The sequence below is a fragment of the Ursus arctos genome, unplaced genomic scaffold (assembly GCF_023065955.2).
Source record: "Ursus arctos isolate Adak ecotype North America unplaced genomic scaffold, UrsArc2.0 scaffold_12, whole genome shotgun sequence".
Taxonomy (NCBI): Eukaryota; Metazoa; Chordata; class Mammalia; order Carnivora; family Ursidae; genus Ursus; species Ursus arctos.
The window spans coordinates 10,412,368-10,556,546 of record NW_026622786.1 but is presented as its reverse complement, the minus strand read 5'-3'; the positions used below and the strand labels follow the sequence as shown (position 1 = coordinate 10,556,546).

The 144,179-nt window shown below is 42.9% G+C and overlaps 1 protein-coding gene across 1 annotated transcript; it reads left to right on the top strand.

Annotated features, from left to right (window-relative positions):
* The first annotated feature begins 40,778 nt into the window (after positions 1-40,778).
* SLC22A15 (solute carrier family 22 member 15) lies at positions 40,779-116,631 on the top strand. Its single transcript, XM_048220555.2, has 12 exons — positions 40,779-40,902; positions 54,925-55,137; positions 77,145-77,277; positions 77,905-78,069; positions 81,731-81,860; positions 86,561-86,776; positions 93,087-93,227; positions 95,664-95,749; positions 107,880-108,000; positions 109,486-109,558; positions 112,587-112,775; positions 113,083-116,631. Exons 1-12 carry the CDS (start codon positions 40,816-40,818, stop codon positions 113,167-113,169), a joined length of 1,641 nt encoding a protein of 546 aa, XP_048076512.2. The 5' UTR covers positions 40,779-40,815; the 3' UTR covers positions 113,170-116,631.
* The last annotated feature ends 27,548 nt before the right edge of the window (positions 116,632-144,179 follow it).

The following is a 144,179-nucleotide window of genomic DNA, read 5'->3' as shown; positions in this document are numbered from 1 at the left end:
CAACAGACATACGCACCCTGTCATTCCATTTATATGAAGTTCAAGGACACGGAGTAGGTACCGATTAGGAAGGGGCATGAAGGAGTGGTCTGGGGAGCTGCAAATGCTTAATACATTGATCCTTGGTAGTGGTTATACAGTTGTACACACATGTAAAATTCAACTAGCTATACACCTAAGATTTATGCATTTCATGTATATATGTTACATTTCCACTAAAAAGTTTTATGAAAACATACCCTTTGATTTAGCAATTATGTTTTCATCCTAAAGGAAAAATCAGAGGAATATAAAAAAAGGTTTACATGGAAGAACGATCACCACAGCATTTTTTATAGTAGTGAAAACCTCGAAATCAGTTAATAAGGAAGTAGTTATATAAATTATGGTACCTTCAAACAGTAGAATGCTGTGTGGTCATTAAATAAGATGAAATAGAAGAGTTAAAAATATGGAAAGATGTTCATAATATATTGTTGGGAAAGGGCAGGTTAACCAAATGGTATTTAAGATTTAATACTATATTTGGTTAAAATACGTGATATATATATGCCTATAGAGAGAGAGAGACATAGATATTCCTGTGGAAATGTATGTACCCATAGAAAATGCCGTGTAGTATGTAGTACAAACCACACGCTTATCTCTAATGGGATTTTCCTTCTCTTGCTTTAAACCAGTTTCTACGTTGAACATGTCTTATGTTTTGTAATCTGCAAAAAGTTTAAAATTTAGAAAGGGAAAGAAAAAAGCAAGAGCAAGCAAGCTGTTAACCTCTCTCTAGACGGGTGAACTGGCGCACACATTCCGCCTTCTAGGTGCGCCGGTAATGACGGTGCGTTAACCTCTCCAAACCCAGTTCCTCCCTGTAAAATGTGGGCAATAACATCACCTGTCTTGTAGCATTGTAATCTGATCGCATTAAATAACCTGTATAACATAATGTCTCTGCGGTGCCTAGCACAGTGTGTGATGGCCACAACGTCAGAAACGCGTTATCGCTACTAGCCATTGCGTTACTCCGGGCCGTTGCCCAAGACGCCCCAGTTACCGGCACTGGCTTCGCTCTTCTGTTTACCTTGGGTATCTGCTGACCTGGTCATCGCTTGCTCCTGTAAAGGGTAAGCAGAACACTGCTGGCGACGGGGCGGCAGGTCCCGTCGCGTGGGGCCATCTGGCAGGCCCCAGGGAGACCCTGTCTGATGGAGCGTGCATTCTGACAGCCCGGCCTCAGCGTTCTTGGGCCGGTTCATCAGATCCCATCCGATAGCAGAGCCTAGAGCAGGGACCCCAGCGTGTGAGGGCCCCTCAGTGAGGCATGGGGCCCCAGCGTTCTGAGCCGACAGACGGAGCAGAAAGTTAGGAAAGCGCTCATTGCATTCTGTAGGGGTTTTCTCCCTCGCCCCGCCCCCTGCTCCCCTTCCCACCCCCACCCCCCCATCACTAGGGACGTGGATTGCACCATCAGGTTTAATTTCATTTTTTTCATCGTGTGTCCTCTTTCGCTTACTCCTGCTTTCCTTGTTTTCTGTTTCTACTTTTTTTCTAAAACATTCATTTCCCGGAGCTGCTCCTGGGCTTTCTTCTCCCCCACACCAATCCGCCCCCACTTCGTCTCCTTTCTCCCCTCCTTCCTTCCCTTTCTCTCTCTTCCTTTGCTTCTCTCTTGAGACAGGTCTAGTGGCCTGGTTGCCATCTGCTGCCTTTTTTTTATGAGGTTGAGATCAGATGGCATCTAATCGATCGTCATGGTCTCCATGGTTACCAGGGTGACAGAGCACTTGGGAGAGACACATTCTCCAGCCTGGGGCTGTCAGACCATTCCTGTGAGGGGGAAAGAAAATAAAACCTCTTCCATCATATTCACACATTTACATCTTTCTCAAAGGCACCAAAACACAGACCCTGAGTATGTTTTACATAGCTACCTAGTGGCTGAAGGCCAGGGAATGCAGAGCGACTTTTTTCTCTTAAAAAAAAAAAACCAAAAAATACATACAAGCAAGGACTTCACTTCTGGTAAAGATCTTTTTTTTTTTTTTTTTTTTTTTGAGCCCCAGAGTACCCCCTTACCTCCATACACACAGAGCATTACCTTTTTTTCTTTCCCCTTTTAATGTTTGGACATTAACTTCGTAATTCTAATGAGTTGTTATTCTCACAATAAATCACGGGGTAGTTCTGCAACTAACCATTGACACCTATTTGCTTTAGAGAAAAGGAACAGCAGCTACTCCTAGAACCAACCCACACGTACTTGAACCTTTGATTAGGATCAGTGGGAACGTTCTTTGGCCAAGCACCATTTATAGTACAGGAAGCCATTTTTCCCAGGAAGACCACTCACAGACGGTGAAATGTAAACACAAATAACCCTTCCTAATGCGAGAAGGTTCTGGGGCATGGCTGTGGTCGGGTCATGGCTGTGGTCGGTAACGCTTTACTGCTCGAGGGCGGCCGAGCCGGCAGAGATTGACCCAGGCCTTACGAGAATAGAATATGGTGTCGACAGCCCAGGTCTGGTTGATAAAGACAGGAGACCCGCCTTGGTCATCAGGATATATATAACTAATGGAACAAGTGCTAGATTTTTGGAGAAACTCTGAGAAAAGGAAACAAGCAATCTGCGTATCATTAAGTAATGGTAAAACTGCAAATAGAATCCTTCGATTTATTCACACACCTTGAATGTCAGGCATGGATGACGGGGCTACAGGCTGTTTTACTTCCTCTCCTGGTAGTATTTGATGGTTCATAATGATTCTTAGAAATTCTTTTCTTTTTGGTCTTTGTCAGAAAAAAAAAAAACCCAAAAACCAAACTTAAAATTATGGCACAGGGAGAGGGCCTCTAATTCTTTTTCGTTGAAGGAAACGTGTCACCCCAAAGATGGGCAGGGCCTCCTTTCTGCTTTCTTTGTCTCTGACATCCCCTCAGACCCCCTCCACCTCCATCTGTACAGTATCTTAGTAAGATTCAGATATATTCATCCGCAGTGCCTTTGGCTGTTAAGCAAATATCACACTGATATTTGAAATAGAAATGATGCCATCAATTGGAGGAGAGACTTTAATATAAAGGGAAAATAATTTCTCATGAACATGAACCCTCTTACTCACTTTGCACCTTTACACCTTTGCTAATGCCTGTCTCTCCCTCCCTCCCGCAGCTCTTCCCACCCTCCCCTCTTTGCTGGCGGTCTCCCTAGCAGGGCCACGGGGAATTGCTTTGACTACAAGTCCCACCTCCTCAGAACCCCCCTCGCCATCACACAGAGGCCTGAACTTCTAATGTTCTTATGATCTACACCCATTCGGAACTTAGCTCTGCTACCTGCACCCTTGCTGATATATTTGTTATGTGTATCTCTTGCCTCTCATTTCAGTGTAAGGTCCAGAAGGGGAGACACTGTGCCCCTTGCTTCTGGGCTATCCTCTGACTTTCTACCTAGCCAGCCCTCACCAAGTGTGTGAGAGAGGTGGTAGCAGCCTGTGGTGCCTACAGGAGCACGCTTTCCTTTTTAAGGAGTTGGTTCTTAGCATGCCTTGACCCGCAGTGGTGTTACTTTGTGTCAGCCAGGAAGGTTTGTCTACCCCCTTGTCTCGTCTCGTCTCCCCTACTCTTGTGTGCAAGCTTGCTTTGCAGAGAAGGTGGGCTCCACCTTGGAATGAAATGAGTCATTTGTTCCCATCAGGACAACTGCCACAGCATGGTGTCAACTCAGTCTTGCCTTTGGTAAATTGAGTTTGTCAGTGCTCAGCCACACAGCTGAGTGAAGTGTTGTGTGATGCGGGCTGTCTCCTGGGAGAGAGAAACTGGCATAAACCACATCCTAATGGGATCCAGAAACAAAGAAGCGTGAATGAAGTGTTAATTGCATTCATAAAGACATTAACAAAGGAATTAAAATGGCAGAAGCTTCCGTCCCCCACTCAAGATTCACAGAAAAACATGTTATCCAAAGAATGTTTAAACAATAATCATCAAAGTTTATTGCTTGCCCACTGCAGAGATAACTCTCAATAAATATTAACTTCTCAAAGGACAAACATTTTTTGTTCATTATCTCGAGGATATTAACTAGCAGACAGTTTATTCTATCCCACCTCCAGTTCTTTTCCTGCTCCTTGCTGCCTTTGTATGATTTAAGTTTCCAGAGCATCAAGAGGCATTTTCAATGCTGCTTCATTAACCATAAGGATGTCTGTTAACAGTTTGAGCCTAATCAATCCTACAGTTCTTATTAGAGAAAATGCTCATTATCCGGAAGTGTTTTTGCTTTTTGAAGTAAAATTACAGGACTGGGGGGTTTATTTTACAGTCCTTCTTAAATATTCCCGAGATAATCTGCAGTGTGGGCAATCTGGGGCTCCCTCCCCCTGCCCTTTGGGCAGGGCCCTCAGCTGCAGACAGCAGGGCTAAGCTGGCAAAAGGTCAGAAGGCTGCATTTGACTGAAGATGGGTCACCGTGATGAATATCGCGCCTGCCTAATGAAGTCAAGGCCACGGATTTGGGGCGTTTATGCTTCTTCTCATTTCACTCAATTTCACCTTCACAGACCACACCACTAATCCCAGCCAATCATTTTACATCTATGTGCAACCGGTGACAGAGGGACAAGATAAAAGTCAATGAATCTTATCTGGAAAACAGTGACAGGAAATCTCTGTCTCTACGGAATGGGAACTACAAAGTGCCTCATGTAATTCACACAGCAACTCCATGAGGTACACGGAGCAGACACTTCTACCATCGTTCTGCAGATAAGAAAACGAAAACTCTAATTCAGTCAAATCCCAGGATTAGGATTCGGGTATTTTTTAATCATCCGACTGCTCTCACTCTACAGCAGGAGTCACACTCTCTCGGGATGTCGTTTGATTCTCACATGAATCCTATGAAGTAAGGCAGGCTGTATAAACAAGTGGGTTGGTTTGCCAGGAGCCAAATTCATGCAACGAGAGGAACAGGTGCTCTCAAGCTCATGCCCAAAATTTGGCGGATGCCTCCGGTGACCTAAAAAACTACATTTTTCAGTCTAGTCTAAACCATATTCATGGATAGCGGCAGATTTAAAAGTGACAATATGACAGTGTGTTGTGTGTGGAGGTCTGACCAACATGGGTCAGTCAGGGGAAGGGGGCTCAGGAGTGCTGACTTCCTGTCTTCAGAATCAGACCCGTGGACTCACTAGTGGCTTCTGCTTTTGCTGCAGATATTGGGGGCACTTCCTCCCACACATGAGCTGTGTGTTAAATATCAGGATATCATAAAACCTAAAATAAAAGTGTTTGGATTCAATGCTGCTTTTGTATTAGTTGGGCTTAGTGTCCTGTCTATCACCATATACTCAAGAGCTGGTTGTCTTTATTTCTTCTCATTAGAACACATCATCAACAGGACATGACATCATAATTTTCAAGTAATGACAGATTTAGCTCTAGTATGGACATGTCACCAACTTGTTCAAGAGTCCGATCCAAAAAGCCCTTAGAGTTAATATTCTAGAGGTTATTAATATTACTTGTATCTACTATATTTCTATTTTCATAATTTTTTGTCCTGGTTAGAGGACCCTAATGTTGCTTCTAAGATGGGAGACTAGTAAATTGCAATCTTATTTGTCTATGGCTAGGAGTGGGAGGCAAAGATGCATGATGGGGGAAAAAAAGCGAGTAGTCAGTCAGTTACATATTCAATCTAGACAGCCAAGGAAGGCTGAAGCTTTACTTTTTTGTTTTTTTAATAGCGAAAGGCTGAACATTTTTCCTCTGAATTCCCTTGATCAGAATGCATAACTTTCAACTGCCTATGAATGCTGACCAAGGACATGAAGTCTGATGCTACAATTATCTACTGATATCCCAAACACCTAGGTAATCATGAGGTTAAAAAATCTAGTCTTCTAAATTGTTTTCTTTTTTATCTTGATATTTGGGTATTGTGGAGACACAGCCTGAGATGCCACCTGAATACTGCGGACAAAAAATCTTTCAGACACTTATTCATTCTGTTTATGTAAAAAATAAGAGAATTAGTTCGTGTTCCTAAGTCAAAACTGTGTCATTATCATAGGGTGAACATTTATTCACTTTTATTCATGGAAATCCAAGTGGATGAAGTCATTTTATAAGGGTCGTACTGGCCATTATGGTCGCTACTAGCCATAGGTGGCTATTTGAATTAAAATTAATTAAAAATAAATAAAATTAAGAATTCAGTTCCACATTCGAAGTGCCCCATAGCCACAAGTGGTTAGTGGCTATTGTATCAGAGGCAGAGATTTATAGACCATTTTTGTCACTGGAGAAAGTTCTATTGAGCAGAGCTGTTCTAGAGCGAAAGATCAGAATTCACACAGCCCACAGAGATACATCCTATATCCAATCATATAGTTATCTGTAAAACAATAAAGTTTCAGGGACAGTGACTTGTGGGACCAGGCTGCTGGAGCCGGGGCATCGGGGAGGGGGTGGCCTACAGCCTTCTTTCTGTGTGTAAACTGGCTTTGTGGGTCATGGGAGAGGATGAGCCAAATCTCTGGAGAAAGGGCAGGTGCGGATGAGCCATTTCCATTTTCCACTCCTGCACTCCCAGCACCTCGAGTCCAGACCTGCCGCCAAGTCACACTTGCACAGAAGCCCAAACCAAAGCGCGTTTTGGATTAATTTTCTGGCGGTTATTTCCTTGCAAAAATCTATCTTGTGCCTTTGATTAAGGACTTTCTTTCTTTTTGCCATGAATTTCAATGAATCTGAACCTAGCAGTGTTTTCCATCAGCCATGACATTTAGCATGGGCACTGACCAAAAGAAATAAGGCTTCGGACAAGCCAGAATTATAACAGAGACTGAACCATACAATCCAGAGCTCCTGGACTCATCTTTAGGTGAGTGCCATTCACTGGCTCATCATCATGTCTAGTCAGGGGTAAACATATCCATAGACTGAAGAAGGGTCTCTTCCTAAGATGGAGAAAGTGGAAACCATCTCTAGTGTTCACTGCATTAGCCACTGTAAACTTCAAAGTACTAAATCACCAAGGGTATCCTTGTCCTCCATGTGTCTCACTATCTCTGCTATACCTACTCAGAGATCAAGTCATGGTGTTTCTGTAAGATTGCTCAGTCATTTGCAGCGAACAATGATAAATACATTGTTATTTTATTGCATAATTCATCTGATTCGGGCTTATTAGGAACATGTTTTATTTTCTTAGTAGACTGTAAGCCCCTTAAGGCTGCTGATCATACATATTTGCATTCCACAATAACGGTGGGAGGTGCTCAACACCTTGGTTCAACCCGATCAATAAGTAACAGTTGAACAAATTAATGAATAAAAGATTACCGGTAGCAAATGTGTCCAGCCTGTGTTAGTATAACCTTCAGCTGACAGCTATAGAAAAGGAGGCAGGAGCGCCTAGGTGGCTCAGTCAGTTAAGCGTCTGACTCTTGATATCAGCTCAAGGTCATGAGTTCAAGCCCCACGTTGGGCTCCATGCAGGGTATGGAGCCTACTTGAAAGGGGGGGGGCAGGAAGCAGAGATGCAAAATTTGAGAAGAAACACAGATTGTGTGTTAATTGAAAGTGTATCACTTCAAAGCTTCCTTTGAATCTCCATAGGGATGCAGTGGGACAGGAAACATCTTTCTAAGGGCAACTGTGTATTTTAGTCCTGCATTTGGTCTATCGTCTCCTTTACAGAATTTCTTTTCTGACATTCTGCCTGAAAGAAGGGAACTTAAAAGTATCCTATTAACTTGTATTGGATTGTTTTGTATTAATGGCCGAATGGCACAATAATGGAGCTAGCGGACACTGAAAACCATCGACACAGCTGAGCCCAAACCCATGCACTTCCAGACAAATTGAAGGAAAATGAATCCTAAAACGGAAGTGACCACAGGAGCACCTTGTAATCCACCCCCATATTTCAAATCATTTCTGAAAATCAAGATCCAACCCAAGAAAAGAGATTTCCAAGAAAAGAGAACCAGAGTAGTTTGTGTAAGGCCATAAAGGGGAGTTTTAAAAAACATTTCCAAGAGAACCAGAGTAGTTTGTGTAAGGCCATAAAGGGGAGTTTTAAAAAAATGTGTGTTCAAACCCCTTTAGGATTTTAACAATGCGGGTCACTAACAATTTCGCGATGTAGCTTTTTAGGTCATGCATCTTTAAATCACCACGACTCCTATTTGTCTCTTGTTCCAACTGTTTTCTGGTGTCTCTCTTGCCGAAATGGTTTCAATTAGAGCCTGGAAAGGCTTGATATCGAACTCTTGCACAGTGCTTGCCAACATGGGAATTGGTTTTAAACATTGCTGTTTTTCATCCAAAAAAAAAATCCCCCCTTCCTGCTTTTGAGTTAGAAGAGATTATTCTCAGACAGGCGTTTAGCTGATTTTTAATGTCAAAGAAACTTAATTTGCAAACTCGTTAGAAACTCTTTAGTAAAAGCTGCCTAGTAAAACAGATGATTAATATTGGTAAGCTCTTCATTTGCATATTAATTAGTCTCCATACTCAACTAATTAAAACTGCACTGCCTGTTGGAGGACTTTTCTCTAGACTGGTGGTCTTGTTTCGATGTACAAGCATGCCTTTTAACTAAAATAAGGGTACTAATTATGTCTGTCCTTTTCTAATGTACTCATTTCCCCCCTGTGACACTTACAACTCCTTGAGAGGTTATAGAACCTTCCGAAGCAGCCATTTCATTGGCCCGAAGATCACTTTTGTACCAGAATTTGTGTGTTCCTTCAGGCTTTGATGGGAAGAAAACAGTTGGATTATCCATGACTGGTAATAATTGAAGATAAGTAAGAAAGGCACCAAATTGTGTCTCAATATTTGTTTTCTTAAATCCTGCTCTATAAAGATAACTTTCCAGTGTAACATTTTTTTGGCATTTAATCTTTATTAAATAATTTATTCTACTTTTTAAATTTTTAATAAAGAATTATTGGGCCGGGGCGCCTGGGTGGCCCAGTGGGTTAAGTGTGTGACTTTGACTCAGGTCATGATCTCAGGGTCCTGGGATCAAGCCCGCATTGGTTGGGCTCCCAGTTCAGAGGGGAGTTTGCTTGTCCCTCTCCTTCTGCCCCTCCCCCCACTTGTGCTCTCTGTCTCTCTCTCTCAAATAAATAATAAATAAATAATCTAAAAAAAAAAAAAAGAAAGAAAGACTTATTGGGCCAGAAAGTAGGCTGATCTGTTTTAGAAAATTATGCCTGCAGAAAACTCAGTTATTGAAACTACAAGACTCTAGTTCTTATTGGTGAGACTATACTTCCATTGTAGGCAACACAAAACCAACTAAACAATCAAAATACTTATGTAAGTTTGGGGACACCTGGGTGGCTCAGTCGTTAAGCAGCGGCTACCTTTGGCTCAGGGCGTGATCCCGGAGTCCTGGGATTGAGCCCCGCATCAGGCTCCTCCGCTGGGAGCCTGCATTATCCTCTCTCACTCCCCCTGCTTGTGTTCCCTCTCTCGCTGGCTGTCTTTCTCTCTGTCAAATAAATAAACAAAATCTTTAAAAAAAAAACAAACTTATGTAAGTAAACAACCTTTGAGTAGAGTGCCCTCAAATGAGAGTCAGGAGAAATTATATTAGTCCCAATAATCAAGTGACATTAGTCAAATAGCTGAACTTCTCTCTCATCTACAACAACCAAAAAATAAATATGCACTGAATGTCTACATCAGGCATTTTCCTATAATGCTCTGTCCCCAAACTGAGTTATGTATACTGCTAGGATCTTCCAGAGCACCCAGAGTTTACCCTTCAGATAACCCATATCTCGTAGTGCTGTAATCATATCTTCATTTTTTCATACCCCTTACTGGAAGCTTCTCTATGGCAAGGACTTTGTCGTGCTCATTTGCATCTCCCAGTGCTTATCACAGAGTCTGTGCTACATAGCATGTGCTAATTAAATCATTGCTGAATGAATGAGTAAACAAATAGGACATAGATACAATGATAAATAAGTTACGTTTTAATATCTATTACTACATAATAAACAGCCCCAAGGCTGAGATAATTTATTAATAATTTAACAACAATTATTAATAAATTAATAATTTAATAATAATTAAAGATAATAACAATAATTTATTATTTCTTATGACTGTGTGAGTCGACTGGACAGTTCTTCTGCTCTTCTATGTGGGCCCATTCGTGGTGCTGCATTCAGTTGGGGGTCTGTAAGGGTTGGACTCAGTTGGGCGGGGAGAGCGTCTGGAATTCTCTCTCGCCCTCACGTTGGTTCCTTGGACTTCCTAACATGGTGGTAGCAGTGTTCCCATGCACAAATCCTTACTGAGCTTGCATCAAGTGTGCTGACATCTCAGCATCAGAAAATCATGCAACCAAGCGTGTGTTTGGGAGGGGATTGCACAAGGGCCTGAATATTTGGGAGGCCCTGAATGTAATAATCACAACATGTCTCTACCTTAGGGGAGCTCCTAATCAAGGGAAATGAGTGAGTATATAATTTACCCAATGTGGTAAATGATGTACTAGAGATACCAACATACGCTAAGGACATAAGCACAGACAGCATTAGAGCCAGAAGATAATTTGAATCTCTTCCTTTTTATGAACTGGTATGAACCTTCCTTGGGTAAGCTCTTTAACCTCTCAAAATATTGGCCCACTTGACATCTGTTGCAACCTCCTTCCAATATGGCTTCCCGATTTGCAAAGCCTTAGAAAAATAAAAACTATATTCATTAGACTCCTTGCAGCTAAAGATCTTGATGTGACATGGCTGCAACCAATCAGACGTACAGCACGCAAGCCAACTTTGGGAATTGTGGGCAAACAGGCTTTAAAGGGCATCAGCTGTCACTGCTGTGATCTAGCAGCTACGGCACAGCCCTGGGGCCAACAGTCCTTGTTGGAGTCATGTCCCAGACGCCCGGCTTTGATGGAAGGCTCTTAGAGTCTGCTGTAGCAGGGCAGCTTCCGGACTCCTTGTGCAGTCGAGGGAACAGTTCCCATGACAGGTTAGTTCGATGGCGGTGTTTGGGGAGCCATTATTCCTCAAGGTCTTGTCTGAAGCTTGCTCACTGAGGCCTTCCAGTATTTTGTAGGTACCAGAGTCTCTTTCTGTTTAAAATAACCAGAGTAGTTTCTGTTTTCTGCACTGAATCCTGATGGGTATATCTTCTTCCAAGATTATTATGGAGTTCAAGTGAGATTTTTTTATATAAAAGTGACTGGCACTTAGTGAGTACTTAGTAAATACTAATTTTCCTTCTCTTATGATTTGTATATAAAAAAGGACAGATGAAACATCCAGATGCTTGAAAGATTTTGATAACTCTTTCTTTCTCTCTCTCTTAGTTTTCAGTTGATGGGTCAATGCAATCTTTAATCAAAAGCATGGAGTAGGGGCAACTGGGTGGCTCAGTTGGTTGGGCGTCTGACTCTTGATTTCGGCTCATGTCGTGATCTCGGGGTCATGGGATGGAGCCCCGTGCATCAGGGCTCTACCCTCAGCACAGAGTCTTCTTGAGAGTTTCTCTCCTTCTCCCACTCCCCCACCCCCCGACTTGCACCCCTCTCCCTCTCTCTCAAATGAATAAAATCTCCCCCCCCCCAAAAAAACCCACATAGAATCATGCCAGTACACAAATATAGAAATAGAGATGCAAACTACATCCTTCTCTTACACATTCTTCTAACCAGGTCTGATTGTGTATTAAAATTAAGGACCTGATCTTAACCTTGGGCAAATCATTTTATCTCCCTGGGCCTCAGTTTCCTCACTTAAAAAAATGAAAGATTTGGACTATATAATTTCTAATGGTTCTTCAATATTGTATGTTCTTTATATCATTAAGTGATCAACTCCCAGTTCTGAACTATACCTAGGGAGCCCCAGTCTGTCTCGGGACACGAGATTTCTCTGGAGGTTTGGAATTGTGTGAGAAGAGTTGATATGTCTTTATATACTTATTATGTCTCAAATTGGTTAGGACAGCCACTCCATTACCAATAATAATAAGTTTCTTCACCAAATGGATCATGGATCTGACCTTCCTTAACACAATGCCTCCCTCCCTTCCACTTTTAAGGAAGCACTATCATCATTATCATCAATGATAACATTTACTGAACAATTACTATTCATCAGCCACTTTATATTTTCTTATACACATGAGTTTTTGCTCATGTAACATCCACAGTGCTGTATGTACTTTTTTGATATCACAAAACTGAGGCTAACAGCAGTTAAGCAAGTTGCCTGGAGTTGCAGAACTAGTAAATGGCAGAGCTAGATCTTGACCAGGTTTATTTGAACTGAAATGTTTTTTTCTTAACCACTGCATTAGATGGCCTCTCAGTAATAATAATAATAATAATAATAATAATAATAATAGCAGTAGTAGTAGTTTTGGAAATAGTGTTATTTTAGCTCAACTTTATTTACTATATCCCAAACACTCTACTCTTTTATTCATGTTCTGAATTAATTCTTGTAATTTTTCAACCAAAATTTTTTATAACCTAAATAATTTAAACCCCCATTTTAGAGATGAAGAATGGAGGCTTATTAGTTTCAATTGTCTTGACTAACGTTGTTCAACTTGTCCTTGCTGTAGCTTGGCTGAGAGCTTAAGGAGTGTGGAACTAGAGTGTTCTTCCATGTCATGTCTTATTGCCTCCTGTTTCCTCTAGCAATGGTACTGAGGAAAAATACCTCAACTCTACCTTAATTTATGGAAAAGAAAATTATCTACATACTTAAAAGCCATATAAGTAACAAGTACATGTGATGCTCTCCACAACTGATTCTGCCCGAAAGTGCGCCATGACGTCATGATGTCATGACACTGTGACCGGGAAGCACCAACAGGGAGACTTGTGAGCACAGATGGAGGGAACGAATCAGTGATCTCTGTACGTGAGAAGAGCTGTGGTCTGGATACATTCTCCTTTTTCTTACATTGGTGTGGAAGAACCGTAACAACCCTGTTCGTTGTTCTCGCAGAGCTGGAGTTTCCCACCCTGTTTCTATCAGGGTGGTGGTGACTATGGGACACCATTTTATTTTTGTTTTAAACGTAATTTCTAATGTTATATAGATTGTGTGTTTAAACTTTATGTTTTTTGGGAAAAGAGTATGGTCGTTTTAAAATCTGAATCACTGTTATAAGTGCCTATTAGATTTAATAAGGAGAAAAATTGTAAATCCAAGTAATTAATTATTAAACACCTAACAGCCAAATATAGTACCCGTGGGCAGACAGGCCCTCTCCTTTGAGGAGGTAAAGACTAATTGCAAAAACAGAGTTGCTGAGAAGTCACACTGGGAAGCATGGGGTGCCCATAGCAGTTGTCGCTTTCTGTGTGTTGAGCCACATTTGAAGAAAGGTGGAGATCTAAGAAAAAATATTTAAAACCCCTTGGGGAATTTATTCAATAACTACACATGAAAAAGAATAGGTGATAATGAGAGCCAATGAAAAAGGCAGTAAAAAGATGTCTACTCTGGGTTACAAAGAGCTCTGTGAATCCCGAGGCTTTCAATCCCTGAACGGCTGAAGGTCTGGCACTTAGTAGGTGCTCAAAAATCAAATTAAAATAACCAGCTATCAATGAATGGATGGATGACTTTTTTCTCCCAAGTTTGAGAGAAAAGGAACGATGTTTGTATTCTTAAACACATTGAAAGTGGTGCCCGCTTTGTTTATGTCCTCCCTGCCCCCCCCCACTCGTATGTTGAAGCCCTAACCCCTACTGTGATGGTATTTGAAGTTGTGGCCTTTGGGAGGTCATCAGGGTTAGAAGTCATGAGCATAGGGCCCTGGTCTAATGGGAATAGTGCCCTTGTAAGAAGAGACACCGGAGCACTTGGGCTCTCTCCCCATAGGACAGACACAGTCAGAAGTGGGTCATCTGCAAGCCAGGACCAGCCTTCTCACCAGGAGCCAGAAAGGCTACCACCTTGATTTTGGACTTCTCGGCCTCCAGAACTGTTAGAAAATGTTGTTTAAACATTCAGTCTTTGGTATTTTGTTAAGGCGGCCTTAACACCCAAGTCCTTATATATCTTTAACTCTTGCTCTACTTGGGAACACATATAATTATACCATACATAGACATGCATATATACACACATATAATATATATACACTATATATTGTATACGATGTTTTTTTTGTTGTTGTATTAATGTTTCATTTTTTAATAAGTAGTTAACTTTGAATGTAAAATAACTTCCTAATTGAATGAAAATCCCACTATTTTCTGACTTGGAGGTTCCACATCTGAGAAGTTGGTATTTAAACCACGGGGCCCAGCATGTAGGCAGCATATCAAGTAAGAAATTCAGATTTCTGTAGTATGGGTGAGGCACAAATCCACACGCGGCAGCTCACTTTCTCTTGTTTTCTCTCTTTCTTTTCTCTTTGTATTGGGCCTTTGGGATACATAATAGATAGAAAAAAACAAAAAACACAGACCAGGTGGTCCCTAGATGGGGTGTGCTGGATGCACTTTGGGGTTGCCATAACAAGAGCTTTCAGAGGAGGTGCAAAGCCCTTGGGGCCTGCTTCCTGAGGTCAAGTTTCTGGAACTAGAGAGCAGCAGGAGATAAATTCCGCCCCCCCCCCCCCCCCCCCCGTCCTCCTCACAGTGAATACAAACCACTTCTGAACCTCGCATAGACAGAGTACTAACAAACCCCCAGTTAGGACTCCCTTCACCTGTGCGAGCAGCCCCTTCCTTGGGTATACATAGCCAAGAGCTGATAGTTTTTTCCAAAATTTGTGTTAGGTGAGTATCTACCTGGGAGCATGGAAAAGAAAAGAGTAGCAGATTCTGGAGATTAGGGTCAGATCTAACCTGTAATTCTTATTAACTGTGATCCATAATACATTGTTTGGTCCTTCTGAGACCTTCTCCTTCTCTGTAAAATGGGGCAAATACTTTCGTCTCTACCCACTTCAGTGGGTTGAGCTCAGAAACAAGTGAGGTACGTTTGGGTGTATGAAATCCTTTTGTGAAATCTAATATCCTACATCAGTGGGTGGCAACCTCTGGCCCACAGGCCAAATCCCTCCCACTGTATGTTTTTGTATGACTCGCAAACTAAGAGTGTTTTTTTTTTACATTTTTAAATGGCTGAGAAAGAGAATAATATTTTATGATGTGCAAATTATATATGACTCAAAGTTCAGTGTCCATGCAAATAAGCGTAAATGCATATTATCTATGGTTACTTTAATACTATAATGTCAAAGAGGAGTATGGCCCACAAAGCCCAAAATATTTACTCTCTGGCCCTTTACAGGAACAGTTTGCCAACCCCTGCTGTATACAATTCAAGGGTTTATTCTCTTTTTATGAAATGGATGCACCTTTATTTACAAGGTTTTCCCAAGCAACCTGGCCTGCCTGTCTTTGAAAAATGAGAGCTGATCCTCTCCTAGCCATAAAGTTGGGCATGTCCAGCAGCTCCAAATCATCAGGAGAAGTAGTGTCATGTATACGGCAGGCTAAAAGACCCTAAAGATACCATAGTCACAGGAGCAGAACCTTCTCCATGGCAGGTCTTTTTCAATCCACTCCTATGGTCTTGGATAAGGGGGGAGGGGGAAAGTCTTGTTGAAAGATGGCTCTGCATGATACGATGACATCAGTGGAAGTAGATGGCAAAGCATGACAGCCCTACTTGGGGTGGTCCTGAAAGACAATCAGGAAAGAAAATCACTCCAGAAGGCAGAACTTCAAGAGGGACACTGGTGCATTTTTCTTAGAATGAGATGTGGCCTGAGGTCAGGATCTATTCTGTTTCATAAACAGTAGCCAGTGATATGGTTGGATGGTCAGGGACTAAGAAAGCACAAGATTGGAGGATTGATTGCAAGAAGGTTTGGAGGAGTGGATGGCAGATCCCTGAGAATGGTCCAGAAATGTGAGGCTATCAGTGTCCCATGTAAATGTTTACCCAAATGTGTCTTTCAAAGAGGAAAATTTTAATCAGGTGGTCAAAGTTACTTGCTCTGCGAGTTAGTCACCCTCCTCCCCAAGGTACTCTAGGGCTTATTCAACAGGATCCTGAACAACCATCATTGGCTATGATTCCCAGGCTTAACATCATGAACTGCCCTTCTCTCCTGCTGTTGGCTTTTGCATTTCTGAGTGGCCAACTGGCTCTCAGCATTCACCAACATGGAGTCCTAATATGGTACCATATCCTCAGGAGCCCCACTGACACATCCCTGTTCCCCCACAGTAACATTGGACTCCAGACTTCAAGTGGGGAGTCGGAAATCTGTCATCTCCAGAATAGATCTATGCTCTGAGTTCAGAATTATTTTTCTTGTCCACCATGATTCTGCCCCTTGTTAGATAAAAAGATGCCTGACATACTTCCATGGCATCCCACAGAGCATTGGTTCTAACCAAAGAATTTGCTGATCTCTGAAAGATGTAAAGCAATGAGACTCACAGGATCTATTTCCCATTACCCAAAGCAGCTGGCCTTATAGAATAGTAATGACAACTAACATTTACAGATCTTCCTTGACTTACAATAGGGTTATGTCCCAATAAACCCATCCTGAGTCAAAAATATTGTAAGTCAAAGTTCATTTAATTCACCTAACCTTCAGAACATCACAGCTTAGCCTAGGCTACCCTAGGCATGCTCAGAACACTTACATTAGTCTACACTTGGCAAAATCAGCTAACACACAGCCTATTTTATAGTGAAGTGTTGCGTATCTCATGTAATTTATTGACTACTCTACTGAAAATGAGAAACAGAAGTGCTGTGTGGGACAGAATGGTTGTCAGTGTATCAGTTGTTCACCCCCATGATGACGTGGATGACTGGGAGCTTGCCCAGTGTCATGAGCGGATCATAGTGCATGTGTCCCTAGCCCAGGAAAAGAGCAAAATTAAAATTTCAAAGTATGGTTTCTACTGAATGCTTACCGCTTTTGCACCATTGTAAAGTCGAAAAATGGTTAAGTTGAACCATCATAAATCAGGGACCATCTGTATATTCCGGGCACTGTTCTTAGAACCTCACATGTGCCAACTCATTTAACCCTTATGACAGCCCTCCAAAGTAATTACATCATTACACCAATTTCTAAGAATGGTTAATAAATTGCTTCTGGTCACCTGGTTAGTAAGGAGGGGGGGATTGAGATTTGAATCCAGACACGTAACTACAGAGCCTGTGCTCGTAACCACTACTATATACAGCTTACAACAGAGGAGTGGAACAGTACGTCAAAGGCTCGGTTATGGAACCTCACTGGAAGCTAAACCAGGTGAGGTTACAGTGTGGCCTCGTAAGACAAAGTTTATTCTCTAAACCAGCGGCCAATATATGGCGCCATTTCAGCCATGGCGAGGATAAACCTATCTGGGAATCAGGAAGGTGGAAGCAGGAGTTATGTCTCACTACCACTTGTGAAATTCCGCTTATGTTCCCCCATAACTCAGGGCCCCCGATGTAGAGAACTGAGAATCCAAGGAAGGAACAGTCCTAGGGAAGAAAACAACAGTCCCACTGAATTCGAAGCTGAGACTGTCACCTGGCCATTTTAAGCTCCTCATGCCAATGGTGAATAGGCAAAAAAGGGAGCTCTGCTGTAGGTCAGGGTGCTTGAGCCCAGCTATTTAAGGGGACTATATTAGGGTTCATTTGGCTCTGAGTAGCAACGACAGCAATGAACTTAACAGTGATCTAAATCATAACAACCTTAATCACGGGAAGGCTGGTGGGAGGCATCCAAGGGTGAATTCAGCCTCTCAAGAATGTCATCCGAGAACCAGGCTCTCTCCAGCCTGCCGCTCCTCCATCCTCAGCTGCTTGGCAACGTCTCCCTGCGTGGCGCCAAGATGGCTGCCACCCAGCCTGGAGAGAGGAAGTGTGGGAAGCAAAGCTCCAGACACCAGTAGGCAGAATACAGGGGATTTTTAGGACAGTGAAAATACTCTGTACAATTCTGTAATGGTGGATACACATCATTATACATTTGTCCAAATCTGTAGAATGTGCAATCCCAACAGTGAGCCCTAGGGCAAACTAGGGACTCCAGGGGATAATGGTGTGTCACTGTAGGTCACCAAATGCAACAAATGCATCACTCTGCTGGGGGGTGTTGGTTAGGGGGGAGGCTGTGCAGGTGTGCAGGTACGGGGTTGATGGGGAACCTTTGTAGCTTCCTCTCAATTTTTCTGTAAACCTGAAACTACTCTAAAAATAAATAAATAAATAAATAAATAAATAAAGTCTTAAAAAAAAAAAGGCACCCCAAACCAAGGGATAGCAGAGAATATATTTTGCACCTGGCCCTCACAGTTTCCAGGCCAGCAGTACTTGTGGCAGCATCAAGGTCCAGTGCTGGTGGGGTGCTGGCCCAGGCACCCCCATTCAGCTTTGCAGGCAGTTCCATGGGCTGTGGCTCTCCCTTCCCGCCTCCATTTGTCCCCGGTCATTTTCTGACCCTGCTTCTCCAGCTTTCCCCGTGAGTCAGTGAGCTACCAGCACCTCTTCGATGTACCTTTTTTCTGCTTCTACCTCCAAGAACTGATTTCTGTTGTTTGTAGCTCAGAAGCCTCACTGATAACGTGGCTGTTTAATCAGTCGATTGAAAATGAAAAGAGGTTTTCTCCTTTTGTTGTCATTCTTTTTGGTGTTCTCAAGGGTTTTAAAAGATGGCTGGAGAATAAATATACTTCACTGAAGTGTAGACCATGTAGACTTTACCAAGTCTATTATCATGGCCCCTCCACGGTCAAATGCAAGCCAAAAAGTTCTCCTTGGGAAAGGGCTATAGCTGCTGACAAATACCATTTACTGAGTACTGAATATGAGCCAGGTACTACAAGAAGTACTTTAGTACATGAAAGTACTTTACTTGTTGGGTGGCTCAGTCGGTTAAGCATGTGCCTTCAGCTCAGGTCAGGATCCCAGGGTCCTTGGACTGAGCCCCACGTCGGGCTCCCTGCTCAGAGGGGAGTCTGCTTCTCTGCCCCTCCCCTGGCTCGTGTGCATTTTTTCTCTCTCTCTCTTACTCACTCTCTTTCTCTCTCAAACAAATAAATAAGATCTTTAAAAAAAAAAAAGTACTTTACTTGTAAAAAAGTACTTTTAAAGAAAAATACTCCTAATAGCCCCATGAAGAAGGTGGTACTGTGCTATCTATGCTTGCAGATAAGAAAGCCAGTTTGGAGACTGGTCACACTTGGTACACATGGCACATGACTGGGGCCTGCCTGACCGAAAATACCCCAGGCCCTCTCCAGTGTACCAGACCATTATTTTCATCTCTTTATGCTATCAGAGGGTAAAACAACAGATTTTCCCCTACCAATCTTCATAAGACGCTCAGCCATAACGAAGTTAGTACCAAAAGCATCTATCTTGGAGTCCATCCAAAGGGTTTTGTTCTGGAAGGACCGTAAAGACACTGATCACTGTTTAATGCAGAGGGGGGGTCAGCGACGTGGACACTGAGGTTACTGTGAAAGTGTGGCTGCAGGCAGTGTGCTCATTTTAACTCACTTCACCTGCCTTGTCCTGCCCTGGTTCATGGGGCATGTCCACCCACATGCCCTGTAAGAGAAACTTCCCAGCCCCATCTGTCCTGGCAGCCCAGGCAGATGCATTTAATACTAATCAGGCTGCTGATGGGCGATGGACAACTGGCCCAAAGGTCACCAATTTCGAGACAGACTAGCCTGTGGCTTATGCAGCCTGTCTTGAAAAGATGGGCCTCTCAGAGAGCTCTCCTAGGAATTAGGAATTGGGAAACGGGAAGAGTGAGTGAGTTAGCAGTGGAGCTGAAGTGAAGGGTGCTTGATGCCAAACAGATGAGAAAAATCACACCAAAGCTGATGTTACGAGGAGGTAGAGTCTATGCTCTGGGAAATAGAGGGCAGGGAAGCTGATTGGCAGAGAGAAAATGACCGAGCAGATAGGCCGAGGGACACACAGAAGCTCTGAGAGAGGACAAGGAAGGAGAGAGAGGGAGGAAAGCAGAGATGCCAAAAGAGAGACCTGACCCCAGGCTTCTGGGATTTTCTGCATTTCTCAGGAAACTTCGGTGGAGATCTGTTGCTCACAATCACATGATCCTGTTTGAAACTCTCATTCTATCTCCTTTTAAAAAGGAAGCTTGCAAATGAATTTGTCTTTCCTCATTTTGGTTTTACCCCATTCTTCCTCCTGTGACCTGACTAATGGTTCCAAAGGCCAGAACCCTGAGAGATACGAAACGGAAGCAAGCCGTGGGGATCCTCGACAGACCTCAGAAGCAGGCTCTGAGGGGAAGGACCTGATTATGTGGTGCTGAGACCGGCGCTTTGATAACCCTTCTGCTCCCCTTGGGGGATAAAGGCAGAACTGAGAGCATTTTTCATTCTATCTATTCTAAGAGCAGAAGCGAAATGGAATTCTTTCTTTCTCTGTCCATTTTAGGACTGTGAACTCAACACATAGGTCCATTTCCTTAAAAAAGGTATCCTTTTTCCGACTCAACAGCCTGCTGTACTGAGACTAACGTGGTCCAGACAGGCACACCGGATCACACCTCCGCGATGCCAGGCAGGCGGTGGGTGAGGAGAGGCGCAGTGGGCGTTTGCTCTCTTTGTTTCCTGAAGACCAACATGTTTGTCCTTCTCATGAATTTGCTTCACACTGGAGGTGTCGGCTAACGAAGACTGGGGCCTCTCTCACTCTCTGAGCCCACGATACTGATCCCCTGGAACAGCTCGGGAGTTGACGGACACACGGAAGATAGTTCCATCTCAGGCCGTGTGGCTTTCAAAGCTTCTTCAACCAGTCCGCAGAGCCGGGTCTCCTGGCTCCTCCCTGTTTCTATCCCCTCTTCTATGCTGTTGTCTTACTTTGCCCGCCATAGCACAGAACATGAGTTAGCAAGGAAGGAAACTGGTACAGCGCTTAAGCCCCTGGACTCTGGACACAGGCTTCTTACGTTAAAAACTTGCCTGTGCCACTGACAAATAGATCTCTCTGAACCTCAGTCTCTTCATCTGCAAGATGTGCATGATATTATTAGTTTCCACGGTAAGAGAGAGTTCATACTTGTAAAGGGTCTGGAGAGGGCCTAGCACATAGTGCACCATAGAAGCGCTTGCTAAATCAATCAACAAACCAGCTCCAAGGAAAGGAGACGCCTCCCCAACAGAGTAGCCAGGCTGGTAGAAACAGAGCGTGGCTTCAGAAGAACTGAATGGTGTTTCCTATTATCGAGTGATTGTTTTTTCCTTGCAGGAAATTTCCATTTGCTAATTAATCTTCACTAAGGCAGTGAATATTCTAAAGTAAGAGAGAGTTTCAAATTTTAGGTAACTTGTTTTTAGAAGAAAGGAAATTAAATACAGAAACGCATCATTTAGGTCGAGGTTAATTAATTGGCAATTTAGAGCATGGAAATCAGCGACGGTGCAAAAGCATGGAGGACTTGAGGGAGTTGTGCCAGAAGACCTGGGCTGAATCCCAGCTCTGCAACCTTTCAGAGGACCTTTGGCAAGACCCTTTCCCTCCGCGAGCTTCAGTGTCTGCAAAATGGGGACACTTTGACCCAACTCACAGGGTGGTCCCGAGGATGAAGTAAGAAATGCAGCACAGGGCAGGCCACGAGGTCTCGTGCTTACTGACTCCACTGTGTTGGGGATTAAATTTGAAAGTAGTTTCCGCCGAGCCCAGACACACAGCCCTTCGGTGCTTGGCTCAGGACACAAGCCCTTCGGTGCTTGGCTCAGGACCGTGACTTCTTTAGGCACTCTGCTAGCAAGCTGGGCCATCTCATTCCCCAGCCACCACCGACTCACAAGGTGGGCAGCTCAAGGAGACCGCTGGGGAAGAAACATGCTGACAAGTGATAAAGGAGACAAGGCTCGAGGATACAGTCAATACACAAAGAAGGAGAAGATGGAATGTTTTATAAAAATAAAAACAATTCCAAAGTGGAGTAGTCTGGCGTTTTTAGTGTAGGCAAAAATAGCTTTCCAGACCGAAGTCACCTCTGAGGGACTCACTGCCACACAGCCCGCTGGGATGACTGACAGTCAATTGTCTCAAGCCTTTCGGTGTACACAAAGATACATAAAGGGTATCGCTGGAAGATCCCATGAGGGCTGAATGTGCCTGTAGCCCAGGGCAGAGGGACCTGGAGGAGGCAGTCGCCATATTGTCTCAGGTTATTTGAAAATGAACCTCGAGAAGACTAGGAAAGAGGCTGCTTGAGGTCCCAGCACCTCACCACAGGACCTTAAAATTTTGAAAGGCCTAGGAGAATACGCTTTCCCTAATTAGGTAGGAGAAGATCACTCAGAGCCTAGTTAAGGTGTGCTCCTATCTGCTAAACAGGAAACTGTTTCCCCTTGAAGAGGATAAGTCCCATAACAGAAAGGACAAACTGGGAAGGGGGGAATGGTCAGACCACAGGGCAGGGCTCTGGGAGAGACACACAGTCCAAAAGGCAGGCAGCCCCTTATCACAAGTGGTTCAGTGCTCAGCTGCTGGAGCCAGATGCCTAGGTTGAAACCCAGCCCTGACTCTTACTGTTTGCATGACCTCTGGCTTGATCCAATTCAACCTCTTCTGTGTAAAACAAACACTTTATAGCATTGTTGTGAAGATAATTGTGTTAATACACACGAGGCACTTAAAAGACTGCCTGGGACACTGCCACCATTTGGCCAGTGTTAGCTGTTGTCAAACACATCCCTCCCATACCGTTTACTTTCTTGCGCTTCTAGATACAGATTATTGGGTTGCCTCGACTCCACTTACCAAAAACTGAAAGTGATGAACACTTTCAGACTTTCACTCAATATGCATTTATTGCTGAACAATATTTCATCTTGGTCGTGGGCAAGAGTTTTCCAGAGGCATATACCCAGGAATGGGTTGCTTACCTGAATGTTGACCCCCTGCCTACATGAAGGCTTTTGTTTCCTCACCCTTTTGTCAACACTTAGTGTCAGCAGACCTTGAATTTTTGCCAGTATGATAGGTGAAAAGTCATATCTTTATTTTCATCTCTGTGTAAAGTGAGATTGAGCGAGTCTCCATATACTTCATATACTTTGGGTTTCCTGTCTTTGTTGTTGTTGTTGTTGATTCAAAGTTGTTTCTGGCCTATTTTAGATATGGTGGACATTGGAAATATCTTCTCCCAAATTATCACCTTTTAATTACCTTTGCTTAGATTTTCTTTATTGAACAGAAGTGCTGTGGTATACTGAAGGTGCCAAACTCAGCTCAGCTCCTGGTTATATTGACTTAACCCTCCATCTCTAGGGCCAGTCAGAAAAAAGCAGCATACCTATTTCTAGACATAACTGCTGTTCATCTCAGTCCTTGACTGTGTGTTTACATACAATGACCAGCATTCAACCAAAAATTTTAAGACATACAACTATCAAAGGGTAATAACATTATCAAGACAAAGCAATCAAAGATCCTGACTCAGAGATGACCCAGATGGTCCTAAAGAACTATAATTAATACATTTAAGGATCTAGTGGGAAAGGACAAGGAGCAGGAGGGAATTTCAGCAGAGATGGAAAATATAATAGTCAAAAGTCACACACATTCTGTCTTTATTCTTCTGGTTATTTTCTTAAATTATTAAGACTTTTTCTTATGTTTATTTTTTTCTCCTCTCTCAATATTTTTGTTTTGTTTCTCTCTTAATTGTTTGGATAGTGTGGTCAGTTTGTCAACCTTTCTTTCACTTCTTTGGCATCCCTGGGGCTGAGACTGAGAGATGAAACAATGTTTACCCTCTTGTCAGGAATCAGAAAACTCCTCCCATGCCTCAGCTATGATCTTCAAGCTTGAAGAAAAGTGGTTTCAGTGAAAATATCAAGAAATTGCCCCAGAGCTTAAATGGAGGATCTATATGATTTTATGAAAAGGGTTAATTTGTTTTTTATTCCAGTAGAATATCTCATTCTCTGATTGGCCACAAAATGGAATATTGCCTACATTTAGAATAATACTACTAATAGGCAGTCAGATTAGAAAAACAAAATAATAGCAGCTCATCAGCCAATGCTTATTTGTCCTATAATTAGGTCCATTTTTTTTTCTCTCAGTGATATCAAAGTCAGACACTATTTATTACGTCCACAGCCACGTACCCTGAAATACTCAGATTCAGGTCAGATATTTTAATATTACCGAGCTGTGGTTCTACTGCAATTTTTACATAGCTCATATTTCTCTTCGTTCATTTGCTGATGGTTTTGATATCCAGGATTTACTCTTTTTATATTCTAACTGCAAGGTAGGGATTTTTTGAGGCTAAAGAAATATTGCCAGAGGAAATGGAGGGTTGGGCACATTGGCCAGTTCTGCTCCATCTTGTTTCATCACCGGAAATCAAGAAAATTGGACCCTTGGAGACAGGACACTGAGACACCTGCCTCCAGGCTCTTTATCCATTAGGTACTAAAGGCACAGTGCCACCAGCCTCTGAGTTTTTAAGGACTTTCAGAAATGTTTGAGATCTGAAAAAATTGTCTCTCTAATACCAAGAGAAACTTGTATGTTTGATACGCTATAGGATGGGGTAATGGGACTCCAAAGGAAAAGTGCTTAGACCCTTTGCAAGTCCTAAGGCAGCCTTGAACCTTCATAAGTATGATCTCCCACCTACATTGTTGTTTGTCTGCTTGGTTCTTTTTCTTGTTGGTTGAGAGCGTTGGCTGATAGAGTACAATGGAGAATAACAGAGAATTCAAATGTTTAATGCTGAAAGCTATAGTGGACACCATCTAGCCAGAGTTTCAAACTGTGCCTCAGATGCAAAGGGATGGTTGAGGCAGGGGGCTCTGGTCCATCCTGCTCCTGTTTGTACCCTCTTCTTCTTCCACTCCCTCTTCTTCCTGCCATCAGAGTAGCTCCCCTTGGATATATTTAATGTATTGAGATTCTCCGTAAAGTTTTGTTTGGAAACAGAGTTCAGGGGTGCATGGTGGCTCAGTTGGTTAAGCGTCCCACTATTGATTTTAGCTCAGGTCTTGATTTCGGGGTTATGAGTTCAAGCCCCACATTGAGGCCCACCCACGGTATGGAGCCTACTTAAAACAAAAAAAAAAAAAGATAGACTTCCGGAAACAGAGTTCACTGCCTAGTGTGAAAAAACCACTGACCTATCTGACTTCATCATTTTATTGATGAGTGCTCTGAGGCTCAGAGAATTTAAGTAAGTTATCCAAGGTCTCCCAACCAGCTATAAAAGTCAGGTTTCCTGAATCCCAGTTCAGGACTATTTCTTTAAGCAGAGCACGTTTGTTCCAGAATCTGACCTGTTTTGAGAAGTTGTGACTGCTGCCTTGGTAGGCATGTGGCTTTTGCTAGAGCTCTCGTAAGGTGGTTCTATCACCCTCCCAGCATCCACGTGCTGTCTTTTGGGCCTAGATCACATTCTGGACTTTTTATCTCTTTTTTAGTACATGGGTTATTCTCCATCTTCTATCTCTTAGGGGAAAATTCCCATTTCCCCATTGAAGAAAATAAAAACCAAGACTTACACCTAACAAGAAATCCAATAAGCAAAAATACAACAAAACTGGAAAATGTAAAAAAGAGTAAAGGAGTGCATCTATAATGGTGAAGTGCCACTATTGACCAAGTAAAATTTTATTAGTCACCCCAAAAGGCCAACACCATAGGTGCTAGGCACATGGGGCTTACCAAGCCCTCGAAATGTGACTGGACCAAACTGAGATGCACTGGAGGTGTAAAGTACACACCAGAATCATGATTTACTATGAAAACATTTAAAAAGAATGTACAAATCCCTCAATAATTATTTTATGGATTCATGTTGAAATAATGTTTTGGATATATTCGATTAAACTATCATTAAATTTAATTTCACTTGTTCTTTTTGCCCTTTTTTAAAAAAACATTTTATTTCTTTATTAGAGAGAGAGCATGAGCACAAGCAAGGGGAGCGGCAGAGGGAGAGGGAGAAGCAGGCTCCCCACTGAGCAGAGACTGATGCGGGACTCGATCCTACGACCCTGAGATCATGACCCGAGTCGAAGGCAGATGCTTAACCGACTGAGCCACCCAGGTATCCCTCTTCTTGTTTTTTTTAATGTGGTTACAGGAAAAATTTAAATTCTGTTTTTAAATATACTGCTTACATCATATTCCTATCACGGCACAGCACTGAACGTCCTGAACACCTGTCCATTGCAACCGAGCTGAGAAGGCTGGGGTTCTTTCTAGAAGCAACTTCCTCTCTACCGTCCTGAGACTAGGGTCTCCTTCAAAGAGCAGCTCCAGGCTTCACGACTTAGGCTGTCTTGAATTATGTGCCCTCAGGGAGTGATCATTAAAGTTAAGAATAATTTGACTTTCACCTGGGGATATGTAGTTTAGCAGGTTTCCAGGGGTTGGAGATAATGGCCTCTAGGGCCAACTCATTTCAGTTGATTTTCAAGCACCAGTTCCATCAAGTCAATGCAGAAAAGCACAAGACCCCCAGCAGTGAATTTCTCCCACACCTAGGAGGAGTGGAGTGGTCTGGGTCCGCTAAGATCAGAAACATGAGAAATTGTCTCTCAGCACCTTGCCGAGCAGAAATCTCCAGGTGTTTTATTTTCTGACATCTCTGAAACAGATCTTTAATCAGATAAATATTTAGTTTAGTTTCACTAGAGGCGCCTTTCCAAAGAGATGCCTGACGTAAAACAAGACTGTTATGTTGTTGGCTTACGATACATTTGCTCTTCCTTATAAAAATAAAGTTTTGGTCAATGAGAAATGAGAGGCACTACTATTTAGAACCAAAGTTTGATTAGCATTGAAAATCGCTGGAGCTCTGAAGAATAAAACAAGTATAAAGAACATGTTGAGTTCTAAAAATAAACCCCACGCCAAGCAAATAGAGCACCTGCTTTTTTAAAGAGGCAGTAGGCTAGAAATTCACATTTGAGATGGACCCGCGCTAGGCTGAGGGATAGCCCTCAAATATACATATCCACACCCTAATCCCTGGAACCTGCGAATGCTTCCTTACATCAAAAACAGGGACTTTGCAGATGTGATTAAATTAAGGATCCTGAGCGAGAAAGATCATTTGTGGTATAGGACAAGGATCCCGGGTTATCTGGCAGGCCCTAAATGTAACTATACGTGTCCTTGCGAGAGGGAGGGCAAGGGAGACTTGACCACAGAAGAGAAGGCAATGGGAACAGGAAGTGGAGATTGGAGTGATGTCAAGTCAAATATAGTGGCAGCCACTGGGAGCCGGAAGAGGCAGGGACAGATTCTGTCCTGGAACCTCCAGAAGGAGGCTGCTGACACTTTGAGTTTAGCCCCATAAGACTCTTTCAGACTTTTGGCCTCTACGACCGTAAGAGAGTAAATTGCTGTTGTTTTCAGCCATGACATTGGTGGCAATTTGTTATACCAGCGATAGGAAGCTCAAATAGGACTCCAGTGACTTCACAAAATTAACCCAGAGGCTGAATAATTTCCCCCTTCAATCACATTAGTTTTTGTAGGCCTCAAGCATGGAAACTAGAAATCTCTAAGGGAAAGGTCTTGGGAGAACACAAATCAAAGGCTAAATGCTCCAAATGGCATTTGCTCCCCTAGCTTTCCTCTCAACCCCATTCTCCAGCCCCCTGGGTTCTCCAGCCCTTGCGCACCCCCACCCAATACCCCCCACTCCTAGTGCCAGAGAACCATCTGGAAGCAACCTCCAGGTTACTTTTATGTCTGACTTGCCAAACCCCCACAGTTTAACAAAAACATCCCAATTTTTCTTAGGAAGCTGTGTGTGGTATGGTGGTTAATAACTATGTGTCGGCTCATGGTTTATTATACATAGCCGTTCTTTCAGTCAGCAAATGCTTACTGAGTGCCCACTGCGCCCGAGGCGCTGTGCTGGATCCTGGCAGAACACAGGAGCAAGGCCCACGTGCTCGCTGCCTTCCCTCGCAGCTTAGTAAAGAACAGTGTTGAAGCAAGTAAATACACAAATGTGTAAAATTACCACCTGTGGTCAAATGCCGTGGCAGAGACAGAGAGGACGGGGACTAGCAGAGCTGGCCTCTCTTAGGAAGCCTCACTAGTGTTGTCAAGGAGCGAGGTGGGGGTGAAGGGAGCATCCCACAGAGAGCACTCAAGGACCCCGGTGAGGGGAGAGCTTAGAGTGTTTCTGGAACAGAAACGAAACCCCTCTGGTCAGAGCCCCATGGGAAGGGGGACCCGGTTAGGGAAGCAGGTGGACGATGACCTTGGGATTCAGGGGTAATGGCAGAGTCCCTGTTGCCTTTTCTCCTAGTGAACAGCAGACTGGAAGCGTCAGGAGCGAGAAGTGTCTACCTAAGAAATATGCCAAGAGTCGAAGCTTTTCCAAGAGAGACAGGCTCCTTTACATTTATCAGAATATCCTCTAGACTAGCCCTTGAACACGTTATCAGTTAATGCTTTGGTGCGAATGAACTTTCTGGACTCCTTTCCTTCACCCAGCATTTCTTGCAATCCCCCTTGTGCCAGACCGCCCCATTTGGGGCGCAGTGTGTGTCCTGGATACTGAGGATAGGAGACCCTGGCCCTGCCCTCTTGGAGCACAGTGGCAGTCAAGCATGATGAGGTAAAGTGGCAGGGAGCAAAGCCGAGGGACTCGAGGAGCTCCCAGACTGATCGGGGCGAAGGAAGAAGGCTTCCGGGAGGAGTGGCCCCAGAGCCAAGAACTGAAGGATGAGGGGTATGTGTGCAGGGGACCCAGAAGGCACATTCCAGGCAGAGGGAGGCCTGTGGAATTATCAGCCCAGAGGAGCTGGGAGAAGTCCAGTGCATGAAAATGAAGGAGGGGCCCCCTAGGGGGCCGCTGGCAAGACAGCGCAGGGCCTCAGAGGCGCTGGTAAATGGGGTCAATGGATCCGGACTCCACTCTAAGGACAAAGAGAAGCTGTTCTGGTTCTAAGCAGAGGAGTTGCAGGATCAGGCTTGCATACCAAAAAGAGCACTCCAGTTTTGGTGTGGAAAATGAGATTGGAGGAAAGCAGGAATTTAGGTGAGAGAATATTAGGGAGGTGATTACTGGTGTTGAGGCAAGAGATGACAGTGGCTTGGCTGAGGGTGGCGGCAGTGAGGACGGCCTGGCTGCAGGGCCTCCTTCACCTTTGCGTTTACACTTACTCACAAGTTAGAGTAAACAGCAAGTCTTTCTCAGCGATGTTGTTCATATACTGGGTCTGATTTTTATCTCTTTGCAAAGAAGGACAATATTATTTGGTATAGATGTGAAGTTAATTTCAGTTTCAAGCTCTCATTCTTCTGAAAGTTGTAAGTCTGATTTCAGTCCGTTTGTGGGTCTTTCCACCTCCTCGGTATTGATCTGAATTTGGGGAGGAAGGTATGCTGAGATGGTGTACAAGGCGGGCGTAGGGAGTAGGGTGAACAATCTGGTCTCCCTGATCATGTCTTACCGTGGAGCTGCTGGTCCCATCCGACCTGCGGTCAGAGGTTCACCCGGCCTTCTGCTGCACCCTCTCTGTCCCATCTTGAAACCTCCTTGGGTCCCCTCTTGTCTATACCATGTCTAATCTGTTCTCCCCAGGTGTAGAAAATGTTTCACTTCTTCCAAAACAATCTGGTTTGGGGTGCCCGGGTGGCTCAGTTGGTTAAGCGACTGCCTTCGGCTCAGGTCATAATCCTGGAGTCCCCGAAGAAATCCCACATTGGGCTCCCTGCTCAGCGGGGAGTCTGCTTCTCCCTCTGACCCTCCCCCCTCTCGTGTTCTCTCTCTCATTCTCTCTCTCTCAAATAAATAGATTCTTTTTTTTTTTTTAATCTGGCTGTGGACAACACTCTGAGACTGTTTCAACCCTGTCATATTCACACTGTCTGTGTCTCCCTTCTGTTCAAGAACCACACTTGGCGTGCAGGACCAGCAGATTCCTGTTGGGTCTTGGAGACAGATTCAACAGATATCTAGAAGGAAAAAAATGATTGTATTTGATATTCACATACACAAGGGTGAGGCTGCAGGAATGACTCAGATTTTTTTTTTTGCATGAGAAGCTGGGTAGTGACTTTTCATGAGAGAGAATGTTGGAAGAGAAGCACGTGTAGGGCAGTGGGCTGGAGTCATGGGGTCACTTTTGTACATGATGTGTTTGAAATGTTCAGGAAGAGATTCTGAAGATGGGGTTGGTAATGCGGAGTCTGAAGGGTGGAAAAAGTCCAGGATGAGAGCACGCACCTACACAGACACAGACTTCACACACACATACACACACACACTGAGTTTTTTTCCTTGTAAGCTAGATGGGAGTGGAGGCCGTGGCACAGCGTGAGATCCCCCAGAGAAAGAGAGAGTGTGGAGTGAAATGGGAAGGGGGCTTCAGGGAAACACTGAGGAATATTGAAAGATAAGATAGAAGGGGCACCAGCGAAATTGCCAAGGAGATAAGAGCAGAACAAGAATGGCATGAAACCAAAGTCTCAAGAAAAGTGTTTCAAGAAGGTGGGAGTGGTTACAGCGTTCACTGCCACTACCAAGAGTTCAATTAAGACGAAAAGTGAAATTCCCCTTTGGATGTCAGAGTTGTTGGTGTTCCCATAAAGAGCAATTCCAGGGTATAGAAAAGGCAAAAGCCAAATTGGTGTGAAGTGACTACAATGAACACCTGGGGTAGGTCTAGACACTTCAGAGGAGTCATGCTTTTGTTGGAAGACTAAATTAGCCCCGCGGTAAAGCCTACTCCAAACCCACTCCAACAAAGCTTAAGAAAAAGCTTCAAAAGGTCAAGCTGATGCACAAATAGATTAACTGCTTGCTAGAATAAAATCTAATACGCTTTAACTAAGACAAACTCCAGGGCTCAATGACCAAAATTCACAATTTCCAGCATTCAATAGAAAAAAAAATTATGTACGAGAAGCAGGAAATTGGGACCTATAATCTGGAGCAAAATCAGTCAATACAAACACACCCATTAAGGAAGAGATCACAGAATTGGCAGACTAGCAGACGAGGACTTCAAAAGTTAGTATAAATATGCCCTTGTAGTTAAAGGAAAACATACATATAATGAGAAGTGGAAGCTATAAAAAATGAAAATATGAGCAATCATATCAAGATTTGTTTTTCAGTAAACCTCGGCCTCCTGCACGACCCTCCCCCCCAAAGCTATAACCAGCCGGGCAGCTTCTTCCCAGGAAAGGTATTGTTTCATTTAAGTGTCTCCTTTTGTTTCCCTGTATGGAAGAATTTTTAAGTGATCTTGGACATATCACATATAATCCCGAAGGAATAAAGTGACGTTGCAGGTGCTGGGGAAGCTGGGAAGTGGGTATGACTGCCGATGAGTTCCAGTGCATTCCTGCCCAGAACGGACGTTGTTTGCAGCAAACACAGCACTTCCAGGTGTCCGAGCACAGAGCAGCCGGCTAGGGCGGAATGGACCACTATGTTGCTCGAGTCTCAGGTGCACTTCCCTTGTGGCCCATCTGAACCTGAGGTCTAACAGTCCTGAGCCTTTTACAGCAGAGCTCTCTCTCTTTTTAAAAAGATTTATTTCTTTATTTGAGAGAGAGAGAGAGAGAGAGAGGGAAGGGGCTGAGGAAGAGAGAGAGGAAGAGAAGCAGATTCCGCCGAGCATGGAGCCCCACACAGGTCTCGATCTCAGGACCCTGAGATCTTGACCTGAGCAGAAATCAAGGGTCAGTCTCTTAACCAACTGAGCCACCAAGGTGTCTCCAGAGCTCTGTTTAATTGCTGGCTATATTACCTCCTAAAGAAATATTAATGAAAGAGAAAGCATTAACATTTAAGAGCTCATTTGAAGTATTTGTGAGTCTTTAGCATGGTTATGCTGATTCTAGGTCAAATCAGGCAATTTAGGGAAAAAGGAGAAGGGCTGAATCTTCTCGCTTAGCTCTGCATCCCCATCAAGGTGGTGTAGGTCTCCCAGAAAGATATTCATCCCATAAATGGGATGCCCTCAAAGCTGAATTTTCAAATGTGAAATCTCTCATATCATCGAACTTCCCAAGTTTGTTCCTAGGGTGGAGAATGGATGGGGCTCCCATGACTTCGGTTCATAGATCACCCAGTTCCTAAAACACGACTACCAAGTGTCAACTTGAAAATTCTGTTTCGATGTATTTTTATTGAGAATCTTTAACTGAGAGCTCATTTATTTCTGCACTGCCCCATGCCAGTAAGGGAATTAGAGATCATTTTTTAAGCTATTCTCCGGATGAAGAAAAATAGAAACGTGGGTCTCAGTTGAGTGCACCAAGCTGTCATACTTATATTTGGTGCCAGCTGGTCACCTGTTGGCAGGGCCAGAAGAGAGCCCCAGGACGAAATCCATTCCTACATTCTGCATCCAGCTTCCAAGAGAATATCTCCATCAGAATGCTCACTACTCCCCGTGCAAGCCACTCCACTGAAGAGGAAACCTCTCTGCTTAAGTGATGTTTAGTTATCAGCTTGTATTTTAATATCCCACAAATTAAAAACTAAATGAAGTCTGAGGAAATATCTTTAAAAAATATCTTTAAAAACTAAATGAAGTCTGAGGAAATATCTTTGTTGTACGTCATTCGAAGAGACACGCATCTCCTTGCAACTAAGCACTTTTTTCTCTCACAGACACACAGCTGGAAAAAAGGAGAGATAAAAATAAAGACGTAAACTCCAAAGGACTCAGGGATCTTTATTCAAATATCTCTATTATCATTTGTGTTGGCTTATTTCATGCCATCGCCATTGTGCTCCTAAAATCCCGCCTTCTTTCACCTATCTTAGTTCTTCCTCGGACCCTCCACACACAGGCGTGGGAGGAAGATGGAGAGGAAAGGAAAGCTGGTCACCGTGATACTGTCATGACAATGACACAGCATTAGGAATACAGCCATTTAACAGACCAGGCTGAGAATACATCATCGACAACCGGGACGGAAGACCATCATCTCCCGTCATCATCTGAGATTAAAAGGCACCTTCAAAAGGGCCGGTTGCTGCTTTGTCTGCAAAAGGTGCTCCAAACAGTCAACCTAAGAGACAAAATAGCCTTCAGTGGATTGGTAGAGGACTTAAGGAGGTGCGAATTGTAATTAGCCATACCTAGACATTCACAGCCCAACAGGAAATATGCCTGGTGGTGCAGGATCTCTGTGGCCCAGTTTTATCAGGTCAAAAGCAGAATGGCTGTTGAGTGAGGAATAATCCACAAAGGAAAGCTACAACACGATTCCATTCTTCGGCTTCAAACACAACAGATGAGAACTCGTTCTGCGTGTGTGATTGCGCTCACGTTGCTGAGTTATCACACACGCCCACCTAGAGTCTCTGGCTTGGGAGACAGGCACGGAAGGCCCTATTCAGCCCCAACCTTAACATCATTGTGGATCCGGGGGCACAGTTACTCTGCCTACAAAGGAATCAGTGCGCGAATGTGTTACAAAGATAATACTGTTCTATATTCATATTTCCAGGTGAGAAAAATTTCTCAGAAATGGGGCCTATAACTTGAGAGTGGTCCCTGGTAGTTTTAAAAAACAGAAAGGCACAAACTTTTGAGAACTTGGGTTTTCATGTACTTCTCTACCAACAGTGTGACTTTCTCAATGGTTCCAAAGCATTCTAAACGTATTATCTAAACTCCGACAGCCTTTAATTCATCATTTCTACCCTGGCGGGGTTGGAATCGGTGATTTTTAAAAAATAGTACTCAAAATACGTGTATGAGTGTGCCCTCTCCTGCACCCTCCTTTTCCTGAGAAAAACCATTCGCTTGCATTTAGATTTGCAAAAGGCCACGTGACTTAAAAAAAGGTGATGGAAGCATCTCAGCCCTGGTAGGAGTGGAAAATGAAACTGAGGATATTCAAAGTCTTGTGCTAGACTAGATCATTGACAGGAGGCTCTGACTGGTTCTGTTTGGCTGTGAATAAGACACTCTTCTCATGCAAATGAAGACTGATGAAGAGGAGTTTATACTGTTTAAAACGCATTATGATCTTTTGGCTCAAATAGCTGTATGCCAGTAAACGAGGAATTCCTTTGGTTCTGAAGATCATGTAAATTCTTTTTGTGGATTTGTGCACTATTGTAACTTTCGACTAAGTGACTTTCATTACCAGGAGATAATGACCTTTGACTACTTTCTTCTTAAGGCAGATAAACACAGGGACAAGAGCCTTTAGACTGAAGAAGACTGACTGGATTGCAAAGCCCCCCTTTATGATTTACTTGGTCCGCATTGTTACATTTGAATTTGGGGTTGATTTCATGATCAGCTAATAGAGGAAGCTTGCAATTTACATAGTCACCAACTCCTCTTCCTCCTCCTCCACCCGGGGCCTTCCAGAATTGCAGCCAAGAAGGAAGTCTTCACTGGAAAGCATGTGCTCAGACAGAGGGAGAGGGAGAGGCTCTGCTGGTATAATGCCATACTCTTCACACCCAGGACATCCCCCAGGACAGATGAGTTGCTCAGCAACTGTTTGTCGAATGAATCTAATACTTGCATTTTCGGAATGGTTTAGGATTGGGACCTCTCCTTTCTGAGATTGAGTAGATTGCACTTGATTCTCTGAAATCTACTTTGGCTGCCTATTTTCTGAATGCAATGTCAATTGCTGGTTTTAACTGGAAGACCCAGTTGTGGTTAAAACTCTAGATATGCAGGTTATCATCAGCTTTGAGCAACACTCAACAGCTAAGGAGGTGGAGGCAGTTCCAACAGCACCCAGATTTTAATTCAGGGGCAACTTGGAAGCCCTTGTCCTTGTATAGGGTAAATGTTCACCCATCCTACTGCGTTGCAGTCCCAGCTTATTGACCCCCTCAGTAAAGCAAATTCATCATTTCAGGCTGTATTCCCTTGTTGGGTAACTCCCTGTAAGAAATAGTAGCAGCAACCACAGGAACAACAACACGGACATTTTCATTAAAGTTGAGCACTCAGGAATGAATTTGTTGAATTAAATGAAAGTCCTATTATCTAAGCTCAGTGCCTCTTGGGACAGCATGTAAAATTGGACTCTTAGCAAGCAAAACACTCTATTATCTAAATTCAAGCACAATTAATGGCTGATATCCCTCATATTTCATATACTTCTACTATAACCTCCTGAATTTTAGACCTGACCCTACTCATCCTCTTCTGTTTGTTTTTTAACTTAAATTGAATTAGCCAACATATAGTACATCATTAGTTTCAGATGTGGAGTTCAATAATTCATCAGTTGCATAGAACACCCAGTGCCGATGACATCACATGACCTTTTTAAGGCCCATGCTCTTTTCCTTTATTGCTAAGGTTAAGACATGGGAATGGCCAATTTCTCCCCATTAATTTAGATTTATTTTATATGAATGACAGTTGTTGGTTTGGGAGGCTGGTTGATGGAGACACGTTCATCTCCCTGCCAATTCCATCTGCTTTTTGCTTCTCCTGCCTCGGTCTTCTTGCTCCTTCCTTCTAGGAGGGAGGCTTCCTTGTGATCTGGTTATTCCCAAATTTGCTTTCTTTATATCAACTTAATGTTGACAGAGGTATTTGTACTTCGGTTATCTTAATTAAGGTATGTTGCTGTGAAGTACTAATAATGGAGGGTTATTACAGCGTGAAGGTTTATGCAGAAGGAAAAATGTTCTTCAGATTTTTAAAGAAGACAGTAATTCTCGGCACATTTAGTGGGTCTACGACACTGATTTCCAAGGACTTGAACAACACTTGACATGCATGAAGTCTTGTTATCTTGCACACCAAATTTCAGTAGCCTTCTGGGACATGAATTACCAATAGAGCAGAAGACATGATACAGTGGTTAGGTGTGCAGCTTTTAGAATGATAATTTAGAAAGATTATAATGATTGAGTCTATGTGCCTCAAAGCTTTATATGATTTACCAAAGTTTACCATTTTTCTTCTCAGATCCCCAAAAGTATGTATTTGACAGACACCTTATTCTAAACATTATTTTAATTTTTTATTATTTAAAAAAAAAAACCCTGCAATGCTCATTACTCCTGAGTGATAAAGAAAAGATTCAGGTAATATAAAATTACGGTAGAAAAGGGCTTAAGAAAAAGAAAAATGAGAAAATAATAGTCAGATGGGAAAATACGTTCTCAAAATGGAACTCTTTGCTAAGAGCCACAGATGCAATACCTTGAGCGTCAGGAGAGCTTTAATTAGTCCAGCTCTTTCTTCAGCGCATGCTCAGAAGCTCTGGTGCTGCCTGTAAATTAGGGCAAGCAAATCCAGCAGGGGCCTGGGTGGGTTAAGGGGGAAGGGCAGGATCTTAAAGGGACAATGACCATTTAAAAGAGCAATGCCGGTCTGCGCCACCATTCCTGTCCTAGGCCCTGCAACCCACCACCACCAACCTACTCCACCCTCTGCGTTCCCTACCTCAATTAATAGCATCTCCATTTTCCCAGTCATCAAGGTCAGAAACATAGGAGTCATTCCTGATGTGTCTCTCTTTTGCCTGTGCAAAATGCAGTCACTATCAATTTTTGAAGTTTTACTTTAAATTTGACTTCACTTCTCCATCTATATTATTACTGTTCTGGTTTAAGCCCTCAGGTCCTCATTGATTCTTGCCTGGTCCATTACAGCATTGTTTCAACTGGTGTTGCATGCTTTTAACACTGCTGTCAAGTCATCTTTTATCTTTTAAAAATCCTACCACTCTAGCTTAAAACACTTCAGTGGTTCCCTGTCACCTGCAGGAGAAAGTTTAAGCTCCTTAGCACTGCACACCTGGCCTCTATTAACCCATCAGATCTCATTTCTGACAATCTACAGGTTGCACTTCCTGTCCTCACACTAGCCAACTGCTTTTAGCATATATGTCCATATACGTCTAATGTAAGATGAATTAATAGATAAACTTTTAAGAAGATGAAAGAACCCAATTTCTACTTAACAATTTATTAAGTTAGCTATATATCATATGACTATTAATATATAATTTTTTCATTCCCCATACATCATGACATCAAAGAAAAATTTTCAAGTTAAAACTATGACTCTCTTACCAATAGAGAATGAACTCATGTCAAAGATTTTATTTTAACTGATGAAAGAACCAGTACTCTGGAAAAGCTGGTGCTAAGAACAGTTGAGGAACTGGTAATTTCTAGAAAAAAAAAATCATGTTAAAATAGGATCTGTAGATTTGTACAAAACAAGTGAATGTTTTATAGGGTAATGAAATAATAGGTTATCTTTTCTATTGAACATAATCGTTTATATCTCTACCAAACAAAAATCTACAAATTTACATGGAATTGCACAGTATCTGGAATCTAATTTGTAGTAAATACAAAGTTAAACACAGGTAAATTCTCTTAGAGAATTAAATAATCCTAGGGTGGGCCTGTTAAACGATGCTTCATTACTACGTTGAAAGGACATACAGTCCTCTTCTTGCTTTCTTATTATTTACAAGTGCAGGCTAATCTTTCTTAACAATAGAAGTTTTTTAATAAAACGCTTCACAAAAATCTTCTCCACCAACGTTTTAGCACCACAACAGTAACTTCTTGAGTGACCTAATGAAGTTTTCTGGAATATAACATCTTTATGCCCTCCTATGTTTTCTCAGATAAAGCATTCTTAGAATTGTTGGGGAGAAAACATTTTTCTTTAACCATTCTAGGTTCTTTGGCTGGTCTAATAATAACGTAAGATAGATTAACAGGAGAAAAACATTTAATTTCATCCATACAGGGAATATGAATATGAGATCCAAGGAAAAGCTGGGCACTTGAGGCTTATATGCTATCCTGAACTAAGGAATGGGATAGGGGCCTGGCGCTGCAAAGGGGTAAAGGGTGATTCATAGGACAATAAGAAGAGCAGATGTTTGGTAAGTAGATGTTTGTGCTGCTATACAGATAAGTCTTTCAGATAAAAAAACTTATCTCTTAGTAATCGTTCTCTTTCTGGGATAGACCTCCTATCTAGATTCTTTTTTTTTTTTTTTTAAGATTTTATTTATTTATTTGACAGAGAGAGAGCCAGCGAGAGAGGGAACACAAGCAGGGGGAGTGGGAGAGGAAGAAGCAGGCTCTTAGTGGAGGAGCCTGATGTGGGGCTCGAACCCAGAGCACTGGGATCACGCCCGGAGCTAAAGGCAGATGCTTAATCACCGCACTACCCAGGCGCCCCTATCTAGATTCTTTTAGGTAGTTTAAAGGAGAGGAAAATTTTTCTTGAGTCTGCTGTGCCTTTATTGCCTTCCGCTAAAAATAGTTAACATGCTAAAGTGGCACATTTTGGGGAGACTTGTTCTGCATCCCTTCAGAATCTTGTGTAGGTTCCTATGAGTTTGAAAAGAGAATAGATGTATTAAACAACTATGAACGTTGTAGAAGAATATATGGTTACATAGATGTTAAAAATATAGGCATAACTACCAAAATAATAATAATAATATTAATTATAATAATGCAATATTAATTATAATAATGCAATCTGTCCCCAAAATAGCAAAAAGAGAGAAGGGCAGGATGAAAATGGCTTTCGGACTCCAACAGATGGACAAGAAGGGGGAAAAAAAGATGATGGCAAACAGAAAACAGAAAATGAAATAGTAGAAATAATTTCAAATATATCACTCACAATAAATATAAATGGATTTAATTCACATGTTAAAAGACAAAGACTATCAAATTGGATGGACAAAAAGACCTTCCTTCCATAAACATGCCTAGAACATAATGAACACAAAAGGATGAAAATAAAGATTACAAGGAAAATAATACAAAAAGAAAACCCGATGCAGCAATATTAACATTAGACAAAATAAAAATCAAGACAAAAAGCATTAGAAGAGAGCTATTTTATCATGATATAAAAGGAATGATTCAATTGGTACTTTTATGAACTTACAGAAATAAAAAGAACTTGATAAAAATTCAAAAATGATAAACATTTTGGAAGATTTTGACACATTTATTGATATATCCAGTGGTAATACACATTACTTGAATACAATTAACAGGTTTGATCTAATATATAGAGAACCTTACACCCAAACAAATGGAGAATATTTTCAATACACTCAGTCCATTTTTCTAAAATGACCACATACTTGGTCACAAGAAACCTCAAACAATTTCCAAGATTTAATATCATCTCTGTTCAAAAAGCATTTAAATATTTAAATTAGTAATCAATAATAAAAGGATGGCTAAAAAATAGCAGTAACATTTACTTGGAAACTAAAAAAAAAAAAAAAGAAAGAAAAGAAAGAAAGAAAAAGCCTTAACAAATAGTTCATTGGTTTAATGAGGACATTAGGACGTCATGGAATGGAATATTCCAAACCAAAGGCAACAAAAACCACATGACAAAACTTGTAGGACAGAGCAAAGAGAAATGCATAGCCCGAAATGTAATTATTCTTAAAAAAGTAAAATTAAAAACAAATAAGCTAAACTTTAAGTCCTGTAGTTAATAAAAGAATTACCCATTAACAAAAGTAAGTAGGGAGGAAAAGAATTCACATAATCCATAAAATAGAAAACAAAGAAATACAGGAAAACCACAAAATAAAAATTGAGTCTTTAAAAAAGAAAAAGAAACCTCTAGCATGACTGATAAGGTTGAAAAATAATCAATTAACGATATTAACAATGAAAAATAGGGCATAGAGCCAGAGCATGATTTTATAAAATCCTAAGAGAACAAGATGAACAAGTTTATTACAAAACCAAAAAAATCGATAAAATAGAAACATTTTTAGAAAAAAAAGTAATTTAAAAACAGCACTAAAAATATATGTAATTTATCTATCTATCTATCTATCTATCTATCTATCTATCTCTGTAATAAGGGGGTCGCCCTGCAAAACAAGCCAATCCAGATTTAAAGGAGACTTTTATCAAACATTTCAAACTCCTTTTAGGAAGCTGCTGTGAGCTTACTGCCAAATGCAGACAGGGACAGTAGGAAGAAAAGAAAACTACAGGCCCATCTCACTCTCTTAGACGTGAAAGCCTAAATAAAATATTAGTTGGTCACCTCTTGCGTCCACATTGTATTGGGGGTCGTGGCCGGGACAAGAGAATACTAGGCAGCTGTTAACACCAGGCTCAGGAGGTGCGGCAATGAGGGAACTTAAGGCAGGTGACCCCTCACTCGGCCCTGCCTCGTCTTCCTCCACCTTTCCCGCCTGGCAAATGCTGCCGACCCTTCAAACACCTTGGCATCCATTACGTCCTGTCCCATACCTTTACCTTTGCTCTTTTGCATTTCCTTTATACCTCCTATTTCTGTTTGCAAATGAATTTCGCGGCTTTGCAAGAATTTGTTTACCTGTGACCCCTACAAAGCTAGTACAGAGTAGGACTGCAAAGAAAGGCCGAGCAGCACTCTTCTCCGTAGGCTCTAGAACGCCCCCATTCCCGATTTGTGCAAAGGGACAAACAACGCTGAGCCGCCACCAGGTCGCCCGCTTATTGCGCCCCCCGCCCCAAGCAGGGCCCGGAGGCCGACTGGCTCCTGTTTCCGTGTTTCTCCATCGGCGAGGATGCCTCAGCCCGAGCCCACTTCCTCTTCCCTGGCCCTGTGAGCGGCACGCCCTGCAAGCTGTCTCCGACCCAGGTCCCCACCGGGAAGACCCGCGGCCGGGGCGGCTGGTGCCGCGCCCCGCGCCCCGCCCGCGCAGACGCGCAGCCCGGCCCGCCCGCTCCGGCTCCGCTCCCGCCCCCGCCCTTCCCCAGCCCCGGCCCCCGCTCCAGCTCCCGCTCCGCACCGCCGGGCCAAGCCGGGGCCGCCGGGCCAGGCCAGCCATGGAGGTGGAAGAGGCGTTCCAGGCGGTGGGGGAGATGGGCATCTACCAGATGTACTTGTGCTTCCTGCTGGCCGTGCTGCTGCAGGTGAGTCCCCCGCCGCCTCCTCCCGCGCCCCGCTTCCCGGCCTCCCGCGGACCATTCCCCCCGCCCCCCCGCCGCGAAGCCTGGCCAGCCGCCGCCGCGTCTCCCCAAACCCCGAGGCGCCGCGAGCCCCCAGCCCCGCAGGGCCGGCCTGGGCCGCGGCACGCCAAGGTCGCCCGCGGGCCTGGCCTGCGGTGCCCACCCCAGCCTTAGAGCCACCCCCGTGGGCGGTTCCGCCAGGCCCACCCTCCCCGCCACCTCGAGTGGGAGAAGCAGTGCGAGAAAGAGGGTGGGGATGTACTTCCGCCCTTGAGCTGGTGAATAAATGATGCCCAGTCCCGCGGTGCCCTGGGATACGCCGTGAATGCGCGAGGGAATTGTTTCTCACCTGTGGCTACGTCACCTTGGAATCTGGAGCACAGAGAGAGCCCTGGTCGCCGGCCCACGGAGGTCCGATCTAGAGCGGCCTCCTTCAGTTCTGGGTGTCCCCTTACCACCTTTTCCTGGATTCGAGGGGCCTCCTGTGTCAGATGCTTTCCGTGCAAGGCTTTCTCTCCCGTTTAAGTTCTGCTGGGTCATTCTGCTCAGAAGCCAGACTTGGGCGGAGACTTTCATAAGTTGAAAAATGCCGTCTACAACGTGTGGTTATAAAATGGAATCGTTTCTTCATTGTGCAGAATTCTCAGACTGCTTGCCCACCCAGCCTAAAAATGTGGGTTTGGTATGCTCGAGGTCACTATCGATACACTTTGCCAGGCAAGAGTTACTCCTCCTTTGCCAGCCTAAATGGCCCATTTAACATCAGTTACTGCTCCCAATATTCTAAAGTTGGTTCATTCACAAACTCTTTGTTAGTATCTACTGTGTGAGTCATTGCACTATTTCTTCAGTCCACACATATTTAATGAGTGCCTACTGTGTGCTCGGCAGGGGCTACAATGGCGGCCGAATCAAAGCCCCTTTCTGGTGAAGCTTGCCTTCTAGTGGGGATTGGGCTGAGGCAGGCAGACAGTTAAATTAAGTACAATGACCCTGTGATGATAATTATCCTAAGGAAAGTACAGGGCAGTCCTGAGTCTAATCACCACCAGTTGCTTAAACCTGGCATAAGGCAAGCGCTCAGCAGGCAGACAGGGGTGTGGAGGGCGGTACCCGTTGTCTTATTGATTCTGTTTTCCATTACAATGTTTGCAAGTTCAGTTGAGTTTCTCCCCAGCCAGAAGAGCTGTTCAGATGATGGACAGATAGATGATATCAGTCCTTCTAGCAAAGCAAGTTCTCAGTTCACAAACATGCAGTATTCTGAAGTCCCTTTAAATTCATTCCTTCAGCTTTAAATGTAATGTTTCTGTGGGGGGAAAGTATTTCCTAAAACAAAAGAGTATTTAACACAGAGAAAATAAAATTGTATCCATGATGCCTGATATTCATTTATAATACTTTTTCTTTGAGAAAATTCTTTTTCTTTCCTCTTCTAACGAAGAATTCCAGGCACGTGACTCCTTTTTCTGAGCAATGCCACCCCGCCCCCCATCCCTATACTCCACCTGCTGTTGTTATCTTCTTACAGGCCTGGCCAGGTGTCCACCTACGGAGAATAAGTTTATCTTGAGGGTGTGCAGCACTGAAAAGGCCACTGAGCTGGCTTCAGGACCTGTTGTTTCCCTCACTTTTCTTTATGGTTGACCCAGTTGGTTAGAATTTAGTACCAAAGAGCCCTAAGCGTGGGACCGTGACTGTTCACTGATGCCTGCCTGACATGTGGTCAGGATTTGCCATCAGAGAACTGGGTCTTAAGAGTGTTGGGAATCAGTGACTTCATCTTTAGGTGTGGGCTGGGAGGTGCCCTGTCGCTGTGTCTGTCCCAACAGAGTCGGTGCGTCAGTCCAAGTAGAAGTGAATCCTTCACCACGGTACCTGTTTCTGAGGACTTAACCACCCCGTTGAGATACATGATCCTCGTGGTCCTGGGGTCTCCCAACACTATCCTGGAAATGAGAGTGTGTCACCAAAGACCTCTCTACCAAGTCTCTTGTTGGAGATGGTTTCGGCTAGGGCTGGCCTGTGGGGTGGGAGTCCTGGGAGCCCCGTTACGCAGTTGTAACATGATGCTTTCATCATCTTGTGGAGGTTGCTTCTTCTAACAGAGGAAAAAGCAAGAAGCCCATTTCAGAGTAGGCTTAGGTGGGAGATCGATATTTGCTTTAAAACCCAAAGCCCTGGAGTGCCTGACTGGCTCCTTTGGTGGGACGTTGATCTTGGCGTTGTGAGTTTGAGCCCCATGTTGGGTGTCGACATGACTTTAAAAAAAAAATAAAGTCTTGGAAAAACATAAAAAATAAAAACCAAAGCCCCGGTCTCCCGTTGCCCAAGGAGCGTAGAGACCACCTGCGCAGCAGCCCTGCAGGGAGAGGGGGCCCTGCCAGACAGCGTTGCACATTGTGCATGGGACTGCCAGGGAGAGGGGCAGCCAGACAGCGGGCTGTGCTGCAGCACGAGCCTTTTCTGCATCTACGGGCTGGTAATGACCATCCCCAGCTGAGAAACACAAAACTAGAGGGACAGAGAGAGCAACTTTATATCCTTTTGCATTTTCTTCCTTCTGGGGCCATTAGTATTATTTTTAATGGTTTTAACTCCCTTTCCTTCGAACACATCCAAGTTCAAACTAAAAGGCCAAAACCATGTTACAAAGCCAACTCTAAAGGTCTTTAGGTTAACTGTTTTCTTGGATTATTGATACCATCACGTAGCTCATCAAAAGTTACCTCAATATGCGGTTTCCTTTAGGAGACTTCTCTTGACACTCTTTGCGGACACAGTCTTCGGAATCTCTGTAGCAGTCAACTTTCAGATACAAAAAGAACAGATGCAGATGTTGTAGATTTCTCTTCCTACGATAAGATGTAAATGCCCCTCATAATAGTGCTATGTAGTTTGAAAGTACATAAGCCAGAAGCTAAAGGAAAAGATGATTGCCTTATGTCAAAATAGTTGTCTTATGAACAAGCAGTAATATTTCGTTTTGCAGTTAGAAAAATTCTTACTCTCCAGATATATGTGCCCTCCCTTGGGTAAGAGCTATTTGTAGTATGTAAATATGATTAATTCTGTGTACTTTATTTCTGTTTCTATTTCCTGATAGTGATTCAGACTTCATGCCATCATCATTATTTGGTGTTCGCATATGTATATGTTTGTTTGTCAGGCTGTCTGGAGGAGAAGTGTTGGAATACAATTCTTTGTTTTTGGATCCCTTTAGACACAAAGTGAAAATGGATCCTACTTCTTTGTTCTAAGCCACAGACTCCGGCTCCTTCATTTTCTTAGGGATCACAAAGCACAGATTGTAGTATGATTTGCACAGGATTTAAAACACCTATTAGCCAACATGTAACCTGTAACAAGCATTAGTTTCACCAGCAAAATTGTGATGACATTGAGGACCCGAGCTTGAGGTATAGTCCTCTGGTGTTCCGGAATGCATTATTTTAACGTAAACTCTTAATAACCCCAACCTTATTTACCAGATCCTAGAGCTACCAGTGCATTCAAATCATTCACACAATAAATGTCTTTTCATGGTGACTTAGAAAGTGGGATGGTTGACCTGGGAGTGTTGCAGAACAGGAAAGTGCATGTGTCAACACATGAAAAGATGTTTACCTTCAGTGGTCATCTGGGACAGGCATATTAAAATGACTATGAAATATCATTTCACACTTATTAGATTAGCACACATTAAATAGTCTAACAGTACAGGTGGGATGAAAATGAGAAGTGGGAACTACTGGTTTAGAGAACTATTTGGCACTGGCTAGTACAATTAAAACCCAGCATTGGACTCCTAGGTGTGTGTCCTCCCAATATCTCTTGAACTTGTGCGTAAGGAGTTATATCTAGGATGCTTATTGCAGCACTGTTTGTAATAACAAAAATGAGTAGCCACCTAAATGACTCTCAAAAAGGTTCCAGGTCATTAAAATGCGGTATAAATTTGATAGAATATAACAGATGAAGTGAATGAACCAGATCTATAAACAGCTACAGGAATGAATTTCTAAAACACAATGTTAAATGAAAAAAAATAGCCAGCCTGGTGTATACAGTGTGACACATAACTTCGTAAAAATTTGTAAACACGTAGGAAACAATACCATATTTGGTTTATGAATGTATATGGACAGTGTAGGAGTATAAGCATATGGAGTAGAAGGCTCCATGCCCAGTTCAGGAGATTGGTTACCTCCAGGGGATGAAGGGACAGGTCGGAGTGGGAGGGCTGCAAAAGAGCTTTGCTCTGTATTCGTAATACTGTATTTTAAAAATCTGAAGCAAATATATTAAAATGAAACTAGTTCATTGTGATGGCGGGTTCATGAATTTTATTTTGTTTTGCTTCTCTGTGTTAAATGTTGAAAAAATACAAATGGGATATAGAAAAGATGTGCGTACTTAGAAGAAAATGCTACCGTTCACTCTATGAGACTAACCGTCCACTCTCCTATTGCTGTTTCTTTAACCAGTTAACGCTGTGAGTTGTGGTCTGTGAATTGAACGTTGAGGAGCATGTGGTAGAGGGAGTTTTGTTCAGGGTACTTTATTAAACTCTATAGAACACTGTCACGACGAATGTCTCCCGCCTGCTTGCATTTGCCTCCATGTCTTAATCTCCCCAGGAGATTCGTGGAAGGACTTCTCTGGGTGAGGTTTCTCTGAGGTGGTTCCAACCTCTCAACCATAAGCAAGTAATGAAGTGCCTACCGTACATATCAGTCAAGAGCTCACTGGGTTAGTCATTAAGACCAGCCCTTGTGCCTCGGGGTTTCTCACCACCACCGGGGGTTCAGCCATGATGGGAACACAGGGCCTTAGTAAGAGCTTCTGTCATGACTCCAGAACACGGGAGCATCTACCAGGGTTCTCTGCTAGTCTGAGCAGGTGTTTATGCTGCCCTTACCCTCAGATTTAGTTCTGTCTGCCTTCAGACAGTGGCCCTGAGTTAGGGTGATAATCCGGGGAACCTTTACTGGTGTTCTCCCATCACTTTAGGTGAGCGGGGCACCATAGTTCAGAGAGACCAGAGCTCCGCTTGTCCCCCAGTCTGTCCTCAGGAAAGCTGCTGTCTATAGACAGACACTGCCCCCTGGCGTAAAGCAGATGAAGTTGCAACTTGATCCGACCAGATTTCCATCCAGGGCGCTTATGGACATCCAGGGAGCCCCGGGGAGGTTTAGGGAGCTCCTCTGAGCCTCGGGCATCTCAAAATTGGGATGTGCCTTGGAAAGCAACCAGCTCAACACCTCTACAGCACCCAGGTCCCCAGCAGCATGCCTGGCAGGGCCACCCACAGCACAGCCACTTAGCATGTGCCCTGACAGAGAAGGTATTCGCTTAATGAGACAATACACACACACACACACACACACACACACACACACACACACACACACACAGTGTGTGAAGACAGACAGTGTGTGACAGAAAGAACGCTAGACTTGAATGCTGTGACCCTCTGCCGTGAGATGGCTGAGTGAGTTTCTGGAGGTGACCCCTCGGTCGTTACTGTGCTCTGGGAAATGGCTGGATCATGAAGGTTTAATTAATATGTTTTGCAAGTTCAGAATTTCTTAAAGTTGCCCAATGCCCGGTCGTTGGTTGGCATTGTGTCAGTGTCCCCGTGAGGTTTGCAGAATAGGAGCTTGGTTCATTACCACGGTCAGAGGCTGCCTTAGGAGGGAGCGCCAGCAAATCCCAAGACACACACAGCTCAGGCTTTCTCCACAGTGTCCAAGCGGAAGACATCTCTCCCCCACTTCCAGAAATACCCTCTCACTGTTGTTCTTGATTCTATATTACTCCATCAGTCATTTCTATTCTTTTCTTTTTAACATATTTTGTTAGTGAACATACAGAGCAGTATTGGTTCCTGGAGTAGAATTCAGTGATTCATCACTTACACACAACACCTGCTTATCACAAATGCTCTCTCGTTATTTCTAATCTTCTATCTTTCTGCATTCTCTGATGTCCCAAAGAATGGCTTGCATGGTAGAGTTAGGTGGCATATGGAAATAGTATTAAATAGCATTAGCTTATAAAGTGAGAGGGTCAGTCCCTCTTCCGTTCTTCCTTAATCTGTCTTTTGTCTAAGAAGAAAATCTCCTGCGATGCTAGCACTTCTCAAAACATTTGCAAATATTTCTGTTGTCACAAAGGGAATGAACTAGAAGTAAGAACCAAAGAAGGCTCAGACTTCGGCAGAAAACATTGCCTCGTTGGAATGTAATGACATTTTTCTGTTTTTATTGTATTTATTATTCATTTTCTTTTAAAGCTTCTTTTTAAATTATGAAACATTTCCAATGAAATACAGGAAATAATGTCACAAACACACGTGTACCTACTTCCAGATTTGGTAAGTGCTGATATTGTGCCATATTTGTTCAAGGTGGTGTCAGTCACAGTTCAACCGGAGAGGCAGGAAGCAGAACTCCTGGGACGGGGACCCACATGTGTGTGTATGTGTGTGTGGAGCATATATATTTATATGTATATGATTATACCTGTAGTCAGTGAATAATTTATTACAGAGATTTGACCATATGCAATTGTGGGAGCTGGCTGTAAGGCTGCTGTCTTCATGTCTGCTGTTGGAGCTTGAAGTCTGCAGGGAAGGCAGTCTGGAAGAAAAACTATGATCTGGAAGCCATGAGAAATGACCGGGATCTGTGTCGTTCTCTGCCTCGAGCCTTGATGAAGCAACTGCTTTTCATCATGGAACGAAACGCACACCTGGCCCAGGAGTCAGAGATGCTGAGGGAGGGTCCAGGGGAACGTGGCTCAGTTACAGGCCCAACTGCCCTGCTGCACCAACAAAGTGAGCCAGCAAAGAAGCGGCCATATATGTGAGGCACGGGAGCACCTGCCCCAGCCTTCTGAGCACAAAAAACAAGATGGCTACTCCTTTGCTTTCGTCCTTCCGCCCTACCCCCCAAATCTTGCTTGAAAATCTCTCTTGTGGCCCACCTTAAAAAAAAACATACTAGCCAATACTTGGCATTATGATATGGTGTTTATTTTCATAGCTCAATCTGGCTGGTCATATCTCTATTGATATAAAATTGTATTCCTCAGCAAATTTACTTAAGTTAAAAAATTTGGATCAATTTTGCAAATGACATATCTGATAAAGGGCTAGTATCCAAAATATATAAAGAACTTATAAAACTCAACACCCCAAAAATGAATAATCCAATTTAAAAATGGGCAGAAGACATAAATAGACATTTTTCCAAAGAAGACAGACAGATGGTCAACAGACACATGAAAAGATGCTCATCCTCATTCATTATCAGGTGAATACAAATCAGAACCACAACGAGATACCACCTCACACCTGTCAGAATGGCTAGGATCAAAAAGACAAGAAACAACAGGTGTTGGCAAGGATATGGTGAAAGGGGAACCCTCTTGCACTGTTCATGGGAATGCAAACTGGTGCAGCCACTCTGGAAACAGTATGGAGCTTCCTCAAACAGTTAAAAATAGAACTAACCTATGATCTGGCAATCGCACTAGTAGGTATTTACCTGATTTATCCCTAATTCAAAGGGATACATGCACCTCAATGTTGATAGCACCATTATCTACAATAGCCAAACTGTGGAAACAGTCCAAGTGTCCATCAGTTGATGAATGGATAAAGAAGATGTGGTATATATATACAATGGAATATTACTCAGCCATAAAAAGAATGAAATCTTGCCATTTGCAATGACATGTATGGAGCTAGCGAGTATTAAGCAAAATAAATCAGTCAGAGAAAGACAAATACCATATAATTTCACTCATGTGAAATTAAACAAAACCAATGAGTAAAGGGAAAAAATGAGGCAAACCAAGAAACAGACTCCTAACTATAGAAAACACACTGACGGTTACCAGAGGAGTTGGGGGGGGGGGGTGGTGGGTGAAATAGGTGATGGGGACTAAGGAGGGCACTTGTTATGATGAACACCAGGTGATGTATGGAAGTGTTGAATCACTACATTGTACACCGGAAACTAATATTACAGCATAAATTAACTAACTGGAATTTAAATAAAAACTCAAAAAATTTGAAACGATTTAAAAGACTATTAAGTAAATAATAGAAAACAGAAAATGAGCACATAAAACTCTTGCAGGGGGTATCCAGATGACCAAAGTTTGGGAAAAGCTGAGCTAGCCCTGTAATACTTCTTCAGAGAACGCTAAAAATGTGTTCTTTGCTTTCCCGACTCTGATTGGCCTATTATTATTAATTTTTTTTTGGCCTAAAAATCCCTTCCCCTGATTTTGGTTCTGATTAACCTACTACCTCGCTCAGGTGTCACATTTGCAACCTTTTCCTTATTCTCCCCGTTGGAATTCCCATCCACTTTGTGTTCTCATTAACCTCATTTCTACCATGGCAAACACCGCATTTGTCAAAATCGGCCTTGTGTTATAGCTTTGTGTGTATTTGTTGTCCTCACTTGAATGTATTTGCCTGAAAGGAAGTACTTGTTTCTTATCCATCCTTGTTATCGCCTGATAACAGGCATGTTGCAAAGGGCTGGTACTCGCTCAAATTTTTTAAGAATGAAGTGGAAGTAACAGAAGGAAGTGGTCAGGTGGTGGTATTCCCATTTTATTTGGGAGAAAGATTGAGAGGGGGGGGAAACAGATGCAGGTTAAATCACTGTTTACCCAAATGCTTAATTTGTCCAAAGTCTTAATTAGTGCTTGGAACCAGGATTAGGTCCCGGAATTACTGGGTTGTCATCCATCATCATCTTTTTTTTCCCCCTGCACCATTCTGCAAGGAATTAGTTAACAAAATGTATCATAGGCTGTTCTGTATACAGCGATGTGTCGGGTTTACTTGGAAGGATATAGAAATGTCAATTAGGGTTTCTTTCCTTCAGGAGAGAATCATTAACAGCTTAGCATTTCACTATATCTGCCCTGTTAAATAATACAAAATAACATTTCCCCAGTAATAGTGTAGCCACCGAATGGAAGCTTTGGAAACTAAGAAGGGCGCCATCAGTGTGGTCTGGAGTGGTTTGTGGAAGACTTTGGAAAGGCTGAGCTTGAGCTGAACTTTGGAGCTTGGGTTTAAAGAGAAGTGGAAAGTCATTTCAGATGGAAAACCATACAATTGGAAAAAAATATGTAAAACAGAGAACAGATTGTGCCCTTGCTGCCCAAAGTGTGACCCAGCCCAGCAGTCTTGAGCTCATGAGAGCTTGCTCTCGAGATGTGGAACCAGCTCTCCCCCAGGCCTGTGGGATCAGACCCTGCCCAGTAACGTTTGGGAAGCCCTGTTAGATCCCATTTGTGTGGGGCTGTACAGTTTGCGGTTGGCTAAAGCAGCATCCCGTTTGAACCTCAGAATAGGTTGATTAGATATGAATGAATTAGATGAAGAGGTGGACTACTAGTTTTCAATCTCACTGAAAGAAAACATGAAGTTTGGAGAGGCTTTGACTCGCTGAAAGTTTGCTAGAGCTGAGGGTCTAACTCAGGTATGCAGAGTCCGTATGCTTTTCACACCACATGATGAGAAGTCACATTTGGGGATCTAAGTGGGCTCGTACAGAAAGCTTGAACGTGGCTTAGGTAGCAGTTGGGCCATGCAGTGGAGACCTGGACTGCTAGGACATTTATCGCTAGGGTATTTATGCTGGGACATAGCCATTAATATGTTTGGGCCAGAAGAACTTCATGAGGAGGGCCTCAGGGAGACCTAGCCGGTGGCACCACGTGGATGAATTAGAGTTGGGAAGAAACAGGACTCGAGACTCCAGTTACGTAGGACATAAAGACTACATATTTTAAATAAATATAAGTGGTATCAGTCAGTCACCCAACAAATATTTATTGAATACCCAGTTTGTGCTGGGCACGGGCGTTTGGCTCTGTCGTCCATGATATGCTTGCTCATGTCATGCTACTGGTTGAGTCAATGACCTAACTGAGTCCTAAGTGCAGAAAAGATTAACAGTAATGACAACAATAGAGTCATCTTTGATTTTTCTAGGTTTTTTGTTTTTGTTTTTTTTTGTTTTTCTTCTGAGAGAAGCTCTGGCCTCAAAGTTAAGCGACTTCCATTCTCATCCTGGTTTTGCTATTAGTGTCATACGTGACCTTGAACGATTCACTTAATTGCTCTGTTGCCCATTTTTCCTGCTTAAAACATCAACGTCATACTTACCATGACTTCACAGCACAAGATGTTGTGATGAGATCATTTATGGGGGACATTTTTGGTTTCTAGACTATCATAAAAGCTTATAATGCTGTCGATATAAAATCATTTTTAAAACCTTCACTTTTTGCAACTTCAAAAATTTCAGTCCCCTGGTGCACGTTAGTCACTTTTCTAATTATAATGACATTGAAAGGGGAGAAGAAGTGCAGCCATCTGTGGTACTTGTTCTTCCCTGGAGGTAGCATTGGAGAAGATAATGGTCTATTTGCCACATTGTGGGCCCCACTCCGAAGGCGCGTGGATGGTGGTTTCTGATTGTGGCTTTAAGGCCCATCTGCTGATGGGTGCGATCATTAGACAGGAATATGTGGGCGAATGTGTGCGCGGTAGTTGCAGAATGGTAGAGACACGATCGAGAGAATATTTGGACTCTGGGGGAGAGAAGCATGTGGCATCATAGAGTTCCGAACTGCCTGTGTCTGACCCCTCTGGTGACATAAAGCCATGGCCCCGGGCGTGCAGTTGAGGTCCCTGGGTGGACATGTGTGCGCGCAGGGGTGGGGTGGGCACTGGAAACATTGTAAGGGTGGGAGGAGGGCGGAGAAGATGAGAAGGTGGAAGTGCTTTTTGAGTCTCCAGGTTGCTAGGGATAATGCTGATGAACTAGGTTTCACCGCTCTCTTCTGTGAATTAGGGTATATATCAGCATCCCCTCTTTGTATCTGAACTGCTTTTTTTAATTTTTAAATTTAAAATTTTAATTCTACTATAGTGAGCATATGATGTAATATTAGTTTTGAGTGTACAATATAGTGACTCGGCACTTCCATACAACACCCAGTGCTCATCACAAGCGCCCTTCGTCATTCCCATCACCTGTTTCACCCATCCCCCCACCCACCTCCCCTCTGGTAACCATCAGTGTGTTCTCTGTAGTTAAGAGTCCGTTTCTTGGTTTGTCTCCTTCTCTTTTTTTTTCTTTACTCATTTGTTTTCTTTCTTAAATTCCACATATGAGCGACATATGTATTTGTCTTTCTCTGACTTATTTCACTTAGCATTACACTCTAGCTCCATCCATGTTATTGCAAATGGCCAGATTTCATTCGTTTTTATGGCCGAGTAATATTCCAGTGTGTGTGTGTGTGTATACCACATCTTCTTTATCCATTCATCTGTCAGTGGACACGTGGGCTGCTTCCAGAGTTTGGCCAATGTAGGTAATGCTGCTATAAACATTGGGTGTGTGTAGTTTCTGAACTACTTTATACACATCGTAGCTATTGCTGAGAATGGTGGTTTCCATGAGAAAACACACTTCAGATTAGAGGTCCCTTTGAGCATTGCCTCTCTCACCTAGAATGTGGCTTATCTTAGTACAATCCAGATAAAAATATGATGTGTGAACATATTTCCGGCAAGCACTTAGAGCAGTTCCTGGCGCATAATTAGCATTAGAGAAGTGTTGTTATTAGCATTCCATCCTGGTCATTTATTCATTCATTCATTCACTTGAGTGTGTGCTATCCCGTATCAAGGTCCTGAGGTGTTCGCTTTGGATGCCCAGGGCTGGATCATACAAAGAGCCTATCCTCAGGGACGGATTTTTTCGGTAGGAAAAAGAAGATGAGCAAACACATAAATATATAATGGAGTGAAGAAAGGGATATGTCTCTAACAAAGGTCTAGGCTGGAACTTTTGGGGGGTAGGCAGAAGCAGGAGAGGGCTTCTGGAGGGTTGGGGAGGAAGGCGAGGTGGGAGGAGGTGGTACCCGAGTTGCCTCTGGGAAGATGGGAAAGGTTCAAAGACTGCTGAACCCGGTGAAGTGCTTTCCAGGTGAAGCGAATGGTAGGAACAAAAGCAGAAAATAGCATATTTAGAGAGAAAATATAACTAGTTTGCTTCGCCCGATTGAAGGCTGTGTTTTGAACATGTGTTTTGCCTCATCTCCAGAGTTCCCTTGCCCCCTATTTTCATTTCTTTACCCATCAATTAAGTCCAGCAGATTGTAATAAGGAGGGACAGTTACTAAAACGATGCAAGCAGCTTTGTAATTACAGTGGCTGCTAAATGTGTAATCTATTTGTTCCTGTAATTATTAAGGTTTCTATTTTTATAAACTGCCTCTTGTTCTAAAACTTCCTTAATAGTATGCAAATTAGGGGCCAGGAAGCAGTAGAAATCCAGAAACATGATTTCCTTTGCCTTCTACAATAGATCAGCCACGCAGACTGACGCGTGGTGGCGTGGTACCTCTCGAGAGGCCCACCGTCACTCCCCTCAAAATAAATTGGGGCTGCCTTCCATCCTCGCAGCCTTTCCCAGAGTGCAAAAATCACATCTTGGGTTTTACATTAGCTTTCTGCTATGACACACACAGTGTCATGACTTCTTTTCTCTTTCCTTGACAGTAATTCCATCATCTGCTTGTGATAAATCACTCTGCCTTTGACGGTTTAGCTTATGCACTTAGCAGCTGAATATGCCCCTACAGGGGGGTGCGGAAGCAGCCCGGGGTTCCCTGATGGATGGAGCTGAAGCGGTCGGCAAGTCTCCACCCCTTCGTGCCTCAGTCAATGCATCCATCCACTGGGGGTGTTGCTATATGCTGTGGAGAAGTCACAGCCTTGTATTTTGTAAACACTTGTTCTGCTTAAAGGTATTTTAAGATACCAGGTTCTAAGTTAATAGGGGTAATTTCTTAAAATAAGATTGTCTCACTAAGGGAGATAGTTCTCACTGGAACAGATGAATTCTGTGTTTTCCTAATGCATTTGAAGCTTGAAATAATCATCCAACAACGAGAACTAATATAAATGGAAATTCATAGCATAAAAAGGCTACATAGGGCTCAACAGCTTATAAACCTGATTGTGAATAGCTATAAGGCCCAGAACAATCAGAGACAAATGGCATATGTGCTCAATAAATATTTCTTGAATTTTTTTCCCCTTGGGAGAACAACTATGTTTAGATTAAACAATGATTAAGTAGGGCTAATGTTATAAAGTGAGTATCTATTACTAGGATTTTGAATTTCTTTACATCTTATAATTGTGTACTATGTTTTAAAATAGTACCTACTCAAGTACTTATTATGATTACCTGCTTTATTAAATACTTAATAAAGTACTTTGGTTAGTGCTCACTCTTTCTCTATGTTATCTATCTATCTATCTATCTATATATATATATATATATATATACTCTCTATATTTTTTCTCTCCATATATACACATCGTACATACTCTATGTGATTATGTATATACTCTGTATATTCTTTTACTGTGTATATAAAAATATCCTGTCTCTATATATGCTATTTTCTGAGACATTTGACTATGCCACAAAAGGTTTAGTTTAGATTGTGAATCCAGGGCCAAGATACTCTGGGGCCCTGGTGCCTGATTATCTGAACGGAGGGTGTAGCGTTGAGGGGAAATAGCTGGAATGTCAGTCTTCCACATCAGAGCCAGTAATATCCCGCCCCCCCATCCTCCGCCATGGTTGAACCATCCATGTGCAATTTCCTGAGCATCAGCGTATCTCAAATGTAGGAGATCCCCCTGGAAAAAGCCCTAGGGTGCTTTTCAAGGGGGATTGCTGATGACTCTGTCGGTGGTAGATGGGCAAGCTTCTTTTTCACATTTCTCTCCTTTGCTTTGATGCGTCTGGTTTTCGGTAGCTCAGAGAAACACAAAAAGCAGGAAACTGATCTTGTGAGGCTTGTACCCTTGCTGATTGTGACTCCAACGCGGATGGGTTTGTGTGTTTGCTCCCTCAGCTGTACGTGGCCACGGAGGCCATCCTCATTGCCCTGGTGGGGGCCACGCCCTCGTACCACTGGGACCTGGCGGAGCTCCTGCCCAATCAGAGCCACGGCAACCGGTCAGCGGGGGACGAGCGCGCCCTTGGGGACTGGCTGCTGACCGCCAACGGCAGCGAGGTCCGGAAGCACGTGCACTTCAGCGGCAGCTTCACCTCCATCGCCTCTGAGGTAAGGTGACGAGTGGCCGCCGGGGAAACGAAGGCAGGCTGTCCTGACCACGAGATGAACGTTTCTCCTGGTCCCCATGGAACCGCATGCCTGTCTTGTAGATTTCAATGTCCGCCCCGTCTTCAAGTAGCTGTCTAGTAAATTTGGGAGTTACAGGAGACTATCCCGTGAAGACACATTCTTTTTCCTTCTTGTACAAACAGGAAAAGTGTGAACCTTCCCAAACTGGTCAGTTGAAGTAAGATATAAACTCCAGAAGAGCCACATTTCAGTTAGAGCGTCCCTTGAAAAAGTGAAATAAAACTTTTATTTTTTTCTTACCTACCCCCAAATTAACAAAGTCAAGAGAGAGAAATGTGATGACCGTCTGCAACACCCACAGTTCATGTTTTGGTCCAGTCCTATGTGTAGACCCCATGGGGCCCCTTGACTGTACAACACAGGATACAGATGGTACCGCCTCGTGGGGGCAGGAAGCCTTACTCTGAAGGGGGATTTGTGGTCACCATGGTTCTGGTAAGGACAGCGCCTTCTGAGCCAGCCTGAGGGAAATAAGCTGAGGATGGGCAGTCCGGTGAAGAGAAACCCTGGGCTCAGAGGGGCTCATGTGCAGGTGGCCGGCAAGTGTATTGGTTGTTAAAAAGTTGGAATACTCAGTCCTTTGCGTGCTCCCCACAAGCTCTCCGTTTGCCCACTGCCACCCTGGCCCAGCCCTTGGCCCCACTGATCCAGTGGGCTTAATGCCTGGTGTGCAGAGGGCCTCCAGGACACTTTCCAGCTCTCAGTGCTGACCACCATGCTGGTTAGCTCCGCCCGCATCCATTTGGCTGCTCCCCTGCAGGGCTCCCAGAGTGCTTGCCAGACACTCTGCCTGCATCCCACGTCCACCCTCCTCTCTGCATGTTTGCACATATGTCTTGTGTGTGTGTACATGGGTGTGCATGTGTGTGTGTGTGTGTGTGTGTGTGTCTGGGCATATGTGTGTCTTTTGTGTATTTGTGTCTGCAGTATTTGCCTGGCCTTTCTGCAAGAGTTTCCATTTGAAGGAATAATTACTGAATTAATTTTTCGAGCTACTGCCTAGGTGGTATTTGTCCAGGACAACAATCCAGGCATGTCATCCCTTACTCAGGACCTCCAGTGATTCTCCCACTGCACGCAGGAAGCAGTGAAACCCATTCCATTGCAGGTGGTACATTCAAGGCCCTTTTCCCTCCACAGTCTGGTCCAGCCCCGTCTGCACTCCCTCTGCCTCCCATTTCCCACGCAGGCCCTGAGCGCTCGGCCTACCTGTCACCTCAGTAGGTAACTAACCTTGGAATGCCCTCACTCACCCTTGCGTCCACGGGGTGAAATCCTTACCTACCCTCTACCGCTCACCTTGACCATCACCTCCCCTGTGAAGTCCTTCCCAACCCACCCCCCGGAAGAAGTAAATATGCTTGTTTCCGCTCCAGTAACATTTTGTTCGCACTTACGTTACACACTGTACTTTGTGGTTCAACTCTAAGGTCCCTTGAAGTCAGAAACCACGATTTGGTCATCTTTGTAGTTCTGCGGCCTAGAGCAACAACCACCATCACTGCGAGTGCTAACCAGGCACCACCACCACTAACCTATTGAAGCAGCGAGTAGCAGTGTGGACGGTGACCACCTGCCAGGCGTCCAGATATCTTACAGCCCTGAACTCGTTTAGCGTTCAAGATAATTTTATGAGAACATTATTTCCCCCATTTTACAGATGAAGAAATTGAGACTTCTTGAGGTCAGGTCAGCTTATAGGGGCTCTTTGCCCCAGATTTGTCTGAATTCAGAGGCCTATGCTCTTAATTATTGTGCTTTTCAGGAACCCATCCAATCCAAATGGGTATGCACATCTCTCAGTTCCTTTCGATAGGTAACAGTAGCCAAAGAACTTAATTTTTTTTTAATTTGGAAATAATTTCCAACTCACAGAAATTTCAACACTCATATAGAGAATACCCTTATATCCCATAATTTCATCTATCATTACCATCCCAATTTTTTCTAAGCCTTTTGAAAGTTCTATATAAGTACTGTTGTTCTTTTATGCCCAAATACTTCAGTGTGTATTTCCTAAAAATAAGGGCATTTTCTTATGTAACCATAGTACAATTATCAACTTCAAGACATTTAACATTGATTCTATAGTTACATAGACCACCCATACCCAGTTTTGTCACTTGACCCAGTATGGTCCTTGATAGCAGTGGTTCCCCCATTTTATACTCAATTCCATTTTAAGGTCACAGGTTACATTTAGTTGTCATGATTCTTAGGGTCTTTTCACCTTCAGACTTTTCCTCTTATGAAATTGATATCTTTGAAGAAGACCTACCCCTTCTCTTTTTAAAAATAAGAGTGTTTTTTATCTCAGGCCTGATGATTTCTCATTAAGGTTGTGTATCCGGAGTCGGCATAGTAGTAAGTAATGTCGTGTCCTTCTGGGTCACATCTGGGCATGCACTATCCATCTGCCCCTTTTCAGTGATAATTCTGATCATCACCTCCAGGGATTGCTTGATTTCTCCCCTGTACAGTTAATATTCTTTTCATTTCAAGGAATAAGTGATCTGTGGAGAATCATTTTAAGATTATGCAAATTTACTATTCCGTATCAGAACCTCCCACCCCAAATTTAGCATTTCTGGATGATTCTTTTGTAAGCCAAGCTAGGCTATGGTGGTTTCTTCACTCTAGCACTTCCTCCATATTTACCAGTTGGCATTCTGCCTTTTTGCTTTTTGAGGTGCAATTGACAGATAACATTGTATCACTATCAGGTATACAACATGCTCCATATTTGTATCCACTGTGAAATGATCACCACTGTAGGTCTGGTTAACAGCCAGCACCGTACATAGTTACAACATTTTTTCTTGCGATGAGAACTTTTAGAATGTACTCTCTTAGCCTCTTAGCATCCTTCAAATCTGCAATCACAGTACTAGTAACTGTAGTCACCATGCTGCACATTACATCCCTGGGACTTATTTATTTTATAACCAAAAGTTTGTACCTTTTGACCTCCTTGACCTATTTTAGCCACCCCCCCGCCAGCCCCACTTCTGGCAACCACTAATCTGTTCTCTGTATCTATAAGCTTTTTTTTTTTTTTTTAAGATTTCCATGGCATTTTCCTTTCAGCTGTAAGCAAAAGCCCTTTCTTCTTCTTCCTTGTCTGTCTGTATGCCTGCCTGTCTATCTATATCTATCTACTTATCTACCTACTTACCTACCTATGTATCTATTATTATGTACTCATGGATTCCTATTCTTTTCAATTATTTATAATTGTTTACAGTCTTTAATTATTTTGGTGCTCAAATTATCCCCAGGTTACCAGTGGGAACTTCTTCAAGCTGGCTTTTGTGTCCTTTTATTTTAAATAAAAGTTTTTACTTTGAGATAATTGTAGATTTACATGCAGTTGCAGGAAATGATACAGAGAAATTTTGTGAATCTTTATCCAGTTTCTCCCAATGGCATCTTGCAAAAGCATAGTATCATATCACAGCCAGAATAATGACATTGATATGGCTAAGACACAGAACATTTCCATCACCACAGGGGTCCCTCGTGTGTGTGTGTGTGTGTGTGTGTGTGTGTGTGTGTGTGTGTGTAGCCACAACCACTTCCCTTCCCAACCCATCCCAAATCCCTGGTGACCACTAATCTGTTCTCCTTTACTTGTGTCATTTCAAGAATGTTATAAAAATGGAATCATATTGTAGGTAGCCTTTTGGGATTGACTTTTCTCACTCAGCATGATTCTGTGCAGTCTCATCTAGGTTTAGTTGTATTACTTTAGTTATATAATAAGTTCTGGAACTGGGGCGCCTGGGTGGCTCAGTCGTTAAGTGTCTGCCTTCGGCTCAGGGTGTGATCCCAGGGTCCTGGATCGAGTCCCACATCGGGCTCCCTGCTCTGCTGGGAGCCTGCTTCTTCCTCTCCCACTGCCCTTGCTTGTGTTCCCTCTCTCACTGGCTGTCTCTCTCTCTGTCAAATAAATAAATAAAATCTTTGAAAAAAAAAAAAAGAAAACTCAAGAGAAGCAAGTCTGTTGTATTTACCCCAACTTTTTCTTATAGTGTTCTTTTTTCCTTCCTGATGTTCCAAGGTCCCTTTTTTATGTTTTCTCTCTTTTTTAGAGAGCTTCCATTAGCCACTGTTTTAGGGTAGTTTTGATGGTGACACGTTCTCTTAATTTTCCTTCATCTGAGAATATCTTGATTTCTCCTTCATCTCTTGTTTTCCCTCATAATAAAATTCTTGGCTGACAGTTCATTTCCTTCAGCATTTAAAAACTCCTGTGCCACTTTCTTCTGGCCTCCATGGTTTCTGATGAGAAATATGCTGTAATTTGGATTGTCTTTTTCCTATAAGGAAGGTCTCATTTCCCTCTTGCTACTTTCAAGATTTTTTAGTGTTTTAGTTGCCAGTGTTTGGAAGTTAGACTGTGATGTTTCTTGGTGTGGATTTCTTCAAGTTTAGCCTCTTTGAGATTTACTGAGCTTCTTGAATCTGTAGGTTTATGGCTCTTGACAAATTGAGAAATTGTCAGCTATTATTTATTCAAGTACTCTTTTTTTTAGCCTATCCCCTTTTCTCTTTTCCTTGCAGAACTCCAATGACAGAAATATTAGTTCTTTTGTTATAGCCCCATAGATCTCTGAAGCTTTGTTTATTTTCCTCTGTCTGGTTTATCTTTGTATTCATATTGGATATTTTCTGTTGTTTTTTCCCCCAAGTTTATTGATTCTTTCATCTGTCCCTTTGATTCTGCTGTTGAACCTACTCGTCATATATTTTTTTAGTTCTGAACTTTTTATTTTGTTCTTTTTAAATACATTCTCTTTATTTGGTGAGACTTTCCGTATTTTCACTGAGTCTATTTTGTCATCTGTTTCGAGCATGTTCATAGGTGCTCGTTGAAGCACTGCTGTGATGGCAGCTTTAACATCTTTCTCAGATAGTTCTAACATCTCTGTCATCTCGGCAGTCTTTTATTCATTCAACTTGAAATTTTCCTCGTTGTTGGCATCACAAATTATTTTTGTTTGAAACCTGAAGTTACAGGGATTATGTTTAGAGGTTCTGGGTCTTAGTTAAATCTTCTGTTTTAGCTGACTTTCTTGGACCCAGCTCTGACACAAGAAGAGGGGAGAGGTGCTCATTACTACCTCGTGGTGGTGGAAATCCAGTCTCCCTATGTGCTCGCGCTGACACCAGTGGCAGTGGCGGTGATGGTATGGAGGGTTCCTCCCTGCAGACGACAGTAATGAGAGTGCTGGCTCCCTGCTTGTCTTTTTCTGACACATCCAAATGGAGTGAAGTGGGGTGACTTGTTACTGTCTAGCCAGGGGTGGGAGTGGGGGGTGGATATTTAGGTTCCCCACTTAGCCTTTGTTCCTGTGGATGGAGTTGGAGACATCGCTTTTGTTTTTGTCTTTTTGTTTTGTGGTGGTGCATGGCTGGAGTAAAGCAGTTCTTGTCTAAAAATGTTCTGTCCTGGGGCACCTGGGTGGCTCAGTTGTTAAGCATCTGCCTTCGGCTCAGGGAGTGATCCCAGGGTCCTGGGATCGAGCCCTGCATCGGGCTCCCTGCTCCTCTGGGAGCCTGCTTCTTCCTCTCCCACTCCCCCTGCTTGTGTTCCCTCTCTCGCTGGCTGTCTCTCTCTCTCTCTGCCAAATAAATAAATAAAATCTTTAAAAATTAATTAATTAATTAATTAATTAATTAATTAAAAATAAATAAATAAATAAAAATGTTCTGTCCTGCTGGGCTGCCCCTTGCCTGGGCCATTGGCTGGAGATAGCAGGCTTGGTTGGGGTTTCTTTTGTCATTCCTCTTGGCATTTCTGAGTTGCTGCCGTCTCCAGCACCCAATCTCGGGTATGTGAGGCAAAGAGAAACCCAGGGACTCACCGCCGGGTCATTCCTTGGGTCCCAGGGTCGTAGCTGGTCTTCTCTCCATCTTTAAGGGTTGTCTTATGTTTGTTTCATATGTGATGCCCAGGGTTTTTAGTAGTATGTAGTGGGAGAAACAGGGAAAAATACACTTATTCCATTTTCCTGGAGCTGAAAGTCCTTTTGATGTGCCCATCACTTTGGGGTTTTTTTGAGCACTTAAAAATTTTTTGGCATAACAAGATATTCCAGATTCATCTTTCACCTCCCCCTACTCCAACTGTGGAATTAGCCATTTCTCCAAAAGGCACTTGTTCTGTTTATTACCCCCATAGGATTTTGCAATGGGTGAGAGCCATAAGTCTGCACTCCAACAAATCCATTACCACATTACAATGAAAGTGGATCTCAGACCAAATTCTGCCAACATGTAGAAACATTTATTAACTCAGTTCTTATTATCAGAGAAGCACACAATAAAATATCTTGCAGGCTTGAGAAGTCCTAGCTCTGTGGTTTTGTTGGTGTTCTAAATACTGTTTACACAGCAGGTCACTACAGAAAAACTCCCAATTTTCCATAGGAAGGCTACTGATGCTTCCCCTCCCCACCAGCATCAAGCAGGCAGAATCTTCCAGAGTTCATATTGTCTCAGGACCAAGGAGGGATTTTAGCCTAGGGCATCACTCCTGTATAAAGAATACAGAGCACCCTGGATTATCTCACAAATTCACGGAAGGGCAGTGAATGACTCTAAAATATATTGATCTAATTCATGTACCTTGGGTGTCTTTGATTGCACCAGAGATAGCCCATTTTTTATAGTCATCATTGCTAGTCATCAGGCCACTATTTCAATCAGATAGAAGCAAAAGCAGGCATGACTAATAGAGACCATGATGACTGAAGTCCTTGTAGGAGCTCCCTCTGCAGAATGGGCTTTCTGAAGAGAAGGCCAGCTGACCGGCTCTGGACGGTGGGGCCTCGACTAGAATGCTCGTATACCAGCGCGAGAGCTAAGTAATATTTATGCAGAACATCCCACAGTATGCGCTTCATACTGTAAGGTAAATCAGATCCCACAGCAACACTCTGCTTCAGCACAGCAGACCCCAATGCATTTCAATGGACTCGAATTAAATTAATACTAATGAAACCTATAATTGGGAGCCCTTTTACATATCACTAGAGGGACACCATTATTAGCAAATATTCTTTGAGCAACTACTGCTCGCCTGATGCTAGAGAAAACCTTCATGCCAGCCAAGGAGGGGGAGCGCCGTCAGACCCTACCCTCCAGGACAGTGGGAAGGGGCACCCTGGTCACCAGTGCACCTTCTGTGCTGGCACCCAGGGGCTCACCCTTCACAGAGCTCTACTGGAGGCTGCATATGGAGACAAGGGAGCCTGGAGAGCTACTGCTCCCCAGATAAAGAGTTGGTAGATGTAGGAGAAATGGGGTGGCACAGCTTCCCCGGCAAGGGCTGACGATGTTTAAAGCAGCTCTGAGAAAAAAAAGGACGATGGGCTAAGATGGCCTCACCTCACCCAGCTGTTGTATCCCCCTGACCACGGCTGGGGCGCATCTGTGAGTCACTGTCCCTCTTGCCATCTGCCTTTGTCATCCCACCGGGACTGTGTGTGTCTCCCTTCCTCCTGTCCTCTCCCTTGCTCTCTCTTTCCCCTCTCTCTCCTGGTCCCTGTCATTTTGTCTCTCAGCACCTATGTCTCTCTCTCCGCACCTCTCTCCATCTGAGTCTCTCTGCCTTTCTCTTCTGCCTCCCATTTCTTTCTCTCTGCCGTTCTCTGTGTCTCCGTCTCACTGGCTGTCTCTGTCTTGCCTTTCTCTCCCTCTCTTTCTCCCACATTTCTGCCTCATTCTCTGCGTGTGTCTCCCTGGTTTCCTCTTTGTCTCTCACTCTTTCTTCCCCACCCCCTCGCCCTCCTCCTGTTACTCACCTGTCCTTTCTCGTACCTGGGATGCACGTGGACTTGGATGTATATGCTATCCATCTGGGTCATACGTCTACCATTATAGATTTAGAGATGCCTGCTACGTTCCTCCCGTGGTGGAGAGGCACACGTCAGGTTCCCATCCCATCAGGAGGTCGGGTAGTTACCTACCGCGGGGGTGGATCTCCAGGCACAGATATTCTCTGTGCAGACAAAGATCCTCAGTCTCCAGCAGGTGTTCCAAGATGGGTCCAGAATGGCAGGTGGGGGCAGGGTCATGCAGCCGCACAGTTGCGGATATCAACACACCACTGCTCTGTGGGATCTCCAGGGGATTTGGAGCATCCTAGATGCTAAACTGGCTGCTTCCGGCCTGAGTGGGTTCATGGGGCTTTACAAGGGTGGCCGTGGCCTGGCTACTCTGTGGACGGAGGAGTACAGACAGAAGTTCCATACCAAGAGCCTGTGGCCACAGAGGAGTTTCCTAAGGTTTGGTGGGTAGAGGACAGTGAGGAAGCAGATAACTGTGACTATCTTTTCATTGGCTCTTGTATGAGAGGCTGTCTCCCAGACACCTTCCCCACGTGCCGCTTAGTTAGTCCTGCCAATAGCCCTGCACTGTAGATTAAGCAACTGGCATGTAGAGAATTTAAAGAATTTGCCCTAAATCACATATTTAATAAGTCGCTGGTCTGGGTTCAGTGAGCTCATACTCTTTCCACTACCCCAGTGATTTTCAAACTTTTTTTTTTTCATAACAGAAGTCTTTAGGTTTAATAGTATCTCAGTGGGCATTTCATATTTAAAAGAGGTAAGTGCTTTGCTGCTGTCAGTGAAGGGGCGTGGGGTCCAGGGCTCCAGAGCCTCCCCAGCCACTGGCAGCCGGCCTCGGCAGCCCGGAGGCACCTCTGCGCAGAACAGGGGGAGGAGCTTGGCTCGGCCTGGGAAGAGTGAATGCAAGTATAGGTCGGTGGATTGGTGGCAGCGAAGGTTGGCCAAGTGACCGTAGGACAATGGCACATGAGCAAAATAAATACCTACCCCGGCCTGCCCATCCCATGCTTGGATTTGCCTCTGACAGAGTGAATTCTAAGGAGGAAGGGTAGTCATGGTGTTTGTATTTTGGCTTGCAAATGAAAAATACCAGAATGTGTGGGCTCAGAGTAGCTGGCGACTTACTCAGTGTCACACAGTAAATGGAGGAGCCTGGCCACAGGTTCCTGTGACCTTTCCATGGTGGCATGTGACCAGAGCAGAAGGAAAGAGGGCATCTGTCAATCTGATCACACAACTCTCCAGATATTCGTGTCCATCTCCTGAGGATCCTGGCTAGCGGTTCCTCCCACCCCTCCAAAAAATACAAAACCAAAAAGCACACAAGTAATACGAAAGTAGAAACGATCCACTTAAGCTTTAGTAATTGTCAAGCCCAGAGAAACTCAGCAGTTTACTGATATAACCAAAAATAGCCCAGGAGAGTTAGGTGCAAGGAGCAGCAGCCCGCGAGCCCCACGGAGGTTCGCCTGCATCGGGCTCAGCAGCCGGCTGCCCGCGTGGTGATGGCGCCGCGCAAGTCTCTCCTCCGCATGTATTCAGCCAGACCCTAGAGGATGCTCGTCTGCTTTACATTTTTAGTGCAGATCTCATCTTTTCCCTGCAGTCCTTTCATTTTATTTCAAGATACAAGTAAAGCGTCTGGCTTGTATCCGGATGCCCGCCCCGCAGGGTGTGCGAGTCCCGTGTGAATTCCCGAGCTCTCCTTCCACCTTGGACATCGGAGCCCCGTGTGGATGGTGTTCCAAGTCCTGGAGAGGTTCGAAGCAGGTGGCGTGGGTGGCTTCCAAGTTTCCTGCGGCCGCTACCAAAATGACAGGAGTCAGCAGAGAAGCAGCGGCAGAGCGAAGAATAAAGAGGATCAAGGAGCCGCCGGGGCCAGCAGTGCCGGGCAGGAGGGGAACCACAGCAGCTTCTTGGCCAGCGCCTGTTTAAGGGCTGCTCGTCTCTGCACCCCCAGTTGAGCTCATCTTTGTTTTGGTGCATGCCGTCCCCATGAGGCCCCCTTCATGAATTTCTCAGCATTAATTCAATTTTAATTACCTCTGTAGTTTCTCAGTTGCTCCTCCAAATCTCCAAAGTGGTGGCATTAAAACTGGCCCCTGAACTTGTCAGGTAACTTATCCAGTCGTTGGTAAATATCCTTAATATACAGATCAGTGGTATATAGATACGGTATGGTTTTTATTGAAATGATTTGGTATAAAGTGAGGGTTAAAAAAAAAGTGTAAAGCCCGTTGACCTCTCACATAAAACTCCTGAAAATAAATATCAAGATAGAGCCGATTAGAACCCTATAGTTGAAGGAGATTGTGTTAAAAATGCATATTTTAAAATTCTCTCCTCCTCAAGCCCCCCTCCCTCACCCCCTGCACCTTATTACATTCAGGTCGGGCTTGCAGAATTTATTTATGGAGGGTTTGGGGAGGGGTGAATAAAAGGTTATATAGATGTGATTAACTTGGTATTAATGCAAAAAAGAACCCCTCTAATCTAGAAGTCTTGACTATTTTAAAATGAGCTAATAGCCATTGGGGTGAATTTATGTAGCAAATTGCTGTCTGCTGTATTCAAATTATTCCCCGAGCTCTAACTCATTCAGAAAGTACCAAATATCATGGAGGCACACAATTATCATGCTTAATTAATGTTTGCAACCAAAAAGAGTAAGGTTGGAATCTTTAATATCATCGTCGATATTGAAGAACTGAAATTGACTGATTATTATCTTGAGATTAATATATTTTCCCCAAGCCGTACCCTGGGGTCAAAAGACCGAGTATTAAAACTATTTGAAAAATTCACTGCAATAATTGCTTTAGGGGCTAATTTTTTTTTAATGTCTTGCTTCCTTATGCCTGTACTACTGATTGTTATAGCCTGCACACTTCACCCATTAAGTGGTAATTCAGAGTGACAACTACACTGAAATGAAGCAAGTTAGTTAATCACCATGAAACCATCTCTGAAATACCCTGTCCAAGTACTCCCGAGTCACTGGAGGCCTCTGATTACCTGATTTTCTCCTGAAGTGAGATTTTCCTGTACGAAACGGTAAATATGTTTATAGGGCTATAGGACAGTGGGGGGCTGCAGTTTGGTTGGGCTTGTTGTCAGAGCACCTGCTGCTCGCATGGCGCAGGCGTATGGGGGACGCCATTGCTTGCTTGTTCCAGCCCTGCAGCCCCGAAACACCGACACGCTGAGGGCCTGGGTCGGGCTCTGGCCCTTGTCATATGACTTGGTTTTCACCAAAGTGGGGCTGGGGGGTGACAGAGAGCTCTAGCAGTAAGCATGTGCACAGTGTTGTCTGCCCATTTTGGCAGGTCTGCTGGGGGAAGCTTCCTTTGTCTTCCTTTTTCTTTATGATCAGGTAGGCTGTGCCCTGGGGTCTCTTCCCCCCGCCCCCAACTCGGGAAGTCCGAGTTGGGACTAGCGGTGTACCCCAGGCTGGTGAACAAGTTCTCCTTTAGAAGAGACACAGCAGCCGTGCGAGGGGCTTGGGTACCCCTCAGAGACCTGCCGTGGCCCCCGCCTGGCTTGCGGGCTCCCTGAGGCTCTGTGGGCAGTGCTCTTCCTCCTCCCTGCTTCTCTCAGCGGGGCTCTCTGTGGGCTTTGGAATATGTTCCGTGGCACAGATTCTGCCTTTCTAGTTAGAAAACTGCATGGTTTTGTGGGGGCTCTTTTTCTCCATCGTTTTCCGTCTCATTAACGGAGAGGCTAACTACATGTCATATAGAAGAAGCAGACCCCTGTGATTCCAGGTCTCCCTCATTCTTCCTGTCACGAGAACACCCCTAGTGGCTCCTGGGTGACGAGGAAGGCCGTTCCTGCCCTGACTGTCCATAAGCTCGCAACTTGATCGTGGAGCTCGTGACCTGGAGATATTGCATGTGAAGGTGCCTAGAAACCATAGCACTCGCTCTTGTTGCATAGAGAATTCAGCAAATATTTCACTAGTGCCGGCCCCGTCACGTAAGCACTTGACACCAGTACGCCCGTAAGAAGCTCACAGCATTGTACGTGAGACACAAGTCAACGCATCGTTCACCGAACATCGCGTTTGATGCAAAAAGAGGGAGAGAGCTGGCAGAATGGAGAACGTGGTCAGCTCCAGCGGATCAGGCAGGGCCATGGAGGGTGAACAGGAGCTCACCCGGGACAAGGTGGGGCTGGCGTGAGTGTGGGAGGATGGGGCACAGCCTAAGCCCAGGACAGACAGTTCCTAGAGGTGCCAGGCTTCACGTGAGAGTGGGGTGATGGACGTTTGTTTTCCCGTGGGGAACCATGCCCTCCCCGGGGCTCTGCATGCCAGTGGCCCCCCATTATTCACTTGTGAGTGGGGCATCACATTCCCCCGCTGTGGGCCCAAACAAGGAGGACAGGCGTATACAGCCTCCTCGGGGAAGGGAAAGGACCCACTGCTTGCATAGCTTAGGGTGCAGTTTTTATTTACCATGTACAGTCTCTTCCATTAGAAAGCTTTGCGGCTACAGCATGTTTCTCAACTCTTACTCCATGAAATGTCACCATGCATTGGCAGGGGTGGGAGGGTGGGGACAAGAACGGATGGTTCAGGGCCCAGGAAAAAACTGACGCAGAGACAGACAAATTTGTGACATGGACAGAGCTGGTGAGCAGTGGCTCAGGGCAGAGCTGGATATGTGTCTGAATTCTCAGAGTTCATTTAAGAAGGGTTCCTCTTGCTTTTTCACCTTATTCACGACCAATTTGGGAAGCATCTTATCATCTGTGTTCTGGTGCCGTAGGGAAGGGATGGCATCATGCTGTTCAGCAGAGAGAAACAAAGCAAACAAGCTGGGGGTGCGTTTTTGTGTCATGTGGGTACATGAGGATGTCAAGTAGTACATAAGTGTTCAATTCTAAAAATATAGAAATTTTAGGGGTGCCTGGGTGGCTCAGTTGGTTGAACGTCAGACTCTTGGTTTCAGCTCAGGTCATGATCTCATGGGTCATGGGATGGAGCCTAGCATCTGGCTCTATGTTCAGTGAGGAGTCTTGAAATTCTCTCCCTCTGCCCCTCCCCACAACTCGTGCATGCGCACGTGCTCTCTCTGTCCCCCTCTCTTTAAAATAAATAAATAAATCTTTAAAAAATACAGAAATTTTAGGTATTTGTATTTAAAACCTATATTGTAGAATGTGATAAATCCCCCCTCCCCCCAAAGAAAACCCTTGGGAAGTTGATGTTTAAGTACATTATTCTGTTCTCCGCACTCCCAGCCTTCTCATCTTCCCAAGCACACGGCCCACGTGACCTCAACTTCCTATCTGACATAGGACGTTCCTTTTCTCCCTTTGCCTCCTCCTTTCCAGGAGCCCCTGGTTCTGTTACCCTAAGCCACAAAGACCTACCTGGTTCTCGTGTTTCTTCTAATATTCAGTGGACTTTTTTCATAGCTTCCTGGATGGAACTCTTGCTAAGGATTAAGAAATAGACTATGGTAATTTCTATACTTTGGTTTAACACACTTAAATATAGTGTTCTGTCACTGGTTAGCTCCAGAATCCTCAGATTTAACTAATTCAAGCCTACAGTACTCAAAGAAGGCAGTTTTGAGACCAATGTTAGCATCCGGTACAGGCTCCCTGGTTTACTCTAGGGTGATCGCGTCTGAGCTACAGGTGGGGGTAGCTATCAATGGGAATCTATCAAATGGGAATAATAATAATCATACCTGTTATAAAAGGTGGTTGTTGGGATTAGGGGAGAATATTATGGGAAAGTTGGTTGGTTTTTAATTACCTGGTTGTACGGTGCTGAGACTTCCCGTTTGATAGATCTTTAATACACAGGTTTCAGCACTTGGATGTATGTTTTGTCTTTAGGGTCGTATAAGCACACAGTCTACTTTAAAGCAATAATTAATTGTTTTAGATCATCCTATTTCTGCCATGTCAGAAAAGTGACTGCTTTGACTTGTGGCATTTCCACAAAGGTGAAGGTTTAATGATTTCAAGGGAGATGCTCAAAACACATTTTGTTACTTTCTTTAAAACTTATCTTCAAGCTTCACTCAATCTGCGATTGATCTATTTGGCATCAAATAATAGCTATTCATGGATGGCTCAACCCAATCTGTTTCCAGCTTGAATCAGTTCTCTTCTCTGAAGCCCACACCTCAACCAGGCTGGCTTGGATCACCGCGATGACCTTTGATGGGTCTATTCCACTCTCTGCGTTGCAGCTCGAGCGCCTTTTCTTGACATCCACAATACTTTACCCCTTTATGGGAGGTGTTGTCTTATTCTTAGCCCTCTGAGCAGTGAGAATCCAAATATTAAAAAACCTCCTGGATGCTCCACTCCTACCCAGTCAATAGTCAACACTCTTTACTTTTGCTTGCATGACTTTTTTTCATCCTTAAGGGCTGGATGGCTCTGCATGGTACCTGGCTCCATACTCAACACCAGCATTCACCATATTTATGTTCCTTTCATCTTTTATTTTTGAGGCACCTGCTGCTGGTGCCTGATTTTCCCTCAGGTCTACCTTCTTTTGATGAGTGAATGATTAGTGCTAGCCTCCTCAAATCCTTTTTGAAAATACAGTGTAATGCATGCCTGGCTTATGAACTCAATGATTGTGATAATCATATCAAAAATATAGATGTTGGTTACAAGGCAAAAATAGATTTAGCTAGGTCATCCTGAAAGACTGAAAATATTTTGTCTTTATATTCTTCCTCTTCTGTTAATGTATGGGGAAAAAAAGATTTCCAGCTTTTTCAATTTGTGAGTGATTTTTCAATTTGAAATGAATTAGTATAAAAAGAACATTCTAGCTCTAGAATTTGGCTTGTCATTTAAAAAGTAATAGGAGAGTCATCCCTTTAATAATCTCTAGCCAATTAAGGGTTTGAGTGACTTATAAATATATGAATTTTACAATTTAAAGCCTCATAAAAAGCACATTTTTCGAGAATGTAACAGTCAGCACATTCAGTTTTATTATAGTTTAGTTTCCAATGTCCTGGTGATATCCTGGCTTGGATTTTACCTTGGTACTAAGTATTGAACTAAGGGACGAGAAAATGTGCTAGCAACTGAGTCTAGTCTGGCAGGTGACCTCTTTACAAAATTTTATTACAAAATTTTAAAAATAAGTTACACCAGTACATCTTCTCAAATACTACAGTGACCACTGTCCTAATGTATCTTGTCTGAGCCTTGACAAAATAAAACTCTTTAGATCACATAATAGCTATGTGATAAATATATAAAGTATATTTGAAAAGTTTTAAAAGTTGGAAACAAAATATCTAAACCAAAATCTCACATGTTGGGGGATGGTGCATGTAGAAAGCTGGTTGTAAACATACTGTCCTAAGTCCTTGAATTGACATTTCTGAATCCACCACGTTCAGTTTGCCTAGACTTGTCAGGGAGTTCTGCATGTCAGCTTTGCATGCTTTAATTTGCTTTTTAAAACTTGACAGTTCCTTTAGATTTTTCTACCTATTCCTGAATGTATTCCAGGTGAAATAAGGAAGTGCATTACCTCAATCAGCATTGACATGAAGAAGAATTACTAGAAATTCCTTTGACACATGAAACTGTCAGCCTGAGAATCAGAATATGGAATTTGCCAGTCGAACATCCTGTGGGCTTCTTCTTGACAGCTTTCCAGTTGTTAGAAGGATGATTATTATGGCCTTTTTGGTGGATTTGAGAAGTTCTGCAAGTATGGTCAACAGAACAGTTGATTATTGACAAGACACCTTAGCCGCTTTTTATTAATTAAGCACAAAATGGGCTAGTATGAGCTTAAACATCTTGGCCATATAAACAAACTGGCAAAAATTGAGGTGCAGGATAATCAAAGCTAAAGGTGCTGGCTACATTTTAAAGGCATGAAAACACCAAAGCAAACACTAACACCATACAAAGCATAAAAAGAAGTTGTTTGAGCTTCAAGGTATTAAAAATGAGTACAATGAGGCTTTGTTTATTGGCCATTGTAAGAGAAGGAATATCCCTGTGACAAATACAGTCCTCCATTTTCTAGGCCAACCAGATAGCTAAGATTTTATTTATTTTTCAACCTGAAAAATGTCACCATAGACATTTCTCATGAATTGAAAATTCTACCACAGAACTTACTATAATCCAAAATAATTTTTCATAAAATAGAATTTCTCCTTCAAATTCCAGACCTCTTCTAATCTCTTTTATGTGAAATTTTACAATATATTTTACCCTTTTCTTTACAGATCCTTAAATCTTCTTACCATGATTTAATCTTTTTTGCTGACTTAGGCCATACTTACTGTAGAGTATAGTGACCAGGAGTCTTGAAGAGGTTCAAGAATGTTTGGAGTAGGGTACTGGGGGAAGTGAGTTGGAAGAGTAGGGGGTGGGAGGACAGCGAGTAGGATATTCAAAATCAAGATTTTAGAGATGATACAGCTTTTGAGGATGACCAGGTCTAGGACAGGAGTTCTTAACCTGATTACCTATGAGAATCATCTGGAGAACTTAAAACAATATGCCAATGCCCGAGTCCTACTCCATTGTTCTCAGGGACCCAGGCTCCTTCAGCTTTGAACTTCATCATCCCTAATATGTGGCCCTCTTCATCATGGCCCCAGATAAAGCTCCAGCTTTCATAAGGACATTCTAAGCAGTAGGATAGAAAGGAAGAAGGGATAAAGGGTAAATCAGCTGTTTCTTAAGACAAAGTCCTGGCAGCTGCCACATGGTGCTTGTATTATTGTGCAGAACTTGATAATGTGTCATACCTACTTGTGAGGGAGATTGGGACATTAGTCTTCAATCTGGGTAGCCATATGCCCCGCAAACATACTATTACTATGGAAGAGAGGAAAATTGGTTATTTCAAAACAAGCTAGCATCTCTGTCAGCTCTAGAAGGGTAGTAGATTACACCATCTGGTAATGTGATCTTCAGACTATTTGACGATTTTGAAGTTTGGTTATCTTCTCCCATCTCTCATCATCTTAGACGAGCTCTCAGGTCCATGGTTGTAAAAGGAAAAGCAGCTTCCAGTTGAGAGGGTTCCAGTTCACTGAATGATTTCTGCAGGGGATCACCATGTTTCAGTTAGGGCAGGAATGGAAAGTACAGGAAAGTTAATGATGTAGGGGATTTTTCTGATGATGACGTTATTTCTCTACCCACTACCCCCCTCTGGCTACCTTTTCTCCTTATAGCATATATTCCATTATTATAATAATCACTCCTTTGCAAATCCCCACAATGCCCTGGTGCCTCTCTCTCTCTCTGAAGTACTTCTGGGAAGTCCCCGACTCTGTGTAAGCTTAACCCAACATCCTCCTCACAAAATTAGTAACCACAAAGCTTAAATGTCTATTCACTGTGGCCTGGCAATCCTGCAGCATTTCCCTTGAATGGGTCATGTCCCACTCCTGAGAGGAGTCTGTCTGTCACATTCCTCCTGAAACCTGAAATGCCCCCCCCCCACTTCTGCTCTCTTTCAGCTAGGGACCTCACTTTATACTTCAATGAAAAAGAAGTGAAGCAATCGGGTGGGAGTTTCTTCATTGCCTGCTTCTGAGCCCACCTTCTGCCTTCCTCTCTTGCTTGCTTTACTTTGCAGTGACATCTCCTACCTTCTGTGAAAGGCTAAACTCTCTACATTGTACCCTCAAGCCTATCCCTTCTTGCTTTTCCAGATATTTTTCTCCTGCAAGGATATCTTCTCTACCAGCTTGTTCTCATCAACATGCACACGTGTTTTAAAAAAACAAGCCAATAATCTTTGACCCACATACCTGTCCCCACACTGTCCCATTTCTTGGCTTCTCTTCACAGCAAAACATTTGGAAACCATTTTGTACCCAACTGCTGCCAGCGACTCCCCAACTCCTCCAATTCCTCACCCGTCTCCAATCTGGTTTCCATTCACACTTCACTGAAATTGCTATTTTTAAGTGTCCATTTGTTTCTAAATATAACTGCTCGTCTCTGTCCTTATCTTACCTGACCTCTGAAGCAGTATTTCATGTGTGTGATCTCCCCTTCCTCCCTGAATCAAATTTCTTCTCACAGCATTATTGACCCCACACCCCTCCCCATTTTCTTGCTATCTTTCTGAGTCCTACTTACGAGTTTTCTATAATGGGTCTTTTGTACTCAGCCTCTGAACGTGGCAGTGTCCCAGGCCCCAGTCTTGAAATTCTTCCCTCTCCATAGGTTCATAAACCCTCATCACCTCTCCCTGGAGCTCAAGACTCAAGTCCGCATATCTGCTTGGCATCACCACTTGGGCGTTTTATAGGCTTCCTAATGTCTGCAAGTCCAACGAAGCTCTTTGTTTCCCACCACATACGTGGTCCCTGCTTGCCACCTTCTTCATCTCAATAAAGGTCATCCACCGACTGGCCAAAGTTAGCAACTTAGGTGAAACCCTTGATTCTCTGTCCCCCACCCCATGTCATTCATCAGCAAGTCCTGCCAGTTCTGCCTTCAAAATCAGTCCTAAGTGCTTATAATTCTCCATCTCCATTGCTTCCACGCTCATCCAAGCCGCCATGGTCTCCTGAGCTGGTGCACTGGCCTCCCTGCTCCCGCCTTCCTCTGTTGTAATGCATTCTCCAAGAATGGCCAGAGTGATCTTCAGAAACTTAAGTCCAATAATCCAGCACTTTCCCTTTGCACTGGAATAACACCTCAGCTCCTCGCCGTGGCCCAGGGCCCTGTATGATCTGACACCTGTGCACCTGTTGACCTCATCATACCACCCGCTGGGGGAGCACTGGGGGTGCTTCACCTTAGGGAAGGGCTCTTATTCTCATGTTCTCTGAACAGCTTTCCAGGGTGGTCACTCCTTATCATTCAAGTCCAAATGTCACCTCCCCAGAGAAGCCTTCCCTGAACACCTTACTAGAGGTTCCCTCCTAGTCTCTCCCTGTGTGTTTGTTCTCCTGGCACGTATCCTCCCTGAGGGAAGGGACCATGTCCAGCTTATTCACATCTGTATTTCTGGTGTTTAGTATAGTCATTAACCTTCAGTAGAAACGAATCGACTATTGATTGAATACCCAAATGAAAAACTGTCTGGAACATATCTCAGATTTTTGTCACTTTGCTTCCATCCCTCTTATTTGTGCCATAACTGCCACCAGGAGCAGTAACTTCCTGATTACTATTTCTAAAAGCAGTGACACCTAGTTGACAATTTCTCATCTGCAAGGGGCTGGGAAAACAGTTAACTAACCTGGTTAAGAACTGCATGTGGGGGCGCCTGGGTGGCACAGCGGTTAAGCGTCTGCCTTTGGCTCAGGGCGTGATCCCGGCGTTATGGGATCGAGCCCCACATCAGGCTCCTCCACTGTGAGCCTGCTTCTTCCTCTCCCATTCCCCCTGCTTGTGTTCCCTCTCTCACTGGCTGTCTCTATCTCTATCGAATAAATAAAATCTTAAAAAAAAAAACTGCGTGTGAAGAAACAGGGACTTTAGAAGACAAGTCCAGCATTAGTGAGTGGGCATTATCCTTACTTATTTTCCAGTGAATATTATTGTCCTAGTGTCATGAATGTTGTTATTGTGGTTGCTGCATGGAGATGTCCAGAAGCTGTCTGGTCAGGCTGTCACAGTCTTACAGGAAATACAAGAGGAGAAGTCAGATGTGCTGTGAGCCTTGATGACTGCTTGGTGGAGCATGGGAAGGGAGGTCTGAGAGGTGAAGGGACAGCCAAGGGGGGCGCCTCTTTGCGTGTTGGGGCTCTTCCTGAGCCTGTCTTCACAGACTCCCCGCGAGGGGCTGCGAAGGGGAAAGACGAGCATTCCCTGGTTCTCCGTCTCTGAGCTGCAGCTTCCCCTACAGACCTTTACAACCGAAGATCTGTTTAACTCACCACCAGACAGAGTTTTAGATAATAGCGTTTTAAGCAGGGGATGACTGCTTTCTCTCTAAGTTCCTAAGTCTCCTTAAAGTAGAAGATAACCGTACTCAAGGGATTGGGCTTTTTTTTTTATTGTGGTAAAATATACAGAACAAACTGTAACACTTTAAGCCATATTAAGGGTACAGTGGCATTAAGTATATTCATGTCGTGCAACCATCACTGCTGTCCATCTCTAGAGTTTTTTTATCATCCCAAACTGAAAATCTGTACCCATGAAACAATTCCCCATCCCCCCAGCCCCTGTGAACCCTTATTTGACTTTTTGTCTCTGGATTTGATGACACCAGGTAAAGGACCAGCCTTCCTCCTGTGCCTCCTTCCCTGGCAGCTGCTTCACTGCTGACCCTTCTGGCCACTAGGTGTGTGAGGTGGGGTTTGTGGGGGCAGGTGAGGCATGTTCCCCCATCATACAGCTGCACCACGCCCTCGCGGTGTCCTACAGTTCAATTCTGTTCTGACATCTTCTGCCTGGAGGTAGCATCAGATCCCACTGGTTTCAGGGCTCAGTCCCATGGGGCTGACCCCGCCCCTACCTTCAGATGACAGTTGCAAGTCCACATTGTTTCATATGTTTCTGAGCTGCCAGAGACCAGAGATCAGTGGTTCCTACAATCTCCTCCTTGGGATAGATTAATTTGCTAGAGTGGCTCACAGAACTCAGGGGAACCTCTTATGTACTAGATCACTGGTTTATCATGAAGGATATAAGTCAGGAACAGCCAGATGGAAGGGACGCACAGGACAAGGCGGGTGGGAGGGGGCGCAGGCTTCCAGACCCTCCCTGGGCCCCACTCTCCCAGCACCTCCACTGCATTCACCAACTGGGAAACTTCTCGAACCCTTATTTGAGGGACATCTTTTATGCATCACCAGATGCATAAATAAAAGTAGCTATTATATACTATAGTACTATAATAAGATGTGTATAGATGTGTTTTTGGGGTGGCTTCATTACAAAGGCATCATTGATTAAATAATTGGCCATTGACAATTAGTTCAACTTGCAGTCCCTCTTCCCCTCCCCCAAGGGCGGGGCAGGTGGGAGGCTGAAAGTTCCAACCCTCTAATGATGGGAGTGGGGGGGTTGGGGGGGTGTTGGTTCCCCTGGCAACCAGCCCCCATCTAAGGGACTTTCCAAAAGTCGCCTCATTAAATAAACTCAAGTGTGATCGAAAGAGGCTTGTTATAAATACCAGAGGACACCCATTTCTCCTTTAATGCCTTGAAGTTATTTCAGGAACTGGGATCAAAACTATCATAACCAAAGATGCCCCTATGGCTCTTCTGTAGGAAATTACAAGGGTTTCAGGAACTATGTGCTAGTGACAGTGGATGAACACCAAATAGAGATTTCTTCCTATAAAATCTCAATATCCCAGTCATAAACAGAATCATACCATATTTGTCTTTTTTTTTTTGTCTGCTTATTTCTCTTAGCATGAGGTTAAGGTTCATCTATGACCCAGCTTGTCAAAAATCTCTTTCCTTTTCAAGGCTGCATAATATTCTAGCGTACGTATCTACTACATTTTGGCCATCCTTCATTTGGCTTTGTGAATAATGCTGCTCTGAACGCTAGGGTGCAAATATCTGTTGAAATCTCTGCTTTCAGTTCTTTGACGCACATACCCAGAAGTGGAATTATTGGATCATATGGTAATTCTATGCTTAATTTTTTAAGAAAAATGCTAACGGGGCTTAAAACCCACTAACTATTGGAGAAAAGGACTGTTCGTTGATTGCCTCCTATATGTCCTATGTATGTTAGGCAGCCGAGAAATGGGAATGGGTGGGTCATGGCTCCTTCTCTCAAGAAATACAAGGGCTTAGGGGCTTAGGAGGAGGGACGTCTTTTATGCATCACCAGCTGCATAAATAAAAGTAGCTGTTATAGACTATATTTAGTGCTGTAATACGATGTGTATAGACTATTATGGGAGCACATTACGATAATGATTTCTAGTGTTTCTGAAGACAAAACCTCCTTGGGTGTTATCCAAGACAGACGATCCACGACATTTTGGTTAGTAGTGGGTAATGCGGTAGAGAATTCCCAGTGTACCAGTTTGGGTTGTACTTTGGGTTTTTTTTTTAATAGCTAACAGTCCATCTACCTTTTCTGTGATCTAAACGTCTCTTCTGTTTTTTCTTCCTGTAGTGGTTTTTAATTGCCAACAGATCTTACAAAGTCAGTGCAGCAAGCTCTTTCTTCTTCAGTGGTGTGTTTGTGGGAGTTATCTCCTTTGGTCAGCTTTCAGATCGCTTCGGAAGGAAAAAAGTCTATCTCACAGGTAATCAGTTATGAGTGTTTGTGAACTGAATAGGAGGACTTACTTCTTAAGGTTCTCGGGGAATTGCCACGTGGATACAGAACTGATCTTTATTATACTGGCGAGAGGCCCCAGTGCAGCCAGAGTTCTGGCCACGCTTTTTCAAAGGACCAGCAGCATTCCTGGTGATGGCCACGGATTTGTGTCTAAGCTTTTCAGAGATGGTGGTGCTCTCCAGGACTCCCGCACTCTAACTTATGCCACGTTTCTAAAGAGAACAGAGACTGAGCCAGAATGCTAGGTCCATCTCCTTGTATCTTGTGTATTGGCTTATTTCAAATATGCTCTATATAAGACCCAGCATAGCTCTCTTGACAAGCCGAGCATGAGCTGGGATTTTTCCATTTCCCACACTATTATGAATAATTGAAAACTGTGCATGGTTGACAGATATCAACTTGTAACAAAGAAAGGGAAACCTTAGTTTTTCTTTTATCGTTTTTAAGAGAAAAAATTTTTTTTAAAAAAGCATAGTTTTGAAAATATCACTTTATAAATATTTATCGTTACAAACATAAAATGAGTATATTACTTTGATCAAATGCTGTTTTACATCTGGATTATTGACTACGGTTCCTCTAATTCTAGGTTTTGCTCTTGACATCTTATTTGCTATTGCAAATGGGTTTTCCCCCTCCTATGAGTTCTTTGCAGTAACTCGCTTCCTGGTGGGCGTAATGAACGGAGGAATGTCGCTGGTGGCCTTCGTCCTGCTAAACGAATGTGTGGGCACCGCCTACTGGGCACTCGCAGGTACTGCTTCACTCCATGCAGATGACAGAGATGGTGAGCGGCCCCAGAAAACCTCGCAGGGAACCAGTTGAACGTCTAAAAATGCACTTGAACTTGAGGCAGTCTATCTCCCCATTAGATTTGCTTTCCGGAATTTGTTCTGTATGACCTTGAACACGTCATTTTATTCGTATCCCTCTGTAGAAAGTCTCCCCTGGGGCCTGCCTCGTAGATGGTGGGCTTGCCTCTAGATTATTCCGAGAGTGTCAGTTTTCTCAGAAGGGCATTTACTGTTTACACCTTAAACTGAAAAATAGCGCAGACATAGGAAAGCCTAGATGCTCCTTCCCCAGCACCTTCTTGTTATATTTTATTAAATATTTATGTCCTGGGCAGGGGAGGGACAAGTCGGAGGGACCAGATGATGTAGGGCCTGTACTAGGCTAAATGAGAACTTTGTTTTTATTTGAAGTGCAGTAAGAAGCCAGTGGGCGAATTAAACAGTGGGGCAATAGGATCAGATAGGATGCAGGAAGACGACTGTGGCAGAGGTGTGGAGAATGGACCATTGGGGGGCCGGAGGAGAAGTTGAGGGGTCACTTGGGAGGTGGTTGTGGCCCGTGGAACACGATGGGGGTTTGCTTAGACACAGTGGGAGGAGAGGAGCAAGGAAAGAGGGCCATGTGAGCTGCATTTGGGTGGGACAATGACTTGCTGAAGGATCAGAGTGGGGAGAGATGGAGGAGTCAGCGGGACCTTCTGGCTTTGCTTGAAAACTGGGTGGATTCCTGGCACCACTTATAAAAATGAAGTCTAACCTGCTGAAATTTAGTTTTTACTAGTGCAAACTGAGCAAACATAGCAGACTTGAAAATTATTCTAAAGAAGCAGACAGGAAATCTGAAAAATAGGATAAATATCTAACAGCCTATAAGCAGAAAACCCCAGTGGCACTCCAGAATGACAACGTGCAAAAGTGGTGATTTGAAATGTTCATTTTTTAATTAATTTTTTTGACCAAATAACCTAGAGCCTTCCCACATCTACATGGCAACACCTTACCTCTGTTGTCATTTCCAGGCGTACATGCGCGCTTCCTGCTGGACATGAGATGTGAATGTCCATTGGACGCTCAAATAAAAATTATTGCTTTCTTTCACCTAAATAATCTTCATCTTCCGGGACCGCTGTTGATGGTAATGTCATCACAGCGTTTCAGGTCATTAAACTATACCCCTTCAAATCATTTCCTCTTGTCCATTATACCCAGTTGATACCAACTTTTACTGATTATAAGGGATAAAGATTCAACTCTGATGAGCATATGTATATAAAGGGAAATTGTGTGGTTAATATAATTAAACTCCTGAAAAGCCAGGCCCCAGAGATGCCCAGAACCAGGAAGTCCGATGCTTCTTGTCTCTGCCCTTCCTCCCTGAGAAGCTTCCTCTGTGCAGTCAGGGATGGACCCCCATAGCTCTCAGCTCTCACCACCAAGTGCAGTATTTAAAATCTGGGCTCAGGGGCGCCTGGGTGGCACAGCGGTTAAGCATCTGCCTTCGGCTCAGGGCGTGATCGCGGCGTTTTGGGATCGAGCCCCACATCAGGCTCCTCTGCTATGAGCCTGCTTCTTCCTCTCCCACTCCCCCTGCTTGTGTTCCCTCTTTTGCTGGCTGTCTCTATCTCTGTCAAATAAATAAATAAAATCTTAAAAAATAAATAAATAAAATAAAATCTGGGCTCAGAGCTCTGTCTGGCCCAGCTGGGGCCCTGCAGTGAGGGGAACTATGATGGGCAGCCCCCACTTGAACCACAGGGATGAAGTAAGGGGAGGTCTGCTCTCTAGAAGAGGGAAGGGGTATTCTCGGAATTAGATAACAGTGCTAGGTAGACAGTATTTTGTAGTAGATACTCACCAGAGAAGGCTTCCTAATGGCTTTTTGGGGGGAGGTTAATAGATGTAAGGGACTGTACCCATATCACAGTAGGACAGTATGGCTAATATTTGTACAGCAGGCATTATTTCACCCTATACTAACAACTACCTTTGAGAAAACTGAGACTCAGAGACGTTTCCATGATTTGCCCAAGGTCACACAGCAGCAGGTGCAGAACTAGGGTCCGAACTCAGTCCCTCTGAAACAGTCCCATTCTGTGGGCTGTCTTCCTTTTGCCTGCAGTGTTGTCAGTGGATACCAAGTGCTCGGAGCTGTTCTGAGCAGTGACAGAAAGTGTTATTCTTGGAAGCCAGGTGCTGTCTGATGCACTGTAATGAAGCCGTAATAGCTATTGATTGTCTTAAATTTCCAGGGAAATCATAGCGTCCCCAGTCCCTTACTTACCGGACCACATGTTCTGATTTGGTGTTCTGAACATGCTGCCGCTTCAGCTTTCCCTTCTACTCCCCCTTCTTCCTCACTGGGGCACAGAGTAGACACATCGTTATGGCTAGAGAATTGATAGTCTATGGACAAAAATACAAGAACACATTTCTTTTATAGAATTCTTGTAGAAAGTGCTTGTCACGAGATCAACAGGTCCTCTTGCTGTGGGTTGCCCACAGAAGCCTGCCTTTCCCTGGAAGAGTGGAGAGAGAGGACTGGGTCAGCGCAGAGGCTCTGCAGTCAGGCAGACAGGGTACGGTCCCAGCCATCCTGTGCACAGCTCCGTGTCCTAACCTCTCAGTGCTGTTTCCTCTTTGTGTGTAGCTCTGATGGCACCTGCTTTATAGGACGATGTATGTAAAAGGCTGAATGCACAATAAACAGTAGTGAGTACTACTCATCGTGACGGTCGCAGTTATAGAAAGTGTGTCAGAGGTATAAATTCACATGTATATTGGGCAAGCCAGTGGACTTAATACCCATCTCAGCATTTATTTCAAAAAACATAGGATTTTTTTTTAAGATTTATTTATTTATTTGTTTATTTGACAGAGAGAGAGACAGCCAGTGAGAGAGGGAACACAAGCAGGGGGAGTGGGAGAACAAGAAGCAGGCTCCCAGCGGAGGAGCCTGATGTGGGGCTCGATCCCAGGACTCTGGGATCACGCCCTGAGCCGAAGGCAGACGCTTAACGACTGAGCCACCCAGGCGCCCCCAAAAAATATAGGATTTTTAACAGTCCGGTGGTTGATTTTTTTTTCCTGTCAGTGTGCTGGGAAAAACTGTGTTCTTCATGGAGACAGACAAGAAACAGAGAGCTGTAACATGTCATGTATCTGGCGCCGATACACCAAATAGGGAAGGGCAAGAGGGAGAACTGACGAGTAGCCTGTGATTTAAGATGAGGATTTGAGGCACAACCTCTGTGATCAGTTGAAGTCCCAGCATTGAGATAATCTCATGACCTAAAACCCTTATTGCCAGCCAGCAAGGCATCTTTCCAAGCTTCCACACATGTGCAGGCAGACATCAGCACAGCCTTCAGTTCAGAAAGCACCGGGGCAAACCCTGAAAATTCATCTTGACCACAAGTGGTTTGTATTTTTCACCTGTCCTTCCTCCTTTTCCACTCACTGGCTGGCCTCTCTGCCACTTTTATCATCTGACGGTCAGTACTTGTGTAGGCTTTTCTTTCCTGCTGACACCTCCCAAGGAGGGCGTTGGCCCTGCGACTTGGGTTGGAAAGGGTGGTGTGGATGACGCTTTCTCCAGTAACAGGTATCTTTTTCCTGAATTAGGGTCGATCGGTGGCCTCTTCTTTGCGGTTGGCATCGCCCAGTATGCCCTGTTGGGATACTTCATCCGCTCCTGGAGGACCCTCGCCGTTCTGGTTAACCTTCAGGGAACAGTGGTCTTTCTCCTGTCTTTGTGAGTAGTTTTTCCTCTTAGCGGTTTAATTTAATACGCAGAAGGAATGTCTTAAGAGGATGCGGGTGAATGAGCGACGTTATTCCCTTTCAGGAGTTTGCCTGAACTGACTTTGGTGAAGAGCTAAATCCCGCAAGCGCTCCAATGCTTGGCAGCTGCTGGGAAGAGAGATGCTTAATTAATTCAGAATGCAGGTATCCCTTGTTTCAAGTAACGTCTCCATAGATTGCATTTTAATCTTCAAGTTGTTGACCCCAGGGTGCCAGTTTCTTTTGTAACCTAATGCCTCAAGCCTAAAGAGTTCAGGCTGGATGAGGTCGGGTGCTAGGCTCTGACTCAGGTATGACGTTGCAAACATCACAGTCCATTCACATCCAATATGTAGCAGCAACACTCCATTCCACAGGTGACTCCTATTTCAGGGCCTCTAAATGTGGACACAGGAAGACTCAGATATGGGAGAAATGCTTAGGGTGGACGGGCTCAGAGCAGTCAAAGGGTGATTCCCTGGTCAGGGCAGGGTGCTCCCAACAACTCGCTCCGATGTCGCACCGCGGTGCCCTAAAGGCTGTGAGGTGAGCCACAGCTTAGAGCACTTTGGCCAGGCCTTTCTTCCCATAGCTAATACTTCATTAATGATGTTATTAATAGTGCTTGTTATATAGTGTACATACATAATATATAATAGAATAATACTGTTTATTAATATTCTTCCTAAATAGCCTCAAGCTCCAGTAACAGTAAAACTAATATTTAAGAGACATTTACAGAGTTCTCCATAAAATTAACATTAAACACTGACCATCTTGTTGGGGCTTAAAAACCCAGTTTCACTCACAAATACTGTACTACGTTCCGATCTTTAGTCACAAAGAAGTAATACTATTCCATTTCTTATTTCATCATTTTAATGATGTGCTTAAGAAGTTTGACATTTTAGGGGCACCTGGGTGCTCAGTCAGTTAAGCATCTGCCTCTGGCTCAGGTCATGATCTCAGGGTCCTGGGATCGAGTCCCGCATCGGGCTCCCTGCTCAGCCGGGACTCTGCTTCTCCCTCTGCCCCTCCCCCTGCTTGTGCTGTCTCTCTCGCGCGCTCTCTCTCTCTCTTTTATTCTCTCTTCTCAAATAAATAAAATCTTAAAAAAAAAAAGTTTGAGTTTTTAGTTTTATTTCACCAGAAGTTTTAATGTGCTTATGAAAGGCTTTCTCCTAAGGTATCAGACTTCTAATTTTAATCATCAAAACCTTTGGAATAAATAAAATTTTCAGCCAATGGTACCAGCTTCTGTGCCATAAAGTGAGGGATATCTGTGGTAGAATTTTCCTTCAGATGCATCTTTCACGTAGTTGTTCTTTTTTCAAGTTCTACTAATGGAGATTCCGTAGATTGAGCATTGAACTGGAATCTGTGTTTGTAGTCTCTTTGAAATAAGAGAAGTAAATGCAAGAATGGATATAATAGTGGGGCGCCTGGCTGGCTCAGTCAGAAGAGCATGGGACTCTTGATCTCAGGGTTGTGAGTTCGAGCCCCACCTTGGGTGTAGAGGCTAATTAAAAATAAATAAATAAACTTTAAAGAATGAATATAATAGAAATAGTTTACCTATACTTAAAAAAGCAAAATGTATTGAATGTATTTAGTTATGTGAATTGGAATGAGATAATTCTACCAGAAAGGGAAACTAACGACATTTTATTAGTTCGTGTATTATACATTTTTGGAATAAATGGTTGCCTAGTATCATCCTTGAATTAATAAGCAGTCATGTAAATGTGGGTAGATAAATGAATTTTCTTTTCAAATAGCTAAAAGTCTCCTTCAGAGCGACTTTGACGGATGGCATGAGCTGTTCTGCCTGTCTTTCCTGAACGTGGTCTGAGTTTGTTATGGCCCTAGTGCGAGGTGGGGACATCCACACCCTTGGAAATGAATTCAGGTCAGGAAAAAACAGGAAACAGAGAGAAAAGAGTGTGTAAATATGTATTTATGCCATTAGGCCTTCCCACGTCAGCCTGCAGTTTATCTTTTCTGATCGTCTCCCCGCCCTTTTGCCACATTCTGTGTTCCGGGCACAGCAAGCTGCTTGCCGTGTCCAGTGTCCGGCCTCAGCTTGCTGTCCTGCGTCCGTGCCCCCTGCTCGCTGCTGCTCCTGCCCTTCCCTCACCCTGCTCCCCAGTTCTTCCTAGTTAACTCCTGGCCTCCCGGGTTTGCTCAACTGCCACCCCCTCCAGACTTCTCCGCATCGCACCTCCAGCTACCAGTCCTTTGCTTTGGCTTCTGAACTCTCCAGCACTTACCCCGCACCCTTCGAGTGCTGTATTTCCACCTCACGCTGGAACCCATCTCTTTCCGCACCAGGAGCTCCCTCCCTGGAGGCTGGAGGCACTTGGCTCGGTCACATGCCCCCAACACCAAAGCCCAGGGTCTTCTGCACAGATGATCCTCCAGATCGAATGGACAGGTGTGGGCACAAAAATATCTGGAATTAGCCATCGGTGACGTAAGAAAAAGTCACATTATTTTAGCGTCGTACCTTGTCTTTTTTGTTTTACTAGAAACGTTGTTGCGTAGTTTAAAAATTCCTCATTTTCACAATACGTGGATTTGAACAGTTTTACACTAAAAATCAGCACCCCCCCTAATTTACAAAGATTTTCCACCTTCTGAGAAATTCACAGGACATGTTTTGAGCAGAGACAACATTGTTAAATTAGCACTGTAGCTTCTGAAGTTGGCCCCAGCACGGTGGAGGGGGCAGCGTGTTCAGAGACTGCTTTTTCTTTTAAAAACACGTCTTGCTGTTTGATATGCAAAATCTGCATGCGTTGGAATTTCTATTCCCAAGTCCATCTGTTGGCAGCTAGGTGAGCTTTGCGTAAGCAAGCTTACTGGCTTCTCCAAATGTGGGGACGTGTCAGGTCCACGGTTTGTGTACGAGACAGACCCTTTCCCACGCAGAAATAGTTCAGTAACTCCAATTTCCAAAGCTTGACTATCTCTCAAGTATAAAAATGATTTGTAAACATTTAACAGTAATGTAAACATTTATATGACAGTAACTTAAAACATTTTAACAATGGTGAATGCTTATCAACAATTCTGAAAACAGGGCAGTTTGAGGGAAAGGGGACAGTGACCTTAATGACTGTTAGTATTTTGGCTGTTCCCTGTCTCCTTTCTCTCACCTCCCCGTCCCCCTTGTTTTCATCTTTATTACGACAGACCTCTGGTGTCTCACTTAGGTGTACTTTGTTCATCACAGGAGGCTTCGCGCATGTTCTTTGGATTTGCCTTTAGATTCAATCAGGTGGTTCACATGGTAGCCTGGAAGCGGCCTGGTGGATGGGGCCACTGGGTCTGCTTGATGATCGGCCGACCTAACTTCCAATAGAACAGTATTTTGCTTGATTATCTGCTCGTGTATTAGTAATAATAATCGAATGGTAATGCAGCTGTAAATCAAGGGATTTTTCAGGCCATTGTAGAAGGCCTGGGCCCTGCTTTTGTGGACGATCAAATGCGCGTGAATCCTCTGCCCCGTAGCGAAGCTCTGGGAGGATTCCTGCCTTCTTGTTTCCTCTGAGCACCTCCTGCATGACTCAACACAAAATGAAAGTGCTCAGCAAGTGGTTATTGATGGACTGGCTGTCCACGAAGTTGCAAATTCCATGGGATTTGTTGCCACTTCACTGTCCTTACGGAAAGGCACGGGGAATTCTAAAAGGCGTCTTCAATAGCCAGTGGTACTTACAGATAGAAGTTTCATTTTAAGCAAATACTGTCACATTAGATCAAAAGGTACTGGATGCTGTATTTAGTAAACAAGGTGTCCCTGTTCCTGTCCCAGTTTGTCTTTGATAAGCCCTCTAGCCGTGCACACGGACATGTGAAAAGGAAAAAGACACATCAGAGAGTTAAGTCTTGAAAATTTTGGAAAATATCAGTGACCGTATAACTGTTCGATACTTTGTGGTTGTAGTAGAAAATAATTATTCGATACCTGGAGGTTAACCAGAAAATGACTTTTATTCTTTAAGGTCTTGGGGGCAGGAAATATCATGAGCACTTCGTAAAGCCAGTGTGTCAGCCATCCGATTTTGAAGCAGGAAATGCTCCAAAGTAGTTGAGATGTGACCACCCCTGTTTGATTTTTATGTAGAGTCTTAAAATAATCTCGGCCTTCTTAATGACATATCATGACATTAAAAACATGTTTTAAAAATTTATTTTTTCTGATGAGACAATAAAAATTTTCTTCTTTGTGAGGCTTTGTCAGAACTTAAACACCTGCTATCTCTATAGTATTATTCTCACACTTGGCTGGGATTTAGAACCCTCTCTCTGACCTGTGCTTTATGAAAAAATTTGTGTCACTCAGTATTCTAAGCTTACCTTGCCATTTGTTAAAATTTGTTTAAAAGTCAATGCATACTGCTTACCCCCCCTTTTTTTTACTGCTGTTTTGGGAGTATGTTCTTGGTTTCCATTCATAAAGCTGCCACCTTTTAACCCTGGCACGCTGTTGAAAGTGGCCCCCTCTCTCTTTCACCTGTCCCTGGGAGAGTTAGTTTTGACCCTCGCGTGGAATCCGGGTGTGGTGAGGGAATCCACATCCTCCTGGGTGAATTGTCTCCTTCCTATGACCGTGTACCTGTATGACCTGTATGAATATACAGCCTTTAATGACGTCTCTTTCAGATTCATTCCTGAATCACCCCGTTGGTTATACTCCCAGGGTCGACTGAGTGAGGCCGAAGCGGCTCTGTGTCTCATTGCCAAGAGGAACCGCAAGCTCAAGTGTACGTTCTCACTCACGTACCCGGCCAGCAGGAGCCCCGGGGAGACCGGAAGCTTCCTGGATCTGTTCCGTTACCGGATCCTCTTGGGGCACACGCTCACCCTGATGTTCATCTGGTAATTATTCCTGCGGTGTTGTCTTGATCCTCAGCTCGGGCTGCTAAAGGGCTGCCGGTAATGGGTTCCTTCTCCAGGGTTACAGAAAAGTTTACCTGATTTGTCCGCTGGAAGTGGTTTTCCAAGAACAAGTCCTCTGTCTCTTAATACCCGTGTGGCGCTCAGCTCTGCTTTCGCAGCAAACTGCCGCCGGGCAAGGAGGAACCCAGGGTTTGCCGATGGCAGGTTTACTGAACTGAAATAAACAGCAGAAACACATCTTTGCTCCCGAGCTCTTCCATGTAAATATTTAAGTACCCCCACCAACCTCAAAAAAAAAAAAAAAAAAAAAGAAAACCGGGAAAGCAAGCATATTAGAAGAGTTTCTAAATAGGAGTTTAAAGTAACTGTCTTTGCTTTTAGCATCAGGTCGGTCGGGTAGCACGCTCTAGTTGTGGCACCCCGTCCTGTACTTTGTGTGACATCTCACTCGCTCACTCCCCGGGCGGTGGGCGGTGTTGTTCCTTGCACAAACGGGGCCCTGGGGGTGTGAAAGTGTGAAATGATGGACTCGAAGCCACATGTGCAGATCCAGTGAGTGAAGAGATAGGCATTCTCTGAACCTGGTTTTCTTGCTTAGCTTATTCCTACCCGCCCTTCAACACGCTCTCAGCATTCAAGTGAATCGCGCCGAACGATTCAGGATGGCTCTGCGGAAAGAGTGAGGCGGAAAGGGGAGAAGTGGGTGGGCAACGCGGACAGCGTATGACCCGCACGTGTGTTGTAGAACCGTGTAGGCGCTTTTACTGTGCTGCTCAGATATCGTGTGTTTTATGGTCGAAGGTTTGTGGCAACCCTGTGTCGAGCAAGTCTACGGGCGTCATTTTCCAACAGTGTTTGCTCACTTCGTGTCTCTGTGTCACATTTTGTTAATTCTTGCAATATTTCAAACTTTTTCATTCGTGTAATATTTGTCATGGTGATCTGCGATCGGTAGTCCTTGGTGTTGCTGTTATAATTGTTTGGGGGCACCACGAACCACACCTGTATATGACTGTGAACTTCATAAATGTTGTGTGTGTTCTGACTGTTCCACTGACTGGCCGTTCCCCCATCTCGCTCCCTCTTTGGGGCCTCTCTGGTCCTGGAGACACAACTATGTTGGAAGTCGGCCAGTTAATTAGGCCTACCATGGTCTCTATGTGTTCAAGTGAAGAGAAGAGTCACAGGTCTCTCGCTTCAAATCAAAAGGTAGAAACAGTTCAGCTGGATAAAAGGTCAAACCAGCCACAACATTCCCTTAAGCCAGAGCCTGATCCAGAGCAAGGCCCTGACTCTCTTCAATTCTCTGAAGGCTGAGAGAGGTGAGGAAGCTGCAGAAGGAAAGTCTGAAGCTAACAGAGGTTGGTCCGTGAGGTTTAAGGAGAGAAGCCGTCTCCACAATATAAAAGCACAAGGTGAAGCAGCAGGTACTGATGTAGGAGCTGCAGCCAGTTCTCCGGAAGATGCAACCAAGACAACCCGTGAAGGTGGCTACACTAAACCACAGATCTCCACGTGGACGAAACAGCCTTCTTTTGGAAGAAGATGCCATGTAGGACTTTTATAGCTAGAGAAGAGAAGTCAGTACCTGGATGGTCTGACACTCTTGATAGGGGCTAACACAGCTGGTGACTTAAAGCAGAAGAGAGTGCTCACTGACCATTCTGGAAATCCTAGGGCCCTTAAGAACTATGCTTAATCTACTCCGCCCGTGCTCTCTAAAGGGAGCAACAAAGCCTGGATGACAGCACATCTGCTTACAACATGGTTTACTAAATATTTTAAGCCCACTATGGAGACCTACTGCTCAGAAAAAAGAGATTCCTTTCAAAATATTACTGCTCACTGACAATACTCATGGGTGTCCAAGAGCTCTGATGGAGACGGACAATGAGATTAATAATGTTTTCATGCTGCCAACACAACATCCATTCTGTGGCCCATGGATCAAGGAGGCATTTCAACTTTCAAATCTTACTATTTAAGACATACATTTCATAAGGATATTGGTGCCATAGATAGTGGTTCCTTTGATGGAGCTGGGCACAGTTCATTGGAAACCTTCTGGAAAAGAGTCCCCATTCTAGATGACATTAAGGACATTCATGATACATAGGAAGAGGTCAAAATATCAACATTAACAGGAGTTTGGAAGAAGTTGATTCCAACCCTCATGGTTGACTCTAAGGGGTTTGAGACTTCCGTGGAGACGGTAACTGCGGGTGTGGGGGAAAGAGCAAGAGAACGAGAATGAGAAGCGGAGCCTGAAGATGGGACTGAATTGCTGGGATCTCATGGTCAAACTTGAACGGATGAAGGGTCACTTTCTTGCGGATGAGCAAAGAAAGTCGTTTCTTTCCTGGGGCGCCTGGGTGGTGCAGTCGTTAAGCGTCTGCCTTCGGCTCAGGGCGTGATCCTAGCGTTCTGGGATCGAGCCTCACATCAGGCTCCTCTGCTAGGAGCCTGCTTCTTCCTCTCCCACTCCCCCTGCTTGTGTTCCCTCTCTCGCTGGCTGTCTCCGTCAAATAAATAAATAAATAAAATCTTAAAAAAAAAAAAAAAAGAAAGTCGTTTCTTGAGATGGAAAATACTCCTGGTGAAGATGCTGTGGAGACTGTTGAAACGGCAACATAGGGTTTAGAATATTACATAAACTTAGTTGATACAGCAGTGGCAGGGTTTGACAGGATTGACTCCAATTCTGGAAGAAGTCCTCCTGTGGATAGAATGCTATCAGACAGCATCACATGCTACAGAGAAATCACTCATGAAAGGAAGAGTCGATCGATGCCGCAGACTTCAGTGTTGTCTTATTTTAAGAAATTGCATCAACCACCCCAGCCTTCAGCGGCCACCTCCCTGCTCAGTCAGCTGCCATCAGCATGGAGGCAAGAGCCTCCACCAGCAAAAACACTATGACTCGCTAAAAGCTCAGACTGATGGTTAGCATTTTTTAGCAATAAAATATTTTAAGATATCTACCTTTTTTTTAGACACAATACTTTTATACACTTAACAGACTACAATACAGTATAAACATAACTTTCCTATGCACTGGGAAACCAAAAACTTCATCGGACTTGCTTTACTGCGATACTCACTTTATTGCGGTGGCCTGGAACCCCACCCGCAGTATCTCCGAGGTATGCCTGTACATTCTGCCAGGCGTTCAGGGCTGGGTGTGAACAGCCTATTCACTGGCTCAAAGGACTGTCGTGCTGTGGTTGGAAGGTATTTGCCACAAAGGCTGCGTAGAAACCTACGTTTTCATGTGGGGATTAAGGAGAATAATTTCATAGGAAAGGGATCTTCAATATAAAGCTGTAGAGAACAGCAGATTGAGAGGAAGAAGCCGTGAATATATTTTTCTATTTCATGGTTCTCTTCTTCTACCCAGCCAAGCACTGGCTGCCACCGGTATGCTTAGGGGCCAGGGCATACCAACCGCTGCCTTCCTCACGGACCCAGCACCGTGCTGGAATATCCCAGATGCGGAATGAAAGTGGAACAGAGGACGCAAGCTTGGAGACAGGGAGATGGAGGGAACTTTGAAAAGCCAGACCTGACACCCAGCACAGAGCTTCTCCTCTGGGTTCTTCTATTGCAGACACTTACCAAATACGTTCAGGTGCTCGGGTTCCATAAAACTCCGCGTTTGCATGTCGCAGAGACAGTCACACCCTCTGCCTGCTTCTGGAGGATAATTTACTTCTTGTGTTTAGGTTTTTTGTGTTTTTTTTTGAGGCAGATTAACTTTGGGATTCTGGCCTTCGGGGGATAAAAAACAGACGAACAAACAAAGTAGACTGGAACCAGGGAGAATGTCCCTGTTTATTTTCTATCTTACACAGCCAAAGGAGTTCTTCTCAAATAAACCTCTTCCCCCCTGGGCTCCGAATGCTAAAATATGCAATAATAGAGGCAGTGTCATTCCCCATAACTGCTGTTGTTTTTGAAGATGCCATAAAATTCTGAAGTCTTTTCTGGGGATCTGTCATTGAAGAAAGGCCTTACCGCGGAGTAAAATGATACCTCTGTGGTTCCCATCTGTTCGTTGGGTTATTTCCCACAGTAGTTCCTTTTTAAATAGTTCTTTGATGCCCTAAATATACTGTTAAATATTATGCAAGTGTTCTAAATTTTGCTTGGGGCCCACAAAAAGGATTGAGATGATTTTAATAGCTGTAATTACGCATCCCAATGACCAACTTGCCATTAAGGAACCTCGCAAGGCAGAGTCCCTGCCTTGGGACCAGAGGCCCTCCTTGCCCATGCTGTCCCCATGCTCACCCACCACGGGGGCTTCTGCACGCCTCTCCTGTCCTGACCTGGCTATGTGTATTTGTGCCTGACTTGCTACCATCCCAGCTGGGTTTAAATATGTGTGTTTCCATGGCTGGAATTACTTCACTGGGACTTCTATTTTTTTTTGATTGGTTGATTGGGCATGTTCGAGAGTGAGCTTGGAGAGGCAGAAGAGAGAGAGAGAATCCCAAATGCGGGGCTTGATCTCACGACCCTGAGATCACGACCTGAGCTGAAATCAAGAGTTGGACGCTTAACCAATGGAGCCCCCCAGGTGCCCTGGGATTTCTGTTTTAAGTGCAGAGTGGACACACGCTGACGCAGACAGCGCATGGCAGAGGAGGGTGTCTCCTGCAGGTAGAAAGGATTTTTAAAATACTTTAGAAAGCTGCATGGGTTTGTCTAGCTCACTATTTGCAGACAAGGTGCTAGGGGACAGGGAAAACAGGCAGCTCAGTGTCACCTTGCGTCCTTACACACGATGTCTTGGCTCTGACACCGCTCATCGCCCTTAGCACACGAGGGACAGCTCCACCCAGTGAGCTGCAATGGGAAGTAGCTGCTGCCGCTGGCTCGTCTGCCAGGGAGGGATGACCCACGAAACAGTCCAGCTCCGGAGGTCCCTCTCCCCTCCTCCCATCCCTCTCCTGTTCACTGCAGCCCCTTCTTAATAGCCCCTTCACTGAGCCCACTTCGCCGTTTTGGCAGAGAGGGAGAGAAAGCTTTCCCTTTCCTGTTTCATCTCATCGTAGCCACAGCTCATCGGACATTTTCTAAGGAAAACTAAAGGGAAGCAAGTGGAAACTTCCCTGTCATAACCACCCGTCAAAGCGAATTGCAAAATCGTAAAAGCTGATGGACTTCCAAAGCCTGTAGTACATTATATAGAAGTGTATGGTTTCCAAAATATACCCATGGACTAGTAAAGCTGAGTTTTAGGGTTTTGTTTTTGTTCATTCTGTTCCATTTCGTTTTGTTTTTAATAATTCAGTTTCCTAGGCACAGATGTTTGTTTTCTTGTCTTCGCTCTGTTTGAGAAAGCCCCAGCTTGGAGCTTCAGGATGGCGCTTTGGTCGGCTTATGACCCCCACAGGCTCCTCCATTCCTGGCCCGGGGCCTGCCGCCCAGGAGGCTGTCCCCAAGGGCTGCAGCAACAGCGTGCAGAAATAAACTGATGGCTTCGCAAAGGGTCCTTCCTCACCCGACCCTCCCTGAGGATCCTGCCTCTGCTGGGCTCCTGGTCTTCTCTTTCCTGTCTGGGTGGGTCAAGAACCTGGGGGTGGGGGTGGGCGCTTGGGTGGCTCAGTCGGTTAAGCCCCTGCCTTCAGCTCAGGTCATGATCCTGGAGTCCCAGAATCAAGTCCTGAATCGGGCTCCTTACTCAGCGGGGAGTCTGCTTCTCCCTCTGAACCTCCCCCCTCATGCTCTCTCATTCTCTCTCTCTCTCGCAAATAAATAAATAAAATCTTAAAAAAAAAAAAAAAAGAACCTGATCAAGGGGTTGGAGGGCCAGTCATTTCTGGCCTGCAGGTGACCCCTCGACCAACCAGTCACTTCTCAGCCTGAGTTCTCAACGCCATCCCCTGTTGGCTTTCCCCTGGGGAGCTCTTTCCTAGAGTCATTTTGACAATATCACAGCAGTCGCCTGTGGCAAGCATTCATCAACTGCTGGATTAAATAAAGCAGGAATAGTCATGTCTTCTATTAAATGCAGACGTGCTTGATGAAAGGACGGATGACGTTTTGCTCTTTCAGAAGCTGGCCGCTCATCCAGGAAGCATCTAGGCCTAGCTCAGGAACTTCCAAGGCGCCTAGCATTCGTAGGTTTTCCTAGTGTACATTTAGACTGGAATAGGAAGGTCAGCGGGAACGTCAAGCTGATTGCTTAGACGGATGACCTTATACCGCGTCCGTGATTGGCTCCCCTCCGGCATGTCCTCAGGGGCTTTTTCTCTTGGCCTCTTGTCTTTCACCCCAACTGCAGGTTTGTATGCAGCTTGGTGTACTATGGCCTCACCCTGAGCGCGGGCGACCTGGGCGGAAGCATTTATGCCAACCTGGCCCTGTCCGGCCTCATAGAGATTCCGTCTTACCCTATCTGCATCTACTTGATTAACCAAACATGGTGAGTATAGATGGAAATGAGGCACAGCACGGAGGATCGCGCTCCTGTAGTCGTAAATACGTAAATACGTAAGTGTTACGGTCTTCGTCTTCTAGGTGGTATCCGCTCGGTACTCCAGGCGGATTAGAATTCTTTGCAGACCAAATGCAGTTGGAATCATTTTGTAGTGTGGTATTACTTGGGTTTCCCATGTATGAGTTTTTCTTTAGGTTCTCAATCCAATATTAAAATGCACCTCCACCAGAAGCGTTTTGGATCGTCTGTGTGTCATTTCGTAGCCCCAAGAGACAGGGTCATTGGCTCTGTGTGGATAGAACTCCATCGACCCAGCCGCTATCATGGAGAGGTTCTTACATAAGGCATAGAACTGCAGGACCTGAAGACTTTTCTTACCCCGTAAGGCCCACTCGACTTTGTTTTTGCTACTTGTTAGTGGGGAGTTTTGCAATACTTTTTAAAAGCTCTTTTATAAAAGAGCACTGTTTCCTCAGATTCCCTATTAGGTCTCTTCTGTTCTTGAGCCCTGACCAGGGCAACAGAAAATCCCATTCAGAGTGAACCAGGCAGATTGTGCTGTTTCCAATTATCCAGAAATCATTATTTTAATCCAAACAGCATTCCTTTTGCACTACACTTGGTGCTGTTGTCATGGATGGTGGGCTCAGTGCATTTTGAAGGGCCGGTTTGGATTCTGTTCAGTTGAAGGCTTTTCTCTGGGGGCGGTCCCAGTTGTCTCTGCTGACCTCTCTGTTAGGAACAGAGCTTGCTGTCATCATGGTCCAAGAGCCGAGTCAGGCTGCATATTCAGAAATCTGCCCCCATCGCCTCCAGTGAGCCAGACGCCCGTCCTTTGTGCTGTCACATCTTCCACGCTACCCTCTGATGACCACTTAAGGTTTTAGAAGGATGCATCCCGGGGAGTAGCCTGCCTGCCTAGCATGGTGCGTGTCCATTGAAAGGTGCTCAGTACTGATATTAAATGAGGCACAATGACCTGGAGACCCGTGTGCAGTCCTGTCTCGCAGACACTACCACTGAGTTCAAATCTAGTCTCAGTTACTCTGATGGCTTTGACAGGTAAGCTTCCATGTACTTATCCTTAAACTAGAGCTTATAAAATGCCCTGGCAGAATTGTTATAAAGGTTACAAGTACTATGGAAGTTCCTGCAGGGGACCTAGTGAGTCATGGGCCCCTAGTGAAGGGAGGCTTGTTAATGCCAGTGCCTTTCAAGCCTCTAGCAATTCTTTGAAAATTATTTCCCTTAATAAAGTGTGCAATTCATGTCACTTAATTCTGACATACTAACAAGAAATTTTCTTCAGTTTGTATTTTTAAGAGAGAGAGCCTTGTTTTACAGTGTTTAAAATTTGCCATGACGTGGATGGAACTAGAGGGTATTGTGTTAAGAGAAATAAGTCAGAGAAAGACAAATATCATGATTGCATTCATATGTGGAATTTAAGAAAAAAAACAGAGGATCATAGGGGAAGGGAGGGAAAAATAAAATAAGATGAAATTAGAGAGGGAGACAAACCATAAAAGACTCTTAACTATAGGAAACAAACTGAGGGTTACTGGGGTGGGCGGGGGTAACTGGTGATGGGCTTTAAGGGGGGCGGGTTATGTCATGAGCACTGGGTGTTATATGCAACTGATGAAATCACTGACCTCTACCTCTGAAAATGTTAATGCACTGTATGTTAATTAATTGATTTTATTTTTTTGTATTTTTTATAATAATATTTTTTATTATATTATGTTAGTCACCATACAGTACATCCCTGATTTTTGATGTAAAGTTCCATGATTCATTAGTTGCATATAATACCCAGTGCACCATGCAATACATGCCCTCCTTACTACCCATCACCAGCCTATCCCATTCCCCCACCCCCCTCCCCTCTGAAGCCCTCAGTTTGTTTCCCAGAGTCCATAGTCTCTCATGCTTCATTCCCCCTACTGATTAATTGATTTTAAATAAAATTTTTAAAAATGAACTGCTAAAGATTCATGTAACGAGAAGAGAAAGTGAGTTGGAAGTCTCCGTTCTCTGCGGTTCATTTTCATTCTCTGGAAGGTGGAGAGCATAGCGCTTGCCTTACAGGTTTACTGTGAGACCTAAGTAAGATACTTGATGGAAAGCATTCAGCACTGCCTGGAACATGGTGAGCCCTCACAGAAATCAATAGAATGATTCTCTGTTCTTTTCCTGCACATGTCATTCGATCCTGCCATCCAGCCAGTTTCCCCTTGTTTTGTGATGGTTACGTATTTTATGTCCTGGTCAGTCAGTCACATTTGCCACCCATTCCTTAAGCAACGATGAGTGTATATAATGAAACCCGGGGACATTTCAGAAAGAAGGTTCGGGAGACAAAGCAGATAAATTTATAAGATCCTCAAGAGAAATGTGTAACGTCTTTCTGTTGTTTAGGTTTGGTCGGAAGCGGACTTTAGCGGCATTTCTGTGCCTAGGAGGACTGGCTTGTCTTATTATAATGTTTCTTCCAGAAAAGAAAGGTATGCCTTTCTGATTTCCACATAAGGGTTTTGAACAGCACTTTCATTACAATGAATCTCAATATAGTAGAGAGATTACCATATGCCATGCTTCATTTCTATGATTGCATATTATTTAGCGACTGTGTGGGGTATAATGGGCCAGATTCTTCCCATTGCCTAAACTATTCTCTGGGTGAATAATGTGCTTAGAGGTGCACTATTAATTCTTTCAGGCGATTAAGCTACCATCTGGGGTGTCTGGGCTGCAGTACTGGTGATGTTAGAGTTGTTTATTTGAAGATGGGGAGGACCATTTAGCTCTGCAGAGAGAGAAACTCCATCCAGGGCTACGCATTTGCACTCCCCATTCCAGCCAATCACAGATCAGAGGTCAGGGTCTCAGAGGCAGCTTTGGCACCCCGAGCACATCCATCCATTCTCCCAGGGCCCGCTGACCCTAACAGCAGCCGCAGTAAGAGTGCTGTTCACGGTTGGTGACAGCGGACATTTTCTCAGTTTTATATAAAGTGTGAACAGATCATCTTCGGAAACTTGGTATTTTTATATATTTGTAGCTTTGATGTACACCCTTATCTAACTTGATTTCTGCTCCTCTATAGAAATTATGCTACAGAGTGATGGTTCTCAGCCTTTGTTTGTTTTGTCTGACACGTGCTAGCTGTCGTGTCAAAAACTGACTTGGGCAGTGATTTCCAGCAGTGCAGAGTGGGTCATAACTACCACTGCGCCGCTGAGGCGTACGGTACCACGAGAGCCCTGTTTTGGGAGCTTTGGGATCTGAATAGGTCTTCTTTGAGCTTTTACTTCAGGTGGGAATCGTTGTGTGGTGGTTTGACAGAAGGTTTGGCAGCTGCTCGAAACACAGCTGGAGAACTTACTCCCTGACACAACACATCACGAAGGAAACGCTCCTGTGGTCCTTGCTTCTCCTTGAGATTCGGTAGTAGCAGCGGCTCACCAAAGACCCCAGGCCGCGCGCCCCAGTTCTGTAACCCCCAGTACACCTGCTACGCGGCTGGTCGCCGCCTCAGGTCCTGCGCCTTGAACCCAGAGAGCAGTGCGCTCGCTACTGGGGACGTGACCCGTATGTAGCACAGCCTTGTAGTGATTCTCATGGAATCACAGAAACTGGAGAATTCAATAAGTTTGCCCATTTCTTACTCTCTGAGGAAATCGTTACCTCAGCTAGTGCCAGAAAAGGGACAGTCCTCAGCTCTTGCCTTGCTGTGGGCTTGTAGAACCAAGCTCCCAGTTCTGTTTGACTGGGACAGACAGTAGGGGGCTTCAAATCATCATAGCGTTATTGTTTTTAGTATTTTTATTTATTTGGGAGAGAGAGAGAAAGCATGGGGGGGGAGGGGCAGAGGGAGAAGCAGAATCCCTGCTGAGAAGAGAGCCCAATGTGGGGCTCGATCCCAGGACCCCGGGATCATGACCTGAGCCGAAGGCAAACGCTCAACCCAGGCATCCCAAGATCATCATAGCTGTAGATTCAGATTTCATTTTTCATAGATAACTTGGAAATCCAGTTGTTTTCTATCTGTAATAGCCAGTATTCTGGTTGTCGCCTTGTAGAGAAAACTGTCTCCTACGGCCATAAGCACCCCTGTAACCTGTCACATCTCTGCCAGCCAGGCCAGTTCACATCTTTCCCGCTCCCACATAGCTGTGTGCTCCAGGGAACCAACCCACAGCCCAGCACTCTGCACGTGGTTCTTTCTACAAAAACCCAAAGTGGAAGCAGATGTGTGGTCTCCGGCCAGACCCGGCTTCACTCTCTGCTCACTTCTGGTCAGTTTTAAGAGAAAAGCTCGAGCGAGCCCGTAGTCGATCGTGCCCCTGGATGAACACGGAGTAAGGAGTACTCCAGGAGCTTGCCTCAGCACCATGGTGTCTCTGTTATACTTAGAAAAGTGGACCTCTAGTCTATTTTTGAAGATTTCCAGGAAAAGAAACCTCACTACATCCCTTAGAAAATTGTTTCTATTTTTAATAGCCATGAGAACAGACCTTATCCGCAACTGAGCCCATTCCCTTTCATTTTATTCATCACTAGAGATAGAGAACAGATGACCACCCCCCCCGCTTTTTTTTTTTTTGCATAATCCTTTCTATATTTGCTGGTAGTCATCTTAACTATTCCTGAATCTTCTCTTCCTTGAGCTGAAAAAATTTGTTCTTTAAACTTTCTTTGAACCTTTCATATTTACTCCTTAAAGCATTTCGATGGCTCTCGTTTAAATCTTAGTTCGTTCAAAGTTCTGAGCCTTACGCTACTTCTTATAAAAGTTCTGATAAATATATATTAAGAAAGAGACCTAGTAGTTTGAAAAATTCTATTAGCATCTTGTGTGAGCTTGGAGACCACTCCTCTTCTCCGTGCTTTTTGTGCCCATTTTCCTTCACTTTTCCCCACCAAACACACCTTCACTCTCTTCTTTCTGCCGATGGAGGTGTCCCAGGACCTACCAACTTTTGTTCGGTACCTGTGTATGATTGCAGTTCTGTGTCTGAGGCGCAGACAGACAGACATATACACAGGTACACCTCTCGAGGAAGCCGCCAATAAGCTAGAAAAGAGATTGCTTGGCATTCCTCAGCCTGTGGTTTATAATTATTAGGCCAAGTGTCCTGCCCAGTGCATATTCACACATTGGTTGGCCTCCAAGCCAATGTTCTCCCTGGAGGTACTGTTACCAGGTGGCCACTAATATTTTTGTACAGATTTCTCATCATTCCTTTTACCTGATTTCTATCCTTGCTTAAAGGATCCTAACTAAACCTGCAATACTGAGTATCATTTATGAAGGGTTGACTACATACTGGGTTCTCTTTATACATGGAAGATACTACATATTATCCCCATCTGGTAAGGAAACTAAAGTTCGCATAGGCCGAGCAATGTGTCTAAATTTGCACAGCAAGGAAGCCACACACTTTAGAGTCAGGTCCGTCTGACTCTAAATGGTGCCGTTTGGGAAATGCTCTTTTGCCCTATTAGAGTTTTATAGCCAAAGTATTCATTGCACATGGTGAGGCTGTTGTCTTAGAGAATTAGTGCTGCCTAATTAGAGCCAGTTCTTAACTCTTCAGTAAACAGGACTGATGGGAATTGGCCAGGGCTCAAGAGCTTGGGTTGTCAGCGTGACACTAGGCTCTTGCTGCAAGGAGGTTCCTGGCAGTTGTGGTCCTGCCAGAGACTGAATACTAGGGAGTCACAGCACATGACCAAACAAGTTTCACAGTTGAAAGGGTGTCCTCAGACTCTACTCTGAGCACCTGTAGATCTCATTTCTTTTATCAACCTTGGTCTGCCCATTCTTTAGTCACTTGACTTCTCTAGTGCTTGACTTATACAGGATATTATTCATAAACAAGACCTAGTCCCTGGACTCAAAGAACTTACAACCTGGTGAAGAAAAGGAGTGATTAGAGAAAAACAACAACAACAATAAAAGTCAGAAGCTACCGTAGGAGAATTGACAACAAAATGCCATGGGGACTTTCACTTGGGACCATGATCGTAACGGTGACCAGCTGTCCTCCTGCGTTAAACAGCTATAAAACCAGACAAAATATAAGAAGCACTGATTTTCAGACCCTGGACAGTAGGCTGCTCAGGACAGACAGTGATCCCCAAGTGGAAGGAAACAAAGTGCTCCCTAACCGTGACCTAGCTCAGGGTGTCTGAGCCACGGCGCAAGGACGGGGAGCCCAGCAAATCCGGGTGCGTTACTGAATTCAGAGGACAATGGTGTTAAAACGTGGGGAGGCCAAGATTTCTAGAATTTGCTAGAAAATATGCTGGAGAAGAATAAGATACACAGAGGAAGAACTCCAGAGATCTGCAGAAGGGGCCTCCGAGTCTTTGACTGCTTACTGATCTTTGGCTGTTCACTGATCTGTATGTGTGTTTGAGGAAGCTACTGAGGCCAGAGAGAGGACCACCAGGAAGCAGCATTCAGGACCGTTCTTGGAACCCAAGGCCGTGCCTAGTTTGTGTTCTTTTCATCCACATGTGCTGCTCTGGGTAGAGACCTCCCGGAGCAAAGAGGCCCTACACTAAAGGCTGTTCTCTGCTTGCCCTCAGAGTGCTTTAAAAATCTCAGAAGGATGAAGTGATTCCAGGTAACTAAACTGCATCGTAGAACAAAGAGCAACAGTATTTAAAGGAATACAATAAAATCCAGCACCCAACAATGTAACATCCACAGAGTACTGCATCCAGCCATTACCAGGCAGGAAAATACCACTTACAACCAGGAGACATATCAATAGAAATAAAACCAGAAAAGACCCAGATGATAGAAGGAGGAGACAAGAACTTTAATAAAATAGCTATTATCAATATGTTCCACGTGTTTAAGAAAATAGAGAAAAGCGTGATCATCAAGAACAGACTAATAGAGGCTAATAAAAGCCATATGTGTGACATCTAGAGATGAAGTATACATTATATGAGAAAAGACGCAGCGACTGAGATTAACTACAGAAGCTCGGTGAAAGTCACAACAAAAGAAAGTCTGCAAAATGAAGCAGAAAAAAATAATGGAATGGAAAGTTAACAAAGCATCAGTGAGTTGTAGGGCAACACCAGGCCTCACGTATTTGTAATTGGAGTCAAAGAAGGAGGAAGTAAAGAAAAAATTATTTGCAGAAAAGGTGGTCAGATCCTTTCCACGTTTGATGAAGGCTGTAAACACATGACGAGAAAGTCTGTTCCTGAAGAGGATGTAACGGTACTGATCGTGGAGCACCCAGTAACAGATTCAAAACACAGGACAGTTGGATAGAACCACAACAATACATAGACAAATCCAAAACTACAGTTGGATATTTCAGTACCCCTCCACGACTGATAGATAGCACATAACTATGGATACGGAGACTTGAACATAACCTGACTGCCGTTTGTCAGACGCTCTCCCCTAACGCAGCAGAACGTGCATTCTATCAGAAGCACACAGAAACATTTACCAACAAGGGCAACATTTGGGCCATAAAGCAAGTTTCAATAAATTGAAGAAGATCGGAATCTTCCAAAAATAGTTGTTTGTTGAGAGTGGAATTAAGCTAGAAATCAGAAACTGAAAAATACCAGGGAAATCCTCAGATATTTGGGTTTTAAAAATCACTCTTCTAAAAACCCAAGGGTCAAAGAAGAAAGGAAATTGCAAAGGAAATTAGAAAATATATATATATATATTTTAAAGATTTTATTTATGTATTTGATAGAAAGAGTACAAGCAGGGGAAGGAGCAGCTCCATGCTGAGCGGGGAGCCCGACATGGGGCTCGATCCCCCCAGGATCCCGGGATCATGACCTGAGCCAAAGGCGGACGCTTAACCAACTGAGCCACCCAAGTTAAGCCCCGAGAATATTTTTAATTAAACAATAAAGTATAACATATCGAAGTTTGTGGGATGCAATAAAGCGGTGCTTAGAGAAAAAAGGTGTTTTCAAATTAATGATTTAAGCTTCTTTCCTAAAAAAATAGAAGACAGACTTTAAAAAAATGATAAATCAAGCACAAAGCAAGGACAAGGAAGCAAATAATAGGAGCAAAAATTAATGAAATAAGAACAGGAAAATACTAGGGAAAAACCAATGAAACCAAAACCTGGCTGTTGAGATCAATAAATCTCTAGCCAAACTAATATAGGAAAAAGAGAGAAGACACACATTGCCAATATCAGGAATGAAAGAGGGGAGTCAGCATTTATAAGGGAACATTGTGAACATTTTTATGCCAGTAAATTCAACTTAGGCAAAATGGATCAATTCCTTGAAAGATACACGCTGCCAAGTATACTCAAAAACTCAGATAACCTGAATAGACCTCTATATTCAAGAAATTTAATCTGTCAGTAAAAACATTCCTACAAGATGGCTTCACTGGTGAATTCTCCAAAACACTTAAGGAAGAAATAACAGCCATTCTGTACATTCTTCCAGAAAACACAGGAGGAAGGAATCGTCTCCCAGCCTCATTGGTGAGGCCAGCAATTACCCTGATACTAAAACCAAACAAAGACTTTACAAGAAAACTACAGATCCATATAGATGCAAAAATCCTGAAATATTAGCAAACTGAATCCAGCAGTGCACAGCAAGGGTAATACCTCATGACCGAGCAGGGTGTATGCTACCAGTGCCCAGTTAGTTTGACATTCAAAAGCTAATCAGTGTGATTCACCATTTTAAAAAGCCGAAAGAAAAAAAAACATCATATGATCATTTCAATACAAGTCGAAAAAGCGCTTGTGAGAATTCAATATCCATTCATTACAAAAACAGCAACTAGAAGTAGTTGATAAAGGGCATCAAGGGGAAACGTACAGCTCACATCACATTTAATGGTAAAAAACTAAATTTGGTAATGGTAAAAAAGTAAAAAATTGCTCCCTAAGATCAGGAGAAGGGCAAGGATGTCCATTCTTATCACTTCTATGGGACGGTGTGCTGAAATTCCTAGTGAAAAGGATAAGGCAGTACAAAGAAATTAAAGGGATCCGAATAGGAAAGGAAGAGGTAAAACTGTCTTTATTCACAAGACTACACGATGGTCTCCATAGAAGATCCCAGGGAATATGCCAACAAATCTAAAATTAATAAATGAGTTTCACGGAGTTATGTGACACAATTTTATTTCTACATATTAGCAACAATTTAAAATTGAAAGAAAATAATACCATGTGTAATAAAAATGTGATACATTTAGGGATTAATTTTACAAAATATGTTTAAGACCTGTAGAAAGCTATAAAGTATAAAACATTGATGAGAGAAAATGAAAAAAGACACTACATAAATGAATTGGTGGTAATAATAATAAAATAAATAAAGAGCTTACTATGCTCAGGGTCAGAAGATCTTGTTTAAGCCGTCAGTTCTCCCCAAATCAGTCTATCATCAGCTCAATCAATCCCAATAAAATTTCCAGCAGACTTTTTTTGTGGACAGATATTGGCAAGTTAATACCAAAATTTTTATGGAGATGTAAAGGATATAGAATAGCCAAAATAACTTTTATCAAGAAAAATAAAGCTGTAGGACTTATCCTTCCTGATTTTAAAACTTACTACAAAGTTATATTAATCAGGATAGTATGATATTGGCAGATAGGAATGGATGTATAGATAATAAAATTTAGTATGAAATAAACCCACACATAGGGTCAGTTGATTTTTATTTTATTATTTGAGGGGACCTAGGATTTTGATCGCCTTTTAAAAATGTTTTATCCGATTATAACATACATAGAGAAAAATACACACAGTCAATTGATTTTTAGCAAAGATGATAAATCAGCTCAATGAGGAAAAGATTATCTTTTAAACAATTGGTGCTGGGATAGTTGGATGTCCGTGTGCAAACAATTTAACTTCAACTTGCATGTTGCAGCATATGCAGTAATTAACTCAAAATGGATGGGAGACTCGGAGGAAAAGGCTAAAACCATAGAAGCTCTATTAGAGAATGTAGGAGAAAAATCTTCGTGACTTTGGTTTAGGCAAAGGTTTCTTAAATAGGACACAAAAAGCACAAAGCGAAAACAATTCATTACTTAGACTTCAAAATTAAAAACTTTTGCTTTTTTTTTTTTAAGATTTTATTTATTTATTTGACAGAGAGATAGAGAGACAGCCAGCGAGAGAGGGAACACAAGCAGGGGGAGTGGGAGAGGAAGAAGCTGGCTCCTAGCGGAGGAGCCTGATGCGGGGCTCGATCCCGAACACCGGGATCACGCCCTGGGCCGAAGGCAGACGCTTAACAACTGAGCCACCCAGGCGCCCCTAAAAACTTTTACTTTTTGAAAGACATACTTAAGAAATGAAAAGCAAGGCACAGACTGAGAAAAATAATTGCAAAACATATACCTGAGAAAGGACTTGCACCCAGAATATAGAATGGACTCTTACAGTTTAATAATGAGAAAAAAACATGGGCAGAAGATTTGAACGGACACTTCTCCAAAGGGATAAGAAAATGGTCTATAAGCATGGGAAAAGATTTTCAATTATTTAACAGGGAAATGGAAATCAAAACCACAATGGAGATATACCACTACACACCTATTAGAATGGCTAAAGTCGGGGTGCCTGGGTGGCTCAGTTGGTTAAAGCATCGACCTTTGGCTCAGGTCATGATCCCAGGGTCCAGGAATCGAGTCCCACGTCGGGCTCCCTGCTCAACAGGGAGTGTGCTTCTCCCTCTCCCTCTGCCCTTCCTGCCTGCTTGTGCTCTCTTTCTTTCTCTCAAATAAATAAATAACGTCTTTAAAAAAAATAGAATGGCTTAAATTAAAAAGACCAACCATACGGTCATTGGCAATGATAAGGAAGAATTAGAACTCATATACCGCTGATAGAAATGTAAAATGGTACAGACCCTTTGAAAAACATTAGCAGCTTATTTAAAAGGGAGACATACACTTGCCATCTGACTCACCTTTACCGAAGGGAAGCAGGAACACGGATGTACACAAAGACTTTGATGCAAATGTTCATAGTTGCTTTATTAATAATAGCCCCCAAATGGAAGGAACCCATCGGCTGAGGAGTGGATAAACAAGTTGTGGCCTATTTGTACAATGAAGTATTGCTCAACGAGACCAGCAGAAGGATTGAACTGTGACCTCCTGACACACAATAACACGGATACATTTCAAAAGCATTCATGCTAACTAAAGCCGGACACAAAAGTCTACAAACTGGATTATATCATTCACGGGAAATTTCAGAAATGGTGAAACTACAGTGACAGAACTTCGTGCATCTATGGTATTTTTTCTTTAAAAAAGTGGGGGGGGAGTAAATGAGTTGTAGGGTTTTTTGCCCACCTGTGTATCATAGCAGAGGGCATACTGCTGTCCTAAAGATTTTTAACATATGCACGAGCAATCAAAAATTTGCCATAATCACCCAGTGAATGAAGTAGATGATTAAGTTGAATTTTTACTATTTTGGGTCAGTGAAATGTGGCTGTAACATAACTGAGATGTTTTTTGTTCTGGCAACCTCAGATGGGCTCTGAGGAAACTTCCAGATAGCTAGTTCCAAAAGTGATGTCCTTATAGCTTCATCGTTGGAATAAACTTATAACCTCTTGAATTCAGTGCTGTGAAGGATACAAGTGTTTTGAGAATTATCTTTTTTTTCCCCCTCAAAGATAATTGAGTTTAGTATCCTTTTTTTTAAAGATTTTATTTATTTATTTATTTATTTATTTATTTATTAGACAGAGAGAGAGCACGGCTAGACAGAGTGGCAGACAGAGGGAGAGAGAGCACAAGTTGGTGGGGGAGGGGGTGGGTGGCAGAGAGGGAGAGGGAGAGGGAGAAGCAGGCTCCCCACTGAGCAGAGAGCCTCAAACGGGGCTCAATCCCAGGACCCTGGGGTCATGACCTGAGCCGAAGGCAGATGCTCAACTGACTGAGCCACCCAGGTGCCCCGAGTTTTCCTTTTTAAATTACCTTTTTTTTTTTTAAACAGTCACTCTGGACTTTTGCTGGGACTAGCCAGTAATATCTGATTTTACTTTCAGATAAAGAACCAAAGTCAGGAATCAAAGGAACCAGCCCAGTGGCTGCAGAGCACTCCCGAACATTGACTCAGGATGACCAACAGCCCAACCGCTCCCCAGGCAGGAGCCACAGAAAGGATAAGAAATAATTTTCTAATAAACAGAGCTGTCTGACCTTGACATGGGCTACCTGGGGATAAGGTGAATTCCCCGAGGTTCAAGCGGTGACTGCAGACCCCGTTGTCGGGAAGGCAGGAGAGCAGGGCGCCTGGGTGGCTCAGGCGTTAAGCGTCTGCCTTCAGCTCAGGGCGTGATCCTGGAGTTATGGGGTCAAGCCCCACATCAGGCTCCCCTGCTGGGAGCCTGCTTCTTCCTCTCCCACTTCCCCTGCTTGTGTTCCCTCTCTCGCTGTCTCTGTCAAATGAATAAATAAAATCTTTAAAAAAAAGGAAGGCAGGAGAGAAGTTTCAAGCATCTGATGAGGTGTTAGGCCGATGGAGTGCTCTGTGGGTACACGACACGGCTGGAGCCTCGCCCTCAGTGGCTTACAGCTGGAAGCGTCGTGAGCTTCGCGTGAAAGGCTTCTCCAGCTTTGGCTCTTGTGGGTGTTTGGAAAAAAGCCTTCTCTGGCGCGCCATTTGAATTCAATTTGCAGGACAGCAATCCCCTAACCTGTTGTTAAAGATGTTACACAGAGCGTCGCTATACAGTTCTGAAAGATGCCATCCTGTATGGGTTGAAAACGGTCCCAGAGCTCATTTGCAGTAAAGCAAATGTGCATATTCCTGTTTGCTTCAAGGCTACCGAATACCTTTTCCCAACACACTAAGTTTTCTGGAAAATAATTGAAGAATTACCCTTATTATGGGATTAATGGAAGAGATCGTTAGATCTCAAGTGCAGACATATATCTTGGGGTAAATGCCGAAAGGTAGAGTTCTTTTTCCAGAAGCACTCGTGGCTTAAAATAATATATTCAGTACTGAAAAGAGCTAGCATCTTCTTCCAAATAGCCTGGCAGAAGCGGGGAAAGCCCCAGATGGTCGGGGTTGGCAGTGCCTGGGCCACTGGGTTCAGGAAACCATCTTTAAAATAGATTATTTATTTCACAGTCGAGCAGGGAGGTGAAGCGTAGTTTAGGATGGAGTATTTAAATGCCTCCCTCCTTAGAAGTTGCAAGAGCATGAACACAGATTCTTTTCACTAAATTAATCCCTGTCGTAGGCCTTCTGCTTCTTTGTTGAACAAAGATTGAGTGTTGTCCTACAGGAGATGGTGCAAGGGGCACAGATACAAATGGGATACCAGCCTTAGCCTGAAGTAACTCGAAGTGTATTTGGGGCAGACAAGATGGAAGAGGAAGCCGCTCCAGGAGTGTGTCTGAAGCACGCCAGTTGAATGGATCAGGGAATAGGGACAGTGGAGGTCAAAGGAAGCAAAGGATACTGCTTTTGAGTTATTCAAGGGAGGAGTGGTTTCCATGAGCCATGCAGGCAGCCCCAAGGAAGGGGACAAGCGTATTCTATCTGGCAGAAATGTCAAGGAAAATGAGAGGCAATTACTTTGGTGATTAGGACCTCGCTGTTGACCTTCAAGAGCAGGACTTTGAGGAGAGCTTGCTATTGGAAGCCAGATTGTAGCGAGCTACAGGGCAGGTGTATTTGGGGAAATGGAGGATTGGTCGCTCGCTGAAGATGTCTGCTAGCCAAGGGGGAAAGTACAACAGAGTCAATGAGATTTATTTTCCTCAGAAGGAGAAATTGTTATTTTGAAAGCAGAGTCTAGTGGGTTATTGAAGGGAGAGGTTAAATATGTTTGAAAGCGAATAATTGCATTGCAAGATCCCAGGGAGAAAAATGTTAATAAAAGAAAGAACCACGGGATAAGTGATAGTATTTTTGATAGGGAAATGAACTGCCATAATCTGTATTTTTGCATTTTATGTAAAAATGTAACATTAAGAAACTGAAATATCATTAGTGATGAGTAATGCAAAGAAGTTGGTCAGGAAGAAAGATTAAAAGTAGTTCCAAATTTAGAGTCTTGTTCTTTAAAGAACATTAATGATTTCTATCCTCTGGTAGTCATTTAGCGGGATTATTCCTTATCTTCCAATGGAACACCAAGAAACGCACACTGGAGAGAGTTGTTTTCCTGGACCTCCCCTCCCCGCTGCCTCTTAGATCCGTCACACTTACTCCCCGCCCGCACCAGAGCTTGTCATGCTAAGCACCGTCCCACGTCCCTGGCTGTGGAAGGAGGTTGGGAAGGAGAGGCAAGGAGCCCCCATGGTGGATGAGACTTTCGATCCCCAGGAAGCTTGCTTTACTACAGGACAGTTTTCCAAGAGCTCTGTCACTGAGGAGGAAGCAAGTTGAATCACCACAGTGACCACCACTGTGGACGATGTCGGGGGGCTAGCCAAGACCCTGGGAGAGTATTTGTGTGTGCTTACTAACCCTGCTGAAAGGGTATTCCGTCACACAACCTCCTCACTGTTTGAGATCAATATGCCTCTGGCCCCTTCAGAATTCAGTGTGTCATTTAAAGGCAGTTTTTTCGCCCCGAAGGACCTCACGGTGTTACCCTTGTCCTCCTCAGATACAGGCGTGTTTGCAGTGGTGAACAGCCGTTCCTTGTCTCTGCTCGGGAAGCTGACGATCAGCGCGGCCTTTAACGTGGTCTATATCTACACGTCCGAGCTGTACCCCACAGTCATCAGGTGCGCCTCACACATCCTGCATGCCGTGCCGTAGACGGTTCTTGTTCCAGCGGGACCCTAGTTAGTGTGGGCCGGCAACGATTCAGCAAGCAGGCCCGAGCCCAGAAACTGCCTGTGTAGACCACACTTGGCCCACGTGGCCGAGGAAATTGTAGCTGTATTTTGGGCTGAATTCCCTCATGGAAATCATGAGAGAAGTCCTCTACACTAAACACATCCCATCACTCCAAGAGGGCTCGGATGCCATCTTGATTTCAGTGGCCTGGATTTATTCAGTCACCCGTCCTATGTCAGGCACGTGACAGGCAAGGGGACTAGGTTCCTGTTCTCCCAGAACCCACATTTTAACTCAAAGTAGACACATTGGTAAAAAGGTAATTCGATTTAGAAGTGAAAATGAGGTTTACATATTAGTTGTTAAATGTGGTTTCCATTGAGTAGGACACACTCCTATCAGAAAGCACATATTCTGCTCAAGTTTCCCCTCATAAAATAAGTCTGCAAACAAAACGTGATGGGCAGGGACGTAGCCCAGCCTTCTTAGAACTGCCTCTGTGGGCCGGGCAGGTGTTCCCTAGCTCAGCACTTCCGCAGGCTTTTCGGAGATCATTCCAAATGTTTCCCTCATCGATGCAAACTTAATGATTCTTTCTGCCTATTAATTTTATATCCCTTCCCCCCCCCCCAGTTTTTCCCAGGCTGTCTGTGATTGGCTAGTCATTTCCTAATTATTCCTCTGACCTGTTTTTTCTGGCTGCTGGCTGTGATGCTAGGATGACCATTTTTCACAAACGGGGACGCGTTTGAGAGCGAGCGTGGGCGTTACTAGCAATGACGCTAGGGTGAGAGGGTGATGTCCGGCCACCCCTCCTGTAACCACTCTCATTCCCGCTCCCTCCCACCTCTTACATGTCCATACCTCTCATGAAGGTAATGTTCCTGGTTTCCTGAGAATATGTGCTCAATTCCTATTCGTGTGCCTGACCCTTGAATCGTCAATTAGCTGAATTTAAATAAATGGGCAGACTTCCCAGATCGTAAAGCCCTGGCTCTCCGGGGGTATATCAATTCGTAGGAAACCTCACGCACAAAGACCCGTGAGAAGATTTGACAAAAATACTCTCATGGTCACTTCTGTACCGTCCTCTGTAATAACTGCACAGTCCAGTATGCTAGTTACTAGCCTCGTGCGGCTCTTTAAATTTGAACTAATTAAAATGAAGTAAATTAAAAACCCAGCTCCTCATTCTCACTAGCCCCATTTCAAGTGCTCATGGCTGCAGGTATCTAGCGGTTTCCATACTAGACGGTGCAGTCATAGAACATTCCCAGCCGCTCAGAATGTTCCAGCAGCAGCACTGCTCTAAAGGAGCCTGTGCTTCCCCACTTTGGGATTTATTATTATAAGCCCCTTGTCCCACAGGGCCTTAACGCTACCCCCCCCCAGAACTTACTGATTTGTTCCCCCTTTTTTATGCCTTTCAGGAACGTTGGGCTTGGAACTTGTTCCATGTTCTCCCGAGTTGGTGGGATTATTGCTCCCTTCATCCCCTCACTGGTTGGTTTGTACCTCCTAGTTTTGTTTTTCTGGATTCTCTGCTTTGGAAATGCTTGTGCCTTTGAGCAGAACGTGGTAATGAACAATTGCCACTTGAGATCAGCCAGCCCCAGAGTGTGAACCTTGTATCTTTTAGATCTCATGTCCCTCAGGGCAGATGGGCTGTGACGGAGGATGCTTTTACCCTCCAGGCTCTGAGTGTTTGCTTATCTGCGTTCGTTGGAGAGTTAGCTCATGCCAGTGGTGCCCCTTCTGTCTCCATTCACAAGTTCGTCAGTCAGTGAATATTTATTAAGGGTCTGCAGTGTGCTGGGCTCCGTGTTGAGCACTTCAACGTATATCATTTCGTGTAAGCTTCACGAGGACCATGTGAGGCGGGCATGGTTCTATTAAAGATGAGAAATCAGCAGAAACAGGTTAAGTAACTTGTCCAAAGGCACACCACTTAGACGAGAAAATTAGAAGAGAAACATGCCTAACAGTGTGTCTTTTAAGAGTTTTTAGCGTTTTTAAAATGTCATAGTCAAAAGAAAGGGGATAGACTGAATGGCAGCCCTGAAAGTCCTTCCAGTCTTGAAATGTTCCGGTTCTGTGACGGATTAATCCACAGAGGCCCTGCGCATGTGTCTGCTGGGTCCGACCTTGGCCCTCCCAGCCAGGACTCAACGAAGGGTGACTGCATGTGCTGTGTAGACAACTGTTCTCCCCACTTCCTAGCGATGTTGGCAGGCCAGGTCCAAGGACCCAGGGGCTTCCCGCAGGATCAGCCAAGAGGGTTCTTGGCTTCACGCAGCATGGAAATCAAATGTGAGCCAGCAGGAGGTCAAACAGAGTTTATTGAAGATCTAGAGAGAGCAGATACAGATGGAGTGACAGTCTTGGAGGCTCAGAAAGGAAAGGAGGGAGTCTCATCTTTGTCCAGGGGGCTGGGAGTGGTCTGGTATACGTGTCCTCTCAGGCATCCAGGCATCCAGGAACCGGTTAGAACAAAGACAAGGGCCCTAGTGTTATTCCTTAGAGCCAGGGGTTCTTGGCGTGGAGATGTCTAGAATGTCTCCAGTGGTCTGGAATGTGCATATGATAGCTTCACTTGGTCATTGTCACCTGGTCCTTCCTTAGATGTTATCTATTCTAGAGAAATTACTAAGGCTGACCCCTTACAAGAAGGACCTATGAGATTTGAGTTACAAGGAATGTGCAAAGTGGGCTGGGGGTACAGGTCCTAGCACGAGGAGAAGCAGGAAAAGCAGCAAAGGGAAGAATCAGCTTTTTCCTGTCACCGTCCCTTTGGTTTCCCTGTCTCACTAGTACATGATGATGTCTCTGAAATGCCACTGTGGCCCTTTCTTCCTTCCTTCTGTCTGTCTGTCCGTCCGTCCTTCTGTCTTTGACATGCAGTACACTTCCTTTTCATGAGTATCCCTTTCCATGTTTCGTGCTTAATTTTACACGATGAGACCATTTCTCTAATATAAATTAGTTCCATTCTGCAAAGTGTGTGGGACATTCGGGGTTTATCTCTAACAGTCTCCGCCTCTGGATGGTTCTCCTAGAACTCCTAGAACATCAGAATACTTAGCACTGTGTCTCTGTTCCTACTCAGTTGAGAAGAGGTGAAAGTGTTGTGTCCCCCTTGATTCAGCAGCGCACCCACAGTGTTGGACCTGGGTTTGCATGTGGGCTCCAGAAGTGAGATTCTCCCCGCCCAGCTCCGCCCCTTGCCCCACCTTGTCCGTCATCTCTTTACTTCTGAAAAACCGGGCAGAGGATATCCTAACTAGTGGTGGTCCCGTCCACACAATTTGGGAGCTCCCACGAGAAGATCAGAAAGCTAAGCGACTCCTGTGCAGGAACTCAAGAATGTTAATCAGCTCAGAAAGGCCCCAGAGCAACACACCAGTGGCTTCAGAGCAGCACAGCGTTTTCTGCGTTGCTCTCTTTGAACCTGCTTGTGTTTCAAGAAACTATGTAAATCTTCCTGAGAAGGTCTGTTGGGTCTCTGAAGCAAAGCTGTATCACCCTGTTCAGTTAAGCAGTTTTCAAACCACCTGGATGTGCTAGGTTTCTTTAGGCTTTTCTCTTTCTTTTCGGGGGCATTCATACCTTTAACCCCTGACCTCCCGGGTATGTTGCTGAGGCAGGAGAGCGAGGTTCTTGTCTCACGGAGCCAAAGAATGAATCTCTCGGACAAAGGAGTGAGCAAAGCAATAGAGTCTTTATTAAGCAAGGATACGGAGAAAAAGCTTTCTGGAGTGAGAGGGGTCCCGACAGCGTTGCCCTTCAGGGCTTTTAGGGTTGGTCTTTTATTGAAAGCTGATCAGGGAATTTAAATCTTTTTTCTCTACTGACAGCCCCTTTGTGTAAGGACTAGTGATAACATCTTCAATGGCTTACTTTTTTTTAGGGTCTGGTTATTCTCTGTTGGTCCCAGGTGACTGGCATAAAAAAGACCCCCCTCCTCAGACACCTGCGGCAGGGAGGTCTGGTGTGTTCCCTTATCTCAGGTTTCCTTACACCTCTGCATTTTGGGGATTTCTGTGAGCCCCATCACGTAGCCCCCCTCCCTATCTCTCCCTTCCTAGCCCCGCCTGTCCCTAACTCAATGCTGAGTGAATCCATGGGCGGCAAGGGGATCGTTTGGCTGATTCCAGTGTCGAGAACTTTAAAGTTTATAGTGAGTGAGGATTTGGGGTGTCTCCCAAGCAAAGAGTATGTGGAGATCGCTGTGTTCTAAGGGAGTTGCCTGCAGTGAAAGCAATACCCCCCCCGCCCCCGCTTCGGATCCGATCCACATACCTCTGTGGCCTCTGTGTACTCACTCCCACTTCTGCGTGCCTGAGCAACCACTCCGTGGTTTTCCAGGGTAACTCTCCAGGGGGTTAGAAGTGGCTCATAGTGTATTCTAGTGGGAAGGCATGACTTGGATAGTAAACACGGCCATGCCTCGGTCAGAAGACCGCTGACGTCACGTGCTGGGAAATGGATACCGAGTTTTTGTATGTTTTTGTTCTGCTCCCTGCCCCCACAGAGGTATGTGCAATGGTCTTTACCCTTCGTTGTCTTCGGAGCCACCGGCCTGACTTCCGGCCTCCTGAGTTTGTTGTTGCCGGAAACCCTTAACAGCCCATTGCTAGAGACATTTTCCGACCTTCAGGTGTATTCATACCGGAGGCTGGGGGAGGAGGCGTTATCTTTACAGACCTTGGACCCCCCGCAGGTATGGCGTAGTTTTCTTAACCATTCACATGTACCACTGGGGATGATGATATTTTGGGGGGTGGGGAGAATGTTCTGGTTAGATTTAATAGCAGAACTGTTGGAAAGCAAAGGTCTGGGATTCATAGCAGCACATTCATAGAGAAATGAAGGTGGCCAGTGATTCATTCACTTTCGTGGAACACTTTAGGGCGAACTCTTAGGGGAGAAGATGTCGTAAAAATGCATTTGTCGGTTGAGTGCTGGATAATTTTCAATTTAGAAATGTCATGGCGTTATGTGACCATTCTTCTCCTTTCCCATTTCAGTCTGCAGACAAGGACATTTTAGGCAGTGAGAGTGAGGAAGAGGAGGAATTTTTTGATGCGGATGAAGAAACCCAGATGATTAAGTGAAGAGCCCCGGGTCCCCCCTCACAAGCAGATGATCTCCTTGCCTCTGGCAAAGGCAGGCTTTTCCAGGAAACGTAAGAGCTGTGGAAGTACAGGCTTGAACATACATGGAAAGGCCTTAGCATGGGCTCATCTTTTTCAGGCACAAAGGAGGATGGAGAAGAGATTTCATGAGCGAGGACATCACCGTACTGAGGGAACAGTCGTTCATTAGTCCACAATTCAGGTTTATTTCCGCGCCCTGACTTCTGGCCACATAGCTCAAATCTGCATGGCAGAGTGGAAAGCTCATTTGTTTCTGGAAGTCTGAGTGTATTGCTTATCCTCGATCATGACCTAAAGGCAGACATGTAAAATTTCTTCTCGTGCATTCGTGGGAAAAGATAAACCATCCTTAAGATTTCATCCTAATACCATATTTGACACCTACCCCTTATTGTCTGTGCCTCACCAGGAATCTCTTGAGGCCAAATGGTGTTCGCATTCCAGTTTTGTGCCAGAGGGAAAGCACTGAGAGGTGATTGTGTGTGGCCCAGGGCCTCCAGCTTTACCCTGACTGTCCGCCCCTTGCTTCCCAGGTTCAGGGTTGGCTTGAGCACCTTGTGCCTTGAGTCCCACAAATGATCCCCTAGGAAAAGCCAACTGTACTGAAGCGATTTTCTCAGAGCCAGAGGAGCGGCTGCAGCTCCCTGTCCACTCCCTCTGACATGCGACTTGTGTCACTTCCTCAGTCCTGACTTTTGCGCACCTCCAGAAACCGTTCCATCTCAGATTCCAGTACCAGCGATCACTTCAGAGCCGCGCTTGGTAAGGGATGGAGCTTCGTGAAGGCGGAGGGCAGGTGCAGAGTGACAGACATGTCGAACACTTGAAAAGGGGCAGCTTTCATAGGAAGAAAAGAAAATGATCTGTCACAGGTTTTTGTTTGTTCTGTTTCCGGCATTGTGCACAGAGGCACTCGGGTAACCGTTAAGAACTTGAATGCTTCTAATCCCAGATCAGTCCCTGCCTCTGTAGTCAGAGGGGAAAGCAAGTAATTTCATAGGATATGTTGTTTTTTCATGAGGTCCTGCCAGCTTTCAAATAAGTCTGTCACACTTAGTTTTCTAAAATCACATGCTGGAAATATCTGTTTCCCTTGAAACTTGAATGCTATCTCAAGTAGGAGTATTAACCTGGACGCAACAGGTTTGTGCAATATGGCTTTAGGCCGCTTTCCAACTAGGAACATTTCTGTGTCTTCAGAATTTCCCATTTTACTAACTCTTGGAGAAAGAGAAGTTGCATTGGAGGTAAAGAGAAGACATCATGGGGCCTGCTTCTGGAAATCTTGGAGACGTCACCCCCAGTTGGCTCTGACATTTTCCCATCCTCTTCCACATTATCCTCTTGGTTTGCACTCTACAAGTCTGTACCTTTGTATTTGTTAAATTATTCTTATGTCCTGTATGCCCTTGATGATGTTTTGAGCTCTTCATAAATAGGGGCCGTCTCTCCTGCTGTTTGCTTTTCTCTGCTGTGCCCGGAAGAGTATGGGCCTAGACGCACTAAGGACCTAATAAATGCTACTGTTTCCAACCATCAAGAAAACTGTGGAAATCCTTGCAGTACCATTTTTATAAATCCCAGGCAAATGTGACCCAAACCTCCAAACTGTGGAGTCCTGCTTCTCCGTCTCTGGCCGATGGAGACCTTACCCACCACCAGGAGAGGAAGAGGGGAGGAACTTACAAGGACACTTAGAAGATCTTCTTAGTGGTTGGGCATTAAAGATGAAACAATGAACTGGTATATCTGTGCTCTTTGGTCAATTAGAGTGCTCTTTGCATTATGAGAGTACTATGTCCCATTATAGAAAATTTGGAAACTAGAAGTTAAAAAATCTATCACCCATAGGCCTAACACCCAGAGGTAACCAGTGTGATGGCTTCGTTCTAACTGAAGACAGATTGGGAATCTATCTCTCTATTGGCAGTGGGGTTCCCTCTGCCTCCGGCTAAATAAATGAGGATTCCATTAGTTCTGTCCCTGGGTCTCCTGCTTTCCCATCTGTGGGGTGGAAGAAGGAAAGGGGGATACACATGTTGCTTAAAAAGGCCAGGCCAGCTATCAGCTGCTTGAGTCAGTTGTGTCACTAATAAGGTTGTTGTTTCTTTCTAGATGGTCTTTTGGTGAAGTTTAATAATTACAGTTTTTTCATTCTACCACCTTTTATAAACAGATTTTTTTCCTTTTGATATTAACCGTTGAAGAATAGCGATTATAGAGAATGTGTACATGTGTGTATTTGCACTGATGAAATGATTGGAAAGCTTTTAATTTACAGGGAATATAATTTATGCAGATGATTTGTAAAAAGCATCCTTTTTTATTGTATTCAAAATTAAATTTCTTTTGTCCTCAAAAGTGGCAAGAAAAATGTAAGACACAGAAGAAACCCCCAGTTTCTAGTGTCAAAGGTCTTCGAACATCTTGTCCAGAACCTTGGTACTGATATGTTAAAAGAAACAGTGTTGTAGTTTCCTGATTTGGTGAGTTAAAACCACTGCCCATTGAAAATGCAGTATTTGTCATTTGGCTGCTTTCAAGCAATATAGACATTCTTTAGTATTTAAAAATGAGCAATACAACAAATAAGAAGCAAATGAAATTTTCTGAGGCACTGCTTAAGTGAATATCATCTAGGCACGTATTTTTGTGGAGGTCAAATTGAGGAAGATACTGTTAGTAAATTGATATTCTTAACAAAAACATTGAAATAATTGTCACTAGCATATCAGAATTATTATCTTTTTAAAGACTTTATTTATCTACTTGAGAGAGAGAGCACACACAAGCAAGCGGGGGGTGGGGTGGTAGTGGGGAGGGTGGAGGAAGGGCAGAAGGAGAGGGAGAAGCAGACTCCCTGCTCAGCATGGAGCCTGATGGTGGCTCGATCCCATGACCTGAGCTAAAGGCAGATGCTTAATCGACTGAGCCACCCAGGTGCCCACATATCAGAATTAAAATACAGCTTTCCCATAGGACTTACTCTTCCATTACAAATTCTTATTAGATCATTGGTTCTGAGATTGGAAAGGTATCTATAGAGAATTTTTAAACTATTTAAGTGCAGATATTTTGGCTTCTTATTAATTTCATAAAGAATCACAAAGCATAGACCTTTTTTTTCCTTAGAGAATGTGTCAGGATGTATAGAATCATCTTTGACAAACTGGGCAAATACATAATGTGCTAGAAATTATGGATGGTATGTGGGACAGGGGCTGTAGTCAAGTTAGGGAGTCATGGCACCATAAGTAACTATAAAAATATTTTTAGAGAAAAATGCAAAGATTATGCATTGTTGGAAATTCATCTTTGTGTTATATTAAAGGAGAAAGAACTTATGATTACCTCAATATATATGTAAATATTATTTGGCAAAATTCCCCTATTCAAAATAAAAGCTATTAGCAGATGAAACTTCCTTAGCAAAATAAGGGATATTGTAGTACATGCAGTGAATTAGCACCTTCTTGGGACCTTGGCCCTCAAACTTTCTTGATCATGACCCATAAGTAATATTTTCTTTTTTTTATATATTCTCTCTTTCTCCCTCACTTCTCACTTTCTCTTTCTCTCACCCCTTATTTATATAATGTTTAAAATATTTTATATGTATAAGTGTGTGTGTGTGTGTGTGTGTGTGTGTGTGTGTGTGTGTATAAGAATAAGTATTGTTTTGGGGTCCCTGGCTGGCTTAGCCGATAGAGCGTGCAACTCTTGATCTTGGGGTTGTAAGTTCAAGTCACACTTTGGGTGGAAAGACTACTTAAAAAAAAAGAATAAGTATTGTTTCCTTTAAGTTTTATACATATGTATATATATATAGAGAGAGAGAGAGAGATTTATAAATATCTATAGATATAAAGTTTTACAAATATATAAAACTATATGCTCTCTCTATATATTTCTATGAAACAATACTTATTCTTGCTAGGCATGCTGATAACTTATATTCTGTTCTATTTCATTTTTTTAAACACCATTTGTGACCCACTATATTGATTTCATAACCCACTAGTAGGTTGCCACCCATACTGTGAAATCCACGGTTCACTACTCTACGACAAAGGCTTTAAAGCTAAAATGTACATTTCCCAAACTCTCTTACACCTAGGCTTCTAGATGTGATTTAGTGTCCATCAGTCAGATACAGCTAGAATTTGGAAGGTGGGAGTGGTGTGGAGGCCATACTTGTGATGTGTAGGTTCTTTTCAGCTGGGGTCCACAGTGATGGAGGCATTTGGTCTTGCTGAGGCAATTTCGGCAGCCACACTAACAGGGGCAACATCGATTAAAATCTTAACAAGATTTTAGGTAGAACATAGGGTGAACAAGATAGAACCTACATAGAACAAGATTTTAACATAGAACCTGGCAAAATAATTCTAGTATTCATATAGAAAATTAAAGATCCAAAAATACTCAAGACAATCCTGCAAATTAAGAGCAAGCAGAGGGACTTGACTGTCCAGATATTGAAACTTATAAAGAATCTAAGTATTGATGCAGCAATAGACAAGTAGAATAAATTGAACATAATAGAGATCCCAGAACAAGACCAAGCATATAAACAATTGGGCAATTTTCAAAGATGGCATCACAAACCATAGGAAAAGAACAAACTATTCAATTCCTGTTGTGAGAACTCTGGGTTTCCATATCAAAGAAAATAAAATTAGGTCCTTTCTTTTCACCATAACAAAAATAAATTCCAAGTGAATTAAAGACCTAACTGGAAAAAAGCAAAACTTTAAAACTATTAGAAAGTGAGATAGGTGAGGGGTGCCTGGGTGGCTCAGTCGGTTGAGGATCTGACTTTTGGTTTCAGCTGGGGTCATGATCTCCAGATCTGGGAATCGAACCCCGTGTTGGGCCCTGTACTCAGTGTGGAGTCTGCTTGAGATTCTTTCCTCCTCCTTCTCCCTACCCCTTTGTTCCTTTCCTCACACATGTGCGCACATGCTCTCTCTCTTCCTCTCTCTCTAAAATAAATAAAATCTTTAAAGAAAAAAGTGATACAGAAGAATATTCTTATGACTGACCTTGTGGGATAGATGGATTTCTCAGACAAAAAGTGAAAATCACAAATCATTAAAAAAAATTGGTATGTTTGGTTATATCTAAATTTAAATTTTCCTTCTGTATGACTAAACATACCACAAAGTTGAAGAAACGTAGTAAGTTAGGAAAAAATATTTGCAACTTCTGTAAGAGATAAGGATTCATGTTCAGGATATATCAAAAGTGCAGCAAATTACCAACATCGGGAATAAAAGCATAGACATCACTAAGATTCTGTAGCTGATAAAACATCATTATGAACAACTTTATTCCAGTAAATTTTATAATTTAGATGAAATGGAGAAATATTTTGAAAGACACAAACTATGAAGCTCACCCAAGGAGAAATATGTACTCTGAATAGCCTTTATTGTTGAAAGAAATTGAAGTAATAGTTACAAACCTTTTCACAGAGAAAGCTCCAGGCCCAGGTGGCTTTACTTGTGAATCCTACCAAGTATCCAAGGGAGTAATGTTACCAATTCTACACAGTCTTTCAGAAAATAAAGGTGAGGGAATGTCTCCCACTTCATAGAAAGATCTAAAAAATTTACAAAAACACTACTACAGCTAAGAAGTTGTACAAGGTGGGTATCTGAGTGGCTCAGTTGGTTAAACGTCTGACTCTCGATTTTGGTTCAGGTCATGATCTCAGGGTTGTGAGAACGAGCCCCATGTCTGGCTCTGCACTTAGTGGGGAGTCTGCTCTAAATTCTCTCCCTCTCTCTCTCTCTCCCTCTGCCCCTCCCCCCACTCCCTTGCTCTCTCTCTCTCTCTCTAAAATAAATAAATCTAAAAAAAAGTTGTACAGGTGTAGAAAGTTTAGCAAGGTGAAAGAATGTAGTCCATATGTAAAAATCAATTGTATTTCTATGTCCTAGCAACAAATAATTGGAAATTAAAATAAAAATGTACATCATTTCAGTGGATTACAAGCAAAACAGTAAGAATTTTATAATTAGATTGCCTGGGTGTAATTCAGAACCCTGTCATTTACTAGATGTGTGATCTTCAATAACATTTAAGATTTTTCTTAAAAAAATGCAAATCAGAAAGAAAAGTAATAGGACGTTTACAAAAATATTGTTAGGCAATTCACAGATGAAAAGATGCTCCACTTCACTGGAGGGTCAGAGAAACGTAAATTGAAACAACATTAAGATATCATTTAAGGGGCGCCTGGGTGGCACAGCGGTTAAGCGTCTGCCTTCGGCTCAGGGCGTGATCCCGGCGTTATGGGATCGAGCCCCACATCAGGCTCCTCCGCTATGAGCCTGCTTCTTCCTCTCCCACTCCCCCTGCTTGTGTTCCCTCTCTCGCTGGCTGTCTCTATCTCTGTCGAATAAATAAATAAAATCTTTAAAAAAAAGATATCATTTAAAATCCATTATATTGAGGAGGAAGTTATAAAATCAAATGTTAAAGATACGGAGAAAAACGAATTCGCTTACATCCTCATAGAAACATAAATTTATCATCAACTGGATTAACAGTGACTCAGGTTGAAAATGTGCATATTCTATGATACAGAAATTGTGCTTCTATGTGTTTATCACAGAATAGTTTTCAGACATTTTGACTCTAACCCATTATAAGAAAAATGTTTTACACTGTGACACACATGGTGCCCACATCTGCATACATATCCATATATATAAAAAAAGTTTTGTAAGATAATCCTTACCCTTTGTATATACATTGACTTGTATTTTCTATCTTATTTCACCTTAAAATGAAAAGAATGCTGGTAAAGACATAGAAAAAGTGATTTCGCAGTTTGTAAGCAGGTCAGAACATGGAGCTGGTAAAAGTGAAACTTGATAAGGTTTGTATTGGCCTTAATACTTGCCTAGTGCATATGTGCAGGGAGATGTGTATAAAAATGTCCATTGTAGTTGTAGTAAAACAATGAAATTAAATACCTTTAGTGGGGGAATGTATAGGTACAATGTTATACTCAGAGAATGGAATGAAACAGGGGTTTTATGCATTGAGATGGGCAGATCTCCAATTTCTTGAACAAAATAGTGTTGACAAGTTTTTGCTAGATCAAAGTCATTTCATGGTTAAATTCTTTAGTGAATGACTGGAGTACTTGCTAACTATAGAGAGTCAAATGTTTTTTATGACATTTTTACTGAGTCAAGACTATTGATACTCTGGCAAAAAATAGAGAAATCTCATTGTTATTCTCATTTATCCCTTCTCTCTATAGGGTGAAATCTCTTTTGAAAAAGAGTTTTGCATCTGAGGATTTAGACAACTTCTCAGCTGAGACCCTGGAGCTCTTGTTATATAAAGCTTAGAAGAGATTACTTATTTATTGAAAAATGTCAAAGGCAGATGTAGCCAAGTTAGTATTAAAATAACTTCAGTCTAGACCCCACAGAGCAATTGATTTTGAAGAGAATAGATTATGATGGAATTGCTTTGCTTCAAAATATGACTTCAAGAAATTGAAAGAAGTGATTGTGTAAGATGGGTAAAAAATACACACCCGACTCAGAGGAGAGTTTAATAAATGAGTGATTTACCAAAATGTGGGCAGAGCTTCCAGACACCACGGAAGAGGAGTCAGAAAGAAACCCATATGATAACAGTGGACACAGGTCAGCCTTCTGGGGCGCAGCACAGGTGAGGAGAAGATCTGGAGAGTCAGACAGTTACTCAGGGCTGGGAGGCACTTGAGAGTTGCTGAATACCCATCACATCAGATCATTAGGGTTTTAAAATCATGGAAGCTAGCTGTTTTTGCAGGTGATAATACAACAGATTTATCTGCTTCCTAGAGCCCCTTTAATGATTATAGATGCATTTCATATTACAGAATGTTTGCTTTCCTATTTGCTATTGCAGGCGACATGCATCCATCTAATTGTGCCGCCCAATCGAGTTATATGTTTATAGATATAAATGTTGATGGATTCGTTTATGTGAAAGAAGAGACTAGAACATGTCTTACACTGCCTACAACTGGAGTGTGATCTGCCTCTCTCACCTCCCTTCCGCACACTAATTCTTTCAGTGGGCACTGAAGAAATAGCGGTAACATCAAGGACGGCGTCTCACCACCTTGCTGATCCTTTTTGAGGCAATAAAGATTGATTATCATCAGCAAATAATTTAAAGCCTTATGTCTTCCCCCCCCCCACACACACACACACCAATCTTAATAATAACAAATAGAAATACAGTGATCTGAAATGAACCGTTATGTCTATAATATGCCTGCCTCTAACGCAGCATCGATCAGAAAGCATAATTCTCAAGTTTATAAGGAAGAAAATTGGTAGAGACCAGCAGTCACTTTCGAGCAATCTTCCCGTATTACTTATTGTAATTAATTTTTCCACTATAGTTTCCTCTGAATGGACACTATAATGAAGGAAGAGGAAGAGAATGAAGAGTATTTTGCTTTTACGGGAAGAATGGCAACAGAAAAGACCAGTGGTAAGGAAATGCCAGTCGCACTAACTTCCCGTAAAGACTCCCGAGGTCCTTTTTTGTTGACGTAATAGGGTGTCGTATTAGTTTCCCATTGCTCTAACAAGTTACCACAAACTTAGTGGCGTTAGACAACACAAGTTTATTCTATTAATAGTTCTGGAGGTCAGATTACAAAATGAGTCTTCAGGGGCTAAAGTGAAAATGTTGGCAGGGCTGGTTTCTTCTGAAAGGGAAGACTCCATGCTTTGTCTCTTGCAGCTTGCAGAGGCCATGGCATGCCTTGGTCCTCGCCTCATCACTCGGTGTCGGCTTCTGTGGCCATGTAACCTTTTACTTCTGATCTTCTGCTTCTGTCTTATAAGGACCTTGGGCCCACCTAGATAATTCAGACTAATCTCCCACGTCGAGATCTTTACCTTAATCACATCTGTAGACTCTCTTTTGCCGTAAAGGTAACATTCACAGGTTCCGGAGATTAGAAGTTGGGTGTCTGGGGGCAAGTATATAGCTTATCACAGGTGTTTTAAGTGTGCCTTGTCAAGGGATCCCAAGTAGACAGACAGGACTTGCTGGCTCATTAGTGTATAATTGTAAGTTTTATAGGACAACCTCATCATTGTTGAAGAAGCCAGGCCCAGACCATGGGTAACAGCTTCAAATGTATATTTATTGTTGACCTTATTGACCCAGTTGGCTAAGCCTGGAGTCTTTAAGTTATTGTTTGGACGAATGAACTGCTAACAAAAGAATTTAAATCTACTAAAACTGTTTCGGAGTTTTATTTGTTGCTGTGTCTTCACAGTTTCGAGCAGTCTCTTACCAAAATCAAGTCTGTTACTACCTCTTCCTTCGCTATGTGCTCTCGGGCACCCTATACTTTTCCATCATAGTACTTATTGTGTAATTTAATCAATGATGTTGTCTTCCCTCCGCCACTCATAGGCAATAAGCTCTATGAAAACCAGGTACACGGCTTTCTTTTGTTTGTACTAAATGCTAGCTCATTGCACCGGACACCATCCTAGGCGTTCAAATATTTTTGAAGGAATGCATGCATATCTCACCACTCCTCCACATCAGCTCTCTTGCTACACTGCATTCAAAAGCAAACAAAGACTGTATCTTAATCATCTTAGTAACTAGGAACTAGCACAGTATTTGTGACACGGTAGGAATTTAACATTTTAAATGAATGCCCAGACATAAGACTGTCAAGATTCGCTGAACTGGTCTGTCAAGGAAGGTACTCCAAACTGATATTCTTCCCCAAAATTAACTTGAGAAGGGGTCTATGGATTGCTTCGCTGAGTAAGCTACTTGTAGATAACCAGATTCCACTTGCACCTTCTCGCTACCTAATCTCACCATTTTGTGCAAAATTAGAATTAGGAATAGAATTAGGAATAGAATACAGTCCAGAGAGAAATGATCCCCTTTAACAAGAGATGCCTATTTTGAAAATGGAAATAGGCAAAGAAGGGTTGACTATTAAATAATCTTGCCCACAAAATAACAAGAAATAACAAATGTTGGCGAGGCTGTAGAGAAAAAGGACCCCTCGTGCCCTGTTGGAAATGCAAATGGGTGCAGCCACTGTGGAAAACTGTATGGAGATTCCTCAAAAAATTAAAAATAGAAATACTATATGATCCAGTAATTCCACTACTGAGAATTTACCTAAAGAAGATGAAGATACAGGGGTGCCTGGGTAGCGTAGTCGGTTAAGCGGCTGCCTTCAGCTCAGGTCATGATCCCAGGACCCTGGGATCATTTCTCAGTGGGGAGTGTGCTGCTCCCTCCACCTCTGCCTGCCGCACCCTCTGCTTGTGCTCTTTCTCTGACAGATAAATTTAAAAAAAAAAGAAAAAAGTTAAAAAAAAGAAAATGAAAACACTAACTCAAAAAGATATATGCACCCCTATTTTATTGGAGCATTATTTTTTTTAAGATTTATTTATTTAATTTAGAGAGAGAGAGACAGAGCAGAGGGAGGGGCAGAAGGAGAAAGAATTCGGAAGAGGACTCCCCGCTAAGCAAGGAGCCCGACACAGCGCTCCATCCCAGGACCCTGAAATCATGACCTGAGTGGAAATCGAGAGTCAGCTGCTTAACTGACTGACCCACCCAGGTGCCCCGGAGCATTATTTACAATAGAGAAGATATGGGAACAACCTAACTGACCATCCATAGACGAATAGATAAAGAAGATGTGGTATATATACAATGGAATATTACTCAGCCATAAAAAGAATGAAATCTTGTCATTTGCAATAACATGGATGGACCTAGAGGATATTTTGTTAAGTGAGAGAAGTCTGAGAAAACGAATACCATATGATTTTACTTCTATGTGGAACCTAGGAAACAAACAAAAAGCAAAAACAGACCCTGTAATACAGAGAATAGGGAGTAGAGGGATGGGTAAAATGGGGGAAGGAGAGCGGGAGATACAGGTTTCTAGTTATGGAATGAATAGTCATGGGGATGTAAAGTACAGCATGGAGAATATAGTCCAATGGTATTGTAAAAAAAATAATTTTGTCCAAGTATTTATAGACTTACTACTGAGATACCATTCATCCTACTGAGTTACAGAATAAATGAGTTTGGTGATTTTTTTTTAACTGAGACATTTCCCTGCCCCCATAGAGAGGCAATGTATTATCTTAATTCCTAAATTAAGGAATTTTTGGTATAACCATCAGTGTTGCAACATTCAGATCTCCTAAAATAGTTCATCTAATGGAAACATGTAAAAAGTTTAGAAATGGTGTCAGTTTGATTCCAGGCATTTGAAGGATCAGTACATTCAGGAAAAAAAAATCATTAGGAGTTGGACCAATGTCTAGATTTTTCTGTTTGCTTGATAACTGAGAAGCTGGCTCTTGTATGTTGACTAATATATAGGTCATCTTTGATTTATCAGAGGAATGCTTTGTCAGAGGAATGAATACATACCTGAAAACAACTGGGAATAAAGCCTAAGGGGGAAGTTGGACAATAAATAGTTGTCTTTATTTCTCCAGTCTGCCACATCCCAGAAGGAGCTATTCATTAATTTGCAAATAGCTTCCCAAACATCTTCAAGCAGAGACACATTTCTCACAGTGAAAGAATTTATAATCTTCCCAATCCAGTCCATCTGGAGAGGGCTGAGTCTTGATAAGGAGTCAGCCGATAAGGAGAAGGGGGACAGTTCTAAGGAGGCAGCTGAGAATTTGGAGGAAAAATTTTCTAAGGAGTAAAGTTTGTGTTGGGTTGGTCCTGTGGAACAAAGTATCTGAGTTAAGTATAAGAATAGAATCAAGTTTAGTTGACAGGGTGTCATAAAATGGCATCTAGTGAGAGACAGAGTGGCCACCCAAGTTTTGGTGTGTCTCAGTTTCCTTTCAAACATTTCAAACCACCCCAGATAGCTTCAAGTTTATCCTAGGAAGATGTGCACAAAACATCAAAAGATTTCCTTAACTAGTTTCTAGTGTTTCAGATTATTTCAGGAGGGAAAAAAATCACATTTATTTATTCATCAAATAATTTGAGTATCTACGATGTGCTGCATTCTATTCTAGGTTCTAAGTTAAAAGAGATAACAGATATTGAGCATCGTTCTAAAAATTTATATTCCTTGGCAAGTCTAATGCTCAGAAGAAAATGATGGAATGTATGCTGTTGACTCCATTTTATGGATGAGAAAACAGAGGCTCCCGTTCAGTAACTTTCCCAAGTCATGCACCTAATAATTGGCAAAGCCCAGATCATCTGACCTCACTTCTTAAGGGACTGCTAAACTATGATGATCCTTGCAGGGTTCTTGATTTAGCCAGACCTTGCCAGTGAGGATGGCAGCCCTCATGCATCAAGTGCCATCGGGCCATGTCACCATGTTAAATACATTCATGGTTGTCATACTTCTCAGAACAACTCTCTTAAGGAGGTTTATAATCCCTTCTCTGTTGATAAGAATAATGGACTTGGAGTCATTCAGTATCCTTCTCAAGGGCACCGCTGGTAGGTGGCTGTGCTGGGTCTAGATCCCCACTTAATTACCCCTTCTGGCCTGCCTCCTATGAAAGAGTTAATTCAAGGGAAAGGGGACACTTCTCTTTCAAAGACTGTTTCAGGACAAGCTTCAGGGCAGGAAGAATAGGTTGAGAAGAACAGACAGTGGTGAAATCTTTATGTTACCAAGACTCAGACTTGGGTGTGTGTGTGTGTGTGTGAGTGTAGTTGACATACGATGTTAACATTTGTTTCAGGTGTAAAACTGATTTGACGAGTATACATTATTCTGTGTTCACCACAAGTATAGCTACCATTTGTCCCATTATATTGCTATTACAGTATCACTGACTGTATTCCTTAGACCCTGATTTTTATTCCTGTGCCTTACTCATTCTATAACTGGAGGCCTGTATCTCCCTCTCCCTTTCCACCATTTTGCCCAACCCTCTGGCAATCATCAGTTTCTTCTGTGTATTTATAGTTCTGATTCTGCTTTTTGTTTGTTTATTCATTCTTTTTACTTTTTAATTTATTTTATTTATTTTTTATTTATTTATCTTTTTGAGAGAGAGCACAAGTGGAGAAGGACAGAGAGAGGGGGAGAGAGAAAATCCCAAGCAGGCTTCACATTCAGCACAGAGCTCGATCTCATGACCCTGAGATCATGACCTGAGCTGAAATCAAAAGTCGGATGCTGGGGCGCCTGGGTGGCTCAGTCGTTAAGCGTCTGCCTTCGGCTCAGGGTGTGATCCCGGAGTCCTGGGATCGAGCCCCACATCGGGCTCCTCCGCTAGGAGCCTGTTTCTTCCTCTCTCACTCCCCGTGCTTGTGTTCCCTCTCTTGCTGGCTGTCTCTCTCTCCCTGCCAAGTGAATAAATAAAATCTTAAAAAAAAAAAAAAAGGTCAGATGTTTAACCAAGAGCCACCCAGGCGCCCCTATTCATTATTTTTTTAGATTACATTTGTGAGTGTATCATATGGTATTTGTCTTTGTAGTCTGATTTATTTCATGTAACATAATACCCTCTAGGTCTATCCATGTCTCAAATGGCACGACCTCATCTTTTTTATGGCTGTGTATTATTCCATTATACACACACACCACATTTTGTTTATCCATTTGTCTATTGATGGACACTTAGGTGCCTTCCATGTCTTAGCTGTCGTAAGTAACGCTGCAGTGAACACAGGGATGCATGTATCTTTTTGAATTAGTGTTTTGTTTTCCCTGGGTAAATACCCAATAGTGGAATTATTGGATCATATAGTGTTTCTATTTTTTTTGTTTTTTGAGGAACCTCCTTACTGTTTTCCACAGTGGCTGCACCAGTGTGCATTCCCACCAACAGCGCAGAAGGGTTCCCTTTTCTCCACATCCTCGCCAACACCTGTTGTTTCTTATCTTCCTGACTTTATTTATTTTATTTTCTTAAGATTTTATTTATTTATTTGACAGAGAGAGACAGCGAGAGAGGGAACACGAGCATGGGGAATGGGAGAGGGAGAAGCAAGCTTCCTGCTGAGCAGGGAGCCCGACGCGGGGCTCGATCCCAGAACCCCGGGATCCTGACCTGAGTCTAAGGCAGACGCTTAATGGCTGAGCCACCCAGGCGCCTGTCTTCTTGATTTTAGATGAAGGCTCAGACATTTTGATGGGGCTCCTTCTGCAGGCCGACCATTTTGAGAAAGATTCTAATTAGTTATTGTATTTTAGACCCGTATGTTTTTTCTCCAGAATTAAATGAGTGGAGGAATACATTTGTCAGTCAATAATATGGATTGAGAAGCTTGTCAAGATTCGGACTCCTCATTAATGGGCCAAATCCAGTTAAGCTCTCATAGAGGACATGGAAAAGTTCTCCCTGGTTCTAGGGTGCTCTTGGGATTACTTTCGTTATTCATTCTAGGGCTACTATTAACCTGCCATTCCACAAAGTATATTCAAGAAAGATATACTGCGGCCTACTGTGTGCTAGTCACTATAATCAGCTTGGGATTATAAAAAATCAATGAGAGGGGGCCTGGGTGGCTCAGTCAGTTAAGTGTCTGCCTTCAGCTCAGGTCATGATCCTGGGGTCCTGGGATCGAGCCCCGAATCAGGCTCCCTGCTCAGCGGGGAGCCTGCCTCTCCCTCTCCCTCTGCCTGCCGCTCTGCCTGCTTGTGCTCTCTCTGTCAAATAAATAAAACATTAGAAAAAAATCAAGGTTGCTGAAGCAGTGAGCCTTCCCAGAGTCTTTGACCTACATGGGATGTGGGAGGGGTTGAAGTACAGCAAAGGTGAAAAGGCCTGGGGCAGGTGGGGGCAGGGTGGCGGGATTAGAATCTCTCAGGTCCAAGTTTGGGAAACTCCCTACTAATAGAAATGGGTTTCTTTTTCAAGGAAGAATTTCTTGAGAAGTGAGATCAGAGGCTGAGACTTCTAGTGATTTCAAGGGAAGTCTAAGTCATATAGCTTCTAAGCTATTCCTCAACGTATGCCTTTAATTATGCCAATAATTAAAATTAATTAACAGGCTAAAACCTGTCATCTGGGGAAAAGAAGCTTGCTGTTGATAGCAAAGGGAAACAAACATTTTCTCTTATGAATACTCTCTCCCCTTATCAGATTAGCCACAATTCAAAGCCCAGAGCAAATAGACCAGGCCTTCCCAACTGCCACCACTTTCCCCCCCCCCACATTTGTCATTAAACATCTTTATTTGATGTTTAATAAATTATAGCTTTGGAGTAGTTAAAAATATTCCCAAAAGAGATGTCAGTACATTTTATAGTCTTCATAATATCACATGAATATGGTTTTAGAATCAGGGAGACTTAGTTTCATTTTCTTCTTCTTTAACATGAAATGTTAATGATACCATCTTTATTATAAGTATGTTGTGCTGATTACTACACAATATGTATGTAAAATTCCAACTGCCAAGTAGGAGGGCTTCAATAAATGGTACCACTTAAGAATTGCCAAAGACTTTAAAACAAGGACTTAATACACACATTTTAAAAAGCAATGAAAAAATAAAGGGGCACCTGGGTGGCTCCGTTGTTAAGCGTCTACCTTCGGCTCAGGGCATGATCCCAGAATCCTGGGATGGAGCCCCGCATCGGGCTCCTCCACTGGGAGCCTGCTTCTTCCTCTCCCACGCCCCCTGCTTGTGTTCCCTCTCTCGCTGGCTGTCTCTCTCTCTGTCAAATAAATAAACAAAAAATCTTTAAAAAAATGAACTCTGTTGCCATATTTTATCCAAAAATGCAGTTGATATAGAATGTTTCAAGAAAACATATCTTCATCCGATCCACTTTATTTGCCAACTGATGACTTATGTGAGGAGATAAGACTTTCCTAAAGCTGTCTCGCTCTCCTTTATTGTACTTGAAGATCTGCATTTCCCAAAGAGGAATGCCTGGAAGCTGCCTCCCTTTTCTCCCCTCTCCCACTTTTCTGAGGAGTCCTGGGTTGGGAGGAGGCCGTAGCCTCCCGGTGGGATGGGAGGGGTGGAAGGATTATAAAAAATCACTTCCTCTAGCCCTGCTCTACAGATCTTCTCTCTTCCCTTTGTGGAACCAGCTTGAGGGATAAGTGTGAGAGAGGTCATTGGAAAGGGTGTGCATGTGTACGTGTGTGTGCATGTGTGCGTATATGTGTGTGTACATCTGTGTATGTGTGTGTACGTGTGTGTGTGTGTGTGTGTGTGTGTGTGTTGTGTCATCTAGACCTCTACTTGGGAACTGGGGAGAGGAAGCCAGGACCCTGGCTACACCAAGATCTAGGCCACAAGGGAGAGAGAATGATCCTTGACGAGTCTTCATTCTTGGGTGTGCTCAGGGAAAGATTTTGCTCTGCCCTGGTTATGATCTGCATTTAGATCATAAAAACCCAAAGGAGCCTTAGGTACCTGACCAGGAAAGCAAATTCAATCACGGATTATATGCACCACCCTTCAGGATGATGGACAGGTCTCATTGTTGTAGGGACCAAACAGTACTACCAGACTCACTCTTACCTAGCTGTTCCCCTGGGTCCTACCCTTTGCCCTTTGCCTTCCCACTTCATACACTCTCCCTGAGCTCTCGCAACATCATCTGCTCTGAATATTGAGTTTGATGATCTGCGTATCATATCTTTTTTCTGATTATAAAAATAGCAATGTGTTCATTATAAAAAAAGGTCATCCAATGAAAAAAAAGCTAATATGAAAATAAAAATTAGATATAATCCCATCACCCAGAGAAAACGATTCCTAACCTGCACATATGGGTGGTGTTTCATGATCTGCCTCTTTCCCATTTGTCAATACATTACTAACATTTTTATGTTACTAAATATTTATTTACTATGTAATTTTTTTAAAGTCGCAAAGTCTTCCATCAGATGTATTATAACTTACAGCCAATGTCCAATTACTAGATATGTAGTTTGTTCATTTTTCCCACTATAAATGAGGCATACAGGGAGTTAACATACCCCTCATATTACTTCCATTGGGTTAGTGGCCATGATTTTTAAATTTTAATGAAAATTGCCACATCAGTTTGTGGGGTTTTGGAATATACGTGACGTTCGGTGGGATGAGCTCAGGAGCCCACAACCAGGAAAGAATTCTTGAGACGTCTTTGGTGCAAAATGGTGGTTTATTAAAGCACAGGGGCAGAAAGAGCTGGTTCCCCGGCTTGTGAGATGTGGCTAATGATATACTATGGGGTCGGAGGAGGTAAGGAAAAAGGGAGGTTTCGAAAGAACTTTCGTATGCTCAAGATACAGATGGCCTTGCCATTGTCAAGTTAAGGTTGTTTTCCCCTCTAGCAAGGCATTAACATTAAGATAGTTGGGAGCTTCCTAGAAGAATGTCACACACATGTCCCACCCAGGAGTGGGGGTGGGGGGAAGTTGCAGGGTGTCAGCTTATGCTTTGTCTTCAGTCCGCCTTCTGTTCCCTCATCAGGGCGGCTATGTAGTGGTATGCTTTCTCAGTTCTTAGTTATCTGAGAATATTTTTGCTGTCTTCATGATGAATAAGAACATTTACTTTCAAAACTTTGTCAGTTTGCTCGTAGTATGTCATTTACTGCTGTGGAGAAGTCTGAAGCCATCTCACTTTTGGCTCTTTTTTAGGTTGTTTTTCTCCATCCTGGATGTTGATAGAATTCTTTGCTTATCATTTAAATTATAAAGATTTGCTTGGGCATGCCTAAATAATCTTGACTTTTCATTTATGTTGTAGGGAACACATGAATCCTGTATTCCCTGGAGGAAAGTTGTTATGCCTTCAGGTTTTATTTTTTGATTGAGATATAATTCACATACCATGAAATCGACTCTTTTAAAATGTACGATTCAATGGTTTGTGTTTTTTTAAGATTTTATTTATTTGTCAGAGGAAGAGAAAGAGAGCATGCGTGAGCGTAGGCAGGGGGAGTGGCAGGCGGAGGGAAAAGCAGGCTCTCCACTGAGCAGGGAGCCCAAGGCAGGACTTGATCCCAGGACTCTGGGATCATGACCTGAGAGGAAGGCAGATGCTTAACTGACTGAGCCACCATGACATCCCAATTCAGTGTTTTTTTTTTAAAAAGGATATTCACAAAGTGTGTAAGCACCACCACTATCTAATTCCAGAATACTTTCATCACCCCAAAAAGAAACCTTGTACCCATTAGCAGTCACTCCCCATTCCCACCTGCCCCAGCCACTGCAAATTACTAATTTACTTTCTGTCTGTACGGATTTACTTAGTTATAGATACATTATGTGACTTCTTTTGTGTCTGGCTTCTTTCACTTACTGTGTTTTCAAGGTTCATTCATATTGGAGCATGTATGTAACAGCATTTCATTACTTTTTATTGCCAGATAATATTCCACTTTGCCATTGCCAATTAATATCCATTACAAATAACATGCCATATTTTATTTATTCACTCGTCACTCAGTAGATAACTGGGTTGTTTGTACTTTTCAGCTATTATGAATAATGCTATGAACATTCATGTACAGATTTTTGTGTGGATGTCAGTTTTCACTTATCTTGGGTATATATCTAGAAGTGGAGTTGGTGGGTCATACGAAAATTCTAAATTTTTGAAGTACTGCCTGGGTGGCTCAGTCGGAAGACCACGCAACTCTTGATCTCAGTCAGGATTGTAAGTTCAAGCCCCGTGTCGGGTGTAGACATTACTAAAAAATAAACTTTAAAAATAAATAAATTTTTAAGGTACTGCAAAACTGTTTCCCAGTGCGACTGCACCATGTCACACTTCCACCAGCAATATATGAGATTTCTATCTTCACGTCGTCCCAATATTTGTTATTGTCTGTCTTTTTGAATTAGAGCCACCCTAGTGGATGTGAAGAGAATCTCACTGTGGTCTTGATTTGCATTTTCCTATTGACTAATAAGGTTGAACATCTTTTCATGTGCTTATTTGCTTATTTGTTTGTCTTCTTTATTGAAATGTATATTCATATCCTCTGCCCCTTTCTTAGTTGAGTTGTCTTTTTACTGTTGAATTTTAAGAGTTCTTTATATACTCTGGATACCAGACCCTATCAGAAATATAATTTGCAATTATTCTTTCCCATTCTGTGGGTTGTGTTTATAGTGATCTTTAAAGCACAATCATTTTTAATTCTTGTGAAGTCCAATTTATCTATTTTTCTGTGGTTGCTTGTGCTTTAAAGTGTCATATCTAAGAAACCAGTGCTATTCTTAGATCATGGAGATTTACACCAATATTTTCTTCTAAGAGGTTTATAGTTTTAGCTCTTATGTTTAGGTCAGTGTTCCATTTTCAGTTAATTTGTATATGGTATGAGGGAGGGATCCAAATGCTTTCTTTTGTGTATGGACATCCATTGTCCCAACACCATTTTTGAAAGGACTATTCTTTTTCATCTAATTGTCTTGACACTCTTGGTCAAAATCAATTGGCAGTAGATGTATGGGATTTTTTCCCCCTGAGCTCTGAATTTTATTCTATTATTCTATATATCTATACCTATGCCAGTATCACACAGTCATGATTACAGTTGCTTTGTAGTAAGTTTTGTTTAGGAAGTATGAATTCTTCAATTGCGTTTTTCTTTCTTTAGATATTTTTGGCTATTCTTTGTCCCTTGCATTTGCATATAAATTTTAGAATCAGCTGGTCAGCTTTTGCCCCAAAAGGTAGCTAGAATTTTTATAGAGATTGTGTTGAATTTGTAGATAAATTTGGGGAGTATTGCCATCTTAATAGTAGTAAGTCTGCCATTCAATGAAAGTGAAATATCTTTTCACTTACTTAAATCATATTTAATTTCTGTCAGTGTTTTATAATTTTCAGTGTACAAGTCTTATACTTCTTATGTTAAATTTATTCCTAAGTATTTTTAATTTTTGATGCTACTATATACAGAATTGCTTTCTTAATTTCATTTTCAGGTTGTTCTTTGCTATCGTATAGTAATGAAAATGACTTTACTGATTTTCGTGAATTAATCTTAATCTTGTATATACCAACTCTGCTGAATTCGTTTATTAGCACTACTATGTTTTGTGTTTGGGTTCCTTATGATTTTCTATATATAAAATCATATCATCTGCAAATAGAGATCATTCCTTTCCAATCTGGATGCCTTTTTTGTTTTTTCTTGCCTAATTACCCTGGCTAGAACCTCCAGAACAAAGTTGACTAGAAATGGTGAGAGTGAACATACTTGTCTTGTTCCTAATCCTAGGGAGAAAACTTTCAGTCTTCACCATCAGGTATGATGTTAGCTGTGGGTTTTTAGTAGATGGCCATTTACATAGATGGCCTAACAAACTTCACAATTTGTTGATTATCTTTTTTTTTTTTTTTATCATGAAAGGTGTTGGATTTTGTCAAATGCTTTTTCTGCCTCTACTGATCTTATCATGTGGGCTTTGTTCTTTATACTGTTAATATGATGTGTTACATTATTTGGTTATTATATGTTAAAACAGCCTTGCATTCTTGCAATAAATCCCATTTGGTCATCGTGTGTGTATGGTCCTTATCTATGTTGCTGGATTTCCTTTGCTAGTATTTTGAGGATTTTTCAATCTATACTCATAAGGGATATTGGGCTATAGTTTTCTTTGCTTATGATGTTTTTGTCAGGTTTTCATATTTGGTTAATAATGACCTCGTAAAATAAGTTGGAAAGTGTTCCCTCCTCTTCTATTTTTTTTGGAAGAGCATAAATCATTGGTGTAAATTCTTTTCTAATTTTTGGTAGAATTCACCTGGGAAGCCATCTGGTCTGAGGTGTTTTTTCTGGGAAGTTTTTTGATTACTTAAAACTCTTTAATTGTTTTAGGTCTATTCAAATGTCCTATTTCTTCTGGGATTGGTTTTGGCAGTTTGTGTCTTTTACAAAAATTTGCTCATTTAGGTTATCTAATTATTAGCATACAAATGGTCATAGTGTTTTCTGATTATTTCCTTTGTACTTCTGTAGGATCACTAGTGATGTGCCCTCTTTCATTCTTGATTTTGGTATTTTGAGACTTCTCCCCCGCACCTGTTTTGGTTTGTTTTTTTGTTTGTTTGTTTTGGGTTTTGTTTTGGTCATTCTAACGAAAGGTTTGTCAGTTTTACTGAGCTTTTCAAACAACCAACTTTTGGTTTCATTGATTTTTCTCTATTATTTTTCTATTTTCCGTTTCATTTAATTCCGTTCCCATCTTCATTACTTACTATTTATAGCTTTCCTTGAGTTTAGTTCGCTCATATGTTTTTAGTTTCTTCAGACAGAAGTTGAAGTTATTGACTTAAGATTTTTCTTTGTTTTTAATATAGGCATTTCCAGCTATAAATTTCCTGTTAAATAGTGTTTTACCTGCATCCCATAAGTGTTCGTATATTGTGTTTTCATTTCTTTTCATTTCAAAGTATTTTAAAATTTCCCTTGTGATTTCATTTTCGACCTGTTATTCAGGAGTGTGTGGCTTAATTTTTACTATTTTTAAAAAGATTTTAATTATTTATTTGAGAGAGAGAGCACGAGTCATGAGGGAGGGACAGAGGGAGAGGAGAAGCAGACTCCCCACTGAGCAGGGAACCTGACATGGGGCTTGATCCCAGGACCCTGAGATCATGATTTGAGTTTAAGGCAAATGCTTAACTGACTGAGCCACACAGGCACCCCTTTATTATTTTTGAATTTCCCAAATTTCTTACTGTTTTAGATCTTTTTTTCCTTTCCTTTCCTTTTCTTTTCTTTTTTCTTTTCTTTTCTTTTCTTTTCTTTTCTTTTCTTTTCTTCCTTCCTCTTTCTTTCTTCCTTCCTCTTTTTTGTTTGTTTGTTTCTTTCTTTCTCTTCTTTCTTTCTTCCAGTAAGCTCCACAACCAGCATGGAGCCCAATGTGGGGCTTTAATTCACAACCCTGAGACCAAGACCTGAGCTGAGATCAAGAGTGAGGGCCTCAGAGGGGAGGGAGGTGGGGGAATGGGATAGGCTGGTGATGGGTAGTAAGGAGGGCACGTATTGCATGGTGCACTGGGTGTTATACGCAAGTAATGAATCATGGAACTTTACATCAAAAACCAGGGATGTACTGTATGGTGACTAACATAATATAATAAAAAAATATTATTATTTTTAAAAAAAGAGTCAGGTGCTCAACTGACTGAGCCACCCAGGTGCCCACTGTTATAGATTTCTAATTTAATTCTTTTGTGATTAAAGAACATACTTCATGTGATTTCTCTCCTTTAAAAAGTATTGATATTTGCTTTATGGCCACACATATGGTCTCTCCTGGAGAATGTTCCATGTGCACTTGTGAAGAAAGTATATTCTGCTGTAGATAGGTGAGTTTTCTATAGATGTCTATCAGATCTAGTTGCTTTATAGTGTTGTCCAAGTCTTCAGATTGATGCCAATTTAACTTGAATAGTATATGAAAACTTTGCTTCTGTATAGTTCTATTCCTTACCCTGCCATGCTCTTATTGATGTATAAATTACACCTTTATAGTTTATGTACCCATCAATACAGATTTATAATTATTGCTTTATGGAGTTATCTTCTAAATCAGATAGGAGAAAAGAGAATTAGAAACTAATATACATATTTATATTTTATTTTTATTTACCTGTGTAGGTACCTTTACCGAAGCTCCTTATTTTTAATGTGGAGTCAACCTACTATCTAGTGTCCTTTTATTTTAGCTTGGTGGATTCCTTTTAGTATTTCTATAGGGCCAGTCTGCTAATGATAATTTCTCTCAGTTGTTGATTATCTGTGTATATCTTCAATTTTGAAGGATAACATTACTTATTATAGAATTCTTGTTTGACAGGTTGTTTTTTCTTTTCCTTTTAGCACCTCAGTTATGTCATTCCACTACTTCCTTGCCTCTGTGGCTTCTGATGAGCAGTCAGTAGTTAATCTTATTGAGAATCCTTTGTATGATTTCTCACTTCTCTCTTGAGGTTTTCAAGATTCTTTGTCTTTCAACAGTTTATGATGTGTCTAGGTGTGAATCTCTGAGTTTTTCCTACTTGGAATTTATTGGGCTTCTTAGATATGTAGAATAATGTTTTTCATCAAATTTAGGAATTCCTCAAATATTCTTTCTGCCCTCTTTTCTCTCTTCTTCTGGGATTCCTATCATGCATTTATTGGTATATTTGATTATTTCCCACACAGGTCTCTGAGGCTCTGTTAATTTTTATTCCTTTTTTATTTCATTCATCCAACTGGAAAATCGCAACTGACCTATCTCCAAGTTTGCTGATTCTTTCTTCTCCCTGTTCAGATCGGATATTGATCTTGTCTAGTGAATTTTTCATTTTAGTTACACATTTAAACTCCAGAATTTCCACTTGGTTCCTTTTCATAAATTCTCTTTATTGATATTTTCTATTTGATGAGACATTGTATATTTTCCTTTAGTTCTTTAGACATGGTTCCTTTAGTTCTCTGAACATATATAAGATCATGGACTTAAAATCTTTGTCTAATAAATCCAATGTGTGGGTTTCCTCAGGGACCGTTTCTATTAATTGCTCTTTTTTTCCTTGTGTATGTGACATCATTTCTTTTTTCTTTGAATGTTTCATAATTTTTTATTGTTGAAAACTAGGCATCTTAAATATATAACATGACAATTGGGGAAATCAGCTTCTTCCTTTCCCCTGTGTTTGTTGTTGTTTCTATGTGTTATGATTATTGGTATTTGTTTAGTGATTTTTCTGGACTAATTCTGTAGTCTGTGTTTTATGTTGTATGTGGCCACTGAAGTCTCTGCTAATTTAACTCAGAGGTCAGCTGGTGATTGGACAGAGATTTCCTTAACAACTTGGAACAAATATGATTCCCATTCTTTGCCAAGGAACTCTGTTATGTGTTGGCGGTATACCTTCAGCAAACAGCCAGGCAGTTTACAACTTTGCCTTAGCACTCATTTCCTGCTTGTGCAGAGCCTCGTCAGCCAGAGGTGAAAGCATAGGGCCTTAGCAGGTCTTTTCTGAGCATTTTTACAGCCATGGGAATGTGCACAACAATGTATATAGGCATAGTCTTTTAGAGTCCCAGAAATACATGGGAGCTTTCCAAAGCCTCTATGAACATCTCATTCTCCAGCTCTTCTTGGTTATTGTTTGCCCCCACTATTATTCACATCTTCAGGCAGCCATGAAGTTAAACAATTGACTATAATTCTTCTAACAAATGTGCTTAGGGAAAAGTCTGTTTGTACTGGAAGAACCCAGAGTCAGGTCAAATATAGACAGCAAGTGAGGTCAGATATAGACAGCAAGGACAGGAACTACTAGCCAGAGGAAATAATGATAATTCTCTGGGAATGAGGTTTTGGAGGAACTCCACCCCTGTTCTGTTTCCTCTGGTGGCTGCCGGCCTGCTAGTTTTCACCATGAGTATGGGCTGTTAATTTTCAAGGCTACTATAGAGTTGGTAAGTGAAATACAGAAAAAGTTAAAACATTGCAAAATTCTTTCTTCTTACTAAAATTCAGCAGGTGTTCTTGAATAAATCCTGCCCAGAATCCTGCAAGGCTTTAGTTAATTTACTGCTTTCTGAAAAAGTTGATTCTGCCCATTGTTGCCAATTTTCTCATTATTTTTATGGAGGGGAGAATTTTTGAAGGTCTTTACTCTGCCATTTTCACTGGCATCACTTGCTTCCATGCTTTTGAAGCTGTTATTTTCTTTTCATGAGCATCCTTCCCTTCCTAAACACCCTCATGAATCCTTTTCACCTGTAAGGCCCAGTCTAAATGTTCCTTCTTCAGTGAAGTTTTTCCCTAACCTGCGGGGCAACATTGCTTTTATTTGCTTTTATTTACTTTAACACCATCAGTGGTCTTGTGTGTATTTATCTGTTGTACTTATTACACTCTGTGTTACAATTGTCTATATTTCTCTCATCATTAAAAGAGGTCCTTTTCATTTGTCTTTGATGAGTTTGCAACATTTCAGTGTGGTGCCATGTTTAATGTAATGAAAAGTGTTATCGGTGTTCTACAGCTTAACTTAAATGTACACAGCTGTCCTACAGACTTTACTTAACACTTTAAGGTAGGAAATGCAAAATTCACTTATCAAGAGATTAAAACCAAGTTCTTGATAGACCCTCAAATTGCAGACAGATTTGTCAGCTATGTATTTTTCTGTCTACTTTACATAGCAGTCTTTCTAGAAGTAGTTGGCTTTTACCCAATTCAGGGTTACAAACTATATGAAGAATAATTACTGTGTCCCCAGCTTGTGAAGAAAAACTATTGTAATTCCCCTGTTTTTACAGCTATGGCTTGTTATATCTTTTTTTAAATATTTTATTTATTTATTTGACACAGAGAGACAGCCAGCGAGAGAGGGAACACAAGCAGGGGGAGTGGGAGGGGAAGAAGCAGGCTCCCAGCGGAGCAGGGGGCCCGATGTGGGGCTCAATCCCAGGACCCTGGGATCATGACCTGAGCCGAAGGCAGACACTTAATGAGTGAGCCACCCAGGTGCCCCTGGTTTGTTATATCTTTAACTGGATCATCTCAATTAACCTGAACTATTTATAACAGATATTTTGGTTTAGGAAGCTTCTAGAGATTGTTAATCAAAAGAAGGTATGGTGAACTGTACTAGGCCCTCAAGCTGAGGTACAAAAAACTGCAGATGTGGTTGACCTATATGCTGTTTCTTTCATGTCCTTTTTGATAGGGCTTTTGTATGATTTATTTGTTGCATGGTGTCATTCAACATTGCCATTTATCTTAGATCACTTAAGTTTCATTTAATGATTGAGGTATAATTAGAGTGAGCTGGAAAGCTGAGGCTTTATATGATCTTGTTCTCAATTGGATATTGAAGAGGAAACCAGAATCTAAGCAGTTGTTGATGCCAGGAGCCCAAGAATGCATGGATCTCTCCCGTGCTAATGACTAACTCCTCAATGTTATAATAAGGCAAGAATTTACAGAGACACAAGATTATTATTTGAAATAAAGCCACAGGAGCTGGAGGTAAAGTCTTAGTCTTTACTTCCTGGTTGTTCTGGCTGCTTATGACAGATCGGGATTGTCACGGTAATGGGAGAGAATGAATTGGGAGGTGGCTGTGATAGGCATTGCAGTGCAGAATGGGATTTAAGGTACATATCCTTTGTTAATAGGACTTTGTCATAGTCTTCTTCTGCATAGGGCTTGAAATATCATGTTGCCATTTCTGATGCTAGAGTGCAAAATGAAGATGGTAAAAATATACTAAGTTCTGCAAATCAGACTTGTCTCTGTCTTCACTCCATTATCCCATGACTCCAAAGAAGCTTAGATATGAGGCAGAGACTTGGTAATGAAAAATTTTCAGTACGATGAGTTAAGGAACTATAGCCAAATATAAAAGAGTTATTTCAGTTGGTACCAGTCATTTGGCACTCTGTTCCACCAGGTATTTTTAATGAAATATTTAATAATTAAAGACTCATTGATGTTTAGGTATCAGACTTCATTAATTTTTTTTCTATTTTTGTTGTTATTATTGTTTTTTTCTGGATGGTTTGATCTTGATCAATTTTATTTTTAGGGGCCCAAAAGGCCAAATTTTATTTTCTCAACACTGACTGTAGATAATAAACTGCCATAAACCTATGAAAAAAAGCCACGTTTTCCTTGACATTTGGTTTTCTTAATCATGTTTCAATAACAGATATTGTGGGTTCTAAGTAGTGAAACAGAAGTGGGGTCTGAGGGAGCCTGCTTCTTCCTCTCCCACTCCCCCTGCTTGTGTTCCCCCTCTCGCTGGCTGTCTCTCTCTCTGTCAAATAAATAAATAAATAAATAAATAAATAAAATCTTAAAAAAAAAAAAAGAAGTGGGGTCTAAGTGTTCCTTTTCGTGATGATGCCCCCAGCATGTACTTTGAGAAGTTTTTCCTTTCTCAGAGGAAGGTAAGTGTGTTATCTCTAATGTAGCCTTTGTGGACTTTCTTGGTTTCCAAAAGTCCTGAGGGAGAGGTCCGAAGAAAGATTTTATTTTAGTAGATTCCATCAAGAACTCTATGTTACCTTGACAGATCATCAGGAGACTCATTTGAAGAGTACCTGCTAGGCCTCCTGAAGAGAAATAATAAAGGGGTATGTAGGGTGGCGGTAATAGTGAGCTTCCTGTGGACCTAACATTGAAACTCTTGAGTAAAGAGCAATGATACTGCTGTCCCCAACTTCTGGGAGAGGTGGGAAGAACATCAGCACCTGTCCCAGAAAAGCAAAAAACTCACCCTTCAGAAGACATCAGCTAGAAGGTTGTTCCACCTTCCTGGGGCAACTGGTTGACTGGTGGCAGGGAGGACAACAAAGGGTGATGCCACTAAGATGTCTCTCTCTAGCCCTGGGAAACCCGAGTGAATGTGCTAGTCTGCTAGAGCTGCCAGAACAAAATACCACTGACTGGGTGGTCTAAACAAGGAAATTAATTTTCTCACAGTTCTTTTTTTTTTTTTAATTTTTTAAAAGATTTTATTTATCCATATGACAGAGAGAGGGAGAGAGCCCAAGCAGGGGGAGCAACAGGCAGAGGGAGAGGGAGAAGCAGGCTCCCCTCTGAGCAGGGAGCCGTACATGGGGCTCGATCCTAGGACCCTGGGATCATGACCTGAGCTGAAGGCAGATGCTTAACTGACTGAGCCACCCAGGCACCCCAGCTTTCTCACAGTTCTGGAGGATAGAAGTCCAAGATCAAGGTGCCAGTAGGGTTGGCTTCTCTTGAGGCTCCTTCCAGATGACTGCCTTTTCCTGTATCCTCACATGCAGACATCCTGGTGTCTTTTCCTTTTCTGAGGACTACAGTCAGATTGGATTAGGGCCCCACTCAAAAGGTCTCATTTTAATTTGATTGCCTCTTGAAAGATCTGGCCTCCATATACAGTCACATTCTGAGGTACTGAGAGTTAGGAATTTAACAAATGAATTTGGGAGGGACATAATTCAGTTCATACCAAGATAGGACAGGAAACTCTACCACTGGGGGCGGTGGAGGAGGGGGAAGCTCACAAAAACGGGAACTGTAATTGACTTGGCAACTAATGATCATCTAGTTATAATCAAAGGAGCTGAAGTGTAGTCAAAAGAACTGAAACCTCTGGGATGGTTGGGACTCTTATCCCAATTTATCTTTCTCCCAGAGCAGCAGGAGAAGGTGACAGTGGCAGTGGGCATGATATAAAGGAAAATGGTGTTGCTCGTGAGGGAAACAAGGGTCAGCAACATATCCAATCAGCCACAGACAGATCTGTTGAACATTCAAGAGAATAAAAATATGTAAGACCCAGTCCCAGACATCAGAGACCACAAAATCCCATTCAAGCACAAGGTAGGAACATGTGGAAAGTTATTAAATACAGAAAAATGATCCAAGTGGTTAGCACGATTTTTTGGAGACCCCTATGTGCCCAACACTGGGCATGGTACTAGGAATTCAATGGAGAGCAAACAGGCCTGGTCCCTGACCTCTTGTGGCTTCTACTCTAGAGGGGAAGACAGACTAGTAGCCACACAAATAATTTCAAACTGTGATAAGTGCTTTAGAAGCAAAGGACAGCGGGACAGGATTGAGTGTGAGAGAGAACAAATCCATCTCAAGGGAGTTCTGAGGAGCTGACATGTAAGTTGAGGCCTCAAGGATAAGAGTTAGCCAGGCAAATAATCAAGGGGACCTTGTTCCAACAGAGAGCATTATGTGAGCTAAAAGCAACATATCACTTAAAAAAATAATAACGTGAAATTTTTTTCTGATTATATAAATGATGTGGGCTTATAGAAAATCTATTTTATACAGAAAAGTATAAAGTACCTGAAACCTCACTTCCTTGAGATAACTACTATGAGAATATATGCTCTTTCATATGGTAAACTGCAGCTGAAGCCCTCTTTTTCTTTTTTAGTTTCTTCCCATCTTGTCTCTGCCTCCTTCCTCTCTGTCCACCAATCGTGAGCCATTTGTATCCCATTTCTTAACCAATAACCTTATCTGTATATTTCTATACTTTTTCCAGATTATTATATATATACTACCTACATATTACTACTCTCAAATGCTGATTTAATTGGAGTAGGGTCCAAGCATCTGTGTTTTTCAAAAGCTCCCCAGATGATTGTATGTTTAGCCAGGGTTGAGAACCACTAATTCTAATCATTCTTTCAAATAGTGGCACACTGTCGTATGATGTGGATGGTCACATTTTACTCCACCATTGATAGGCAGGCAAACCTTTTGTCTCCACTATAAATAATGCTATAATATGCATTCTTGTACTTATATTTTCTAGCTTACTTGTAAAATGGAATTAATGATAGCACTTATCTCTGTTGGCTTGTCATGTAGATAAAGTGGCTTAATGTCTGAAAAATATTTAAAGCAGTACGTGATGTGAATGTGTTTAAGATATATTAACTACTATTATTGATGATATCATCATTATTACTTGTATCTGATACTTTTATATATGATTATTTATTTTGGGGGGTTGAATTTTGAAGGGCGAGATTTCTGGGATATATATTTTTTAAATTTTCATAGATATTGCCAGAATACTTTCCAAAAAGGTAACAATGATTCATACTTACACGGACAATGTTTCAGAAGGATAATTCCCCCAAATCCATGTCAGCAACAGAATTTTCTACTCTTTTTAAAGCATTTGCCAGTCAGGTAAAAAGTAATATTACTTCTTTAATTCCTTATTTTATATTTCTTGCACTATAAGATGAGCTTAATGTCCTTCCTATTTTATTGGTCATTTTGATTTGGTGGTGGTGGTGGTGATGATGGTGTATGTGTGTGTATGTGTGCATGTGTGCGTGAGAGAGAGAGAGCAAGAGATTCTCCTTTTATTTTCCTTTGCCTATATTTTCTATTGGAATATTTGTCTTTTTTTATCATTTGTAAAAGCTCTTTGTTGACACATTTATCGTCCTTTTTTCTTCATTTACCTTGTGAATATTTTATCCCAAACTATTATTTACCTTTTTAGTTTTTTGTGGTGCCTTCGTTCACATAATCAGTTTTAATGTTTGTATCATCAAATATATCTGTATTTTCTTATATACCTTATGGGTTTCTTGATTGAAACCCAATTCCTAGATTTTACATATGTTCTCTTAAAATTTATTTCAAGATTTAAGAAATACAAATTTATTTTACCTTAAAAACAGTAGGGTGAAGAAAACTTAATTTTCTTCTGGGTAGAGAGACAGTTTTTATACTAGCATTTTTAAAATAAGGCATCTTTTCCAGGTTGGTGCTTTTAGAGAAATAAAAAAAGATAACTGGGGCTAAAATTTTGTGGGAATGGGGGAGAGGATTAGTGAGAAATGAGAGTTGAGAAGCAGTCAGGAATCAGATCACATAGATGGTAGGCATAAAAAAGGACTTTGGAACTTAACACAAAAACGCAATTCCAGGGGCGCCTGGGTGGCCCAGTCAGTTGAGCATCTGACTCTTGATTTCAGCTTGGGTCATGATCTCGGGGGCATGGGATTGAGCCTGCATCAGGCTCTGCATTCTGCCGGGAGTCTGCTTGTCCCTCCGCCTCTGCTCTTCCCTCTGCTCAAGTGCATGCTCTTTCTCTCTCAAATGAATAAATAAATACAATCTTTAAAAACATTATTTAAAAAATGGCAATTCCATTCAAGAGTTTGAACAGGAGAGTGATATGATCCAATGAGAATTTTAAGATTACTCACCCTAGGAGTCTTACATCTCTTTGGGGCTCCCATATATATACCTAAATCAGGTTTTTCCCCCCTTCTGTTTGGAAAAACAACAACAACAAGATTGCTCACCCCGGTGTAGAAATGGTGCCAAGGTACAAGGAAGGAAGTGCAGGGATGGTTTACACTGGAATAGTCCAGGGAAGATGCGATGATGATGTAGAGAAGCAGCGGCACTGTGGTCAGGGTTGGATGCATAGACCCAAGAGCTATTTGGGAGGCAGACAGGGTTGAA

Bases quoted from the DNA above. Each gene is read 5' to 3' on its own strand.
- SLC22A15 (XM_048220555.2), top strand. From the start codon at position 40,816: ATGGAGGTGGAAGAGGCGTTCCAGGCGGTGGGGGAGATGGGCATCTAC. The intron at 78,070-81,730 runs GTACTGCTTCAC...TTCCTGAATTAG, and splicing joins CGCCTACTGGGCACTCGCAG to GGTCGATCGGTGGCCTCTTC. The intron at 93,228-95,663 runs GTGAGTATAGAT...TCTGTTGTTTAG, and splicing joins TACTTGATTAACCAAACATG to GTTTGGTCGGAAGCGGACTT.